The sequence below is a fragment of the Phodopus roborovskii genome, unplaced genomic scaffold, assembly GCF_943737965.1.
Source record: "Phodopus roborovskii unplaced genomic scaffold, PHOROB, whole genome shotgun sequence".
In the NCBI taxonomy this organism is placed as follows: Eukaryota; Metazoa; Chordata; class Mammalia; order Rodentia; family Cricetidae; genus Phodopus; species Phodopus roborovskii.
This window is the reverse complement of record NW_026126511.1, coordinates 39,478,525-39,622,703: the sequence shown is the minus strand read 5'-3', so window position 1 is coordinate 39,622,703 and position 144,179 is coordinate 39,478,525. Positions and strand designations below refer to the sequence as shown.

The following is a 144,179-nucleotide window of genomic DNA, read 5'->3' as shown; positions in this document are numbered from 1 at the left end:
TTAAGAGTCAGTTGAAAGGAACTAGGAAATTGATCCTCAGAGAACACATGTAGAAGAAACTTATGGTGCCATGTGATGGCTATACGAAGAAGAATGACCATAGTAAAACCCACTAATGGAAGTTTAAAAATGTCTAATCTTACACTTAACTTCAGACAGTGGAGACAGTATTTTAATAAAATTGCCATCACCAAGGACTATACACCACCTCATCTGAAATTCATAAAATAGTATTCAATAAACAGAAAAAAATCTACTCTTTCAAAAAATACATTAAGGTAATCTATATGGTAACTAGAAGGTGTATCTGCAGGAACTTTGCAATCTTGTGAGCAATGAGACAAGTTGTATTTAATGCTACCTAGAAGAGTAACAGAAAAGTAATTTCCCATTAGTTGAAGAAATTCCCATGAAGAGGGGAATATACCAGATCTTAAATGATAAGGGACCCTGTGGAAGGGAAAGGTGGTGAGTATGAAAATTAAGGTCTAGACAATGTCATGACTAAAAATGTAAATAAGGCTCTTTAGAATAATGAGTCCTTCTTTGTTGCCACTCTGAAGAAGAAGAACCAGAGTTTTTATTGGTTTATTGAAGTCATCACTCTAGAGGTCTTGGGACCTGAGAGAATAAAGCCAATAAATGAGGCAGACTAAAGTTTCATCCAATAACTAACTGTATCCAGAACATCAGACAATTTATACTTTGAGGGTTCAAAAAGGTCACATGAGTAAAGTTCTCAGGCATTCAATCTGTATGCTATCACAAGGACAAGCCACGCATGGCAAAAGCTTATTATCCTATAGAGGCATACAAAGGGTACGTTAAGCATTTAAGCAGTAACAAGTAATCTGAAATAAACTCACTCCTATCCTCTATGCCTGGTAAAAGCATGAAAACACATTCCAAGAGCAATTCTATGTTTTGAAGAAACTGAGGTCACAAGACACTTGTCTTATTTCCTTGCAGTGTTCTCACAAGCACTCGGAATTCTCCATGCATTACTCCATTCCTGGACATGTTCCAAAATAATGAGGACTCTGGGTGTTCAAGCTGGGAGTTTGGACATTGGTTTGAAAGATAACTGCAAGTCAACAACAGAAGAGTGACTGAAGGATTTGTTTGACAAAAACCAAGCCAAGGTTTGTGTAAGTAGTAGGCTTAGAAAGTTATCGGACAATGCTGTAATATTTTAAGTACCAGACAGCATGGCTTCTCCACTCTCTGGAGATTAAAGTGTCCAGATGATCTTTATGTTTTGGTTATCAGACAGGTGGGGACAATCGTGAGAGGACAAGGGAAAAGACAATAGATTTCTTTCTTTGTGTGTCTCTTGCCTACTCTTCTCCAACTTGCTTATCAATGTGGCTGTTGTTCTTTTAGCCTTAGAATCTAGGGACATTTACATATGCATGAATACTGTTTAGTGCCCTTCCACACCTTTACCAAGCATAAACAACTACAAGGGTTGAATGTCTCTGAATCAGCATTTATGACTGTGATGATGACTATTAATTAGAGCCAGAAAGTAGGTCACATTGTGTAATAAGCTCCCCACAGGAGGGGCAATCAACCAAAGAGTAACTTGTTTGTTGCTTTTCCAAAAGGTACTGTATGCTCTGGGTCCCATGTTTCTGTCTGCTCACAACCGACTGTATATTTATTCTTGGTCTAGGCCTAATATGCTGCCTGGTGGAACACAAGGGCTAGAAAATCAGCATTTGTGTAATGAGAGAATGAAAACACCCATCAAAGTGTTACACCCATCAAAGATAACTGGCAAAAAGGAAGCCACTTTACTGCAAGCCCATGCTTCTTCCAACCAGTGAGGTTGACCCATCTAAGATTTATGCGTCAGAATCATGCTTTCTATCTTCAATATCTTACTTGATCACTATGTTATATCCAACCCTCAGACTTTCAGATTCCTGGTGAAATGTGGTACTCCTTAAACACCAGATTCTTCCATGGAGGTGATTATCGCTGTACTGAAAGAGGCAGTGTTATGCTTCCTCAAAACCAACTGCTTCATTAGTACCTCTATTGCTTAACTCCATCCCTGGACTCTAATGTAGTGAAAAAGAAGGCTAGACCTGAACCTAAGATCTCACCACCTCATCTAAGACCAGAAATCCTATTCTGTAATGAAAGAGCTCAGGGCACCTACCTACCTCTAGCAAATAGACTGCACTGATACTCTGATAGTAACCCATTGCTTCATATCTCTAGCATCCAACCATCATTAATAGTTATTTCCATATCAATAGTACTGCAATAGCATTAAAGATTAGGCTATACCACTTTTTGGGATAGCCAAGCTAGTTTCAATAAGATAATGGCATCCTAATAACAATAAAATGGACATATCACCCAATAGATATCTCACGTTTTATGACCCCAACATTGCTAGAATCATCAAATATGGTGTTTAAAGGCATAATGGTATTTAACTATTTGGCTGAAAAAAAGAATCCAGGGTGGAATTAGCTGTAATGATTGTAACCAGCATCCTATTCAGACAGTGGGGGTAGATAGAAAATGTAGATGTTCTAAAGAAGGGAAGATGCCCTTGCTTGGAGGAAATCTGGAAAGAAGAGGTGGCAGAAAAGAGATGCCAGCTGAATATCTGTGATTCTGACAATCTGACCATACATGACTTGTTTTCTTGTCTTTTCTCCCACTGACTCATGTCTGGAACTCCTGCCTAGCTTTATCAAAAGGGGTGGTTAGACAGCATGGCAAAGAAAACTCCACCCTATTGCTTGAACTACACCTAACACCAGTTATTGGACATGGAATAACAGATCATTAGAGTAAACTGCTTGTAGAATTTTTAGACCTTGTAGTCTCCACAATGGTCTTAAAATAATGACAGGAACAGCTGAGTCACTACATGTCCCATTTCTTTCCCCTAATCCTTTAAGATGGGATAAGAGAGAGATGACCACTAGATTGGGACAGGCTATGTAACTATGCAGGAAAGAAAGTAACTCTGGTACCTAAGGTGGTAAGTGCAAGTGCTGGGAGGATGCAATTCACTCCTTCACATGACAAGGATGTGAAAGTGCCTGATTAAAACAACTTCAGAAAGAAAATGTTCATTTGGGTTCATGGCTTCATACACCTTAGGTCATTATGTTGGAGAAGGTGTGGCAGATTACCTTCTTCCATAGTGGTGACAGAATGTGCTGCAGAGCTGTTCACCTGGTAGGGAAGCACAAAACAGAGAAAACTAGACCAGACCCAGAGAAGGTATAACCTTCAAAGACTACCCTTAGCAACCCATTTCTGTCCACCAGGACCCATCTTCTAAAGGTCTCACGACCTTCAAAATATCACTTCATGCTGGTGATGGAGTGTTTAAAACATGGGCTGTCAGGGACTTTCCAGATCCTAAGAATAATCCAGATTTTCAGAGAAATGCATCTCTTGTCCCCTAGATCTGATCCCAGAGCTTGGCAATGCAGATGCATGCCCTCCCTGAGTCACTAGGAAAGTGACTCACTGCGGAATTTATCATCCTTAGCCAGATGTGATGCCAACAGGACTGTCTGTGAGTCATTCTGTTGGCTTGAGAATATTGTCAACAGTTCCCAGTGTGGATCTGTTTCCCTTCATACACATCCCCACAGGGACTAACAATCTCCCATAACTGTGACTCATTTGCGTGTGTCTTCTGAGGTCTAAGCAATGTAGGTTTCACTACATACAGCAACTGAGTCTGTCTGACATTAAGCACAAGAGTTAACCAAATGAACATGATCATAATTAAAGTGAAGTTTATCAAGAAACATGCAGCTGGAGCATCATTGCCATTTGGGACCATAGGTTTACATGTGAAGGATGTTGTGATGTACAGCATCTGACTCTCGGATTGCGGGTGGTGTGTGACACACTTGCTGTACACTGGGATTCCTAAAACTGATGTCAATCCTTGATCTATGTCTTCTATGGAGGCACCAAGTAAATGAGGACATTTCATCGGGAACATACTGAGTCCTGGTTCTATAAATCAACGTGACTACTATTCCTTGACATTAGAGCCCAGACATATAATAGTCATGAGCCCTTCCTTAAACTTAGCATTATAGAGACAATGAGAAAAAATCCCAGACATCAGCAGGCCAATATGAACCACTTCCTATCAGTCATAAAAGACAGTAAACAGGAGCTAAGCTGCTTTGTGGTTGAAGATGGAAGAATGTACATAGCTACCTTTGCTGTGCATTGTATTTGCATTAATACCGCCAGTCACAACTATCTTCCTCATTCTAGGAAAAGAACCTGAACAACTATCTGAACTGAGCCTTCCTAGACCCCTCTAAATCTAATTCAGTAGATTCAGTAAATGATATTTGTGCGTGTGATTAAACTAATGTTGCAGGTTAGCTTCATCATACTAACCACAATCTTACTAACATTCTTTAATATTGTGCTTATGCATTAAGTAATATTCTTAAGTATTTCACAAAGCAAATAGAATTGGTGAGTCCTAACTCCTGTGTTAATCTCATCAGAGTTACTAGTAATATGAAACATAGGCTTAGCTAGGACTGTACTATTAAGCTAATGGATAGACTGTTGCAAGAAGGATCCACTCTGAGTCCTGTGGAATCCTGGAAATCATTATTGGGTGTGCCAAAGCTTGGCTTCCCTTCATTGTTGAACAACTTCCACTGCTGATCACAGGGAAATAAAGGTCAAGGCAGCCTAGGAGGAATTGCATTGTGACTGTTGCTTCCCAAGGTGGAGGAGGATCTGACTTACCTCCTATTTCTATGTAAACATCTGAGCCCTTTGCCCTATGTTCTTTTCCTGTTACACAATCTAGTACATACTGGACTCTTTGAATTACTTCTAAGGCTTGGGGACAGAAAAAAATTAAGGTTATCATCCATGTTCTTACTATTCGCTGTGTTGTAAACAACAAAGTCATTCAAAGTCTACTTTTGAGTGTTACACTGTTCACTACTTATTGATAAGTAATTATAATAAATAAATAAAACATAATTATAATAAAATGAGTAAAGAATGTTAAAAAATATGAGATTCACTGAAAAATATGAGCTATAAGTAGTAAATTTAAAAGAGTAATAGAAAATTGGTGAGGGAAAGTAAATATAATCCAGTCATGTCTTAAAAAGCATATATATACAAGAAAGAGGGTTGTAGGTAGAAACATAGATACACCTAACTTTATCAAAAAAATTAGAAAAAACAATTTAGAAATATATACATATAACATCTCTAATTGTCATGGTTAGTATGATATTACCCATAGCTTTCCATGTATTCCAGAAGATTTGATCCTCCGTAAAGTAATCTTTGGAGATGGTAACTTAGGGAATGATACATTAATGAGTATTCTTACCAAATCTATGGATATATCTATTGATCTACTCATCCATTGGTGCATTCACAAATTGATAATGTTATTGGAAAGTGGTGGAAAGTAGGAGGTACCCTGAGTTGAAGGGAAAGGGCCATGGATTTATGCCCAGATGAAACCTTATTGCTGAGGATATCAAATTCCTCTGTTCCAGGTCAAAGAAAAGTCAAGCTCATTGGAAGTTTACTGGCTAACATTCAGCATTTCAGAAGGGGCTTTGCAGGATACTGGGGAAAATTATCATACGTGGTCTTATGCAGCTATGGACGAGGTGTACACCAATCTGAGTAGCCACACAAAATATACCCACTGGTACAGTGTTAAGTATGTTATGGGAGTAACCACCTGCTTTCTGGTTGGATTTGATACCCACTCCAGAAGAGGGAATTCAAGTCTGCTACTGTTAACCAAAACCAGAAACCTTTGGCTAAGGTTGTCAAAGGCCTTAATGGGAAAAGTACTGTCGCTGGCTTATTAAATGAGTGGGATATCCCTGTCAAATTGCCTTCTAAGTTACTATGTTTATGCCCAGAGATCAGCTTGGATCAGACAAACTTCTCTTTGCAGTAGTCAGTGATAGCTACAAAGTCTCATAGCTAGTCAAAGTAAACATAATAAATAACAATTGAATACACAGCCATAAATAGAACAGAGCATATTTAACACACACTTCAAGGCTCAGGGAACACTGCATAAGAAGAGACAGAAAGGATGTGAGAGCAGGATGAATGGGGGATAGGGTAGAATGTTTACTTCTGAATATGGCATGGCTGTTGGACTCATGAATCGTCTGTGATTTTCTACACATAATCTCCTAATGACTAAGTGGTCCCTTCCACTCTATCAAGGAAAGGGGAGAGGCCCTACACTCCCTTGAAATTTTATAATCAGATTATGGATAATGGGAGAGGGAAAGACATTTTCTTCAGTTGTATAGCCACATGCAAGGTGCTCCTGTAAATAACCCCAATGAAATGCAGAGCTTAAACAATGACAAAAAAGTAGAAGTGTGTAGTTGGAAAGAGGAAAAGGATTAGCAGGGGTAGAAGGCAAGGAGAAGGAAGTTGAGCTGAATATGATCAAAATACCTCATGTACATGTACAAAACTGTCATAATGAAACCCACTATTATGTATAATTCATACATGATAATAAAAACATTAAATAAAAGAAAAATGATTTAATTTATAGGAAAGCAAAATGAGGAAACAATATTGTTCCATTGCATTAAAACTCTTAGATTTAGAGGAATGGTGGTCTGCTATATGATTAATGACTGGTCTTACAGAAGAGCAAGCTGATTTGTAGCATTTGGTGATGCCTGGGGGTAAATATTAATGCTATATCTAATCCCGAGCTGCCAATGAAACTTTGCTAATCATTACATTGGGCAAAGTTATGCACAGTGTGCTCTTGTGAATTTGTACAAACCATCACCAGTTCACCACTGATGTAAGGGAAAATATGGTCTGGATGTGACTGGTTTTCCCAGGGAATCATGTTCTGAAAGCTCATACCTCAGTGTGACAGAGGTAGACTTTCAAGAGGTAGTGCCCAAAACAAAGTGATTGCATATACTGTCCACAAAAAAAAAAAAACAATGTAGCTCTCTTTGAGAGCCCTGGTTAGTTCTGAAAGGGTGGTTATATGAGAATGGCTTGCCTTTTCTTTGGCTTTCTGTCTGGCTACATGATCATTTGACTTATATACACTCTCATCTGCTAGGAGATACAGCAAGGGGTCTCTCGCCAGAAGTCAAACAAAGTCAAACTGCAAGACTAAGTGCTAAATAGATCTCTTTTCTTTATGTACTATGTAAACTTAGATATTGGTAATAACAATATAACCAATATTATTGGGGGTCAGGGGAACAGACCAATACATTAGTAATAGATAAAGCATCATGTGAGTTTTGTCACAAAAGTGGTCTTGATAAGCATTTACCACCAATGGAAGCAGCACAGTTCAGTAGCAAAAAAGTCAGGCTTTGGTACCAGTATTTGATATTTGAGTAAAGACTCTTTACCATTTAGTTCTGTTACCTCATTGCACTTAGATTTGCTTTACCATGTGCACAAAGGGAGTAACAAGAATATTCACCTTAAACTGTTGTCACAAGAACAAAGAGAAGAAACTACCCTTCTATCACCTCTTGTGCAATTGAGTACCAAGCCAGTTCTCAAAAGAGAACTATAATGTCTGCAAAGAGTAAGGTTAGAGGAGAGGTTAAGCCACTAGAACACTGAATCAGGATGTTTGCTCTGAAAAACAGGAGAGCCCTGAGCTACAAAAATATTGGCAGTATCATTCCTCCCCAGCTGCCATCAAACCCTTCTCCTGGAATCACCCTCAGTCCACCTTTTGACTGTCAAGCTGTTACATGGGTCAGTGATGATGGACATTGCCACCTTCTAGGACAATACCTTTCAATCATTGAGACCATGTTTAAGTTGTAGACTGAGTGGGAGCTTTCTCCAGGTCCCCTGCATACAAACTCTAATAGTCTGTTTCCTGGTCCTCCTTCACAGGGACCAAAAGTGTAGAACACACTACCTCAACAGAGGAGCGATAGCAAACTGTCATGGCAGGCACCAAGGAATACTTGAGCGATATGAAAATGGAAGAGTTCCCCAAGAGAAGATGCGAAATATATATATTTTAAAAAGGGATATCTCTTACCATTATTTCAGTGCCATTGCATGTGTTGCTTTTTTAGCCATGAACAAACCACTGTGGACAAAGCACAGATATAGAAGTCCAGAGAGCTCACCTTCAAGAAGAATGCACTGCTTCTTCAAAACCCAAGCTCACTCAGCTTGATCTCTGCCTCCAGCTGAACAGTGAGTGAAGAAAGGCTGGTGGTGGATGCTGGTGGGTCATGATGGGGCGAGTCACAGACAGTTGCACTCCTCTACCATGTCTTTAGGATACAGAGAAGGCAAATTGAGGTTCACATGGGAGAGCATGATGGCTTTAAATTTTAAATCTCCTGATCAAAAATAATCAATCTGGCCAAGAGTTTTTCATTTAAGGAAAGGAGTGCGTGTGTGTGTGTGTGTGTGTGTGTGTGTGTGTGATGCACACCTGCACACATATGCACAGTCATGCACATGCTGTGTGGTTTTTAGATTAATGTAAAAACTCACATTTATGACAAGGTATTTGAAAACAAATTTTATTCAGCACTTAGACATAAATATAAATTATAACTACAAAATTACTAATCTGAGTCTTGAATATGCCAAGCATCATAGAATGCTGACAGCACAATAATTTCAAAGCCAGTTTTATGTAAATCCAGTAATCAATTTTTTTCTATTTACTTTATTAATTTTCTTATTTCTTTTCCAAAGTTACCCCTCCTTGTCCTCTTCCCAATCCCCCACACATACACCTCATCTCTATCCTCCCATCCACTCCTCCACTGTTTCTCTTCAGATTCAGACAGACCTCCCATGGACATCAGCCAGGCAAGGTATATTAAGTTGCAGTGAGATTAGGCTCCTCTTCTGTTAAGGCTGGATGAGGCAATCTAGTAAGAGGAATGGGCCTCTGTTAGAAGTCTCTCAAGAAGAGCACATTACACAACTGTAACATACAGGCAGAGGAGGGATACCTATCCCAGAGACCTACGATAGAACCAAACACAATTGGCAAAAAACAAAAAAGAGACAATGAAATTATTTCTAATGATATGCTGCTATTCTTATAGATTGGTGCCTAAACCAACTGTCCTGACATCTGAGAGGCTTCACCTAACAGCTGATGGGAACAGGTGCAGAGACCCACAGTCAAATATTAGGCAGAGCTCAAGGAATCCTATGGAGGATGAAGGATTGTAGGAGTGATGGGGCCAAGGACAACTAACCTGGGCTCATAGGAACTCACAAAAACCGAACCAACAACCAGGGAGCCTGCATGGGCCTGACCAATTATCAACATTTTAAAATAGGAAGTGTTAGGAGCTGGCTTTCCCGCTGGCCTGGTCCCAGAGCCACTCCAGCCCCAAATAACACACAGAGACACTGTTTTAGATATAAACCTGTTAGCCTGTTACTAGCATTTCTTCTTGGCTAGCTCTGTCTTAAATATTAACACATTCATATTAAACTAAGTATTTCCACGTGATTTTATCTTACCAGAGAGAGGGCCCGGCATTCTTCTCTCTGGGTCCTACATTTTGAATCTTCCTCCTACTTCCTCCTGAAACCTCCTTGTCTCCTAGTTCTGCCTATCTTGCTTTTCTATTGGGCAACAGTGCTTTAATTCATTAACCAATAAGAGAAACATATTTACAGAATGACATCTCCCATCATCTTCTCTTTTCTATCTAAAATAAAAAGGGTTTTAACTATAACATAGTAAAATATATAACAAAACAGTTACCAAATAAGAACTATAGTTAACAATATTTAGTTCATTAACATTTTCAAGAATTAAAGAAAATATCATATTTATCCTATCTTTGTGAGTCTAAAGTCTTATATGTAACTTATCTTTAATCCTAACTAAGGAAAACTATAACCATAACTATCTGTATTCAACTCCCTCAAAGACCACAGAAGGATAGTATATAAACTCTAGAAATGACAGAGACAACTCGCCGCCTGGTCAGTCACCCAAAATTCTTCTGTAATGTTCCATCTTCAGCCTATAGGCCATAGTGTTTCTGACAAATTCCTCAGCAAAGCAGGAAACTTAAAACTGTCCACCTGTATTGGCAGTTTGTCAGTCACTTTTCTCTGTGTCCTGTAGAATGTCTGGCAGACTCTTTCATGAAGCAGGAACCCTGTAGCAATGTACATCTTGTATCTGCAGTCACTTTTCTGTGGGTCCTACATGTCCAGTTTATATAGCATAAAGTCAAATAGTTCCGACAAGAGCAGTATCTTGCCCAAATGGCTAGTCTTGCCATATTGGAAGTAAACTCCATAATGCATTTCTTAGATGTCCATCTTCCTTTTTGATATAGCGGATGTTGCCAGGAGCAGTTGTGCCTCACTATTAAGAAAAACCATAAACCATTTTAAATGCCATATTCTATAGATCTTTGATAGGTTTGGAGAATATTTATCTATCTCAAATATATCTCTGTATATCTTCAAATCCTAACTTAACTCTAACTTTTGACAATCACAGGTAACTATCTGTAATCTATACTAAATTATGCATTATATTTCTAAGTGAGCTATATAGATGCAATACTTAAAAAAAGAAGAGACATATGCATATCACAAAATTGACCTTAAATTTGTATGAAAATCTATTCCAAAACAAAGTATTCATATCTATACCATAATCCCCATTTTCCCTTTAAAGAGATTGGTTGTGGTCATTAACCACTTATAACCAACCCCAATTAAATGAAAGCAAACATTAATAAACAATATTTAGGAATTTGGGTGTCTTTCTTTCCAAATTACTTCCTGCTGGTAGGGAGCTCTGTCATGGGGATCCTAAGAAGATACAGAAATTCTGGCTGTGGTGGTCTGCAAGGCTGCCTTGTCCAAGTTGTCTTGAATGTTACCTCACCTGGGACACTGTTTCAGGGGGTCTTGCTTGATCAAAACATGTTAATTTGGAAGGAATCCACAGCTTTTTATTTTCTATGGAAACAAAAATAGAAATCCTTTTCCCCAGTAACCTGTCCTTGGACTTAAATTTTGAAGTCAAAGCATTTTTAATATATATAAATTGGATTAATCTAGCAGCATTTGTTTTAACAGTTGTTGCTATTTCCTCAGCAGTCAAACAATTTAAAGACAATATAATAGCATAATAGCATACATATCCAGACTCTTATTGTGCTTTCAATCTTTACATGGCTTTTTTATTACTCTATTTCTTCTATTTCTTTTCTTTTTCTTTTGAGACAGGGTTTTTCTGTGTAACTTTGGCTGCCCTGGAATTTACTCCGTACATCAGGTTTCTTTGAAATTACAGAGATCTGCTTGCCTCTGCCTCCCGAGTGCTGGAATTAAAGGCATGTGCCACCAATGACCAGCTACTCTCTTTCTATTTTTTTAAGCCAGCTGCTTATATACACCATTGAATTGTTAGCAGCACTTCTTAAAAGCCATGTGGTTTTTTTTTTTTTTTTTTTTTTTGCTGCTTATGCTGAGTCAGGAAACCTCCCTTAAAGGAGTTGCACAAATCTCTGCTTGTCTCTAGCCAAACAGAGCCCAACCAAGAAAAATGTTATCAAGAAGCCTTTCTTTTCTCTGGTTTTTTTTTTTGTTTGTTTGTTTGTTTGTTTGTTTGTAAAACCCTTTATTAAGCTTTTGTTAAATTTTAAGTGGAAGTTCTTATTAGCCACGTTGCGGTGCCATTTTGTAATGACTAGGTTTTTTTCTGCCAGCCTTGTCCCACAGCCACACCAGCCCCAAATAACACACAGAGACACTGTATTGGATATAATGCTGTTACCAGCATTACTTATCAGCTAGCTCTGTCTTAAATATTAACACATTTCTATTAATCTAAGTGTTTCCATGTGGTTTTATCTTACAGGAGAGTGGGCCCAGCATTCTTCTCTCTGGGTCCTACATTTTGAATCTCCCTCCTACCTCCTCCTGACTCCACCTTGTCTCCTAGTCCCGCCTATCTTGCTTTCCTATTGGCCAACAGTGCTTTAATTCATTAACTAATATGAGAAACATATGTACAGATTGGCATCTCCCATCAGTGAAGATCTTTGATTTATCTTTATCCAGATTTTGACACACCGCCTTGCTCCTATTTTGGGAATGCTTATAGTTTCATTAATCTTACCAAACCCAAATATAAAACAAATCTCAACAAATTTAAGCCACGGATTCTGATATCTTGGATAAAAGATCTTAGATTGAGATTTAGGTTGTGATTACATTACTTGGGGTAAATTAAACAGGCGACATTAAGAATTTTAAGGTGATTCCGTTTATACATTCACGGTTTTAGGTCTCAAGGGTTTGGTTTTTTGGTTTTTTTTTTTTAACTTCATACATGAAGGCTTCATCCACACCACTCCAGTCCTCTGTCTTTCCTCCCAAGCCCACTGCTTTCTGAAGAAGACTGGGTATCCTAATCTCTAATCTACTGTTCTGTCACTATGATAAATGGCTCTCTCTACTGACATTTCAAAGTATATGTTTCTTAGCAAATGTTTTGCTTAGTTATTGGAGCCAGCTAGACTTTAATATCTTTCAATAGCTAGCCTGCTTAGGATATTAATTTATTTCTTTGGAAACAAACCTTTTGAGATCACTGCCTTGGCCAACAGATTCCATTAATGTCTGTGACCAACTTAGTAGCTTATTTCATATGGCAGCCAAAGCTTATCAGTATTTTCTACTCTTCTTAGAGTTCCCATATCATACAAGATTCCTCTCCTGCTTACACAGAAGTATACATGTTATTTAAAAATATAATTTATAAATGTAATCAAATGTCACATGCAATGATATACTCTATAATAAAAAATATCATCCAAATACACTTACGCTTATTATGTATATTTATAACAACAACCCTTTACATACAATATTAACCACTCCTCCTTCTTTGGCTATTGTGGATTCATGGCCTTTTACATGGATATATTTCAAAATATCTTGTCAACCTTTGGTAGCTAAAAGAAGCCAGCCTGGCTACAATGACTCATCTTTTTTTGCCCCTTTCATCTTTTAAAGCATTTTTTGTTCCTAGTGTCAGTTTAAACCACAATTTGACATTTAAAATTCTGATTTTATCTCCACCATAAGGCAAGAAACGACATACCCTGTTATGTAGAGAATAAATTTAGAGATCAAAAAAAAAAATGTTTCCTACGAACATGCTAATCAAAGTATGAGTGAGGGTCAAAAAGAAGTAAAAATGTTGCTGGATGTTTTAGCCACATCTGAGCTAGAAAATTATGTATTCAAAGCTAGAACTTTCAGCTACTTGTTCAAATTTATTATAGTTTGTTCTCTTTTTCTATAATACATTCCAGAAACGACTAGGGTTTCCTTCTATATGACATTGAGATCTCGAGAGTTTCAAAGGAGGCCTTCAAATGAGAAGAAAATTTAAGGATTCCACATTGCTTGTACAGCAAAGGAATATTTATAGATAGCAGGCTGAAAATTGTGTTAGGATAATTTCTTTTAAAAATAAAAAATATATCTGAGAAGTAAAAAGAATCTGGAACTAGGACATGGTTCCTGATTTTGAAAAGAAGAATTTCTGTAGTCGCAGAGCATCAAAGTGTGTGACCTGGCATGGAAAACTGGCACATTCACCTCTTTGAAAACTACAGAGAGTCTACTGGAAGAAAGGTAGCAAATAGTGTTCTTAGACAAGTCCTACTAAAATAAATCCCTAAGTTCACACATATTGTAAAAATAATTACTACAAAACCTTCTATTTGAAGAAAAAACAAAACAAAACTCCTTTAATAACTCACTGCTATTTTTAATGCCTTCTTTTAATTTTTAAATATTTATTTAAATTTCACATGTGAATTTAAATGCATATGCCATGGCACATGTGAGGAGGTTGAATGACAACTCATGGAGTCAGTTCTCTCCTTACAACATAAAAACAACAGGGTCATCACACTCGGGAGAAAGCATCTCCCCACTGAGCTATCTCACCGGCTTTAATCTATATTTTTGACCAAAATAATATTTTGCATATGGAAGATGAAGACAGAGGTAGCTTAACTTTCAAATCTCCTTAATTCTTGCCATTAAAAAATTAAAAGGCAGACAACTAGGAGAACAAGCTAAAACAGATGATCAACATCCTTGGCCAAATTCAGTGACAAGTTATGCCCACATACCCCAGAAGATGAAGAAAGCCCCGTGACTAGAGCATGCACCGCATCTGTGCCAGGGAAAGCACAATGGACCAAGCATGGAATATTTTAAAGACTTCTAAAGAGCCAGAGGGAATCCACTAGAAACCTCACAGGGGCAATGTAATCAAGGCATCACACACAGGGTGAGGATTTGCACAGTCACTCTTGGTTGAGGACAGGGCCCTAGAGTCAAGTGCCATCAAGACAGGAGCAATCTGTGCTCCTAGGACCCTCAAGACTACTCGCTTTAGCTTCCTTCCTGGATGGAGCCTGACCCTAAGGGCAAAAACGCCAGGGAAGAAATTCAAGTTGACAGGATAAGAAAAACACACACTAAAAGAAAAGAGAATTTCCACATAATTTGCAGATTATTAGGGATAACAATAAAGCAGAGAAATCTTAATAAATCATCATACTTTAATAGCATATGAAACAGTAGAGTTGGCTTTTGGGTATGAAGTACAGTCATCTAATTCCCAACCCACCCCCATTAAGAATAACTTAATAGAAAAGTACAGATAAGAAATGAAGTCATCCTCACACTAAGTTAACATTGCTAAAAAGGAAAACAAAATGAGCAATCCACCCAATCACGGGGTCGAGGTCAACATGACCAGGAAACAGGTTTGGAGGATTTGTCAAGTGAGCTGGGGAGCACAGGAGACAATGAGTTGACAGGCTTTAAGACTGCATCAAGAGTTCCATTAGCTTCATAGAGTGGTTTGCACAGTCACAAAACTTAACATTTATTCTGGCATTTGGAGTCTGTCACAGAAGGATCAGAATTACTTTCCCTGATTTAGAATGGGAGCTGGTAGACCATGAGGCTTCTTCATGATCAACTTGTTTAAGTTGCTAGAAAGTACATGCCAGATCACCATGTTTAGAAAACATAGAAAAACTGTTTTGAAATAAGTTTGGCGTGTTATAAAGATGAGGAGAAAGAAGGCATGGAGTAGCACATCTAGGCTGGTACTAGAAAGTTCACTCCTTTTCAAACGAGTGTTCTCCTCCCCACATGCAACCTGCTACAGGACCACATGGACAATGGATCCCAAAGGAAGCTCTGCTGACTGGTGCCATTGACATCTTACTTGCTTGAGAAGGAGTATCGTTTTAATATAATGTGGATAAACACAATTTTAAATCAAGGGAACCTCATTCTTGTGCAAGGTACTAGAATTAAAGACAAACTTATCTGGGGATCATGGAACACTAAGCAAATGTCAGTGTGACCCTGTACCTCCATACCAACTAAGAGCTATCACATTTTAATATTTACTACTTAATTTATCTACACTTATCCCATGTTTAATACAAAGATTGCATGGGGCATTTTACATTTTCATGCAATGCATACAATTCTTTAATTTTGTAATTCCAGGGTCTCTTCTTTTAAAGGAAGCCAACATCCTTAGTCATCAAGGAAATGCATATAAAAACTACTTTGGGATTCCATCTTAGACCAGTCAAAATAGCTAGGATTGGCAAAACAAAGGAAAGTTTATGCTGAAAATGATGTGGTAAGGGGACATTCGTGCACTGCTAGTGGAAATGTAAACTTATACAGCCACCCTGGGAATCTGTGTAGTGGCTCCTCATGAAACTGGGATTAAGTCTATGTCCAGCTGTACCACTCTTGGGCATATACCCAAGGATCCCTATAACCTTCTACAGAGGCACTTGCTCATCATACTCACTGCTGCTCTATCCATAATAGCCAGAAACTGGAAACAGTCTAGTTGTCCATCAACTAATGAATATATACATTGGAATATTATTCAGATGTCATGAAAGTGAAATTTGCAGGTAAATTGATGGATCTAAGAAAAAACAATCATCCTGAGTGAGTAATCCAAAGACAAATACTATGTTTTTCTCTTATATGTTTACTTCAGCCTTTAAGTTTTCAAAATATGTGCTACAATCTGAATAACCACAGAGGTTATGTACCTAGAAATAGACAAGAGGGGAGAAAAGAAATTCCTAAGGAAGGGGAAATAGAATATAGGTTATGGATAGGTAAAGGGGAAACTAGAAGAGGAGAATTAAATAGGGAGGATGTTGGGAGTAAAAGGTAAGAATTTAAATATGAGGAGGGACAACTTGGTGTGTGTGTGTGTGTGTGTGTGTGTGTGTGTGTGTGTGTGTGTGTGCTTGTGGTGTATGCATATTCATATGCGCATATGTTTGTATGTGAGAAAGAGAGAGAGAGGAAGAGAGAGAGAGGGAGAGAGAGGGAATCTAAATGGAGTCACCAAATAAATAATAGGGAAGACAATGCCCCAACTATATATCTTATGCTGCCAAGTAAAACTTCCAAAGCCAGGAATGCAGCATCGTGTGGAGTCACTGATCTAAAGGGTACTATGAAAGTCTCCAAACATCTCAAACTATTACCAAGGTTATTGGTTGCTCTTCAAAACCTGATGCTAAGCCCTCTGATAAAAACAACACTATCAATATCACCCAGATACAAACCCTAACACATACAACATTACCTGCCTGCAAGATATACTATTGTACTAGTGGCAAACATGTTAAGAGAGTACCCAAACACTCCTTTTTATTGGAGTTAAGGGCCCATCCATGAGATAGACTTCAAACCTGACACTGCAAAGAACCTGAGACTAGGTAGGTCATAGGTCATGGGCTTAGGGAAAACCCTAATAGTAGTACTCTACTAGAAGAACACAGCAATAAAAGGACTCTTATACTGTTACACCCATGGATCAGTGCCTCACTCAATCCACATAAGAGAAGTTTCTCCTTATAGTAGATGGGATTAAACAAATAGACCCACAACTGGACAAAGGGTAGAGCATGAAAGACAGTGAAGCCTTCAGTCCTAAATGGGATGTCTTCATCAACTCCCTCCCCCCAGGAATCAAGGGTTTATGTGAAGAGGAGGTAGAAAGGTTAAAAAAAGCCAGAGGTCATGGATGATTTCAAGGAAACAGTGTCTGCCAGACACTACAGGACTCACTCACTTACAAACTCACAGAAACTATGCAAACACACTCAGGACCTGCACTGGTTCAAGCCAGATGGAGGTCTGAATGCTGAGAGGAGGAAATGAACACTGGCTTCCCCCCCCCACAGCCAAGAGACTATCTGCAATTGTACCTGCTGGCAAAGGGGAAATCAGTGTTCTCTCACTCTTACCGAGTGTATCAACCACACGAGAGGGCTGGCTCTAAGCCTAGGAGTAGTTGTCCATCACAAAAACAAATTCAGTGGCGTTTGCATTGCTCTCTGTTTCGCCTCGCCTTGTTTTGGCGTTTTTGCTTGTTTGGTTTGTTGGTGGGGTTATTTGTTTTGGTTTTTGTTGTTCTTGTTGTTGTTTGTTTGTTTGTTTTTGTCTTACTGGTACTTTGCTTGTTGTTCATTCTGACTTTCATTTTGCGCTTCTGGGTTATTCTTTGTATGTGTTTATTGTCTTGGGGGTTGTTTCACTTTTGCTTCTTGGAGTTTTGGAAGATGCTCTTGTTTTTGTTGCTTTGTTTTTGAAAGACAGAAAAGGAACATAAATTTGGATGGGTTGGGAGGAGATGGGTGAGGGGAAAATGACCAAAGTATATGCATGAAACTTTTTTCAGTAAAAATAAGAATAGTCCTGAAGAAAAGCACATTCCTGAAATGAACAGCACTTTGTAATATCTCAGAAATTAAATTCTATTTTAGTGACATACTGCACACTTTAAGGTAGACTATGCACCATGATTCTCCAGCACAAAAGTATTTCTAAAGCACTCAACTATTTGGCATCAAGACTTTCCTCCTACAATGCACTCCACAAGGGACCACTAACTCTGGCCTTGCTCAAGGCATCAGGTACCTCTGTCAAGACTTTTCAAGGTCCTCCCTCTAACCTGTTTGGTCTCTTTCAGAAGGATTGCATTAGGGAGAGAATTTAAACTATTTGTGAAAGGAAATTCATCACAAAACGTGGGACAGTTGAGTCACTGTACATTACAAGTCTCTCTGACTCTGAAATTTAATCTCCCTCTTACAAGTTCATAACAGGTTCTGTCACTTTTTCAATTTAAAAAGCAGCTCTCAGTTCTCACCAGTTCATTTGTTTCGTTCTTAGTTCAGTGTCTCTTCTATTTTATGGATAATTTGTGCAAAAGCTAGTGCTTTCTCTGACATCGCTCTATTTTTTAAAACCGATACATTTTTTACGAAATGAATGAAAAAATGAATAATTGGCATAAAAGTGGAAAACTGAGGCCCAAAGTCATTGCTGACTCAGTCTGGATCCTCAACTCTTCTTATAATAATGTCTAATTGTAATTATTCCCCTCCTGTCAATATTTATAATAGTTGAGCTTAGACCTTTAACAGTCAGAGCTCTGAGAGGCTATCAGGGACCCTGTGTCTTGGTCAAAGATAGTCAACTCCCTTGACTACAGGTGTAGATCCTGCCCCCACAGGAAACATGTCTCTTCTGACTGCCACCAATGTGAAAATTCACATTGAAATTCTGGCACAGGATAAGGGTTCTGTCACTCAAGAGTCTCATAGCTTCAAACATCACTCGCAAAGGGTGGTCTATCTACTCAAACGTTGCTCAGCAACCTACAAAAGTGAAGTCTTCCCATCAGTGAGAAGAGCAGTGGTCCACATGACTCAGAAAGCTGACTCACTTTTATAACAGGCTCCCAGATCACAACATGGAGATTTACTAGTTATGAATGCTCGGCCTTAGCCTAGACTCATTCTTGCTATCTCTTATAACTTAACCTGTTTCTATTTATCTATGTTTTGCCTCAGCAATTGTTACATTTCTTTCCTTTTGTCTATCTTACTTTCCTGCTGTTTCCATGTCTGGCTGGTGGCTGCCTGGCATCTGGCCCTGGGCATGTCCCTCTCTTTCTCCCTTGTTCTCATCCCTCCCTCCTGTTCCCTCACTCTCTCTTATTTATTCTCTCTTGCCAGCCCTGCCTATCCCTCTCCTGCCTATCTATTGGCCATGCAGCTTTTTATTAGACCAATCAGGTGCCTTAGGCAGGCAAGGTGAAACAAATGTAACACATCTTTCCATCCTTAACAAAGGCAGCAGAAACAGATGTAACACACCATTACACAGTCAATGCTCCACTGCAAATGTAACACATCTTTGCCTAGTTAAAATAGTATTTCACAACACACTTCTGTATTTAAAAGGACACGTTGTGGTAAACTTAGAAAGTTGCCTAGGGCAAGGTTTGGAAGGAGACACAACTTCCTAAGTATTGCCACTATAACTTCAGCATGTTCAACTACTTGGAAGCTTCCCCAACCTATGCTTTGACCCCAATGAATATGGAGGTAGCACTTCATAGACACAATTACTTACAATCACTGATCATTGCAGACTGAACTCAACAACTCATTTCCTCTGACCTGGCTGGAGGTTGGGGTGTGGAACTCAGTGCTCCAAGCTGCTGGGTCTTCCTGAAGCTATTTAAGGCTCTACCAGAAATCACCTTTTCAACACAAACTTGATACATGTTAAAGACTCATACTATGAATAATAAAAGATACTTCTACAACAAAGGGCGTTTTCTAGGGAAATTTCAACGGTTTAGGAGTCTTGTTGGGGCAGGTTGTTCTTAGCAAAACACTATGAATGTTACTCTCCAACTTCCACTTTTCTTGTATCCATATAGAGTCCTAACCCTTACCTGGATTAGAGTCCATGTCAATTAACAATATAATGCAATCTTGTACTCTAAAGCACCAACAGGGCCCTAAGATTATACATAGCTCCTTAATATTGCTCATTACATCCCCAGTATGTATCACCCTGGATCCCAGTATAATATTTTTTAATAAAATTTTCTCTGGAAGATCCTTGAAGAACCCTTAAATTATATTGCATATCCCTCCCATCATCCCAGAAAATTATATAAACAAGATGTATACATTCTGACTGTTGACTTACAAAATCATTTTCCATGACTGTTGATACCCTTCTCCTTAGGATACCCAGAAGTATTTAACATGTTTTTCAGATAGGTAAAGCATATACCTACTATATGCTAGGCATTATACCCAATGTGTTTATTAATGAACACATACAACTTTGTAAGAGAGGTATGTAGTGTCAGCCATGACTGAGAGACTAGAAAGGAAATAATGAGTCTCCAATACAAGCCTAGTCCAGAAAACACCCTCAAACAGAGAAATCTCTACTCAAGGCAGAAGCCAAACCCAGCTTTTATCTTCTAACACACACACACGCACACACACACACACACACACACACACACACACACACACACGTCTCACCATCTTCTGGGATATAACCTGACAATATATTTATTCTTCTAACTACCTGCTGTACCCACGAAGAAAATGTCTGCATTTGGTCACTGACTAAGCAATGGCCTTACCAGGTCCTTGCCTAAAAACCATGTGAGGGAAGATGCAGTTCCTTAAAAAAGACCTAGGTGGGCCTATTAGGATACAGATTTGGGGAAAGGCTGCCATAATTACATATTCACGTTCTTAATAAAAGATATAAAAATAGCAGTAATCAAATGTGTTTATTACACCAAACCAAAGGAGATAACCCAAAGTTCCATTGAAAGTGCAGCCCTGTGACATCCAGATTGGCTGAGGCTAAACACACACTAACTTTGATCCAAAGAAGGGTTTGTCATTCTCAGACCTCTCTGAACTTTCGCCAAAACAAAAGCTAATTAAGAAAATTTTCCCTCTTTACAAAATGTAGCCTGCTAAGCTTACAAAACCTGGAGAACTAAAAGATAAAGAAGAGAAAGAAAAGAAAGAGGTTGTAAATAAGCAATAGACCAGTAGGTGGCAGCTGCCACAGCTGGTTCCATTTCCATGCTGAAGCATCCTTGGGTACCTCTCCCCATGATATCCCTTAAAGTTCTATCCTAGATGAGAACCAAATCAAGAAGTTGACTGCCTGATTTGGGGGAGTCCTTTGCCTTTAAATAAAGTCTGGACCAAATCTGCAGGACTTACATTCTGCACAGTATCTACAATCATCAGGAAGGGTAAAGGGATCCAGTCCCTTACTAAATTAATTCATGGAACACAACAGACTGAGCCAATGTTCTTCCTGGGGGCACTCCAGAGGTCTGTGTCACTCCCAAGCTTGAGGTATATCTCAACACATTTCAGGTTCTATAACAAAAGTCTTTCTTTCAGGTAGCCCATGACTAAACTCTGCCCAATCTGTTACTTGTCTAAAACTAATCACCAAAATTGTTACAGATTATCTAATTCCTAATAGCCTTAAAATACACACCCCCTCTCACCCAAACAAGATACCTTATCTCCTTGCCATGAGAATTGGGTCTGTCACAGAGTTCTCCCTCAGGAAAAGAAACCCATGGAATCCATCTGATCTGGCCTCACCTGTTGTGGGAGACCCTGTTCAGACACCCCTTGGAGGATGGAGTGAGAAGAGGTAGAGTTGGGTGAGTATCAGACCATGCTATAGTCTTGTTTATTACAGAAGTTAGTCCTACCTGTATACCCCTTCCCAAGGTCTCTGGGTATAATGGCAGGCCTTAGGTTGGCTCATGGAAGAAATGTCTACTGCCCATACTCATGTATGGGCAGGGCAACTGAGGCTTAGATAGGCTGGTCAGCAGTTTCTCCAACACTCTCCAAATTTTCCTAGCAACTCCCATCATAGGTAAGGCTCAGTGATAGCTGTCCCTGGATCTACCCCTGCCATGTTAACACACTTCTCTGCCAGTCCAAGCTTCACTAGTCTACCACACTGTCTTAGTCAGTGTTTTATTGCTTAGAAGAGTCACCATCACCACTGCAACTATTATAAAGGAAACATTTGGTTGAGGTGGGCTTACAGTTTCAGATGTTTTGTCCATTATCATCATGGTAGAGAACATGGCAGCAACATGCAGGCAGACATGGTGCTGGAAAAGGACCTGAAAGTTCTACATCTAGATCCACAGGCAGCCGGAAGATCTTTTCAAATAGTACCACCCCCTAAGCATTTAAATACATGAAACGATGGCAGCCATTCTTATTCCAGCCTGTGAGTGTTCTGTGATTAGTGCTCAAGAAGATCCCCTCATCCCCAAGAGTCAGACACATAGACCAACTTTATTCAAGTTCTCTCCTATGAGCTTAATAGTCTCATGATGCTGCCCTTTTAATTCCCACCTAACATTTGAGATCACCACTCCAAACTTCAAGAATTCTTCTTGGACCCATTTCTTTACCATGATACATGGATGTTCCACTGAGTGCTTGTAGAGACTACATGGTAGATTATCTATGACAGAAATAAGCTACTCATTTACAATAAGTTTTGCTTTCCAATTCCTTCTCTCTTGTTTTTCCTTCTTTTTCTCCTTTCTTCCTTCAAACTACCAGTTCCTGCTAAGAGAAGATCATGGGTTACCACACTGTTTTTTCAGAGACAGCTGTAGAAAACAATATTGAAAAAGGTCCACTGGAGATATGCATGAGAACTCCAGAAAATGGCCTCTTCAGCTCCCAACAGATGTGAAATCTTAGTAGGTCACATATCCTCCAGGGCTTTGTGCAAGAGTAACCAAGCTTCATGGTACAATATGAAGTTACCAATTCCTCTTGAAATCAAAACAATACACATCAAATTCTTTCTGAGAAAAAAGTGGTTTCTTCATGATTCCATGAAGCAAAGAAATGAAATCACTAGAATACATGCAGGCCCTGAGTGGTTCCCCCAGGTCAAGTCACCATACCCATCCATTTCTACATTTGTAGAGTCTTTGATAAGACATACTTTGAATTGATTCGTGTGGCCTGAGGACAATGTGAAAGAGAACACTTCTGTTTACCCTGAACTAGTAGAAGCAACCTTTCCTATGATAAACAGAAAATATTCTGCTCCTGTTCCCACATGAGTCAGTTAGAAATGTCATCCTTCCATTATTAATGCATTGTCCTTATCCATCACCTTCTTGGATGACACCTAAAGAGAAAGCAACACTTTCAAGCATGCTTATGCACCCAGGCTAGATAATAAGGAGGTAGCTTTCCCTCCCTAGTCCTGTCAATAACACAACACTGACAAAGACATAGATGGCAAATTTTGAGTTAAAGCACTATTGTCACATAAGAACAAAGCAGAAAAAGTATAAAGTTGTAACAGCCTCCAATTTGGAAAGGAAACCCTTGATGTTTAAATGCTAAGTAGTGTGTGATTGGAAGGAGCATCACCGTGCTTGGCTGAAACACAATGAATCCCCCCCCCCATGTTCTCACCCTTGCTACACTTCCAGAGCAAGGAAAAATGAGCAGCCCCTGTCAAACCTCTTCTTTCTTTCCACATCCCTTCTCATTCCCTCAAAAGGCCTGGCTCTCACTGTCTTAAACAGAGGTTGGCAAACTATTCTCCACAGGCCAGCCACCCGTTTTTTCAAAACAAATACTCATTCATTAATACACTGCTAACACCTGCTTTCAAACTAATACAGCAGAGTTGAGTGATTTCATCAGAAACCATATAACCCACAATTCTAAAATATTTACTATCTGGTTCTTCATGTGGGGGGAAAAATGCCAGCCTGTGATTTATACTTTAAGCCAAAGTTTCTAATTGTAGGCAAGATATAGTAAACATATTTCTTGCTGTCTCAACCACTAACTTTAGTTAGAAAACATGGACAGAATGTATATGGAATCTATTGGAGGACTCTGAAAAACAAATAATTGCAAATGAATAAGGATGAAGGAAGGGTACAATTCTCTCTGTGTGTGTCTCTTTGTCTCTCTCACTCTAGCTCTTTCTGCATTTGTATCCCAGCCTAACTTTTGGATTTACCTGTGAACTAAGCATGTGGACAAGAGCTTAATCAGTACTTAAAAGATTTTTTTAAACAAAACTACTATTTCTTATTCATGAAAACCAATTCTATATCATTCATGATTTAAATCAATTCATTACTTAAAACAAAGTTGTCTCTAATTCCTGAAAGGAAACATAGAATGGAAGTCCCATGATATTTGCCTTGACAATGATTGTGACATCTAAAACTATATGTGTCAAACTAAAAAGAATACTACAAAACAAAAAGGGGGAAATCAATACAGTGAAAAGCAATATAACAAATGGGAAAAGCACTAGTAAACTACACATTTCAAAATATGAAAGCAATTCCTACAACCCCAAAGCAAAAAGATTCATAACTTGACTTTAAAATGTGCCTAGAACTTAAAAATGCAATGATCTAAAGAAGTCATTCAAAAGACCTAAAGCTGTGTACACTGAGGAAATGTGAATTAAGATCACAATGGGGTCAAGAGTATGGACCAGATTTTTAGCAAGATCATAGAAGAAAATGTCACCAAATTAAGGAAAGACATGACCATATAGATATAAGAAGCATATGCAGTCCCAACTAGGCAAAACAAATGGCATATCATAGTTAAAGAACAACTATTGAAAGCTGAAATAGATAAAAATACAACTTACATATAAAATAAAACACATCACAATAATACCTGATTTCTTGATGGAAAGTCTGAAATCCAGAAGAAAGTGGATCAATACACTTCATGCTCTAAATGACTACATCTGCCAACTTAGACTACTCTAACAAGCAAAATTATAAAAAGCTATAAAAAACATAAACATAATACTAGAAGCAATAGTCAAACTGAAAAGAGAAATAAGCACAGTCAAGAGACCCTAGGAAGGAAACAAGTGATTATACAACAAAATTTAATGAAAAACAAACTACAACAAGAACACAAACCAGCCACCAAAAAGGAAAAAAAAACCCTCAAAAAATGACTGCAATCTATACCAAACTTTCAACTTTCAATAATATTAATGGCCTCAACTTTCCAATTAGAAGACACAGACTAGCTAAAAAGATTAAGAAACAAAACTATCTGTTGTCTACAAGAAACAAATCTTAGCTTTAAGGAGAGGCAACACTTGGAAAGGATGGAAAAAGGTATTCTGAGAAAATAGGGTAATAAAGCATCCTAGTATCTGACAAAACAGAAAACATGTAAACTCATCTGAAGAGACAGAAAGGGTACTTCATTCTACTCAAGGGATCAATTAATGAGGAAAACATCCACCAAACTGATTTGTCCAATTTCATGAAAGCTCGCTAACAGAATTAAAGACTTACATGAACACAAGCCCAATAATTGTAGGTGGTTTCAACACCCAGCTTTCTCCATTAGATAAGATAGATAAATCATCTAAACAAACAACAACAAAAAATCCACAAACCTCACAATTAAATGACATCTTACATCAAACGGAACTAACAAATATGTGTAAAACGGTCCATCCATGCACCAAAGAAAATACATTTGATTCAGCAGCACATGAGGCTTCTATAAAATAGACCATATTATGGGTCAAGAAACAAACCTCAATGAATACAGTAAATGGAGACCATGGCAAAATCCCCAAACTGTATGCAATACAGAAATTGACGGGTGTATACCAAAAGAATTTTTCATCCTACCACAGAGACAGAAATTGGAAATAAACTAGATGCCCTTGAACAGATGAATGAATAAAGAAACTGTGATATGTTTACACAGTAGAACATTAGTTGTTTTTAAAAAATGAAATGTGAGCTTTGTAGGTAAATGGTTGGAACTAGAAAATAATCATCCTAAGTGAGGTAACCCAGACCAAGAATGACAAATATGTTGTGTATTTGCTTATATGTGGATATTAGCTGTTAAGGCAATGATAAGCAAGTTATAATCCATAGAACCACAGAGGTTTAAAATAGATTAAGGAACTATGGGGGGACAGATAGATCTCCCTCAGAAGGGAAAATACATTAAATAGTTATGGATCAATGGAGGTGTGGTAGAAAATGAGGAATCAAGTCAGGAGAAAGGAAGAGGAGGAAAAGAAAAGGAATATAGGGAGAGACAGCTAAAACTGAGAGCCATTTGGAGGTTAGTATGGAAACTAAGAGCTTCATAAAATATGTACATATATGAAGGCAATCTAAATAAAATTGCCAAACAATGGGAGGAACAGGGCGCCAACTGTAAATCTTTTGTCATTAAGTGAAGCTTTCAGTAGTGGGAATGGATTATATCTAATTGAGTTATTAGCCAAAGGGAAACCCCCAAACAACTCAGGCTATCACTTTCCACAAGCTAAAAGCAAAGCCCTGTTGCTGAAGACAACACCTATTCAACCCACTGAATGTGAAGAAGTTGAACTGGTGCCTACCTAGAACCTTTGCCCCTACTGGTACTGTTCTGGATACTGGAAGGGACTCTGCATGCTACCAAAAGTGAAGTATAAATACCACCTACAAATCCTTCCATCTACAAGTATGTCCTGCCTGCAAGATATGCTAAATGCAATAGAAGCACACAGCTTCTGGAAGTAACCAAGCAGTATCTGACTTCACATAAGGCCCACTCCATGACATGGAGCCCATATCCAATGCTGCATGGGTGAACAAGACCTGAGACTAGATAGCACAGGGACCTAGTGTAAGATGAAGTACGACTACTCTACTAAAGGCATATAGCATATAGCAATAAAATGACTCCTAGTGATATTCCTCCATACTTAGATAGATGCCTAGCTCTTTGAATTCGAGACATCTAAAACATCCTGGTTTATGGGTATCTGCCCGCCCATTGTATCCCCCTGAGGTGGAGAGTGAGATCCACTTCCCCCTTTTTATGCTTTTACTCGTAGTGACACACCAAGGTCTTGCCTCCAAATGTCACATTTGGGGTTCTCTCTTCAGCACATGAACTCTTGGATGACACAAACTTTCAGTCCATAAAAAGTGTATGAAAATGAAAAGAAGTTTAAGAAAAGTCCTTGTGGTTGTAATGCTTTTAGAGATGCCAAGAATTTTTACAGTGTTACTAAAATAGTATAATTTATAATTTCTGAGCTTCAGATTAAACAAACATTTTCTAGAACTAGAAATTGTCCTTTTAAATTACCTCAAAGACAAATTTATTAGCCACAAAAATTTCATTCTTTGCCCAGTGTGGTTATGTTCTGGGCTTGTGTGCTTGCTTTCTTTAAACAAAACAAGGATCACCAAACTCAGCCCACCGCAGACAAACAAAGCTCTCTGGAACATGTCTCTCAAGTGTTTCCCACATGTACTGGGGCAGTATGTGCCAGTCAGGAGAAGTTAATCAAAGACAATGGGTTGTGTCAAGACGGTAGAAGAGCTCATCAAAAGAATTAGTATGGCTGACTAAAGCAATACCTTAACATCCATGAATGTTGTTAATTGTAAAAAAAAAAAAAAAAAAAAAAAAAAAAAACAAGGAAAAGGCATCCTTGGGCACCCTTGGAAGTAAACAGAATACAAATGTTTTACTCTGGAAGTTGCTGACTAGAAACTAAGAATACAAACTCAAATGGCCATCCTGCCTCTCCTTCCAAGTAGCTCAAGGCTCATTTGGTGACAGAAATCTTTAAAATCAAAAGCTAACCCATGCAGAAAAAAGAGTAGATTTATAGATGGATGATTAGGAAACTCCTAAGTAAAATTATTGATTCAGGCACCAAATATTAGTGGCCCATTTGGTAAGGCAGTGATGGAGAGGTTTAGAGAGGAAATATTTAATTTCCAATAACCTAAGGACTAAAAGAACAGCACCAGAATAGAATCGATTATCTCACATGAATATTCATTTCTATGACATGAACACACACATGCACACACATGTTACAGGATGTCACAAGAAAGTAAGGAAACCCTGCTAAAATGAGCAGCTTCTACATGTTTCCAAACAAATTCTTCAATGTGCTAAAATGTCATTTTAAAATGGGGATGGAACCAGTAAAGGCAAAGAGCATCTTAGGAAGCACAATCACAGACCAAAGGGGAAGGTATCACTTGGTTCCTGACTTGAAAAGTAAAAACAGAAGACATATCTTTGAGATAATGGCATTAGATGTCATTAAATAATTATCTGTCATTTTTCTGAGTATTATAATGCCTTTGTAGTTACAGAAAAAGCTACATCACTTTTAGAGATCCACAGCAAACTATGAAAGTACAAAGTGACATGATGTTTCAGATTTTCTTTCTAATAGTTCCAAACTTATAAATATGGGAAAATCCTAGGAACACATAAATCCCAATGTTGAATATATAAAACTGACTTTAGATTCTCTCTACTCTTGTATCACTCACAATATAGGCTAGCATGTAGTCTAGCCTAGTATTTTACTCTATATATTTAAACTTTATTCATTATATAAGTGGGTCATAAACACACTATTTCAGTAAGCATTGCACTATAAAGGTCATGAAAACATTCCATAATCTATCAACTAATATCCAAAGGCAACTATGTAAAATGAATGAGAAAAGAAGATTTGGTCTTATCTATAATCTCTCTCAAACGTAATTGTCCTTTTAATATGAATGTTTTCAGAAGGATCATTCTTTAGGTATGAGATCGAAGTTGTTTAAACTTAGATCTAAAGATCTAAATTCTTTAAACTGTGTTAGTTTAGGGGCTGGAAAGTTGGCTCAGCAGTGAAGAGTCCAGGATGCTCTTGCTGAGGACCCAGGTTCTTTCTTTTCACCCACAGGGTGTCCCACAACCATCATCTCTAACTCCAGTTCCAGCAACCAGGTATGTATGTGGTTCACAAGCATACAGCAGGCAGAACGCCCATTCACGTGATTCTCTTCAAAGCCACTTTTATTTGTAGACTTATATGCCAATGTTTATTGTAAGAGACAGTTATCATATCTCTTAAAATCAAACCTTTGCCCTCACTACTAATGCAGAAAAGCAAGCAGGAAAGTCATCAATATCATAACCACCTCATCCAGAAATGGGCCTTTCCGTTGTTTACAGCTGCTTTCTGTCACACCCCATTTCATTTCTCTAACAATCTAGACTTGACCAGAGCCCACCCTATGTTTCCAAGCAAAACTGAGGGAAGCTAAAAGAATTTCCTAAGAGTTAGATTTAAAGTTTTAAGAACAAGAAGAATCCACACAGGACAGGTACATTAATAGCTGAACATAAGACACCAACTGACATAAACATTTCCTTTTCTCTACAGACAGCAAGATAGTGGAAGTAACTGTGTATCCAATAGCAGAGAATCAGTTAATGATGTGAGTATACCATACACATTTATGAAGTGTGCAGTAGCTTATGACTAGCTGTTTAAGAATCTATGGTTATCAATTACTCTGGTGACAGCTTATTCTGGAAAGGATGTGAAATAAGGAGAACAGTCCTCCGTTGCTGACGGGAGTGCAAACTTGTACAGCTGCTTTGGAAATCAGTATGGTGGTTTCTCAGAAAATTGGGAATCAATCAACCTAAAGATCCAGGAATAGCACCTTTGGACATATACCCTAAGGATGCACACTCACACCACAAGGATTTGCTAAACTATGTTCATAGCAGCATTATTCATAATAGCCAGAACCTGGAATCAACCTAGGTGCCCCTCAGCTGAAGAATGGATAAAGAAAAGAAAATGCAGTACATGTACACAATGGAATACTGCTTATTGGTTAAACAAAACAAAACAAAATGACATCTTGAAATTTGCAGGCAAATGGACAGAGCTAGAAAAAACATCCTGAGTGAGGCAACCCAGATTGAGAAAGACAAATATAACATGTACTCACTAATAAGTGCATATTTTACATAAAGCAAAGGACAACCAGACTACAGGTCACAACCCCAGAGAACCTACATAACAAAGAAGACCCTAAGAGATATATGGATTCACCTAGGAAGGGGAACAAGACAACATCTCCTGAGTAAATTGGGAGTGTGGGGGTAGAGGAACAGAAGGGGAGAGGGGAGGGGGAGGAAAAATATATAGAAAAAAAGGATGGATTACCCTTAAATTTTGAAAGAAGGAATCTATGGTTATGGAAGACTTTAGATATTATGTTCTGAGCTTTCTGAGGGCCTTGGTTTCTGAAGAAAAAAACCAGTTGTAAATGGTACCATCATCCTCAACTCCTAGCAGAGAGAGATCAGCACATTAAGGTCTGGTGGTGCCCAGTGGGTAGAGCTCTTTTTTTGGAAGGACGAGGAGCCTTTAGGAGGTAGTGCCTCACTGGAGGAGCCCTTGCCTTCATGCATTACACACACACACACACACACACACACACACACACACACACACACCACTACACCATTACAATAATAGGGTAAGATTCTCCACCATAAACACCATCAGGGACTTTCCTTTCATTGATAGTATCTATTCAAAAATATTCCTAGATATACCTGGATACTGAAGTGAGGAGGCCAATCCAGCCTTAACTAGTTTGCCATACATGCATAAGTCTAACTATGTTCTCCAAGTGAACTTTTAGGGAGGATCTGCCCGTGCATAATTAGGAAAGTATATGAATAAAATAAAATGCATCATTGGAATGAGTATATGCAGTAGAAAAAAATTATACTTAAACCTGTCAATAAAAATAGAGAAATGCCCAAATTATTCCCATCAACTACCAATCCCTTTTTCTTCTAGACTCCATACAAGAAAGTCCCAAATAATAACCAGGACCCCAAGTACCCTCAGGTGCCCATTGTAGATTTGTATCATGTCTGACCAACAATGTCCTTTGTTTCTTATGAAGCTTACCCTGCAGTTTGTGTGGCCTTCTTCTTCAGTTCTTTGAATAAAATGCCAGAAACACAGACACACCCAGTACAGACAGTGCCCACGGAGAATGCTAGTAGATGAACACAATGTACATGTGTTACAAGTCAGGTCTCAGACTTGCCTCTGGTTTATTAGTTTAGCATGACAGTATTTGCTTTGCCATGGAACAGGAGGTCTACATTTGACTTCCACACAGCATTCTCTCTAATAGTTTCAAAGGGAAACCATTTTAGCCAATAAAATAGACTTTGTTCTTCAATAGCCTTTCCAAGCAAGGTCTTGCTTGTTCGTTCATTTTGTCTCTTTCCATAATAATTCATATTGTCGTTTGATGTAGGAAATCATATCAATGCTTATTTTACATTATGTCTGGTTATTATTATAATATCCATTTTATAGAAGAAGAAGTACCTTACAGGATGTTTCTACATCAATGCCTATCAAATGGCATGACCTATAACTCCCTCAGACATAGACTCCAAACCAAATCAACTTTTCACTTTCTTTCGCTGAGAGAAATGGCTTACATCCGGTCTTACATTCATTTTTTTAATTGAGATCTCCTCCTTTTAGAAAATTCTAGTTTCTATCCAGCTGACATAAAACTATCTAGCACATTTGACTGCTTGTTACCTTGATACACAAATACATCACTGTCAAACCACAAACGTTTTTTTCTTGTTCATCCCCAAGTTCACACATTAATAACACCACAATATAAAATATTTTGCAAACTTAAAAAATTCCCAGTCTTGGAAGGCATCGAGGCTTTTGAAAACTTGCTCAGTCAGAAAGTTCCAGGTCCATGAAGCTGTGGCAGAGTTGCAGTTCTGTGGTCTCATGTCAGTTAACTTATAGTTACTGTATAATTAGTGCTACCTAATGTATTATATATATATATATATATATATATATATATATATATATATATATCCATCACAGACTAGATGTAGTATTTTTTGTATAATTGGATTTCCTAATACTGATATTCGTCATTCCCACAGAGAGTGTACTGGTTTTGTTTGTTTGTTTTGTTTTGTTTTGTTAAGAAAGTGTATTTGGTGGATCAAAGACCTCAACATCAATACAGCCACACTGAACCTCTTAGAAGAGAAAGTAGGAGGTACCCTTGAACAAACTGGTATAGGAGACTACTTCTTGAACATAACTCCAGGGGCACAGACACTGAGAGCAACAATTAATAAATGGGACCTCTTCAAACTTAGAAGCTTCTGTAAGGCAAAGGACACAGTCGACAAGACCAAACAGCAGCCCACAGACTGGGAAAAGATTTCACCAATCCTATATCTGACAAAGGGCTGATCTCCAAAATACACAAAAAACTCAAGAAACTAGTCAACAAAACACCAGATAACCCTATTAAAAATGGGGTACAGAACTGAAGAAAGAATTCTCAATAGAGGACATCAAAAAGGCTGAAAGACACTTAAGAAAATGCTCCACATCCTTAGCTATCAGGGAAATGCAAATCAAAACAACTTTGAGATACCATCTTACCCCTACCAGAATGGCTAAAATTAGAAACACCAGTGATGACTTATGTTGGAGAGGATGTGGAGAAATGGGAACACTCCTTCACTGCTGGTGGGAGTGCAAACTCATACAGCCATTTTGGAGATCAGTATGGCGGTTCCTCAGGAAAATGGGAATTAGTTTACCACAGGACCTGGCAATCCCCCTCTTAGGCATATACCCAAATGATCTACATCCATGCAACAAAGACATCTGTTCAACTATGTTCATAGCAGCACTATTTGTAATAGCAAGAATCTGGAAGCAACCTAGATGCCCCTCAATTGAAGAAAGGATAATGAAGATATGGCACATCTACACAATGGAATACTACTCTGCAGAAAAAAATAATGGTATCTTGAAATTTGCAGGCAAGTGGATGGCACTTGAAGAAACCATCCTGAATGAGGTAACCCAGTCACAAAAAGAGGAACACAATTTGTACTCACTCATATATGGATTTTAGACCTAGAGCAAAGGATCACCAGCCTATAATTCACATCACCAGAGGAACTAGGATACAAGGTGTATTCTAAGAGATTCATATAAAGTCCCTCACAAAACTGGGAAGGGACAAGTCCCCCCAAAGCTCAGATGAAGTGGGTGGGGGGCAGCGAATGGAGAGAGAAGTAGGAGAAAATGAGGGGGAGGAAAGGAAAACACGTGCAACTAGGAAGATTGAGCCCAGTTAGGAATAGAAGACAGGAAAGAGAGAGAGAGAGAGAGAGAGAGAGAGAGAGAGAGAGAGAGAGAGAGAGAGAGACAGAGAGAGAGGACATAAAAGAGGGAGCCAATATTGGTTTGAAGAGAAAATTGAACCCAAAGAAAGGTCTAGAGAAATACAAGACTGCCGCCAACGCCAACTAACAATCTGAGCTTCCGTGGAAAGGCTACCATAAATGCCCTTCCCGGATAGTGAGATCAACAACTAACTTATCCATGGAGCCCTCATCTAATACCTGTTGGAAACAGGATCAAACACCCATACATAAACACTGAGTCAAACTAGAGCCCAGATGCAGATGGAGAGGACAAGACCAGGTTGCAGAAACACATAGAGACAGCTTACCTGAAGAAGGAGGAGCTAACGGGCCACCAGACTGATAGCTAGGAAGCCAGCATGGGACTGACTCAGGCCCCCCTGAATATGGGTCTCAGCCAGAAGGACTGAGCAGTCTAAGGGACCTCAGACAGTAGAACCAGGATGTATCCCTGGTGCACAAAAGGACCTTGTGAACACATCCCCCATGGAGGGATAACTACTTCAATCTAGAGACAGGAGAGAAGCCCTAGTCCCTACTTCACATGAACTGTCATACCTACATGACCCCAACTGGATGGCATTGCCCTACATATGGAATTGGGGTGGGGGGATGGGAGGGGAGGATGGTTAGAGTGCATGTGAGAGGGCAGAGAGGGTAAAAGGGAGGGAGGGAGGGAGAGAGGGAGAGGGAACTGGGATCGACATGTAAAATAATAAATTAAATTTTAAAAAAGGAAAAAAAAAGAAAGTATATTTGGGCAATAAAGTCAGATGGAAAATTCATTTTTAAAATTCCCATTGTGTCACTTTCTGTGATAAAATATAGCCATATCTCCCCTATTCAGTGCTATATGTCACCCCAATGCCCCTTTTCAGACTGGACTAAGTAAATAGGGATATGGTTTCACACCTGAGGCAGTTACACCTTGGAGGTGGCATAGCCTTTCTAACCTGGACGGCAGGGTCTGGCTCCAAGTCACACTCTTCCTTTATCCACACTGTATCCAAGCTGCCTCCCAGAGGGGCCGCCAGTTCTTAGGGTGGCAAGGGAGGCTTCTCTTCTCTCCAGCTGACTAAACTTTCTTTCTGTACCTGTTAATTTTCCCAACTAATAGAATAAAGGCAGTTCTCTTGGAAAAAAAAAAAAAAAACCAAAAAACAGTCCCAGTCTTTACAAATTTAAAGGTTAAAATTCAATCCCTTTAATAATCCAAAGTTTCTCTTAAAGCCAAAAATCTGCCCCCAACTGTGAGCTCCTGTAAAATAAAAAACATACATTAAATGCCTCCTTTCTTCAAGAGGGAAATAGCAGGGCATTGTCACGATCACATGAAAGTGATGCCCAATGTCTGGGATTTTCTCCTGATCTTCTGGGCTCCTCCTAAGGGCTTGGGTCACTCTCACTCACAAATTGTCTTCTAGGCTCAGGTTGGCTCCACTCCTCCAGGGCTGCTGTTCTTGGTGGACCCCTCACAGTACTGGCATCTCCAAAACTTCTGGGGTCTTGTCATGCAAATGGAATGCACTTCCACCAATAGCTCTCCTGGGCTCTCTTCATGGTGCCAAGCATCAACTTCTTTCAATGACTTATTCGTTCCTTCAAAACCAGCATGACTCTTAAGCTACCAAGTTCATCAGCTGCCAGCACAAGACACAACCTTGGCTGCCTATGGAACACAGTTCCTGTGTGCTGACTCACAGGAAACACTTCCCAGAAGATTTCATCTCAATGATGCTGGTTTCTTCTTAATCATAGCAGTTTCTTCTACCCCAGCTGACCAGTTTCCAATTGCCCTAGTAAGACAAACCTTTTACTTTAGTGGTCTCTTGACAATCACAGACAATTTCTCAGCTGTAGCTGACTAGACGTCACAGATTTATCACAAAAAAAATGGCATAGTAGTCTTTGCTTCCTTTCTGCAACTTCACAATCCAGGCCCCCATCATCTGTATTGCTCTCGACATTCTCATCTTCCAAGATCCTAAAGAATAGCACACTGAACTCTCAAAACTCAATAGCTTCTCTAACTCAAAGTTCCAAAATCCTTCCACAATCCTTCCAAAACAATATGGTCAGGTCTGTCACAGCAATACCTCACTATCCTGGTACCAACTTGTCTTAGTTAAGGTTACTATTGCTGTGATGAAACACTAGGACCAAAAGCTAGTTGGGGAAGAAAGGGTTTCATTCAGCCTATACTTCCACATCACAGTTAGCCAGGACAGGAACTCAAGCAGGACAAGAATCATATGCCAGGCAACATGTTGTCATCTTACTTAATTCTCTTAACACTAAAGTCTAAAAAGACTCAGTAATAGACTTCAATTTATACTACATAGCCATATATCTTAAAAGCTTGTTTTTTTACCCTCCCCCCCATTAGCATTCTGTTATTATATCAAAACTCTTAAAATAACGACTTTACAAAGAGGAAAGTTTTGCTTTGGCTCACAAGTTTGGAGGTTTCAATCCTTAACTGATTGGTTTTATTGCTGTGGGATTTGGAGAAGCTCAGAAACTGGTGGGGTGGGGGTGCAGCATTATAAAGGAAGGCCCTCCTGTTCACAATCACTGCAGAAGAGGCCAGGACTCACATCCTAACTTCCATTGCAGAGCACATCCTCAATGACCATAAGACATCACAGTAGGTTTCTTTTCTTCAATATACCCCCAGCTCCAAAAGCACCACAGAGAGGAGGTCAAGCCTTTTCCTTGAGCCTTTGGGGATGCTTATTCCAAACCACAGTCAGCCCTCCTGTGCTTCTGGATACAAGTAGATCAACAGCTGAGAATTTCCATTCTGCTTTCTCATTTCTCAGAATTATATTCACACACATTTTATGCTTCTCTATCCTGATCTTTCTTGTCTCCCCTGTTCAGAGAATTTTCTTCTCTGAAAGGGTCCCAGGCTGTCCCTGATGTTCTTTATGTTGGGTCTGTCAGTTCTTATCTATAAGAATGTTATTTTCAATCATGGAACTGGCATGGATCAGTAGGATATGATCTAGGCAGATCTCACTAAGCCAAAAATAAATCGTCACTTTTATTACCAAACAGACAAGTCTAGAACACCCAGAAATCAACTCAACCTCCAAGTCATGATCACTCCTGGAATGTCACTTCCAAGTCAGATGAAACTGATGAGATTGATTGACAGCATTAAAATTGTGCGCAATACGCTATAAAGATTACATAGTCTGGATACGGATGTCGGATGCATGCCATATTGGCAACATTTAGAGACTCCTTATACATCTCTATGCAACCCACACCTCAACAGGCACAGGAAATGAACTGTTTCTTTTAGGAATGAAGAAATGTCTAACAAGTAACTTGGTTAAATCATGGTCCTCAGCCCTTTAGCCCAGCAAAGACAAAACTTCTCAAAAACTGTTATAGAATGTGATAGTCTGAGAAATGTTCCCCCACAGGTTTGAAGGGAGATACATTTGGTCTCCAATAGGTGGCGATGTTTGAGGAGGCTATAGAACCTTTGAGAAGTGAAGCCTTGCTTGCAGAAGTACATCATTGGTGACAGGCTTCGAGCAGTGTAGTCTTGTCCCAATTCCCATTTGTTCTCTCGGCTTATTACTCCTGCCACTTGTCGCTATGCCTCCCTAGCAGGATGGAACCACTAATCAAAACCAACACCTTCTTGTATAAGTTGCCTTCCTCATGGTATTTTATCAAAGTAACAGTAATTAATGCCCCATGCTTGTAGCAAACAAGTACAATTGGCAAGGTGTGAGCATTCAGAAACCACATCAAAGCTGCCTATAGTTGTATTCCTAAAAGAAACAGTCATAATTAGTCATGATTGTCAACTTGATGGACTCTAAAATCAAATAAGGGACACCCCTCTAAGTAGGTCTGTGGGGGAATAGCCAGGAAGTACTGAGAAAGGGGCAGAGGCTCTCTCAGAATAGATAGCGCCTTCCACTGAGCTGCCCAGATACAAAGAGGTCCAAGGAAACAGTATCTCGTCTCACTTGGATGTCTTCCTTAGTGTGTCTATCCCAGCCACCGCTGCCATCCTTTGTTGACACTGCTTCTGTCCTCAATATGAACTGGAAACCAGTGACTCTCCAGGAAGCATCAATGCTTTCCCTACCAGACAGGTACTTCTTGGATATCCAGCAGTGTGGAGTGAGCTGCTAGCTAGCTGCTACTGGGTTCTCAGCCTCACTACTTGTAGAAAGCCACTGCTGGACTATCCAGCCCCTAGCATATAAGCCAATCTAGGATAGATATATATATTTCTAGGAGGTCTCAGGGTCAAGGGCATGTGAACATGTGGACCTGAGAGATTCCCTTAGCTTAGCCATGCTTCGCCCTGAAGGAGCCGGGAACATAGATGGAAGGGAGTAAGAGAAGGTAAACTAGGAATCTAAGTCAAAAGAGAAGTCCTGGGGAAAAAGTAGATGCTTCACAGTCCTTCCTTAAGCAATCCCCTCCTCTCTTAGTTTCCTGAAATCCTGAAGGGTCATGTTAAGACTAGGTCGTTTGTTGGGGAGCCCAGTAGTTCACTGCTCAGGGAAACAGCTGAACTCCTCTGCATAAAGTAAGAATTGTAGAAAGATATTGGGAACAGGATGACTGGATGAGAAAATGGAGAACAGACTTCTACAGGAACTGTTGATTAGCTGAGGCCATGCTGGGCATGCTTAGGTCCTCCTGTTCAGTTCTCCCTCCCCTAAAATAATATACCAACCCCCCAAAAAGTGGGGTAAAGGGTTATTATGCTGGGGGCTGCGGGGTATTGGTGTGAGGAAGCACCAATTCATTCTCAAAGACAATAGCAGGAAGGAGAGTATGCAGACCACCACATCAGACTTCAGGAATCCACTTTATATATCCTTGATCCATAACCTCTTCCATGCCTCTTAACACAGGCTTTGGATGCAAAACATGCCTCTCTACCCCCCACCATCTATGCCCCAAAGCCCACTTTCTTCAGATAACCTAAAGAAAGGACCCAGACTGCCCTATGTGCCCTGATTCCTGTCTTCAGAGGTGTCTCCGAGCTGTTATTTATCTGACTACCCATCCACAGCTTTAACCCTTCAAGTTCCTTATCCCCAACTATCCATCGCAGGGTCCTTCTGAACCTTCTCCGAAGACCTTTCAGTACCCACTAACTTCACGCACCTGCATGGGATAGCAGGGACACTGGCATAGAGACCTTCTAAAATTTTGCTTATGCCGAAAACCAAAGGGTCCCAAAAGGAAAGCAGTTTCTTCAAACGCATCAGAACTATCTACTTATCTACTATCAATTATGCCCAACATATAGAGGCTTAAAATGGATTCTTTATTGTTTCTCACTCTTTTCTGTAGGCTTATCTTTTAAAACAATTTCAAAACGGGGGATGAGGGTGGCAGGGGTTACAGAGAAATTAATACTAGGTCTTACTATATAAGTCTTGTCTAGGCTTGACCTCATGGTAATCCCGTGTCCACTTCCTGAGTGCTAGGATTGTAGATGTGTATCACCACACTCAGCTTCCCCGGCATTTCCTTTGTGTTGCATACTCTGCTGCCTTGATCCATCAGTCTCAATTAGCTGCTAATCTGATTCAGTATGGGAGTCCCAAAATGTCTACACTCATCTCCCTGTGGCTTTGGTAACAGTGACTGGGAAAGCTCAATGCAGGTGAGACCCTCAGTTTCTCCATATAGTCTCAGAGCCTCCCTCTCTCTCCAGGGTCCTCTCAGTAGGATGGATGGTTAGGATCTACAAGGTGGCCCCTGACTCCAAGACAATGTAAAACCTGCAGCTATCTCAACTTGTGGATCTCAACCTCCGAAAGACCATAGAAAAACACTTATGTTTACATTACGATTCCTAACAGTAGTAAAATTATAGTTATGAAGTAGCAATGGAAATGATGTTATGGTTGGGGGTCACCACAGCACAAAGGGATTGTATTAAAGGGTCTCAGCTTTAGGAAGGCTGAGAACCACCGGTTCAAGGACACAATAAGCAGGAGTTGCAGCCCCCTAGTGGCCAGACCCAGAACTGGCATAGCATCATTTCATAGACTATGTCTGAATCAGTCCAGATTCAATGAGGCTGTTTTAATCACCCATGTAAACAAATTTAATCCCAAAGACAATTAATGGTATTTTGAGAATAACGATCCATAGGTACATGCTATTGAAGCCGCCCTAGATCCTGGACACAGACACTGGTTTTCAGGAAGAGGGTCACTGCTGTGGAAAATGGACGTAGAAAGTCAGCCAGCTTGTTTGGAGGGAAAAGGCAGCTAGATTTTAAGATACAGCTTAACAAGCCAGAGTCAGTTGCCTTGTCATAGCTTGGTGTGGAATTTGGGAGCAATCGGGGCTCTGAGCTTCCATTCTGCATTGCAGCAACAAAGAGAGGCTGGGAATGGTTGTCTCAAAAGGCCACTATAGTCCGTCACATATATAAATCCGCCGCAAAAATGCTGGCACCTTCTGTAGATAAAAAATAAAATCTCCAGTCCAGGTCTGTGTATTCCCTCTTCCTCCAGGCAAAAGGTCTCAGGACTTAGGGCCGCATTCTTCTCTTGTGAACAAGGCTGAGGGAAGTTTGTCCTGAGGTGTGCATTTGCATGTCCATGTCGCGGCTGGAGTGTGTTCACTCCAACACTACTTACTGGCAAGTGTTGGAAACAAAGAATTTCTTGTTCTCATCAAAAGAAGACTTCGCTTTAGTTTCATGTGAAAATATCAGAGTGGATTGCTAAGATTAATGTCAGCACACCCCGCAAGCAGACACAGCCTTAACAGGTAGTCTCACAGACCCAATTATTTTACCTACATTCAAGCAGTAAGACCAAAATCTGAGTGCCATCAGACAGTCAGCATGACTGAGTGGTCCTTTATTAGAGGTGGACCAATACAGCAATCTGTAGGAAGAAAAGTCAGGATGGGAAATGCAGCCAACACATTTCCTTACCAACTTCCTTTTGTAGGTCATCTGCCCACTCCACACTGAAATGAAAATCCTTCTGAAGCCCAACTTTTTCCTGTACTAGCATCGTGTTATGCAGTAACTCCTTTAACTCTTTTCATTGTGTTAACTGTGTGATATAAAATCATGCCAGGACCCTTCCAGGCACAATTAACAGAGGAAGTGACCTGCTCAGTCTATGAGCAAGTTTAAAGTGTGTGGAGAATAACCAGCCACAGAATTTGAATGTCGTTTGCTGTCTCTCTACACTGCAATCTTGTCCTGTCTTTGTTTCTCTTTATGTATTTGGTCCATCCTTTTCTTCTTGATGCTTCTAGGTTTCTCTTTAGAGAAAAGAATTCTATCATTTAGCATCTACATTTGAAATTCCACAGGACATCTAAGTCTGTCTTCTTACATTCTATGTGCATAGCTGGACCAGATACAATAGTGAGAGACTGACAGTCCCCCCCCCCCGCCTGTGTGGGTTCTTACAGGTGTACAATGAAAGCAGGTCCATTCGAATCCCTAGACTCAAAGAGCAGAACCTTCACTGACAGTGTTTGAGCTGAGCAAGTGGAACAATGCACACACACCTCACACAGCACATCTTTCTTGGAATAAGTTGGAAACTATGTATTGAAAGAGATGGTAGAAAAATCCTTTTGAAAACTCTGACAGCTTAAAATGAAAAGTTTTTTATATGTCATGCTAACCTTTTATCTGTCTTTTTTTTTTTTTTTTTGACAGAAACCAGCAAAAATAAACATTTCTTCTCAGTTAGCTATTTGCCTTAGGTGTTTTGTTACAGTAATTGAGAGCAGGACTAAGTATTCCTACTCCACACCTAAACCCCACTGAGACCTATTCAGAATATACCTCCACAGTCAAGGGATTAAGCCTCTCACTCTATAGCACTTGCTTACACTAGAGCAAAAGAATAACAAAAAACAAAAACAAAAAAAAAAAGGCCTAAGACATACAGTGAGTTGTATCTCACTTTTTTCCATTTTAAGCAGTGTGTTTTGAAGATGTTCCCAAAGTACATAATGTCCTTCCTGACAATTTTGGAACTATAAAGAATGTCTTTATGTGACTTTGATTCTCATAATAACTCTATGAGGAAAGCAATCCTAATTTCTTAATTATCCCTAGACTAATGCTGAATGACTCACAAGGACAAGAGATTTTTTTTTCTATCTGCTGAGTAGAAGAAATAAGAATTGAACAGCCCTAGGTCTGTTCAGCTCTGCATTGGTCACGGGTCCTGCTGCTATAAGAAGGCAGCAACAAAAGCAAGTTCAGAAGAGAATTTATTTCTGTCAACAGTTTGAGGACGCTGTACAACATGACGGGGGAGGCTTGGTGGTGGGCAAGAGAGCAGCTGGCCACATTGCGCCTGCGCTCAGTGTGCCGCACAAAATGAAGGTTGGGGATCAGCTCACTTGCTCTGTCTTGTTCAGTCCAGGACCTCAGCCCATGGGATAACTGTTCATACGCAGGGTGGGCCTTTCTTCCTGAGATAATTCCAAATCACTGGAATTCTTCCTTTACTTTCGCTTCTCTGGTCAGTTTCCCAGGCAGGGGTCAGAACACTCTACTGAATCCCCACAAAACTTAGCAAAGCTGTGCTGCCCTCCATAATCTGCAGGCTACCCGAGTCCAACCTCATCCACCATGCACCTTCACTTGCTCTAATCTAGCTACCTAGGCTGTCTGCTGTTCCTTAAATGTCCCAAGTTTATCATAAACACCTTGGTATTTCTTTTTGACTCTGCCTGGAAAGGCCTTACTCCTGTTCTCTGGGACCCCTCTCCATCAGAAATAGTTGCAATATTAACTGCTCAGAAATGCCTTTCTCAACAGTCCCATATTCTCCCTACCCCTTAGCACTTTCTAGCCTCTTCCCCTCTGGCATTGCCTCGCTAAGAATTTGGCATCATTTGGTCATTTGGCCAAATCTTGGATATTACTTTGCATATTTGTTTAGGATCTATCTTCCCAAATGGGATGGATACTGCATAGAAGAGACTTAACTCCATGCTGCTCACATCTGTCTACCCAGCACCTAAAGCCTGGATAATGGGAGGCCCTGAAAAAATTGTTAATGAATGAGGAAATGCTGGAGGCCGTTTAAAAGAAACTAGTGAGGGAGTATTAAAAAAAAAAAACCTGTCAGGGAAACTAGAAATGCAAGTGGTTGTGGTTATAGAAAATAGCCCTCTGCTCAATTTGAGAGTTTTTTTTTTTTTTTTTAAATTGGAGACAGAGCATCTCTAACCTAATTATGTTTGCAGGTATCTGTTTTTTTTTTTTTTTTTAATACCATTAAAAGGTACAGCAAACACTGTAGGGAATGACAGGCTTCTTGACAAGAAAATGACAGTTGAAAGTTTGTCAGGAATATGTAATGAACATCTTATGACTGAATTGACTGCGATTAATAAATTGTACCTCAAATTACCATGTAAGTAATGCATGTGGAATGTAAATGTTTTTGGTTATCTTCTTTATGAATTCATGTTAAATGATATTTCTCCTCTCCTCACTTATTATGAAAAATTCTTGCTCTGTATTATTTATAATTTAAAATTTTGTCATAAATGTCTGAAAAGCATTCATTCTATTTTCCAACCTCTATTCCTACTTAATTTGTTCATTCATATGGTGTTCAAACTACCCAAATATTATAGAAATAAATCTTTAGCATCAGTGTTTCACACATGAATCAGAACTAGGAAATAGCTCCTAGGAACTGTGAGAGTCTACAAGCGATAACCTTGAAGTCCCGCCTGACAAACTTCCTCCTGAAGGCTCTGCTTCTACCATCCCAGCTGACTTGACTGACAGACACAGCCCTGATGACCTGCTTGTAGACAAGCGAGTGACCACTCACCCTGAATGGGCTCCTCAGTCTCTCTCCTTCATTCTGAAATGGTCTTCACAAACCTCCAGCAAAATCACTTGTACTTTCAGAAACAGAGAGTGCGCTCTCTCTCTCTCTCTCTCTCTCTCTCTCTCTCTCTCTCTCTCTCTCCTTCCCTCCCTACCTCCCTCCCTCACTATGCTTGTGTGCTTGTGTGCGTGCCTGCGCATGGTGCGCGCGTGCGTGTGAGTGCATGCGTGCGTGCATACGTGCGTGCGTGCGTACGTGCGTGCGTGCGTGTGTGTGTGTGTGTGTGTGTGTGTGTGTGTATGCATACGTACAATGTGATACCTCTGGAAGATGATGAGAACGCTGGAACCATGTTGAGTTGTTTTCATCAAGCAACAACACAGTGGTGATTTCTTCAGGGTTTAGTCTAGCCTCATATATCCCTGAATAGGTACCTCAGCAGACAACAATTGAGAAAGAAGAACAAACAAAAAAACACTCTCCTTTAAAAGTTTCTCCCTAGCAAAAGGGCCAGCAAAGTACAGAGTAGGTGTGATAGTATGATAGTGTTTTCTGCTTACCTGGATCTGTCTGAAATCTCCCAGAAGGCAAGCATCTGAGAACACCTGTGAGGATTGTGTTGGTTAGGGTTACTCTGGAGGCGAGGGGAGGGGGGCTCCTACTAAGAGGAGGCTGTCAGACTGGGATCCATGAGTTCTTACTTGCTCAGGTCAGCTGTTTCTGTGGGTTTTCCCAGTGTGGTCATGACCCCTTTGCTCATCACTCCTCCCTCTCTGCAACTGGATTCCAGGAGTTCGGCTCAGTGTTATTAGCTGACAGTGTCTGCTTCTGCTTCCATCAGCTACTGGATGAAGGCTCTAGGATAGCATATAAGGTAGTCATCATTCTCATTATAGGAGAAGGGCATTTAAGGTTGCTTCTCCACTGTTGCTTAGATTCCAAGTTTGGGTCATCCTTGTGGATCTCTGTACAATTCCCTGGTGCCAGATTTCTCATTAAACCTATAATGGCCCCCTCTATTGATGTGTCTGTTTTCTTGCTACGTCTATTCATCTTCCCGTTCAATCTTACTGATCCCTCATGCTCTCCTCCCCCTCCTCTTTGCCCTACCTCCCTCTCCCTTCCCCCCATGCTCCCAATTTTTTCAGGAGCTCTTGTCCCCCTTTTTCGAGGGAACATGTATTTCTTTTAGGGTCTTCCTAGTTTCCTGGAATCTCTGGCAGTGTGCACTGCAGGCTGGTGATCCCTTGCTCTATGTCTAATATCCATATATGAGTGATTACATACCATGTTTGTCTTTCTGTGCCTGGGTTACCTCACTTAGGATGGTTTCATCTAGTTCCATTCATTTGCCTGCGAATTTCAAGATTACACTGTTTTTGTTTTTTTATTTTTTTTTTTCTGCTGAGTAGTACTCCATTGTATAAATGTACAATTTCTGTATCCATACTTTGGTTGAGAGGCATCTAGGTTGCTTCCAGGTTCTGGTGATACAAATAGTGCTGCTATGAACATAATTGAACAGATGCCCTTGTGTATGATTGTGCACCCTTTGAGTATATGCCTAAGAGTGGAATTACTGGATATTGAGGTAGACTGGTTCCCATTTTCCTGAGGAACTGCCAAACTGATTTCCAAAGCAACTGTACAAGTTTGTACTTGCACCAGCAGTGGAGGAGTGTTCACCTTTATCCACATCCTCTCCAGCATAAACTGGCATTGGTCCTTTTAATTTTACCATTCTAACAGGAGTAAGATGGTATCTCAGAGTTGTTTTGATTTGCATTTCTCTGAGGGCTAAAGATGTTGAACACTTTCTTAAGTATCTTTCATCCATTTTTGATTCCTCTATTGAGAATTCTCTGTTTAGTTCTGTACCCCAATTTTTAATTGAATTATTTGATGTTTTGGTGACTAGCTTCTTAAGTTCTTTACACATTTTGGAAATTAGCCCTCTGTCAGATGTGGGGTTGGTGAAGATCTTTTCCCATTCTGTGAGCTGCTGTTTTGTCTTGTTGACTGTGTCTTTTGCCTTACAGAAGCTTCTCAGTTTCAGGAGGCCCCATTTATTAATTGTCAATCTCAGTGTCTATGTTACTGGCATTATGTTCAGGAAGTGGTGTCCTGTACCAATTCGTTCAAGGGTATCTTCCATTTTCTCTTCTAAGAGATTCAATATGGCTGGATTTATGTTGATATCTTTGATCCATTTGGACTTATGTTTTGTGCATGGTGATAGATATGAATCTATCTGCAATCTTCTACATGTCCTCATTCAGTTATGCCAGCACCATTTGTTGAAGATGCTTTCTTTTTTCTATTTTATAGTTTTACCTTCTTTGTCAAAAATCAGGTGTTCATAGGTATGTGAGTTAATATCATGGTCTTCATTTCCATTGGGCTACCTGTCTGCTTTTGTGCAAATACCAAGCAGTTTTCATTACTATGGCTCTATAGTAGAGCTTGAAGTCAGGGATGATGATGCCTCCAGAAGTTCCTTTATTGTGCAGGGTTATTTTGGCTATCCTGGTTCTTTTGTTTTTCCATATAAAGTTGAGTATTGTTCTTTCAAGGTCAGTGAAGAATTGTGCTGGGATTTTGATAGGGATTGCATTGAATCTGTAGATTGCTTTTGACAAGATTGCCATTTTTACTATGTTAATCCTAACTTTCCAAAAGGATGGGAGATCTTTCCATTTTCTGGTATCTTCTTTAATTTCTTTCCTTAATGACTCAACGTTCTTGCTGTTCGGTTAGAGTTACCCCAAGATATTTTATGTTGTTTGTAGCTTTTGTAAAGGGTGATATTTCTTTCTCAGCCCCTTTATTGTCTATGTATAGTATGGCTACTGATTTTCTCTGAGTTAATCTTGTATCCTGCCAATTTACTGAAGGTGTTTATCAATCAGCTATAGGAGTTCCCTGGTAGAGTTTTCTGGGTCACTTATGTAAACTACCATATCATCTGCAAATAGTGAAAGTTTGACTTCTTCCTTTCCAATTTGGATCCCCTTGATCTCCTTTTGTTTTCTTATTGCTCTAGAAACAACTTCAAGTACAATATTGAAGAGACATAGAGAGAGTGAACAATCTTGTCTTGTTCCCGATTTTAGAGGAATCTCTGAGTTACTCTCCATTTAGTGTGATGTTGGCTCTTGGTCTGCTGTATATAGCCTTTATTATGTTTAGGCATGTTTCCTGTTATGCCTGATCTCTCCAAGACCTTTACCATGAAGGGGTATTGAATGTATCCTTGGATTTGATTTTCCAGTATTTTATTGAATATTTTTACAACAATGTTCATGAGGGAAATTGGTCTGTAGTTTTCTATCTTAGTTGTGTGTTTGCATGGTTTGGGTAACAAGGTAATTGTAGCCTCATAAAAAGTTTGGCAATGACTGTTCTGTTTCTATTGTGTGGAACAAGGAACAATTTGAGGAGTATTGGTATTATCTCTTCTTTGAATTTGTGGTAGAATTCTGATGGAAACCATCTGGCTCTGGTGTTGTTTTTGTTTGTTTGCTTTTGTTTGTTTTGTTTTGTTGTGAGACTTTTGATGACTGCTTCTATTTCATTAGGGGTTACAGGTCTATTTAAGTTGCTTATCTGTTCTTGACTTAATTTTGGCAAGTGATATCAATTCAGAAAATGGTCCATTTTCTTTAAATTTTCCAATTTTGTGGAGTACAGGTTTTCAAAGTATGACCTGCTGGTTCTCTGGATTTCCTCAGTATCTGTTGTCATGGCCCCCTTTTCATTTCTGACTTTGTTAATTTGCATGTTCTCTCCCTGCCTTTTGGTTAGGTTGCATAAAGGTTTGCCTATATTTTGATTTCCTCAAAGAACAAACTCTTTGTTTCATTGATTCTTTGTCTTATTTTGTTTGGTTGTTTGTTTCTTCTTTATTGATTTCAGCTTTCAATTTGATTATTTCCTGGTGTCTACTCCTCCTTATTGAGTTTGCTTCTTTTTGTTATAGAGTTTTCAGGTGTTCTGTTAATTCTCTAGTGTGGCTATTCTCCAGTTTCTTCTTATGGGCACTTAGTGCTATGAACTTTCCACTTAGCACTGTTTTTAGTGTGTCCCATAGATTTGGTTATGTTGGGCCTTCATTTTCATTGAATTCTAAGAAGTCTTTGATTGCTTGCTTTCTGTATTTCTTTCTTTACCCAGGAGTGGTGCAGTTGAGTATTGTTCAATTTCCATGAGTTTGTAGGGTTTCTACAATATGTGTTGTGGCTGAATTCCAATTTTAAGGCATGGTGGTCCAATAAGATACGGAGGGTTATTTCAAGTTTTTTGTATCAGTTGAGGTTTGTTTTATTGTCAAGTATGTGGTTGATTTTAGAGAAGGTTCCATGTGGAGCTGAGAAGAAGGTATATTCTTTTGTGTTTGGATAGAATGTTCTATAGATGTTTGGTAAGCATAATTGGGTCATAACTTCTGAGAGTTCCTTTGTTTCTGTGTTAAGTTTCTGTCTGGTAGTTCTGTCCAGAGGTGAGAGTGTTGAAGTCTCCCACTATAAGTGTGTGGGGTTTAATGTGTGATTTGAATTTTACTAATGTTTCTTTTACAAATTTGCATTTGGTGTTCAGAATTGAGACTTGATGTTGATGGATTTTTCCTGTGACGAATATGAAATGACCTTCTTCATCTCTTTTGATGTTATCTTGAAGATATTAGATATTAGATATTAGAATAGCTACACCAGCTTGCTTTTTATGGCCATTTGATTGGAAAATCTTTTCCCAGTGCTTAACTCTGCGGTAACATCTGTCTTTGAAGTTGAAGTATTTTTCTTGTATACAGCAGAAGGATGAATTCTGTCTTTGTATGCATTCTGTTAGCCTATGTCTTTCTCTAAGTGAGTTAAGACCATTGATATTGAGGGATATTAATGACTATTGATTGTTGAATCTTGGGGGTTTTTGTTTGTTTTGTTTTTTGGATTTGTTTTTGGTGGTGGTATTTGTGTGTGAATTTTTTCCCTTTTTCTAGCTTTTTGTAAAATGGGATTATCTATTGCCTATGTTTTTGTGAGTGTAGTTAACTTCCTTGGGTTAGAGTTTCCTTCCAGAACTTTCTGTAGGGCTGGTTTTGTGGATATGTATTGTGTAAATCTGGTTTTGTCATGGAATAGCTAGTTTTCTCCATTCATAGTGATTAAGAGTTTTCCTGGGCTGTCACCCATGGTCTCTTAGTGTTTGTAGAACATCTATCCAGGATCTTCTGGATTTCAGAGTTTCCATGGAAAAGTCAGGTGTAATTCTGATAGGTATGCCTTTATATGTTACTTGGCCTTTTTCCTTCCCTGATCTTAATATTCTTTCTTTATTCTGTATGTTTGATGTTTTGATTATGTGGCAAGGGAAATTTTTTTTCTGGCCCAGTTTGGTGTTTGGTATGCTTCTTGCACTTTCATAAGCATATCCTTCTTCAAGTTGAGAAAGTTTTCTTATATGATTTTGTTGAATATGTTTCCTGCATCTTTGAGCTGTGCTTCTTCTCCTTCTATGCCTATTAGTCTTAGATTTGGACATTTCACAGTGTCCCACATTTCCTGGATGTTTTGTGTTAAGGATTTGTTGGATTTATGATTTCCTTTGGTCAATGAATCTATTTCCTCTAGTTTATCTTCAGCACCTGAGGTTCTCTCTTCAATCTCTTGTATTCTGTTGGTTATGCTTGCATCTATAGTTCCTGATTGTTTGCCCAGTTATCCAATGTCCCTGACATTTGGAGTTTTGGAAAGAATGGAAAGAATAAATTTGAAAAAAAAGATCTAAGAAACAAATTTCCCAGGTTTGGTAAAATGGTAACTTTTGTAATTCAAGAAGTAAGTCCTAAATCAAATCCCAAAGTATCTGCACCATGATTCAGCATAGTAGTTCTACCAAAAGCAGCAGAGAAATGCATGGTCTTGCCTATAAAAAAAAAAAAAAGCAATTTAAATGGTGGATGGTACATTTCTCACCAGGACTCTGTGATGTTACAAGACTGAGCATCTTTCAAAAGCTATACTTCAGAAAAGGACTATGATTCTTTCTTTTTTAACTTATTTATTTATTTTTCTTATTTTACATATCAATCCCAGTTCCCTCTCCAACCCTTCCTTTCTTCCTCCCTCCCTCCCATGCCCCCGACCACCCTCCCATCCCATTCCCCCCACACACACTCCACAGGGAAGGTGATGCCTTCCAGGGGACTATGATTCTTACAGCCAGTGAGTATATCTGAGTATATCCTTCAGATCTACCAAAGGGAAACAAGACATGAAAAAAATAATAATGATAAACAAGAGTATGTTTCCAGCAGAGCTTCATAAAATGGATGGATAATGGAAAACTTCTACATGAGTGAAAATAGCACAAGATGAAGCTAGAATAGATTTTATCAAGAAGCTAAAAATCTAGAAGTAAAATTAATATGGGAAAATGCACTAGACTTTCCTTCTCTTGAGTTGTCTGCTGTGTTTGATAGATGGGAAAAGCAAACAGTGTCTTCTAAGGTTATAAATAGAGAAACATTTAGCATGTTTACAATATTTTATTTTAATTATTAAAAAGTGAGAGGCTACAAGAATATAAAGAGAAGTAAATTTTTACAAGTATATAAAGAGAATGAGGCCAGCCTGATCTACAGAGTAAGTACCAGGATAGGCTCCAAAGCTACACACAGAAACCCTGTCTCAAACAAACAAAGCCTATATATATATATATATATATATATATATATATATAGAGAGAGAGAGAGAGAGAGAGAGAGAGAAGTAGTTTTCATATTTTTCTGGACTTGATGAAATTGTGATATTAGTAGACTGTAACAAAGAATGTAGTTATAATATAATAGCCCCAGAAACTACTGATAAAAATCAAAGAGATGCATTTTAATAACCACTTTAAATAAAAATGAGCCTGTAAAGGTCATTTGAGTAATCCTCAGTGAGGTAGAAAAAGAAAGATAAAAAGCTAAATTAGAAAACACAAAAACCAAAACATGGAAAATGAAATAATAAGAATATAGTGAATATAAATTATGTGATATTTTAATTAAAATACTAGTGTTGATAAAGCAAATTGAAAAAATGTGACCCAAACAATAGGCTGCCTTTAAGAAATTTGCTTCACATACTGATCAAGGCAAAGTAAAGGAAAAAGAATAAAAAAATGACTGTCAGTTGCATATAAACCAAAGGTAGGTAGAAGTGGCTTTATTTTGTTGCATAACAAACCCGAGAACAAAGAATATTTCTATATATTCAAAATAGCATTACATAATGGTAAAATAGTTGATACCAGCATTTCACATGTGTACATCAATTAAGAGACTAAAGGCTGGAAAAATGGAGAGAAGCCACATCTCTTAAGTTGTGCTAGCATGACTGAAAAAAAGAATGTACAGCTGCTGTTCACAGAGCTGGAGGCTTCACTCTGCCATTTTGTTTCTGGGCATTAATCCCAGAGAAGTAAAACTTTACATTCATGCAAATGTCCTTGTACTGATATTTATGGAACCCATATTTGTGTCATCAAAATAATGGAAACAATCTATATTCCTTCACTAAGTAAAAACCATAAAATAAATCCTGTGATTTACCTATGCCACTGAATATAATCTAGTGATTAAAAACCAACTGTTATATATACAAGAAGAATGAAACATGACAAAGATCCAGAGAATCGTGTGATGAAGTCAATTCGTTCAATGGTACAGCTACTGTCCCTGCTCCAACAAAACACCCCACCCATGCTTATGCAAACTACCATGACTAAACTCAGTGGGTCTATTTGGAAAGATGAAGGGTCCTGAGGAAGAAGACCAGAAAGGCATAGGTAAGAGAAGGTAGGATAAGACGGGTAGGCATCGATGTAATAGCAACACATTGTGCTTGTGTACTAAACTGTTAGAAAGAAACAGTGAAAACCTAAAACTTCTCTGAAATATATAGTCTTTATAGAAATGCACAGGACATATCACAGGTCAGTTTCATTTCACCACCAGCTGGGGACTGAGCCTTCCATACATCCAAATCCTGAGGTGTCTGGACTGTTTGCTTCCCATTTACCAGGAGAATGGATTACATTTTCCATGAAAATTGAATTCCTTGATGTGATATAAGACACCTGCTACATGAAAACATGGAGTTCTTTGAGCAGCAAACATGCAGAACATGCAGAAGAGATGTAGCAGCCTAGATAGGACTGAATCATCTTAAAATACACTATTTTTAAATATGAAATGGAAAATATAGACAGTAACTAAAATTGATGTGTTTGTCACACTCTAAATGGGATGTCTCCAACAAATCTCTCCCCTCAAAGCTCAGGGAACCCCAGGGAAGAAGAGTTAAAAAGATTGTCAGAGCCAGAGGGGATGGAGTGCACCAGAAGAATGAAGCCTCCTAAATCAACCAAACAAAGCTCATATGGGCTTACAGGGACTGCAGCAATAAGCTAAGGGTATGCATGGGTCTGTACCAGGTCCTCGTCATATATATTATAGTTTTTAGCCTATATTTTTATGCAGCTCTTGAGTGAGTGAACTAGTGGGTCTCTTACTCCAGTGCTTTTTTTTTTTCCTTCTCTTGGTTTACCTTGTCCAACTTTGATGTGATTGCCTTTGTTTTATCTTATTCTATTTTATTTTTAAAAAAATAAAATTAAAGAATTAACATGTTTGCATAATTAATTGCAAAGTGCCATTGAGTAATGTACATACATGTTTATAATCTTATCCTTACAAAAATGTAGAAAAGATATTTAAACAATACTACAGCATTGTCATTAAAAATAACAGTCATGAGTAGTGGTGTCTTTTGCCATACACATGAAAATCCATGACGTTTTGTCTTTTATTTAATGAAGAAAACTGGGCCCTATTCTGGATGGATGGCCTAAGCCTTAAAAGGGCTTGTTAGAGATGAAGAACATTATTTAGACCGAAACTAAAGATCAGCCAAAAGCCTTTCTATAGTAGAGAACATTATGGGAGATTCCCAGAATTGGGTATTGTCAACTATCAACCACTCCATGTAAAAATAACTTGCAATCTCAGCAACAAAGTGATGAACAGAAGTAGCCAGATACAAGGGGTATTACTATATGAACCTCCCAATGTGAAACTGAACAACAGATAAAAACTGCCTTTGCTATTGGGAGTCACAGCTACCCTTAGAGTTAAGGGGAAAGGACTGAATGGAAGATTAAAGAGTTTTATTTAATATTTATATATTTCAGTTTCTCAGCTATAACTTATAAGCACAGGTACATTTAGTTTAAGAAAATTAATTGCACTATAACCTTATAAGAGGTGTGTGTGTGTCTGTCTGTCTGTCTGTCTGTGTTTATATGTCAGTGTCTGTGTGTGTATGTGCATGTGTGTGCATGTGTGTGTGTATGTGTTTATGTCTGTCTGTCTGTCTGTGTTTATGTGCCAGTGTCTGTGTGCCTGTCTGTCTGTCTGTGTTTATTTGTCAGTGTGTGTGTGTGTGTGTGTGTGTGTGTGTGTGATAATTAAAACCTAAAGCAAATCTAACGCATCTGTTAACAAAGCACACAGTGGTTATTAGCCAATTAAAAAATATTTAGACCAAGACAAAATAAAATACAAAGGAGCACAGCTAAATAAAGGGTGACATAATAGGAAAAGATGGGCAGAGGTAAGCACTGAGGTCTAGTGCAAGCACTGGGCCACAACACAAATAATGGCACATCTCCATACTCTTCAAAAGGTGTCACAGACTGCACCTTCCCTGACATGCAGAGCTGTCACCAGCATTGTGTGATGTGAATGTGAAGCCCATGACTCCATCAGTATCCATGCATCTCCCTCCCTCGACCCTAAAATAAGAATGCATTTCACATAAAACAAATGCTTTATTCTTAATGCAGTGCAAGCACATAAGAATGCATCACCAAATAGTAAAACACTGGAAGGAAATGTCCATAGCACTTCAGAATCAGGAAGGCACACGTTCAATCTTCCATGCTTTTCTGGGGTGGACAGGGAATGGTGGGTGGTAAATGAGCTACTGGACAGCTAAGCATCTCTACAACCCGTAACAATAATGCACAATGTGACATCTCAAAGAAGCCTGGCTGTGCCACAGTGGTTAACAATCCAGAGCTAAACTCTTGCCTCAGTGGGGTGTCACTAACATATATGTCACTGGAGTGAATGACGATCAAACTGCAGCAGCCAGATTCAAGTGCTACAGGAGAAAGGAGCTCCTGTCAAGGTACTGAAGGGTCTCAAGCTGAATGGGAATCAGCAAGCGCGTGCATCCCTTTACAAGCATCTTATTATCGGATGCTGCAGGGGAGCACCCATAATGCTGCAATGAAGAATTTACTGAGCTGAAGTTTCTGCCATCACTCTTTTTTCTCCTCTGGGCTCCAGAAGGGACAGGATTCAGAGATGATTTCAAGGAAACAAAGGTTGTAATCTGAGACACATAAACAAAACTTAAAATGAGCCAGCACACGCACGCACACGCGCGTGCACACACACACACACACACACACACAGGAAATTGAACAACAGCATTTGTGTTAGAGTCCAAAGATCAAGGACTGACAGGAAAGGTGTCACAAGTATGTAGTTGAAGAAAATGAAGCACAATGGTGCTTCCAGCATGTGCCCCAGCACAGCCTGTGTGCAGTATGACTGACTGCCTCTCAGCGCAAAAACGACACCTCCTTCACGGCCTTTTTTTCAACATTAGAATAGCACATACAGTTGGTATACAACAGCTATAATTTCTTATTATGGAGGAAAACGTACCTGGCCATAAAAGCAACAAACAGAATGGAAGAGAAAAGAGAGTGTGGATTCATAAAATTGTTTTATTCGCCACAATCTTCCTTTACAGTCTTTAGCTGCGAGGGTCAATAGCAAATGAGTCTAGAAGCCATGGATTGTGATCACCCTCGAAACTGATGATAACAATATTTGGAGACAGCCATACAACCATGAAAGATGACTATATTACAGGGGAGTCTTCTAAGCATCCAGAAAATAAGGAGACACATCAAAGTATCTTACAGATTCCTCCAAAGTGTCTAAAGATTCAAATTTCTTGGCATTCTCCAAAAAGTAGTAACTTACCAAAAAATGGTTATCTGGTCTATATCTAAGAAGTAGCAAAGGAGATTTGTTTATGTGCTAACCCCACATGCTACTTCCTGAGATAAAAGACTGGAAATAGAGGACTTCTCCTTTACTCCAGAGTGACCTTGATAGAAAGAAATACAAAGAATTACAAGGTGATAGGGAATTATTCTAAATCAGAGATCAGTAATTATTTTTCTGTAAAAAGCTTAATACCACATAATTGCTGTCACAACACTGTGTGACACTTTTTTATGATAATGTTTCTTTATTTAAATTTGAAACAAACTCATCAATCCCAGTTCCCTTACCCTCTCCTCCTCCCTTGCCCCTCCCCAACCCCCATCTCATCCCCAGCTGACAGTAAGTTTTATTGTAGTTACTTGCAGGAATATGGGTGAAGGGTTACTTTCTTTGAGCAAAACTGACTCAAGGTTTTTTCACCAAAGCCCAGCCCAGCAAGGGTGACAGCTCACACAGCTGGAAACCTGAAGCACACTTCACAGCCTACAGGCAGCTCAACCATTTGGAGAGTGTCCTTTCCAGGCTGTTCAGCTGGTCTCTGTTTTCTACAGACAGCTGTGCCTTCAGACATCTTTCTTGGGGAGGGAGGACGCTTAGTCTATCTGGTCAGTTCCTTAAAGCCTCCAATTGCAAGTGGTTCCTCTCTTCTTCCTTCAGTTTTCACAGCCTGTCTTGCTAGTCTCTTCCTGTGTTTGGGAGGTGTCTACTGTTACAGTTTCAGTATGGTGTGCACTTCCATGACCCCCTCCTCTTCCAGAACTGGGTCCTCTAAGGAGGACCTCTAAGACCTCCTGTTGAGGTCCCTCTTTAATCCCACTTGAGATGCAGACACAAACCTGGAGCTCTCCTTTATATGGGAGTTTGCTTCATAAAGACCTTGGTAGTCAAATCATAATGTTTGATCAAAATTCTAATCCCCATAGAATTATTTTTGGGAGGATGAAATATCCTGGGTGGTATCCAACTTTACTTGTTTTTGTTTTTGTTGTTGTTGGGGTTTTTTGTTTGGTTGGTTCGTTTTTCTGTTGTTGTTGTTGTTGTTTGATTTTTGGTTTTTTTCCTATTACTTACATAAATTCTCCATAGGACCAGAATATGATCCTATCCAGTTGTTGTTAATCTGATTTAGACAAATTCCTTATTTGCCATATTCATTCTTTCTTCCTCCCTTCCCCTCCCCCTCCTTCCTATACCTGTCCCTCCCCTCCTCCCTTGCCTCTCCCCCTTCTCTTCCCATCTCTGCCCCCAGTTCTCTCCCCAGTCTCTCATCTCTCCCCTCATTCCCCCTTCTTCCCTTTCTTCTCCCTCCTGCCTCTCCCTCCATTTTACCTCTCCTTTCCCTCCCCTTTCCTCCCTCTCATCCCTTCCTCTTTCTCTCCCTCCCTCTCTCCTCTTTTCTCCCTTCCTCTCTTCCTCCTCCTCTTCTTTTTCTTCTTCCTCCACTTTCTCCTCCATCCTCCCCTCCACTATCTCTTGTTCTCAATCCTACCGGTGTGCACAGAATCAGTCTCCCTAGCCAGCAGACACTGTTGGAAGGCAGTGATGGATGCAAATGCTGTCCTGTAGTCACTCAGCACCTCTCATGGATAGATGCCCTTCAGAGCCTATTCTGTTTTAAATGGGATAGGAAATGTCATGCCCTCCTCAGACCTGCTCCATCCTGTTTCAGAAAGGGTTGTCAGCCTTACTTTTGCAGCCTTGGAGGGAGATGGATGCTGAGAGCTTCATATGAGCTCTGCACTGGCAAGCATGTTCTTGGCCTCATCCCTTACCGCTATCTGACCTCCTTTGCATTCTGGAGCTCTTTGTTGTGTATGGCAGGTCCTGAACAGCAATGTTGAAGATACAGATTGAATTTTTTTCTAAGTCATAGCTTTTTTTAATGGTACCACTGAAAGAAGAAAGGAGTGCAGTGTTCTTGGTTACATGTTTTACATTTAAGTATTACTGCACTGGAGTGAACCATGCTTGGATCAGTTGCATAGGCTCGCCATTCTTCTCCTAAGAGTTATACTTTGTATCAAGGCTTCTGTTCATTCATTTAAAGTTTTGACTTTATAGTTTTTAAAGTATTTGAAAATAAGTGATATCTGTGTTCAAATCATCAAGAGGCAGGGTCTCCAGAATAATGTGTAAAGAATGAGAATCTAAGAAGAGAGTTGCCTACATGTATGGTAGTAAAAGTCAATAGAATTAAAAACAGACTCAACTACAGAGAGAGATAGAATGGCATAACATCCAAACTCACAAAGAGTGGGTGTGGAAAAACAGCAGGGTTATACAGTGAAGAGGATAAAATATCACATGGCTGATTCTCCAGTAGGAGGGAAACAGAAGCCTTATCCAAAAGGCCATCCAAGTGACCCTAGTAAAAGGATATAGGTAGCCCCAACCACAGTCCAGTCACAATCTGAGAGCTCTGGTCACATTGTGACTCCTTCAGCATCATAGGACAGCAATGGAGACTGGACAACTTGGTCATCACTCATGTCTAAGAAGCCTGGTTCTATTCTGTGGTTATTGTTAATAGCCTTGGGGAAGCCACTGTTTAAGACTGAGCTACCCTGAGGGATCGATAATGAGAAAAAAGAAATCTAAACTTATGGAATCTAAGAGTCAACTATCATCTTCCCAGAATAAGAGACAGCCATGGAGGGAAGTGTGAAGAAAGACAGGATCCATGACGTCATCCACATGTCAAAAAGCTGAGGGAAAAGGAAGCTTTTTTCGGATGGTAAAGGGTAATGAGGGTAATGTGAATAGGTTAGCATTCAACTCATCACAAGATAATAAATGTGGAGTCAGGTATCTCTGACCTTCAAGTCAGAGACAAGAGCAGCCTCTGGAGCCACCTATCTGAGGTTCACTGCCAGGAGACCTGAGAATGCTGGGTTCCAGCAGGCAATTATTCAATGATGAGTAGGGTTTAAAGCACTGAGATCAACCCACTCTTATAGATCCCAGTGATGTGTTTCCCTGTGCCTTGTGAGACACCCCTCCTAGAACATTAACCCCATCAGTGTGTATACAAACTGATGAGTCCCCAGAGTGTGGGGAATCTGACAAGCCTACTGACTACAAAGGCAAATGTGACCAGCAGGGGCCCCTGGCTGGCAAAGGGAAGCCACTAAGGTGAAAACAGCTGTGACAGACCATGCTAGGACATAGGACTCAAGTCTCCAGGTTGACCTGAAACTGACCTACCAGCCACAAGTCACTTTTAAGCCTCTAGTTTGGGAGGATGCAGAAAGAAGGTGACCCAGGACTTCCTTTCCTCTCCCCTTTCCCTTTTCCCCTTTCCCCTTTTAAACCCTGTGTTCAGTGGTTTTGGCTGCAAAGCCATATTTGATGTCTGTATCCCTATCCTTACATTCTGTTGTTTCATAGGACACTCATACTTCATCTCACACTCATCTCCCTCTTTCCCCCCAGTCTCATTTTTTTCTTCCCTTATTTACCCTTCCTGCTTCTTGTTGTCTCCACTTCACCTGCCATCTTCCTCTATCTTTTTTAAATTATTCATTTTTATTTTATATGCACTGATGTTTTGCCTGCATGTATATCTGTGATGTGTTGGATCTGCTGGAACTGGAGTTGCAGACAGTTTTGAAGTTCATTGTGGGTGCTCAGAATTGAACTTGGGTCCTCTGGAAGAGCAGACACTACTCCTAATGAATGAGTTATCTCTTCAGCTCCACATCCTCTACCATACTCTCATGTCTTTCGACACAGACATAAACACTTTTTTCCCTTCCTAACACTCAACATCTTTATTTTTTAATTTTCACTTGCTGTACTATGGTCACTGGTAGGGAATTACTTGGCTTCAATCAATTTCAAATGCATTTCTGTATCTTTCTGTTTGAGTTGTGCCACTGTTTTAGAATTTCTTTCTTCTCTGTGAGGGGAGTTGGTATTGAGACCTTTCAAACAGGCTGCTCACTAGACTACTCCTGGGTATGTAGGTGAAGGACTGACTCTGCTAACATCCCCCAATGACACTTGTATATCTGTGCTTATCACCTCTCCATTCCCACATAGCCAGGAGATAGACCTAACCTAGGCGACTATCAGTAAATGAATTCCTGAAGAAGATAGAAAACATATATGCTTATGCAATGAAAGTGTATGCAGCCATAAAGAAAACTAAAATAATAATATTCAGAAGAAAATAGATAAAATTGGAAATCAATATGTTAAATGAAATTATCCAGATTCAAAGACAGATACCTTATATTTCCTCTTACCTAGATACAAAATGATGCATGTGTGTATATGTGTTTATGTATGCACAGAATCATGAACACATGAAGGGGATTGTGAGAATGGAGGAAGTGGTAAATAGAAAGAGCAGTGGAACATGTCCACTAAGAAAGCAGAAGGGCAAATGATCAAGGGGAAAGAGATATGGGGAGGGGAACAGATGAGAACACAGCTCTGCACATATGAATGAAGTGCTATGATGGAACCCACTACTTTGTATGCTAACCTAAAAATCTAATAAGAAAAAGAGGTTGTTTACTAAAATGATTCCCCAGTAAAACCAAATGTAATACCCTAACTAACACATCCATCAGTCACCACATTAAAACACGCAAAATAACTAAAAATAAAAAAGTAACATGATGCTTTCCAGGTACCAGAATTCCTGGCATGTGGAAGGCAAAGGCAGAGGGAGGCCAAGATCTACTTTGAGGCCAGCCTGGCCTACAGAGAAAATTCCAGGACAGCCAGAGATATACAGAGAAACCCTGTCTCAAAAAGACAAAAACAAAAAGAAAGGAGGAGGAGAAGAAGAAAAAAGGAGAAGAGAAGGAGGAAGAGGAAGAAAGAAAAAGAAAGAGAGGGAGAGAGAGAGAAATCAGAATCAACTACCAAATCTAAAGATGGTGGTTAAAATAAAAATCCCAAGTGTCCTGCTGAAAGTAATCATTTCAGAAAGGAAATGGCAGGAAGATAAATTAAAGAGCTCAGCGCGCTTTATAAATATGAAAGTCAGAAACAGGGGGGAAGGCAACAATACTGACAGTAAATTTTGCAAGAAAATTGAGAATCTGAGAAAGCAAATGTTGAAAATGAAAACCTAATAAAGTACAAAGCCAGAGTGGAGAGTGTCCCTAACAGACTAGAGCAAGCAGGGAAGAGAATGGAAAGAGGGTTGAACTGCTACACTTGCATATTAATAAGGAAAAATAAGCAACTAAGTGTGGCCACCTAAGAATCCAAGGGCTAAAGGACATTATTAAAAAATGAATGACAGAGAAATAAATTAAATGAAACTATAACAAACTTTCCCCAAATTTATGGGGGGGGGGGAAATGGTTATCAAGCACAAGAGGAAGTTAGAACTTCAAGTAGACATGACTAGAGAAAAATCTCCATGGCATAATATAGTCCACTTATCAAAATCAAAACAAAGCAAAAATAGTAAAAATCTATAATATTAAGATACTAACATCCAGCCATAATGCTACATACACCTGTAAACCCAGCACTTGCTGGGTGGAGGTAGAAGACTCAGGAGTTCAAAGTCATTCTTAGCTATACAATGACTTCAAGTCCAAGCTGAGCTACATGAGACCCTACCTCAAATATACATAAATCAACTTACTAAAGTAAGCATATCAAAATAATACAAGACTTCCCAAAAGATACCCAACATCCAGAAAAGCATGAAATAATATATTTTAAGCTATGAAACAAAACAATTGCCAACCAAGACTTCTATATATCCAATGAAGTTGTTGGTTAATTTGCTTGGTTTTTAATTATCAGAGACATTTCAAGACAGGCACAAACTAAATCAACTCATGCCAAATAGCCAGGACTGCAGAAGACTCCTAAAGTCAGTCTACACACAGTGAAGGAAGAAAGTCTCAATCACAGTGATGATGAACAAAGGAGAACTGAGAATCAATCATGCCCAGATTAGTAAACCAGCAAGTTGAAAATGTAAATGGAGGAGAAAAAAAAATAAGCAGTAATTGAACTAAATGGAAGCAATCAACAAAATTACAGAAATTAACAAGTTTTTGTCAGTAATACTAAAGATAAACAGTCTTCCTTTTTACAAATAGAAGCTGCAGACCAGATCTGTTTCAAAAATCAATGAATACATTGTTCACAGGAACACATCTCCCTGGCAAAAATGCACACAAACCAAGACTAACAAAATTATCCAGCAACTTACCAGGGAAAGTTCCACATTCAATAAGAGACCCTATCTGAAAAAAATTATGTAGAGAGCAACTGTGGATGACAGCTGATGTTAAACTCTGGCCTCCATGCACACATGAAGTGCACACACAAAAACACATGCAAGGATACAGAAGAGATGAGTAGAGTCATGTTGGCTTGTAGTTAAGCTTCCATTTCCTCTGTGAGGGGTTTTTAATTAGGGGAAAAGGAATGAGAAAATGGGGACGGGTGGAGGGAGACTGGCCTTGGAGACAAGAGAAGCAGAAGAGAAGAGAGAGGTGAGGAGGGATGGGATAGAGACAGCAGAGAGGGAGAGAGAGAGGGTGAGAGAGAGAGAGAAAGAGAGGAGCAGAGAGGGAGAGAAGGGAGGTGGGCAGGGCCCTTTTTAAAAGGGAACATAGTGAATGTGCATAGATGGTGCTCTTTGTGGCTGCAGCTGAGAACGCATCCTGTCAGAACCCCAAGGGCAGACCATTACAGATGTCTGAATACTACCAACACACTCTAGAATAACAGCGTATCAAAGAAATTTGGCAGGAAAGTCAAACAGTTATAATCCAATGAAAACAAAAGTATAATTAATCTGAATACTTAGATACAGCAAAGGAAGTTTAAGGTGGGTCTAGACAGATGGGTCAGTGACTAAGAGCACATGTTGCTTTTGCAGAGAATCTGAGTTCCATCCCCAGCACCCACATGGTGACTCACACCATATATAACTCCAATCCCAGGGGATACGATGTCTTTTTATGACCTCTAAGAGCCACAGGCATTCATATATACAAAATACTCATATGCATAAAGCAAAAATGAATATTAAAATAAGAGAAACATTAAGCCATATGAAGATCTACTACTATAAAATATATACACCTACACTTACATAAAAGGTTAAAAGGTTGTTACCACACAATAACCCTACTAGACACTAAGGCTAACAACTAAGAAACCCAGGGACAGGAATGGATTTCCTCTTTTTTGAGTTGTTGGCCTGTCAGGTCCCATAGAATCCACCAACAATAGAGGCTATTGCCACTGCTCTTAGTTACCTTCTAGAACCTTACAGTAAGACCCTAATGCTAAAGATATCACATACTCGAATCATAAAACATGGAGAAATAAAGCTGGCACTGTCCTGCAAGCTTCATCCTGCCTGACTCTCTCTTACTGTTCTAGAAGGTGCCATACACCCTACCAGAGGAAAAAATAATCACCAATCATACCCAAATGCAAACTCTGAGAGCTATAACAACTGTCCAGGCAAGGCATGCTCATTGATAAACTAGTGGCACAAATAGCATAGGAGTAACCAATCACTTTCTGGTTGAATTAGGTACTGCTCCACAAGTTGAAACTCATACCTGGTAAGGATAGTGGAACCAAGAATCTACAGCTAGATAGGTAACAGGCCCTATGGGAGAACCTATTAATATTTTTTTCTGGTAAATAAACACATCGTTAAGCCAAGTCAAAATGGTTTGTCCTTATATCCATAGATTAGTATCTTTCAACCCTCATCAGAGAAGTTTCTTTTTGCAATAGATAAGAATTAACATAGAGGGCCACAGATAACTGGTCAAGTTGCAGATAATAAGAAAGTGCAGATAATTCAAGCCTTAAATGGGACATCTACATCACATATACCTCCCAAGGCTCAAGAGTCATTGTACAAAAGAGGGGCCAGAAGAGTTCAGCAGCCAGAGGCAGTAGGTGAATACAAGGAAAGGATTTTAGGAGCCAGAGAGATCAAGGACAGCACAAGAAAACTCACAGAATCAACTAGTCTGGACTCATAGGGGCTTAAAGAGCCTGAACTGACAACCAGGGAGTCTGCATGGCCCTGATCTAGGCACGCTGTGTATATGTTGCAGGTGTATAGCTTTGTCCTCTTGTGGCACTCCTAATAGCGGGCTGTCTCTGACTCTTTTACTGGCTTTTGGGACTTCACTCCTCATATTGGTCTTCCTTGCCCAGCATTAATAAATGGGGAGGTGCTCAGTCATACTGCAAGTTGATATGCCATATTGTGTTGATACTCATGGGAGATCTGCCATGGGAGGAGTAGTGGATTAGGGGTGGGAACAGTGGAGGGTGGGAACAGAAGGGGTGGAGGGAGGGACTGAGAGAACAGGAGAGAGGAGAAACCGTGACCAGGATATAAAATAATTAATTAAAACAATGCATACATACATGAGGAAGGTCACAAGTCTCACCTATGGATAAGGAGCTACTGGGAATCAGTCACTACCAGAAGAGGGAATGGTAGGTAAGATGGCCTCACATCTAAGAGTATATGGGCAAGGCCAGCTGTACTTGACAGGGTTTGGTTAGTGTGTGTGTGTGTGTGTGTGTGTGTGTGTGTGTGCGCGCGTGTGCGTGCATGTGTGTGTGTTTAAGGGGAAAATGTCAGTTGATTAATTAGAAGCTGGAGAAGTCAACTTTTGGCAGTGTTAGAGCCCCTTGTTCTATTTCTGAAACCCAGTCACATCTCTGTTCATCTCATAGTTTAGCTATTCATCACAATCATGCTTGAGCTGGTGCAGAATGATAGTGACCACAAAGAGAGGCAACTCCAGGGAGAAAAGGAACTGAACTGATTTGGACACTATGAGGTTTTACAACTCTGGAAAGGGGGTTGGAGATGGACTCATGATTGCTATGGGAAGCATATGGAAAAGGTAACCCATTATAAACAGATAGGAAAACAAAAGTTTTATAAGCAATAAAAAATTAATATCTTGAATGGCTCATCAGAAGCACAATTTTAATGTGATAAACACATCACTGATTTTGATTTCAAAATATATCGAGAGAACTCTAATGAGCAATGATGCAACTGAAGCTCTTAGAAAAAGAAGAACCAGCCAACCCCAAAATAAGTAGATGTAAATAAATAATAAAGATCACAGTAAAAATTAATGAAACCATGGCTGAAAAAAAAAACCAAAGAAACTAACACTTGTACTTTGAAAGGATAAAAAGATGAGCAAACTCAGGAGTAAGGGAGGGAGGGAATGATAGAGAAAAGAAAGAGGGTTAAATAACACTAAGGATATTTGAAAAAGTAGTGGCATCATTCTATGTTAATGGAAAATTACATATTATAAGAAAGTATAAGCATATAAATAAAGTTTCACTGAAGTTATACCACTTGTGGGTGATAAGGCTTCTCCAAAATACCATAGGCTATTTAACAAAAACTCCAGTACTCAGCATAGGAAACGTTCTTTCAAGTTGGTCAGCAGAGTGCAAGATTGCTATTGTAAGTAAGACCCTAGTGCTGCGGAAGCCACACACTTCAAGCACAGGATGTGAAGGAATCATTCCAGATGTGATCTGACTTGGAAGATTTCTCCCTGAAGACAACTCACACAGTATCAGAAGGAGCTAAGTATACTCCAGCAGTCGGTAGTCCATCCCCTATCCAGCTATAAAGCCTATGAACCACAATGACCAGACCAGCAAGATATTCTTAAAGATGCGGTAGTGGCATTTACATCGTGGGGATCACCAGTAGCCACTCAATAGGACTTAAGGTCTGCTCACTAGGAGGGAAATTCATATCCTGTATTATAAGCTTAACTAACTACTCGTGGTTAGTGAAGCCACAGAACCCAGAAGAAAGCCCACTACTGCCACTTTCCTTAACCAGTATTACTGGCTAACTCCACCCTACTTTTTCTTATATTCACAGATAAGTGTAGCTCTTCCCTCTCATGGAAGCTTCTTTATGCAGTAGAAAGAAACCTTTACAGAAGTCACAAGGGGTCAAAATGAAGAGAACTGACAATAGGGTGTCCATTCCCTATCAATGCACATTTACAACACATCTACACCAACTGGTTGCAACAGAGATGGTGTCCTCTAACAAAAGATGGTGTGGGGGGGGGGCAGGAGAGGAAGAGGAGCTGAAGGATGAAGATGGAGTGTATATGATATAAATACATTATGTGAAATTCTCAAAGAATCAATAAAAATATTTTTTAAATCAAAAAACCATTGGCTAATCTAACCAAAAGATAGAGAGAAAACCCAAATTAATAAAATTGAAAATGGAAAAAAGGAGACTTTTTTTACTGATGCCAATTAAATTTGAGGGGTTATTAGGAAAAAAATCAGAAAAAAAATGTATGTCCTAAAAAGGTGGAAAATCTGCACAAATAGTAAACTCCAAGATACATGTGACCTACCAAAATTAAACAAGAGGGCAGGAAAAACTTAAATAGAAATAAGAAAAAAAAATAGGATGACACTGAGGCAATAACAAGAGCCTGCCAATGATGGGAGATGTCATTCAGTAAATATGTTTACATTACTGGTTAATGAATAAAGCACTGTTGGCAAATAGGGAAGCAAGAGAGGCAGGACTAGGAGACAAGGAGGATTCTGGGAGATGGAGGGGAAGAGTCCGGATGTAGAGACTTGAGAGAAGAAGTCTGGACCCTCTGTCCAGTAAGATAAGACCACATGGAAACACTTAGATTAATAGAAATGGGTTAATAAATATTTAAGACAGAACTAGCCAATAAGAAACACCAGTAACAGGCCAACAGCTTTATATCAAATACAGTGTCTCCGTGTGTTATTTGGGGTTGATGCAGCTCTGGGACCGGGCTGGCAGGAAAAGTGCTCATAACAAGACAAAGAGAATCTCGTGGCTGGATGGATTCATTGCTATAGTCTCCCAGACCTTGAAATAAAATCTAGGACCATGGCTCCTCAATGTCCCCATGAAATAGAAAATAAAGGGGATATTACCAAAGTCACTCCATGGTATGAAGTTTGCATTGTCACCAAAACCAAATAAGGACAACAGGCACGCACACACACACACACACACACACACACACACGCACGCACGCACGCACGCACGCACGCACGCACGTACACACATACACGCGCGCGCAGGCACACACACACGCACGCACGCACGCACGCACGCACGTACACACATACACGCGCGCAGGGCACACACACATGTGCATGCACGCACGCACGTACGCACGTACACGCGCGTGCACGCACACACATAGGGGAGTGAGGAAGAAAAGAGGGAGAAAAGGAAGGAGGGAAGGAGGGAGAGACAGAGGAGGGACGGAGGGAGGGAAGGAGAGAGGGATGGAGGGAGAAAGAGAGAGAAACCTGTATACCAATAAGCCCAATGAACAAAGATATTAAAATTCTCAGTAAAATCCTTGCAGAACTAATTCAAAGTCACCTTTAAAAGGATGATCCACATGATCTCCTTGGTTTTATTACAGGCCTACAAAGACAGGTCAGCATAAATGAATCAGTAAACTTAATGCAGACATACAGATACAAACAGACTCAGAAACAGAAATCACATGCAGAAATGGTCCTAGACAAAGTTTACCATCCCTTTATGACAAAATAATAGAAGGAATATATTCCAGTATAATAAAGATACATACGGCAAACTTATAGCCACCATTATGCTAAGTGGGGGGAAATTGGAAGTATTTCCTCTAAAATATGAGAAATGAAACAAGAATGCCCTCTCTCCCACACACTTATTCAAAATGCTGCTGGTGGGATTGTAAACTAGCCCAGCCACTATGGAAGTCAGTATGGTGGTTTCTCAATAAGTAAAACACACACACTCGTGTATGTGTGTGTGTGTGTGTATATATATATATATATATATATATATATATATATATATATACACTCGTGTATGTGTGTGTGTATATATATATATATATATACATATATATGTACTCATACAGAAGGGAGACCATGTGGGAACAGCAGAGGGGAGGGATCAACGGAAGTAGTAGCAGAAGAGTAGAAGCACAGCACGATGACATACATGCAAAATGTCACAATGAAACCCACCATTTTTATTCTAACACAAATATTAATACATTTACTTAAATATAATTCAAAAAAATTTAAGAACCTTCAGGAAGAAAATAATGTACTGCTAGAAAGGCCTTATGATGTTTCAGGAAATCCTGACAAATGATGAAGGTGTGTATGGACTATATTTCTATTTTTACCCCAGCAATCGAAACATGCAAAGCTAATTTGAAAACACATCCTTCAAGAATCTATACAAATGATTCTCAAACTTTCTAATGCTTTGGCACTTTAATACAGTTCTTCATGTTGGGATGATTCTCAAACACAAAATCATTTTCATTGCTACTTTATAACTGTAATTTTTCTACTGTTATGTATTGTAATGTAAGTATCTGATAGGCAGGATTTCTAGTATGCAACCCCTCTGAAAGGGTCATTTGGCCCCAGAAGGGGGGCACCCCACAATTTGAGAACAGCTGATCTGTATGAAAGTTTTAAATACATGGACTAGAGTGGCTTCATCAGACCCATTTTTATCCACATCAACGTGCAAGCCCAGTAGATGGCTAATTTGATAGCTATGACATCCTTACAGAAAGAAAATATGGCCTGAGTCTTAAACTGATCAAATTTTTCTTGTGTGTTCTGGCAACAGAATTTCTCTTAGCTTTTGAGCACTCAAGGAGTATAATTACATGATGGGGGATTTCTCTGTATGCTGTGAATATATGCTTCTCTTATTTGTTGATGAATAAAGTTGTTTAGGCCAATGGGCATCCATGATGTAGCCAGGCAGGAAGTATATGCAAGGAGAATTCAGGAGAGAGGAACTCGGGAGAGTGAGTCTCCAGAGAGATGTCATGTAGCTGCCCAGAAATTCTCCAGTATGCCAAGACTATGTGGAGATACACAGATTAACAGAAATGGATTAATGATTAAGAGGGATGTAACCAATAAGAAGCCTGAGCCATTGGCCAAACAGTTTAAAATTAATATAAGCCTTTGTGTGTTTATTTGGGCATAAACAGCAGCAGGACTGGGTGGAACAGGAACTTCCGCCAACAGTTACATGATCATTTCTGAAGAAACTGCTGAAGAACATTCTGTGATCACTCATAGGCCACCCATAGCAAAATAGACAGTAGTAATCAGCAAAACCCAGGATTAAGACTGGAGGCAACTTGGGGATTCTAACCACAAAGTAGAAAAAATTAGATATGACACCTTCCAAATTTGGAAAGACTGATAATGAATGTCTCTCCTTCTCTTTATAGATATCATGTAAAGATGGCAAAGTAAGTGCTAAACATATGCACACACCTAAGATGCAGAAAAGTTCCAAAGACCTGCCGACAACCCCAGTTGTGCACAACCCTATCTGTTACACAATCCAGCCATGCACACCCTATCTATCTGTTACTCAACCCAGCTGTGCACAACCTTATCTATCTGTTACTCAACCCAGCTGTGCACAACCCTATCTATCTGTTACACAATCCAGCCATGCACAGCCCTATCTGTTAACAGTTTGAAATGATTCACAATATGGGCTGTGGATGGGACTATAAAATAGCAGACCATTTTGGAGAACTATTCAGTGATTTTTTTTAATTTAGTACTTTACAATATTGCAACTTACTTAGTTGAATTTAGCTAACTGCTTATTTAATTTAATTATTAAAAGGAAACCAATTGAGTGAATTATGTAATATCCTTCAATAGAATTCTACTGACAGTTTGTATTTTCTCCCAACATTAAGACTAAGTGTTCTTATAGCAAGGAATACGAGAAGAGGCTCTTCATCTTTGTCAAGAAAATGTCTGGAAGCAGGTTATATGTGGTCAGAATGAGCAGGAGTGAATAGAGCAGAAGAGGAGAATTTGAATGGGAAGTAGTGATGTCCCTTGTGAAAGGGGGGAGATCTGTTAGTGTCAAACACTGTAACTTCCAAAATCCTACTACAGTTTATGCCTTGGAAGTTCAAACATAAAAACTTTTCATGAAAGTCTCGAATAAAAAGGAATGAAATTTTATTTTATTGTGAAACAAATTTTAGTAGTCAATTGGTTAACCCTGTAAGAACACTTTGTTAGGTACAAGGAGAGTCCTAATGAGCTGCTGATGGGAATGCAGAGTAGCAGGGGAGGGAAGGCTATTTTTGGTGCCTGCAAGGCTAACATTTTGCCTAGTTGTCAAAAATAGATAAATTAAATGAATGATGGAGTATCTAATCAGTAAAATTCCATTGCCAATCTGTATTTCTAATTTTATGTACAATGTACATATCACATACAAATTATATGTGTGTGTGTGTGTGTGTGTGTGTGTGTGTGTGTGTAATGACATGCAAGCAAACACATGGCCAAAGAAAATATCTAGTGGAATATGAAATATGGGGTTATGTTTAGAAAAGAGATACTTGTAAATGGCATGACTTTTATGTGCATTTTATTTTTTGTAGTTAAGAATTTGCAAAACCAGCCCACAAAGTTAATATGTATTTTCAACAATAGTTTTTGCATTTTCCTTAGATTCACAGACTAAAACAATATCAGACTTGGTAGGGACCTACAAGAATAAAGCCACCTGGTATTCTAGGAATGTATCTCCCTGAAAATGTCTTAAATGCACAATGCCATCTTCTTCAACCCCTCTATCCTAAAGATTCACAATCTCCTGGGGATAAAGCGTATGCATGTAGTTCTGCCAAGAGGTTCCCTAAAATAAGTCACCAAACTGAAATCTTGATTCCAGGAACAACAGTCATCTCCTGCAAACAAACTAAAAATTATTCTGGCTGGCAGACCACCACAGGGCAAAGGCAGTTCTATATCTGAAGGTTCACTTTTCTCAAGGGGTAGACATGGCTTTCTGCAAGTGCACTGGTAGCATCAAGCACTATACTGATCAACTGTAATTCTCCTGTCACTATGAGGCCTGAAGCAGGATGGACCTCTTTGGTCTAAGGCTTTAGAGTCCTTCATCAGCATCAGGGGATGCTGGAACAGTAATGGGCTTCAAGTGGGGTATCAGGTTTGCTTAAGAACATTAATAAAATCATTAAGTTTTACAAATGAAGTATGTGACTCTTTGGTTTTAACCTCCAGATGGACAATGTGTTAAGGACTTGGTCCCTAGCTATTGCACTATTGGGAAATAGGAGGAGCTTAGAGGGAAAGGACTCTGAATGCTATGTGAAGGAAGCTAGGTCACTGGTGACATGTTCTTGAAGTTGCTGTGAGGTTTTGCGTTCCCTCCACAACACAGGCTTCCCAGGATGCTCTGCACCCCCACAGGCCCAAAGCAGACAAGCAAGTGACTCCCCAATAAATCATCTGAAACCCTGAGACAACATGAACATTCCCTGCACCTAAGTCACTCGTCTCTGGTATTTTTGTCACAGCAGATTAACCCTAAGACTTAGAAGCCAGCTGAAATGCCAAAATAGGACCCACCTCCTCATCCTGGAGAGCGGAACTGAGATAATTTGCGATGAACAAGTGAACAAGAAGAGTAATTTTCTGTGGCCTTAGGAGAAGCTAAATTGAAGTAATGTTCCGATCCATTTCAGTGGTTTCCAGTACCCCATCTGAGATATTTATAAAATGCCCTGAGGGCTGAACTGCATGAATCATCAGCATTAGGTAGACAGAGAGAACAGTCATTTGGATTTGAAAAGTAGCTTCGTGAGGTGCAAATTTGACTTTTTCGATAATCCTGGTGTCTCCCAGGTTCATAGTAACTCATGTTAGTAAACCCACTGGAAAACATAGAAAATGAAGGTACAGGTACGGTCTACCCATTTCATACTGTTAAAGTTTGGTGTTCCTTTAAACCACAGTGCCACCCACTACAAAGGAAGGAAAGGTCTAAATTAGATCAAGGTCAAGGTCATACTTCTGAAAGACACAGCCTTCTGTGGAAGAAGCAAACACCTTAGACACCTCTCCTCTGAACACTGAGGTATCTCTTTCTCTTTCTTTCTCCCCATAGCCTTCTTTTCTCATGATACTGGTTTGACAAGGCTGGTCCAGAATGGTCTTCTCACTTGGAAAGGACTTCAGCCATTAGTTGTCACAGCCCCTTAAGCAATAAGTGAGAACCAGGGTAGAGCTCAGAGGACAAGCCCAATGAATGTTTTGGTAAAACTGAACATGAAACAACACTCACACCTCCAATGGACAAGTCTGGGACACTTCAGACCCTGGTTAGGAGTGAGAAGCAAATCTTGTCAAATACCTCTTCATCTTGCATGAGGGACACCCAACAGATGGCACTAAAACAAAATTTGGTATCCTGGCCAAATATCTTCCTGTAAGAAAGTCTCAAATTTTGAAGAAACAATTGGTATCTTTGAAGAGTAATGCCTTGAGACTAGAACCCATCTTTCCCCCTCCCCAAATAGTTCTGGTTTCCATGTAAGAAAATATGAGAGTCTAAGTAATAATATATTAATTTCTCCCAAAGCCAAAGCCATGGCCAATAATAAGTTAGATATTTGGAGAAATACACTTATACTACTTTTAGGTCATCTCTGACTGGAGGGGCTATTTACCTCCAGCAGACGAATGTGGCAAATATTCTTACTGTGTCCTGAAAACAAATGTGACACCTCTCTTAAGATCTAAGGATGACTCAGATCCCAGAGATAGTGTGGCTGAATAAAAACATTTACCAAGAAAATAAGTCCAACGGTGCCTTCCACTAACAGAGTGAATAGTCTTCACTTTACCACATGGGCAGGCATCTTTATTGGGAAAGAGGTCCCTTCCACATTCTTCCAATGGAACTGGTTGCTCACATTTCTCAGGCTCTTCCCCACAAGTGTTGCAAGTGATTCGGACAATTTGAGTAGCCTGTTCTCCAGGATGACACGATGGATTCAGAGACCGGCATGTGTCCCACAGAGGTCCAGCCAAACCATCCTAGAAAATGGTAAATCTCCAATAAGCTGAGGCCTCGTTTACAAGCTGTGGTGTTTGCCATATGTTCTTCCTCTACCACAACTTTAGAACAGAATCCAAATGCGGTGATGCTCCATGCCCTTCATTCGTCTTGGAGACATACTTTGTTTATGTAAATTTGTATGCACTTTATTTATCTGTATGCATACATGAGTTTATGTGCACCAAGTGGGTACAGATACCCACGAAGGTTGGAGGGCATCAGGTCCCCTGGAACTGGATTATTAGGATATTGTGAGGTGTGTGGGTGCTGGAAAACAAATTCTGGTCCTCTGTAAGAGCAGCAGGTGCTCTTAACTGCTGAGCCAGCTCGCTCACTTGGCTTTTTAAACTACCAGGCCTGTGCCTTAACCCTTCAAACCTGTTAACTGTGTTATTACCAAAAACGAGCACCACTCTGCATCTGTCATTAGAATTAAGGCTCTTGAGATGGAAAGAGTATCCTAGATTTTCCAAGGTGACTCAATAAAACCGTGCACGTCTTTAAAAGCAGAGAACACTTTCCTGTGAAGGCAACAGTGAACACCCGAGGTGTCCTTTGCAGTGGGTGGCCTTAGAGATGAAGGAAGAGACAACATTCCATGCAATATGGATGACCATTAGGAACTGAAAGAGGAATTTATCAAAGGCCCTAGGAGTATGTGGAGAAGAATGCCACCGTAAAGACAGTTTGAGCTGTGCCAGGAAGATCCCTGGGGACTTCCAAACCAAACTTGGTTATAAGCAATAAAGTTGTGGTAATTTGTGTGAGGACTAAAACATGAATGCATATAATCTTTAATACTATGTATGTTGATGGCTCCAATGTGTCTACCCTGGCCCTGACTGCTCCTGTGTCTGCTGACTCAACCTTTGGGAGACTGTGGGATCTTGGTGATCAAACCTATTGACTTTCTTCCAACTTCCTTTCTCTTTTTAGACCATCACAAAATTCCTAATCAATAGCTAAACCACATATCCTGCAGTAGCCTGGCACTGGAGGAGGAAGGAAACTGTTACTTTTTTTTTCTCCTGCTAACTGGAATACAGACAGGATGGCTGGAATTCAGGCATCCGTAGTGACTCCCAAAGCATCACTACAGGATGGTAGAACCAGGAGATGAAAGAACCTTAGTTCTGTGGGTGATTAACAGCCCTGGAGATTCTCTTTGAAGATGGAAAACTTCCCCGTTGTTTATGATGCTATTATTTTGGGACTTGTACTACCTGGAGCTAAACTTCAGTCTAACTGGAATGATAAAATTAGAATACCAATAACAGAATTGTGGTTTTTTTTTTTTTTCTCTAAAACTCAACTCTTTAGACGGACTCATTACATAAATGATAGTAGCAGCAGGGGTCAAGAACTATTTTCTAATATTTGGATTAATCATCTAGGTAGATAATGTAATCTCACCCACCCAAACTCTCTGCTTTTACTATCTTAATCACCCTACCTCCTAATAACAGGTAGACAGTATTGTGGTGATTCTTGCTCCAAATACTTTTATCCTCTCCATCCCCAGCATCAGAGGCAAACCCTCAGCATTTCTTCTGTGAGCGTGTGATATCTTTTAGCCATTGTCTCTGCTTTTATTCTTCCTAACCTCACTTTTTTCCATATCATAAATGCAACAATCTTTTTATAACATAAGAATTGTATAGGGATTATTTTTCTGTCTATCTCAGCCCCATTAGACAGGTTTTCCTCTGCCCACTGGATGCCACAGCTGCTTAAGAAATAACTACTCAGAAACTTAATGGATATATAATTGTTTGGCCATTGCCTTAGGCTTCTTAGGCCATTGGTTAGCTCTCTTTCTCTCAATTATTAACTCATTACTATTAACCTGTGTATCTCCATGTGACTTTTGCTTATCTAGGTGATGCCCTGGGATTCTGCCTCCCCGGGAGCTACATGGTGTCTGTTCTTCATCTTTCTTTCCATGGCTTTTTGGTCAAAATCCCACCTAGCTAAATTATGCCTGTCCATTGGTTGAAACAGCTTTATTCATCAACCAATAAGAGAAGCACATAGTCACAACATACATTGAACATCTCTCATCAACGAATTATGCTTTTATCATCCCTAAAACTCAAGTGCTTTCCCAATGCACTTCAAGTAAAACCCAAGCCATTGATCCTGACCTAGCAAGGCTGACATGATTGAAGATCAACAACCCTGCAAGCCTCATACCCTCTCCAATTCCATTTCTATTCCTATCCAGCTCTAAGAATTAATCTTGCCTTAACTCCAGACCAGTCTAGCCTTGGGAAGCCCACATCTGACCCCTTTTGCCTGGAGGACTCTACATCCAGTATCTTCCTCCTTCTGATTTCATCTAAATGTAATCAATATGCCATATATTGGCAAATTTATTTCTTTCCCCCAAACCTAATCCTCATCTATGCTGTAATCAAGTATCTGAGCAAGAAGTTGGTTATCATTAACGTGCTCAACAGTTATCTAGTTAATAAACGTTGCAAACTAAACATTCACCAAGAGAAATTCAAAGCTTGACAGCCATTCACTAATTTCAGACACTTGTTTTTTTTTTGAAAAAGGTACTAGCAGTTGTACATTCCACATACACAACTGTCAAGTATGCTAGCTTTTACATAGGAACACAGGGAGAATGTGGCAGCATGTATAAGGCCTGAACAGGTCTATATCAGATGGGGTCAAAGAGCCCAAAGGAAAAGTGGGTACATGCCCCACCCCAACACAGAAGCTAGCTCCAACCGATAACTACTTGCAAATGAAAAATTAGTTTTCTCCAAGGGAGTCTCACTGGTAAAACAGAGCACTCTTAAGGCTACGCCCATGCCCAGCAGTAAGTGGTCAACAAAAAAACCAACTCAAAGGTACCTTTGGATTTCTTTGTCTCATGTTATGTCAGGGCATTGTCTTTTTTAACCTTATAGGTCATGTCATATATATATATATATATATATATATATATATATATATATATATATATTCCAGTTTGGGGTTTTTATGGGATTCCTCTGTGTGTGAACATGTGTGTCTCTGTGTCTATATGTATTTCTTGTGCTTTTTCTTTGACTCTTTTTTCTTATTTGGTTTTTCTGTCATATTCTGGCTTGTTTATTTTTTATTTATTCTATTACCCCTTAGATATCTATTTATTTCCTAACAAGAGACAGAAAGCCTATGGATCCAGATAAAAGGGCAGGTGGGGAGGAACTGGGGAGGAATATGGGAAAGAGAAACTATAATCAAAATGTTTGAAATGGAAAAGGTATTTTAAGTAAAAGAAAAAATTAAGAGGGCTAATTTATTTCAGACCTGAAAACCGCAGCATCCAAGGAAAATGACAGCTTAAATACCCCCCCCAAAAAAATCCTGTGAATAGTGTTTTTATTTATTTATTTATTTTCATCCTCAGATCATTGGTAAAATATATGTCACAGAAAATTCAGGACATATTCTTAAAGAAGGACATGGAGTAAAAGAATTTCATGCTACCAACTTAAGACAAAATTGGATTTGGTTGACTGAATGGAGGTTAATGTTGGCAGCATGTTGAAAAGGTGAAATTTTCAAAAGGACAGACAGACCACATAATCCAGTGTATATTCATACCTAGATTCTTGAAGATTTTACTGCGTTGCCATGTATTTTTAAACATGGGCAGGTGGTGGGGTGTTCTGGGGAGATGGCTAAGTGCTGAGAAAACATGAGTACCTCAGTTTAGATTCCCAACACACACATAAAAGCTGGGTATAGCCACACTGACCTTTAACCCTGTGGCTGGTATGAGGTGAATAAAGAAAACCATTGGAGCCTTCTGGTCAACCAGCCTGAGCCAAAAAAAAAAAAAAAAAAAAAAAAAAAAAAACAAAAACAAAACCAAACCAAACAAACAAACAAACAAACAAACAAACAAAAAACAGTGATCTCCAGGTATTAGACCCTATTTTAAGAGAATAGGGAGGAGAATGACAGAGCAAGACAACAGCTGTCCTCCTCTGGCCTCGTCAGCCTATGTGTGTACACACACACCAGTTTTATGACAGCAAACTGGATAGAACTCATAGACATACTACCGAGTAAAATGAAACCAAATGTTTCTGGTGTAAGCAGAGGTCAAAAATGAGTCTGAAGGAACTTTCAAAAATAATGGAAACAGAAATGGTAGGTTTGTTGACTGGGTAACAAATATATATTTTTTTTCAAAACTCACTGAATTGCATATTTAAGATCTTTATATTTTGATGAATGCAAAATATAACTCAATTCTTCGAAAGAAAATAAAACGAGCCTACAGTGAATGTTTTGAAAGAGGGGAGGAAAGAGAAAAACAGTAGCAAATTTGTTATTACAGGGTTTCCCACTGCCTTTAAAATGCTGAAGAGGGGGCTATAAAAATGCAATATGTCCCAGATTTATTTACTCACAAGACTTTTTTCTTACATATTTTAACATCTATAAAGCATTAATATTTCAGGAAACAAGAGCCTTTAGCATGGGGTGGGGGGGAGTTCAGCAAGGGCTTCCAATACTACTCCAGCTACTTTTTAAAGCAATTTTAAGCAATAGTTGTTCTGCTGGCCTGTGCAACATAAACTAGTTATAAAAGGCACCCCATAATGTAAGGCCCAATCGTTTTAAAATTCTGGCTCAAATAAAAAATTGATTTGAGGTGTTGACCTCAAACTCCTCTGACAATAACAAGGCAGCCACTATCCATGGGTTACTGAAAGTTGGAAATAAGTATGGAGGTTTCTCAGAAAATTGGGAGTCAAAGTGCCTGAAGATCCACCATTACCACTCTTGGGCACATACCCAAAGGATGCTCAATCACACCATAAGGACACTTGTTCAACTATGTTCATAGCAGCATTATTCCTAATAACCAGAGCCTGGAAACAACCTAGATGTCCCTCAACCAAAGAATGAATAAAGAAAATTGAATATTACTCAACTGTAAAACCATTGAAATTTGCAGGCAAATGGATGGAACACTAGGGGAAAAAAAAACATTCCGAGTGAGGTAACCAGACCCAGAAAGACAAACACGGGACATTAGATGTAAAGCAAAGAATAACCAGAACACAATCCACAGCTCCAGAGAAGCTAGGTAACAAGGAGGATCCTAAGGACACATGGATTGCTCTGGGAAAGGGAAATAGATGAGTTCTCCTGGGTAAACTGGGGGGAAGGGTGGTAAAGGGGAGGGGATGGAGGAGGAGAACATGAGGGAACTGGATGGTCCAGTTGTGGGGAGGGAAAGGGTGGGAGAGCAAAGAGAGATCTCAATGGAGGAGCCATTATGGGGCTCAGAAGAAACCTAGTGCTAGGGAAATACCCAGGAAGCTACAAGGATGACCCCAGCTAAGAACCCTGGCAATAGTGGACAGGGAGCCTGAACTAACCTTCTCCCGTAATCAGATTGGTGAATACCCCAACTGTCATTATAGAACCTTCTCCACAAGCTAGTGGGAGCAGATGCACAGACACACATCCTGTTACCAGCCCGAACTATTGGAGTCCAGTCAAAAAGGGGGAGGAGGGATTATATGAGCAAGGGGCAGGGGTCAAGATAGTGATGGGAAAACCTCAGAGACAGTTGACCTGAACTTTCCTGAGTTCACAGACTATAGACCGACAGCTGAGGATCCTGAATGGTACAAAACCAGGCCCTCTAAATGTGGGCAACAGTTTTGCAGCCTGGTCTGTTTGTGGGACTTCTGGCAGTGGGACCAGGATCTATGCCTAATGCATGATCTGGCTTTTTGAAGCCCATTCCATAGGGTGGGATGCCTTGCTCAGCCTGGAGGGATGGGAACTTGGTCCTGCCTCAACTTCATGTGTCAGGCTTTGTTGCCTACCCATGGAAGGTCTTACCCTTTCTAGGGAGTGGGTGAGGGTGGGGGGGGAGGTGGAGGAAGGAAGAGGAGGGGAAGGAGGATGAACTGTGGTTAGCATGTAAAACAAATTTTAAAAATAAAATATTTTTAAAAAGAAAGTGAACTCATCAATAAAAATCTCTGGTACACAATGGGGGGGGGGGACACAAAGTGTTCACTAACTTAAGCAACAATTCTCTTTCTGCTCTCTGTAGGATGGGCTCATCCACAGGTGTAAAAAGCATTAAAACACAGTTGAGAACGTTACATCTTAGACTGAGTTCCCAGGAAGCCAAATCAGGCAGGCTTGTGTAGGAGGGTTCGCTGCAGAGGACTTTGTGTAGGAGGGTTCACTGAAGAAGACTCCCAGATCAGCACCCATAGGGGAGCAGTGGGGGATGGGACACAGACACAGATGACAGGGCTTGAGAGGGGGGCTGTTTATGACTCATGTGAGAAGCCCCTCTAAGGAGGCCACTGACAGCTATCCAGCCTACCAGCAAAGGTGAACCTAGTGTCACTAATGTCACCACATGGGAACTGCCCTCAGGGAAATAGCATGGCCACATAGTACAGCTGAGTGTAATAGCTGAGAACCACCTGCTAATACTTCTCCCAGTAGCAAGACTAAGTACTATAGTCCTGCAGAGGGAGCTGGGCTGCACTTTCCAGTGTCCCCCACAGCCGCCAACACACTGGAAACTCGAAAAGACTCTTGGACTTAGAATAGCTAGAGCCAAATATAGTCAAAGCATGTTGTATTTATACAGTTATTTAAATGTCATAATGAAGTCCCAATATTGTGTCCAGTGTATAGGAATGCAAATACCTTCCTACCCAATCTGACTCACATTCTATTATCAGCAGATAGTAGATAGATAGATCATGTCTATATTGCTTTGCCCACCAAACTGTACAAAAATTGCAAATAATCCCTTTTTTTAAAATATTTTATTTTTTTCCAAGACTAGCCTTGAACCTGTCTCCTACTCCTCAAACCCCCTAAATAGGTGGGATTACAGACCTGTGCCGCCAAGTCTCCAAAAGAACATTACACAGTGACTAACATTTTTATTTCATGTGTATCTAAAGAAAAAGCATCCACCCAACCATAAAGAAGATGCCCACACCTCTTGCATTTATGGGTCTCGAACTCAATATGATTAACTTTCAAATGAAAGACGACAGTGTGCAAGTCTCTGCCTCCAATGGGGAAGCGCAGTTCACAGCAAGCTCCCTAAAAGGAAATCCAACAAGACTAAAAACATGTGGGTTTATAATATGCCAGACAAATCTATAAACTTGCTTAGCTCTCACATTAGCCCTCTGAAGTTGATGTATGGCTAATCCTATTCCTTTTCCTCCAGATGAGGAAGCTAAGCGTAGAGATAAAAGAGCTTAATCAAGGTCATGGAGGTAACAAGTGCACCTTGGAAATCCCCAAGGTGGGTTCAGCGAGAAAGGCAGCGAGAGAGCGCTACAGTCTCGAGGAAATACAAACACAAACATGAACGTGTCCGCAGCATGAAGGTTCAGACTGCAGTCAGCTTGCCCATGGAACTTTCGGCCCGAAAGTAGGGGAACACCAGAAAATGAGCAAACTAAGAAAGGAGTTGTGTACCCCTGAAAGTGATCAGGAATGTAGACAAGAGAGTGATAATGAATTTTCCTACAATCAATAATAATTTTAATAGGAATAAAATGGCTAGTGTACAGTGTAGACAGAGCATGCTACTAGCCAGACATGCATACATGTCATCTGATGGCTCATTGCAACCCAGGGAGGAAGCTAACATCACCCTGGTTGACAATGGAGAACACCAGGGCTCTCAAGACAGCTGAGATGTATTGAGTTACAAAGCTGGGATTCTGAACCAAGGGATTGTGACTCCCATGCCTGCTCTCCACAGTTATGCCCCCACAGACCATGCATTGGATGCAGAAGACCAGCAGCCTAGTGACAGGCAGGTGATCTGGGGAATAAGTGCCTGCCCAGGAAGAACAGAAGGGCTCCACACTGTGGGATGAACAGAGAAGAGCTGGGAGATGGTGCTGGAGGTGGGAAGGAATGCTGGGAGTCTAGAGGGATAGGCAGGGAGATGGAAGGAAGGACTGGGTGGATGGTTCCATGAGCCTGGAGGGTGTGTGGCAAGAAGCCCTAAGAGAGAGGCTCAGAATGGACAGTGACAAGGTGACCTGGGTTACTATGCTTAGCTGTGGTACTGCCACGAGGAATGGGTGATTGGCAACACATTGAAGGACTTGGATCACTGAATGGGGAGTGCAGAGAACAAGAGAAGAATGTGGTAGACAGAACCCCAGAAAGCCCCTCACACTGGGGAATAGTCCACTTTCTTTTCTGGAGAGATGTGTCTTCCTTTAAGAACCACCTGAGAGAGAGCCATCGGTGTCACTTCTGGATAAAAAACAAAAGTAAAATAAAACCCTTCAATTTCTAACATGAATTTTTCAATTAATTCCCGGTGACATTTTTCGGATGAAGAAAAATAAGCTGGCTAAGTGGTGCATACACATAACAATGGTGTGTGTGTGTGTGTGTGTGTGTGTGTGTGTGTGTGTGTGTGTGTGTTTAAATACGTTTAACTAACTCAACATTGTACTAATGGTTTATCAGTTGTCCACACAGACTTCCGGGCTCCTCTGAACTCATGTTGCCAATGTCAGCCATCCCTCCTGGACACAGCACCACTGGCTTGGATAGAAGTGCTGGATGCTCCCACATCCCAGCACACACTTTTCTAACCTTGACTTCTTTCTCCTCCCTCTTCACCCTCAACCTAAAATACCACTGCCGTGAAGACCACCTTATTAGGAATCTATCCACTACTCTGTGTCTCCATCCTCTCTCTCTTTAAAGCCAAAGTTCTCAATGTGAACCTGTAGCGGAAAGAAGAATGGGGCGGGGGGAGGGGGGCTGTTTGGTCCGCCCTTCCTAGCTGTCACCACCTTGCAGGTTACGACACAGTTGACAGAGGGAGGTCTGAGAAAGGAGACAGACTGGAGCTGCCTGTTCTCCTGGAAACCCGGGAGCCACTTGGTGCAGACAGCCCTCCCTACTTTCCCTGCGGCTCTTTTGTGTGACTTTGAGAGGGGCTCCCGGTGACGGATTCCTCACTGAGCTCCTGCTGAGGCGGAGGGAGAACCGAGCGAGCGGAGCAGTGGCCAAAGGCAGCCAGCACAGACCTCAACTGCTGGAACTGGCGTGCAGTTTTTGAAGTCAGCAGAAACAGAAATCGAATTACTATTATCTTATGCTGCTGGAAGCTCAAGGAGAGGGGATTCCACACCAGCTCAGTCACCACCATGCGATAGGAGAGTCACAGGATAGCGGACCCTGGTGACAGTGAATGTAAGTTCTGAGGCTGCTGTCTTTTACTGCTTTGGGATTTTCTTTCTGGTTGAAGTCACGCTTGGCCACGATGCCGTCATTGCCATGAGAATTTCTGGAGTGGAAAGTTCTCTGCTGCTCTTCGGGAGGCGTTTTCCTTTCAATTACCAAGCCATACACTCAAGCTGAAATTCCTGATCGACACTGCGGCGATTCTGCCTGAGACTAAGAAGGGTAATCCAAGTATATCCAATTACTATGGGATTAACGCTGCATGTTTTTTTTGTTTTTTGTTTTTTTTTTTTTTTTTTTTTTAACGGACTTCCTTAATAGAGAGGGCACTCAGCCCTCCCTACCAATTTCGGACTGCATGCTGTTTTAACTTTGTGATGGCTGAACTCGTGAAATCGGCACATTTAACCCGAGAATTCGCTGAAACAGATTCCCACCGGTTACAAAACTTTTCTTCCTTAACCAGGAGCACGTTTGTGTTCCCAGATGCTCAAAAGTGTTTTTTTGCCTTTGCTTCATTGAGAAGTTATAGCTCGACCGCGGACACTTCCTAGCACTGTGAAGGGAGGCAGTATCAAGTCACACTTCTGTAACTCTTACTATGGGAGAGGAAAAGGCAGCCTGAGGAGCTACACATGGTCTCTGCTTCCACACGTCCTAGCACCAGGACATGAAGATGAATGATGAGCCAAGGCTATGACTTGCTAGTCTTTCCACGCTTCATCTGCTACAACTTCCGGCTTCGACATGGAAATTCTTTGCGAAGACAATACTTCCCTGAGCTCAATTCCAAACTCTTTAATGCAATTAGATGGTGACTCCAGGCTCTACCATAGCGACTTCAACTCCAGAATTGCTAACAGCTCTGATGCATCAAACTGGACAATTGATGCCGAAAACCGGACCAACCTTTCCTGCGAAGGGTACCTCCCACCAACATGCCTGTCCATTCTTCATCTCCAGGAAAAAAACTGGTCTGCTTTATTGACGGCTGTAGTGATTATCCTAACCATTGCTGGAAACATACTGGTCATCATGGCAGTGTCCCTAGAGAAAAAGCTACAGAATGCCACCAACTATTTCCTGATGTCACTCGCCATTGCTGATATGCTGCTGGGTTTCCTTGTCATGCCTGTGTCCATGTTAACCATCTTGTATGGTGAGTGGTGTTAGCATGTCAGCTGCCCCTCAGTGTAGTCACAAAAAGCATGTATGTGCATGGCTGTTTGCAGAGGGCCTGAGGCTCAGGAAAGAAATACACCAGGAGCTTTGTTTTAGTCTTAAAATTCTGTTTAACTTGAGAGAGAGAGAGCCTGGTACATGATCATTGGTGAGTTTTTGAGCTTTAAAATAAATTTTGTAGAGAAATTATTATCTGTATTCCAAAACTCCATGAGAACAATTTAACTTTCATTCTGTGTCCATGTGAGTTTTGCTTTTCTTTGCCAGTCTCAAGACAGAATGGTTTTGTCTTTGTCACACAGTACTCAGCACTTCTAATGGAGTGGTAAAAAACCTTCGCGATTACCTTGGAACATTTGCAGAGAGACCATTAGTGCTGGAGTGGGTTTACTCTTAAAATATTCAGAGTCTCCATTACAATATATGAGTTACTCTGGTTTTAATTGTCCCCCTTGCCCAGAAAAGCCAATATGGAAGAAAGCCTTTGACTTATGCTCTCAAGCCTTTAAAAAGGTACACACAGAAACTCCTCCTGTCTGGTTTTGGAGGAGGGTGGAACACAAACGGAAAGCTATTAATCTTGCTTTCTTCTCAACCCAGTTTGACAGTGTCAAACTTCCCAGGAAGTCGGCAAACACTGGGACAGCTTTGATGGGGGAGCAGAACGTGATATTCTTTCAAATTATGAGTAATACAGCCAGAGTTCCCTAACAGAGAGCAAAGGAAATAATATTCAGACTGTTGGCACACGTACTCACGAGTCACCAGAGCTACAGGCAGTTTTAGAGATACCTTTAAAGGGTTTTCTGGCCAAATCCTAGAGGCTACAGTATGAACCTAGACCTGAAAACTCCAAGAATGAAGGAGATTATTCAGGAGTAGTCAGTATCAGTTTGTAAAGGCCAGCCCTGGCTTGAACATTCAACTGACACATCGGAATAATTCCATTACATTTGCTTATCGTTTCTCAGCCACTGAGGAGGGGCTTTTACTTCCTAAAACCCTAGCCAGCCCTCGCGGGGGTGGGGTGGGAGGCTCAAACTCTACTGCAGGTTTGGGGGGGGGGTGACTCTGCAAGAACCCAAACCACAGCAGGAGGGCGGGGTGAGCTGTTGAGCGGCAGGGGCAGCCCTGGCCACGTAGGAAGTGCAGCAGGTCCCTTGGTCTCAGATCAAGGTTGCCCCCTAGTGATAACTTCTGGGTGTGCAGCCTACACCCGCCCAGAATAGACTAGACACTATTGGGCTGGTCCTGGGCCAGCCAAGTCACAAATCTACTCCTTGGAGTAAACTTTGAGGGGAGAAGGGTATGCTTTCTTTCAGGGAAGACTCCCCCCACCGCCACCATCCTCTACCTCCCGCCCAGCAAGAGCCAACATCAGTTCCCAAGAGCAGAGCCGATTTCTGGGTTCAGGGCTAATAATAAAATAGGATCCTTTCAGTTCAAACTGTTTGCTGAGACTAGCTCCTGAAGGTTTGGGATTAGGTTTAGGTCCCGCAGAGCTCCTTTTCTGAATACCCCTAGGGGCAGCATGGAGGAGATAAGACTTGTGCATTAAGTGAGGGCTCGCTCAATTTGCGCTCTACTACTCTATAAAGAACTGATCTAATTCCCCTCCCCATTCACAGGCAGATGTAATACCATTGCTCATTCTGTTAGCCAAACTAATTAACGATTTACTCAAGTGATGCTCTCCAAAACATATGGAGAGGAACAGGACACTTCCTTTACAGCTTCAAGGCATCCTCTGTCTTCCTCAGACAGACGGCGGAACATCTGCCAAGATTCCTACACTGGACTCTGGGAAGTTTTTAGAACCCTTTGATACTGAGGGCCCACCTCTAGACACCCTACAGAGAGAATGATTGACTGGACCCAAAGTTCTACTGGCTGATTGAGACGCTGGTTCTGGGGGGGGGGGGGTGAGGGAGGAAGGGTATCTTTGCCCCCAAGCAACTGCTACTGGGAGAGGCTCCAATATTATAGTCATCTGTGTGTGATTTCTAAGTTTTTGAAAATTGCACATTTTCCAGCCTACTCCAGCCTTCCTGGATCAGAATGGCCAGAGGTGGATCCGCGTCCCCACTGTAAGGAACCAACTAAGAAAACTAGCTGTCACCAATAGTTTGAACACTGCTCTGAGACAAGGCTCTAAGGCTAGACACCCTTGATTTTCTTCAGTGTCACCAGTGTTTCTCACATGCCTCAAATTTGAGTTTAATAAAACATTAGGGTACCAGGAATCATAAGCAAGAGGTAGACTTGAAGCCATTTTGTCACACCATCACTAATTGTCCGCATGTGTGAGACTGGACACATCTAAGAATGACTAAGGTTACCTTAAACATAAGGACCTTAACTCTGTGTGGATAAACGAAGGATGGATGTGAGTGGTACTTCAATTAAGGGGCTCAGGACATAACTTCGGATAAGCTGTTACATAAAAATGGCTTTGTCAGTGTAAGCCCCTTGAATCACAAGGTGGTCAGCCCACCCCCCACCCCCCAGGACCTCTAACTGCCAGGCTGTACCTTTCCCTTCCCAGCTATGGGTGTAGCCTGGCAGTTAGAGGTCCTCAGGGGAAGGGCCTAGCCTCTCCTGTGGCTCAAGGAGCTTACAGCCAGGTGGAGGGGAAAGAGACAGTCAATAGGAACAAGCAAGTTCCTCTTTTGCTAATATAATTCCACAGGCCAGAAACACCCAAACATACACTCACCTATCAGTGCCATCATAGTGTAATTAAGCACACTTGGCTATTTGCTCAAATGTTGAAAGTCTTGTAATCTCTTTCCCTGTCACCAATGCCCCCCTCCAAGTTGTAAACAGTTATCCCAGGGTATAGGTCACATGCCAAAGGAAGCATGAACCTGCTTGCTGATGCTAAACTTCTGTACCTCAGGGTACCGATGGCCTTTGCCCAGCAAGCTCTGTGCAGTCTGGATCTACCTGGATGTCCTCTTCTCTACGGCTTCTATCATGCACCTCTGTGCCATCTCACTGGACCGCTATGTCGCCATCCAGAACCCCATCCACCATAGCCGCTTCAACTCCAGAACCAAAGCCTTCCTGAAAATCATCGCTGTATGGACCATATCCGTAGGTAAGCTGGAACGTCCTTCACAGTGGTGTTTGAAACTGGAGTTTGTTCTTTCCCGGGACACATGTTCCCTTTTGTTGCACTCAAACTGACACTCTTGAGTCTGTTGTTTTCGTGTGTCGCAAGATATGTCCCAAAGTTCATGGTTACCGGAGTTCTTTTAGGGAAGGAAAGTTTGTGGATATCAGTGGCTGACAGCAACTGTATGTATTGTTTTCACACATAAGAATCAGCATACTAGCAGAGCTGAGAGTCAGGAATGACTGTGTTCTTTCTTATCCAAGCTCAGTTTTGGGTCTCCCAGAAACCTGAGTTTTGTCATTGCTGGACATGTGGTTGCTGAAGAATACAGACACTTGTCCTAGATAGCATAGGCCTTGAGAGGGGATCCAGAAAGTGTCAGAAGCTGAGGGCAGAGGGAAGCGGCAACAATTGCTTAAAGGCTGGGCAATTCAGCTTCCTGGTGCCTCTGTGGCTTTTCTTTCTTCTTCATTTCCTTCTTCCTGCTGTGACATCCACACCAAAGGATTCCAACCAACTTCAGTTAGGCTGATTACACACACTCACTTCTTGGCAGTATTGATCTTCTGTCACCATAATAGGATCTAAAGGGGCAGCTCTCAGGCAGCAAAGTCAATTGTACCTGTCACCTGAGCAGACTTGGTTCGTAATCAAAGACCTGTTGTAAAGTCTCCAAGCTTTTCAGACAGAAATACTGTATCTGCTAAGACCCATGGGGTATGCTATTGACTTCTAGGAGAGACTGTAGGATTTGACAGTAGGTTAAAATCCCAGAATCCATTTGACACTACTCAAGACTTTGTAATGAAAACACCTATCAATGGAGCTGGAGAGATGGCTTAGCATTAAAAGCATTTGCAACTCTTGCAGGGGACCCAGTTTGATTTCCAGCATGTACATAGTGCCTTATGACCCAGTTCCAAGACATTTGACACCCTCTTCTGGTCTCTGAGGGCACCAGGAACACACATGTGGTACAGACATATAGACAGGCAAAACACGCACACACACATAAGATAAAAGCAATTTTTAAAATATCTATCAGAAATAGCAAACACAGTTTGTGTTCATTGGTTCCTTTCCTGCTAATAACAGGAATTAATGTGACACTCTCTCCATTTTGTAGATGAGAAAGCTAGTGTCTAAAATCAGAAATGAGACATATGTATGCAGCGAGCATGGGCGCAATGAGCATCCTCTGGTTCTGAGGCTAACATCACGAGTTACATGTTACACAGCATCTTCGCACATTTTGTGGAAAACCCTAGTCTGATTTCCATTTTGAGCCTTACATAATCACTTGAGGTCAGCAGTACAGACAATCTCATTGTGTTTGTTTGAGAAGTTGGGGAACCTCAGGACACAGGACATAGGGTTTCCTGGGTCACAGGTCTGACTCACTAGCCCTCTAGGCTTCTGGCATCAAGCCCTTTCTCTCTCTCTGCCTAGTGCACCGCACCTTCCTTAGCCAGCAGCTTCTGCTCCAAGAAAATGCTATCAGCATTAATCCGTGCAACCCAGGACTTATTCTACCCGGAGCAGGAGAGTAAAAGGGCCAGCAGGTAGCCATGCAAGTTGCTTGTTACCACTCTGTAGAACCCTTAGGTTTAGATGAGTGTTCCTGAGAGAGGTCCATGGTTGAAGACCATGAACCAGATGATCAGAGAAGGAAACACATGGCAAATGAAGGGTCAAGTGCAATTCATGCAGCCAAGTACTCGAATTTCACTTCACAGAGTGTCCCAGTAGCTAAGCAGAAACTGCAATGACTCAGACCTTTTCTTTGCATGTATGTGCTGTGTGTTTGCATGTATAGAAGTTCATGTGTATGCACATTCAATGTAGTGGCCAAAGGTTGATAGTCAAGCACCTTCCTCGGTTTATCTCTACTTCATGAGGCAGGGCCACCCACTTGAATCCAGAGCTTGCAATTTCACTAGTCTAGTCAGCTAGTTTGTCCCAGAGATCCTGCCTCTGGCCCCTGAGGGCTAGGATTACAGGTGGTCCATCCAACGCTTGAGTGCTGAGAATCTTAACTCTGGTCCTCACATTACAGCAAGGACTTGTACCCACTGAGCCATCTCTCCAGTCCCAGAATCCATTATCTTTTACCCTTGACCAAAACAACTTCCTGTCTCTGATAAGCTTCGTGATGGTGCCATTAGCAAAAGTTAGAGATGTTGAGCATTGCCCCAGACCCAGTCATGTCCAGGTCACCTTTCAGATAAGTCCATTACACAGGATGGCAACACTTAGACATAGGAGTCGACCCAGGTCAACCCAGCTCCAGTCTGTTGTCTTCCCTAGCTCTTTCTGGCTGTCATCCCAAAAGGGAGACAGATTGGAGTGGTTGAGAGGATGCTAACCAATGGTCATCATTAAAAAAGAGTCATTTGGAAGTTATTGTCTATCTGTTCTGTGGATTTTCTAACAGATGATAAGTGTGTGTTCTAGTTGTCTCCCAAGTGTGGTAGAGACAGTTAAGCATAGAAAAATGGAGGTCACACAACCTTGAAACTACCTGTGAGGTGGAGTTCTAAGGAACAATCAGGTAAAAAATGCAAAAAGGAAAGAAAGAAAGGAAGGAAGGAAGGAAGGAAGGAAGGGAGGGAGGGAGGGAGGGAGGGAGGGAGGAAGGAAGGAAGGAAGGAAGGAAGGAAGGAAGGAAGGAAGGAAGGAAGGAAGAAGTTGGTTCTACCCTGGGTCTGGAGAGGGCTCAGCACCAACTTCTTCCTGACTTTTCTCGGTTCTGTTCCTATCATTTTGTTTAGGCTCGAGGATTTAGTTTGCTCTGTATGTCACTCTATACTTTGTTCCTTATTCCAGCTCGATTTTTTTTTCCTGTTTGTTTGTTTTTATAACATGTATAGTCAACCAGTGAAACTGATTTCAAAATGTACACTGTGGTGATTGAATGTGCAAATAGTTTGTAAAATAAATGCCCCAATCATTAGATAATTTCTCCATAATCTTACCACGATGCCTTTATTTTGCAGTCATGGATAAAGTTACAGGAGTAAAACTTGGAGTTAGCAAATGCAGACACCATGCCACACACTAGATCCCCCGAACCAACCCATCTCCCCTTCCCCATCTGTCTCTGGTAATAGGACTGCTCTTTCCAGAGAGGAAATGTTCTAAAAGTGCCCTCACTTCCAGTTAACACACTATTCAAACAATGAACCACAGTGAATCAAAATTCCCGAGTCCCATGCTGAGGGAAAGAAAAGACCAAAGTCCTGATGCCAGGCAGAGAAGGAACTTGACTCTCTGGAAGAGAGCTCACAGTGGTCTGGTATCTTATCAGTCAAGCTCACAGGATAGACCAAAGCTGGACAGACAGTGATGTTCAGTACTGAGTGTACAATGTCTTGGCTAGCACTGTTTATACACTTCACCTTCTATTGAAACATAAACCTCACATCAGGACCCCAAAGATGGGCTTGGGGATCACTGGACATCTTTGTCCTTCACAAGGTGTCCATACTGACTAAATTCCCTTCCTGAGCATTTCTGAGTAGTTCTCTTATTGGCATATTGGTCATCGGGAGTTTCAGGGGCTCAGATTTTGCCCTAAAATCCCTGCAACAGTAAATGTCATTCTACTGTTTCTATAAATTCATCCTTTCTTAGACTCCATATGTGAGTGAGGTCATATACCTTGCTATTCTTTCAAGACTAATCCACTCTGTTGGAAGCAGGCAGACTTGTATTCTATGGCTGCATAACTTAAAATTCTGTTTGTATATGGCCAACCTTGCTTTCAATTAACAGTTAAAGCTTTTACAGCATCTACTGTAAAATTTTCATTAGTTTACTGATAGATTCAGTTTCCTTGATAAGTTGATGAATACAGAACCAAACTTGGACTTCTGCAGTTATTTTCCTAGTATCCCTAAATGAAGTTCGGAGGTTGCCATTTCCCTCAAGTTCCTTACATAAGTAAGGCGTGTGTATTTTTGAAAAGTTGTATAGAACTTAGTCCTAACTTCCCGGTACCATTAAAAAAATTTTAAATTTCTCTTTAGCCTCTATTTGCATTTCTGCCCTCCATGGGTTATTAGCAACACACAGATTTTATCTTCCATGCTGGTTTCTACTTGTTATCAAATGCCCTCTTCACTCCTAGTGAGGCTCCTTGCCTTAAAACTCAGCTCCATAGACTCTGGACTTATGCCAGATTTCTTTTGATTATCATTTTCTGGCTATATTTTACTCTGTCCTATTACCATCAGATTGTGACTCTGTGTTTTAAATGTGTCACCTGAATGGAAGCACACCTAGTGAGTTTTTTTTTTTTTTTAATTTTTTTTTTGTTCAATCCATTTTTACCTTTAAAAAAATTGTTTCTATTTCTGTGTAGGTGCATGTGTCTGCTTGTAGATGAGTGCATGTGAGTGCAGGTTCCTGTGCAGGCCAGAGGTGTGGAACCCTCTGGAGCTGGAGTTAACAGGCAATTGTTAACTATCTGGTATGGATGCTGGGAACTGGGTCCTCTGGAAGAGCAGCAATTGCTTAATGGCTGAGCCATCACTCCGGCCTGGCCCCATCTTTGTCTTTTAATTGGATTATTTACTTATTTTACAGTTGTTGTCACTCAATTTCTTCCTGCTTTACTTTTAGACTGGTCAGAATTATGATTCAAATTTCTCTTTTAGTTTATTGATCATCTATTCTTTTAGCCAATACCAACATGCCTCTTTTCATTGTAAAGAGACTAAAACAAATCATTTTACACCTCTCGGGAATGCAAACCTTTGAGAACATTTTAACCCCCATCCACTCCACGGTCCTTTGTGTTTTCCTTTCCTGTCTTGTACACAGAGGTTAACAAAAACCCAAGGCATCTTTCCAGCTGCCCCATGAACTTGGCATGTGTTTCCTATGTACCAACTCTTCTGTTGCTGTGTTCTGCTTTCTTCACTTGTACAATTCTGCGTGGGCATACGGGCCTCACTGCTGAAGAAATGCCCTGCAATGCCAAGCTTGCTGTGTGCTCTCCATTCTCAGAGCCCAAAAGGACCTGGCCATGCAGACCCATGATGCCGAGACTCTATTGTCAGGACAGCCCAAAGGTAGCAACTCAGTGAGACCTTGTCATGAAATAAAAGTAAGAGAGGCCTGGTCTGTAGCTCAGTGGAAGAGCACTTGCCCAGCATGTGTTAAGCTCTAGGTTCAATCCCGGAACAAACAAGCAAACAAACAAATAAAGAAGTAAAGCATCTCTTTTCCAGAACTTTCTCTATGGCCTTCTGGGTCTCTAGAATGTTTCAGTTTGCAGTTTGTAAGAACTCAGCTGTCGGTGTCCACAGACGCCACCATGTCACCTGGCTTCAGAGAGTATCTAGGTCTGTGTTTTAGCAATCTTAGGTGCTGCTAGCCATTGTCACACTGGCACCATTCCCCGTTGCCCTCCCTCTGTGGCTCCAGCTCATTCATGCGTAATAGAACTTTGGCCCATGCTTCTTAGGGCTCAATTTCTACATTCTCTCACTCCCATTCTCTTGCTTCTTCAATCTGTGTCAGAGATTCTTCTCGAATCACCTACTTCTAATCTACTGCCAAGCTCATCTAGTATATTCGCATAGATATTTCAGTGTATTTCAGTGACTAGATTCTTAGATTTCCCTAGTTGATTATTTAACAGATTTCAATTGTCTGGACTAGTCTTTAATTACTCATTTATCAAATATCAATCACTGGTTTTTTTTTTGGGGGGGGGAGTGGTATCTCAGTTACCTGGTGATTCTGTCCCCTGATTTTTCATTTTTCTTCCTGATATAATATATATATATATATATATATATATATATATATATATATATATATTTGCATTGTATCTTATGTGAGAAATCCAGTAAGCATTGTGTTGTGTGTTGATATTAGCTTTTACCATAGGGGAATCCATGAGTTTTAACAGATCATGGTATATGTGTGTACATGTGCATGTGTGTGTGCATGCACGGGCAAGTATCCCTTAACTAGATCAGACCGTTTCTTTTAAGCAGCAATCTCATAAGAACTGATCTCTAGTGTGTCTCTACATCCTGTCTGTAATCCTCTATGGTTCCAGGTGAAGGAACCATAGATGGAGGTCTGACCTCAGCTTTTGTAGCCTCAACCCACGATTTGGCTGCAAACTCATTCAGCCTCCGACAAATCAGTGGATGCTTGAGAAATGAGACGACCCCCATCACCTGAACCCTATGCCCTCTCCTGCCTTGGCAGCACCCACAGACACATGAATTCTACTGTACTCTGTACTAATACTGCCGTGTCTCGCTCACTTTGCTTCTCTCCAGTGTATCCTTTGTCTCTTCCTTTTAACATAATTTGATTCTCTGCCTTCTATGCATCTCACAATGTATAGGTGCATTTTATTTTTTCCCAAGATCTGGCAGTCTCTCTTTAATACGGAACTTCAGCCATCTACATGGTATAATTAGTTTCCTGTCATGTTTTATGTTATAGCTGCCATTTGTTTTCCCCATACTTCTCCCAAGCTGCCCCTACTTCCCCATTTTAAATTGAACTGCAAATCCTCCCTTCATTCCCTCTACCACTTCCTACTAACTCAAAATTCTACAAGGCTTCTTTTCATTCCTCTCCTGATTAAAATTTCATCTCACATAACTATGACACCAACCTCTCCACCAGTGAACATAAAGTAAGAGTCTTAACTTCTCTCAGCCGCCTTGCATCCAGCTCATGGTTTGTTTGGCTGGTTGATTGGTTGTTTGTTTGTTTGGTTGGTTGGTTGGTTGGTTGGTTGGTTGGTTTTTCCTCTAGTATTTTTAGCTCACCTAGTGGTATACCAGGTCTTTTAACACAAGTCACAAAGTATAGGAACTGTAAAGATAAATACAGGCTTACCAAATTCTACAGAAAATGTTTGGTATGGCTAAAGTCGTGGGCAAACTTTAAAATGCCTATAAGAATAACAGGCCAAGAAATACACTTTTTAAGAGGAAAATAACCCCGTAAGGAAAGAAATAAACCAAATCAATGAGCAATTTTCAGAAATATAACTTGGAATAGACACTAAGGCACATGGACTCTTCACTCAGGGGGGTCATGGAGACATTACTTAAAGCAACAGTGTAGCAAAGCTTTTTACTCAAGGCCAGTCAGACAGAGTGATGGAAAATGCCCTCAGTCCACCCCCCACCCTCACACATGCCATTGTGAGCATGGCACCACATGTACCGTGTGTGACAGCATGAGGTGTTATTTCTTTGACAATCTAACCAAGGCTATTAAAACTGAACATATATCTTGCTTTTTTTTTTTCTTGTAAAAGCATTCAGCGACTCAATTTTTTTTTAATTTAAAAATTATTTTTTTTTTTTTATTTTCCATACCCTTAACCTAGAGGCAGGAGGGAGGGCCTAGTCACTACTCCAAATGACTTGACAGATTTTGTTGACCCCTCCTGGAAGGCACGACCCTCCCTGTGGAGTGGGCGGGGGGAGAGAATGGGATGGGAGGGTGGTCATGGCACATGGGAGGGAAGGAGAGAAGGAGGGAGGGAGAAGAAACTGGGATCGATATGTAAAATAAGAAAAATATATAATAAATAAAATAATTTTTCATTTTCCATACCAACCCCAACTCCTCCTTCCCCCTCTCCTGCCCCCCTCACCTCCCTCCCTTCCCACCTACCCCCATCCACTCCCCATAGGGGGTTTGGCCTTCCTTGGGGAATCAACAAAGTCTGGCCTATCAAGCTGAGGCAGAGCCAAGGCCCTCCTCCCTGAATCAAGGCTGAGCAAGGTCAGCACTTCAGTGTTTAAAATAGTGTGAAAATAGAAGGTCAGCCAAGACTGGGTCGATTGATTTTCTGTTTCAAAACAATTTGAAGTGCTGAAAAGCAATGAGTTAGGACATTGGCTATTCAAACAGAGGGAGGAAGTATGTCTATGGGGTTAAATGCAGTCATCAAGTTGTGGGGGTGGCATGTACAATATGGGCCGATTCTGGTTTTTAAAAGGCTGATGGTGGTTAATCACGATCATCGGGAGACAGACATGAAAACTCCTAACATTTACTGTTTTCTGCCCTGTTCAGTGATACCAGCATGGTCATGTTCTTACTTGTCTAGGCTTCCATCAACTTCTGAGGAAAATCAGCATTATAACAAATCAACCCATGTCCCGTTTGTGAGTTTCTCAGGGTGAACAAGCGACAATGATTGAATGAGGCATTTTTGTTAAGAATGATACTGGGGTTGTCTATCGATTATATTTCCCTTCTCAAGCCTAATTCCCAAGCTAACTTCGGCTTCACTCTAATGCATAAATGAGCAAACTATCCTTGATTAACTTGTGGATGCCATGGGAAAAGAAATATATGTCCCTTTATTTCCTGACTATTATGATGAGCCAAGATAAGCATGGGATAGGAAGGTTAAAATTGTATTTGCACGTTGTTGTATGAAGACAAGCAAATATACCCCTTCAAATCCTTTTTTCCATAAATAGTATTTATGGAACTCATCTGCAACTCATAGGGTAATTTTGAAGTGCATCTAAATATAAAGATTTTCCCCTTCAATTTCCCCCTATCCTCTGTGTTATTACTTCTGTAATAGATGAAGAGGTAGGCTGGGTCACATTTATTCAAGGCCTTTAAACTCAGAAGCTGTGACTCATGCACAGAATCCTAGACCAAAAGCTTCCGTTCCTGGATCAAGCCTCCTCCTTTATACAGGTGGAAAACTTTCCTTGTGAGGATGCACACACAGGAACAGAGAGAATAATACACATAACTAGTTTTAATTTGTAATTATTTTCACACGGGTTTTTAGCATCTTTTCATACATAATCACACAACGTATTCATGTATTCAGATATCATGGCACCCCACAATAAGGACTTCAGATATTAGCTAATAATTTCAATTTAAAAAGGAAACCATCAAGTCTTGCCCTTCATGTTCACAGAACTCTCATGGGGAAATTGGACCTTTCTAATAATGGAACATCATTGATAATTCCTAAGACAATGACCAAAAGCAATTTAAGGAACAGAGTGTTCATTTGGGCTTAGCCTCCAACTGGGGACCAAGGGTTCAGATTTTCAAGCAAACTTTCATGAGCCCTGATGGCAGCTGTATCTCCTAGTACACCCTAGCTCACGCCACACTCCTCGGCCACCATGAGTCACCATTATTCTCACTGCATCTAGTAAAAGTCTATCTGAGAAGCCCTCACTTCCCCTTGCTTAGATGGTGCTTGCTTTCATCTACTGCCTCTAAGAAGCCTTCAAAACTCTCCAGAAATTAAGTATTGGCCTACTTTGCTCCTTCCACACACCTCTCTCCTCACCTACTGCACTCATGTGATAATAATCTACTTCCATGCTAGGTCACAAGTTTCCAGAGAACAAGAAATAGAAAGCAAAACAAGCAGAAATAAAATGCACTTCCTCTTGCTCCCAATCCATATGGTAATAGAAAACACCTAACCAAGCAGGCATCCAAAAACTAATTTCTTGAGTCTGACACCGAGACACCTTTAAAAGAAATTGTGTTTCTACGCCCTGCTTCAAAGCTATTTTTAGACTGTTACCCTATACTTCAAGCAATAAAGACTAATAGTTATGCAAGAAAGGACTTGCTTTATCGTTCTGCTTAGCATCAGCCTGGTAGAGTTGTTAACAACGCTAATTAGCAGAGGCTGCAAGAAAGGATTCTTGGTGGGCTTTGCTCTGTTAAGTTCCCCACTCAGTGCTAGACTTCAGTTTGAGATCTGGAAATTTCCTCAGCAGCCTTTGGGAATCATGCCTTTCAAAAGTGGGATTTCCCACACTGGAATCAAAGGAACCTTTAAGGGATGTTGAGTTTTCAGTTGGGCAAAGAGGTGAGGGGAGAAGCAGAGAAAAGAAAGAAGGCAAGCAGGCAGGCTTTCATATCTGCCCAGGCAGGATCTCAATGACTGGCTACTGCTCAGGAGATTGTCCACAGCCCACAGCACCAAAGGTCCAAGTCTAGTTTACTCTTCCGACGCTTGTTTCCTTTATTCAGGGTTTGTCACAGCCTAAGGAAATTCACATATCAAATCACAATTAAATTTCTTTGTTTTGAATGTGCTTCCTTTCATCTCCAGGAGGCCCTCCCTCCAAGAAGGGGAACCCCTCTCAAAGGTCATGTTAAATAGCATTGTAAGATAGGAGCTCACAGTGGGTCAGGGATTGTATAAGCATGTGAGGACACAAACGAATGCACAGCAGGTTGACGGGGAGATGCTCAGACTTTTTAAAATAAAAATCATTCATGGGAGTGGGAGGGAGAGTAGGGAGGATCATGGGATGGATACGTTCACAAAATGTTGCGTATGTATGTAGCGTTTCCAAAAACTACACTACATTTTTAATTAAACAATTAAAGTAAATATATAAGCACACTCAAAATAGCTAATGGGAAAACAGTACCATAAAGCAGAAAATAGAATTTGCCATCATGATTGAAGTGTAGAGAACTCTGGCAGGGTTGGGGAATGGGGAAGTTGGCTGAACAGGAAAAGGTTAAAATTTAATTTGAATGATAAACAGATTGTCAGCAAAAGAAATAGGAGGGAGACCTTCAAAGAAGAGACTGCTGTGGGAGATAGACATCATAAACAAAAGTTTAAGAGTCCCAAGAAAGAGAAATCGGTTCTCTCCAAAGGAGTCTCACCGGGTCTACAAACCACACTTAAGTCGGACCCCATGCCCAGCAATAGACAGTCCACACGAAGTGGACTCAGTGGTATTTGGAGAGTTTGGGTCTCATAATGCATTATCTGGGCATTTTGTTTTTACTCTACTGGTTTTGTGTTTTTATGGGATTTCTGGATGTGCAAATGTGTGTGTATGAATCTATATGTGTTTCTTATGCTTTTTCTTTGGCTCTTTTTTTTTTTTTCTGTTTGCTTTGTCCTATTCTGTTGTTTCTTTTTACTATATCTTACTTGATTTTTATTAGATGGTTGCCTGTTTTCTAATGAAAGTGAGAAAGGAATAGTGGGAATTTAGGTTCTGGGGGGATCTGGGAGGAGGTGGGGGAGGAAGATCTGTAATCAGAATATGTATTATATGAAAAAAATCAAACTTTCAAAACAAATCAGACTTTCTTAGAGTCTTTTATAATCCTACCATTCTGTACCCCTTGGCCAGGGGGATCGGTGGTTGGCTATGTGAATCCAGTTGTCCATAATCGGAACACTGATCCCCTGGCATACATAGAAATGATACCCAATTGCCAGACTTATCCTAGTCAGGCATCAACCATCTGCTATTTTTATATCAAAGTTCCAGGATTAACCCTGGCTCATACCAGTCACACTGTAAATTCCCATTTGGTGACATTCAGAAAGGGAAATATTTTTTTCATCAGAAAGCTTGCAGAATTCTTCTGGACAGGCAGTTCTAGGAAAAATCAGCAGATGAACAGTTCCACTGGCTCATGACAAACCTTGGTTTCTTCTCTTAAGGAAGCAATTTGCTAGGACATTCTAGGTCCCCAGTTTGGGGACCTCGACTTTGGTCTCACTTCAAGAAGTGTGAATTACAATGGCACACTTGAAAAGTTGTATCTTGGAAGTGAATTATTAAATTTACTTTTCTCATTTAGTATTAACACCTGACTCCAGGAGTTAGGGCATTTGGCTGTGGTGAGGTTTAGGGATGAGGAAAACCTTGGTCCTTAAGAACCTTTAGGGTCAAAACCATTCATGCATGCCACTCTTGGTATTATCAGAGTGTGTGATTGTGGCAGGAGATATATGATCTTTAAGTGTGTGTGAATGGGTTCATATGCATGACAACCTTGAGTGTTGGTCCTTGCCTCCCACCTTGTTTGAGACAGGGTTTCTTGTTCAGTAATATGTACCCCAGGCCAGGTGGACGGTGAACTTGTCTCCTCCTCCCATTCCCAATTTAAGAGCACTGGGATTACAATGTCCAGATCTGTGTACATCCTGGGATCCAAACTCAGGTCCTCATGTTTGTGTGGCAAGCATTTTACTGCTGAGCCACCTCCCATGCCCCCTTCTTGGCCAAAGGACTTCCTCCTGTCCACTCACTAATAGGTCAATTCACCCATCCGTTATTGGTAACAGCCCTTACTAAAATTTTGATTCATCTGAAGAGAGATATACAAGCTTGTCTTAAATAAGGAGAGATGATCTCCAATTACTAGGTGTACAGGAAGCATGGTAACTTTCAGTCTCCCACTTTTATCTTAAGCATAGTATTCTGAATATCTGATCACATTCACATCCCTACCATGATGCATTAGATGCTGGTGGTTTCTTTGGTTAATAAGAGATCCTTTTGTTGTTATTTTTTCTTAGTAGTTTATTGAGCCCACCTGAAGAGGACAGGGAAATAGGCAGCTGCCATCTATTGCTCTACCAAGGAGCCTTTGTATTCTCTACTATTCGTAATTCCCTAACACATCTCCACCCCAGTCTCCCTGTCATTGTATTCAACCTTCTCACTGAAAAATATTACACAACACTGTTAGGTGTTAGACATTAAGTGACATCAACCGCACAAACTTTCCTTTGCATCATGATCTGTTTCAAGGATAGGTTCCCTAGATACTCAAACATCGTAGCTTTGTTGATTGGCTTCCCTTAAAGCTATGTATCACAGAGCTAGACAAGGAGAAACAGAATTATATTCACATAATATTTAGCCATAAATGGGAGCACATCTATGTTGTTGAATGAATGACAAATGAGAAAAGGAAGGAAATAAAGAGGGCCAACCAAGAGCTGGGAGAAGAGAGAGAATGTTTCCCCAGAGGCCTTCATGTGTTTGCCTGATAAGGAAGTGGTTTCTACAGTCTAACGTCTGCCTGTGCCTGCCTGGGTACATATGGGACCTTACTTGGAAAAGTACAACAAATGAATCTGGATGAATATCTCCATGGTGGCTTTTCCAGTATTTTCACAGATTTAATGTTCGTTTCCTTGGAGATAGTTTTGGCAAAGCTGGCTGCAAAAAGAAGCCAAGAATGAAAATCATATAGCACAAGGGTTTTGCACGGAGACGGTGAGGTACACGCTGTGACTTCCCTTACGCTGTCTTTTCAGTAACCTGGAGCTTTACACTCAGGAGAGCGGCAGGCACACTGATTCTGCTGAGAAATGTTTTCATTTCGTTAATGAGGTGATTTCTGACTGTTTCAGCTTCTCCTCTGAGTGGAAGCATTCGCAGGGACTATGTTCACAGGGAATGTTCCTGAGGGCGGGAGTGGGGTGGGATGAAGAACTTAGATTCCAGTTATAGCCTTCACAGTTCCTTGCCTCGAGCCCTTTCCACAACGAATTTGTAGCCACACTCACTTGCCTATATTAAAGCATTTTTTTGTATTGGTTTGATAAACCACTCTAAGGAAGGGACTCTGTGGGAGAATATGACTGAACTATGAAAGTGAGTGCTTGCTAAAGATCCCGATGAATCAAAATGGGACATAGATGCAAAATGGTGGCCACCGAGGACCTCTGGAACTTTGGATGAAAACCTTTATCTCTGTGAAGCATGATTTTTCTGCAAAGTGCATAGCAATTTCCGGAAAATGCATTTTCCTAAAGGCCATTCCCAAAGAATCCAACCCAATAGCAGCCAAGGAGCAACCTGGGATGGAGTAGACTCAGATGCACTCTTCAAATATTTGCTTAGAGATTTAGGCCGGCTGTATGAGCCACACTGTATATATAAACTTCTTTCTAAACTCAAAGTGTCCATTCCATGTGATTCTTATGCAAGCATCTCCAGCAGTAATATGCAGAGTAGCCAAGTTAGCCATGACATAGAGCATAATAGAGTTTTAGGTTCTCAGGGGTAAGGGATGTTATTGAAAATTGTGGATAGGGGAGTTCTCTGGCCAGAGTTTCCACATATTATGAGAAACCAGGGTCCTCTGTTGGGGTTTTTAGTCTAGTTAATAAAATGATTTAAGAACAGGCTCTGAAGAAAGTTTTAGAACAATTTTATTACAATTTAAAAGGAAAACCCAAAGCAGGAAAGCTGTCAATCTCGGCAGCTGTCCAGAAGACAGAAATGAGTAAGAGGAAGAAAGAAGGCCATGTGCTTTGAACCAGGCATGGAGGTCAGAGAAAGAGAAAGGAAGACAGGGTACATAAAACTATAAAAGGCATACTTAGGATCTGACAGCAACAGGAAGGGAGGGGGAGGGAGGGAAGAAGGGAGGGGCAAGGGGGAAGGGAGGGGGGAGGAAGGGGGAAGGGATAGAAGGACAGAGGGAGGGAGGGAAGGAGGGAGGGGAGGAGGGAGGGAGGGGGAAGGGTGGGAAGGACAGAGGGGGGAGGGAAGGACAGAGGGAGAGAGGGAAGAAGGAGGGAGGGAGGGAGGGAGGGAGGGAGGGAGGGAGGAAGGAAGGAAGGTTACTCTAGGGCCCAAATGCTCGCTGTGGCAGACCCAACAAAACCTCCCAGCAGCCCTATAGCCAAGTGTACTAGGGGTTGGGAGATCTGGAAAGGAAAAATGCATTTCCTCGTTATACTTCCTTTCTCCTTATCATGGTCTTAAAATGGATCCACCTTCCTAAGGGGTGCCTTAAGCCAGGTGACTGTCCTCTGGAATATTAGGCCTCCACCCAGGCCAGAGATTTCCATTCAATTGACCAGGAGGAAATCATTTTCCATTCATGGATCTCCACTGCTATGGTGGCAAGGACATGTCTCACTGGGCTTCTCTCACTGACACAGAGACACTTAGTCAATGTTACAGATGTCTTTTGAGAAGCCCGTCATGCAGGTGTACTAGCCTTGAGTTTTTAGAATTTCCCTTCATGTTACCTTGGATCTGAAGTTTGTACCCAGCAGCAATTTTCATGACAAGCTCATGTGAAGGTGAAATGGTGTCGCCTCCTATCTTAAATGGTACCACATCGTTTCAAAGACATCGTCATCCATTAATAATTACTTCCAGGCGATAACAGAAAAACAAAAGGAAAACCGAAACATTTTCCCTGGTTTGTTCAGAAACAATGGTTCAGAAAACCACAACTCTTACAGGGAATTTGCCTCAGGTTAAACTACATTTCGATACTCCTTCTCAGTATTCTAGTCACAGCTTGGCTATCAGGTTTCAACACCTCAGAATGTCAGCAAGCTTCATGACGGGATTTTTGCACCAACAGTATAGAATCTCAAGTCTCCATACAATCTTCAGAGCCATGTTCAAGTGTCACAGTACACGGAAGGATGCTGAAACCTCCCAGCGGCCTGACCAACTGCAGCTTCATGTCGGCTAACTGTAGACTTTGAACATATGGTTATTCTCAAGTGCGGTTAGTGTGGTGATATTCTGCTTACGATCTAACAAACAAAACTTGCCGGAAGATCAAAGTGCAAAGCTAGCCACAATAGTTAGCCATAGAGGCTAGGCAGTGATGGCACACACCTTTAGTCTCAGCACTCAGGAGACAGAGGCAGACAGATCTCTGTTAATGCAAGGCCACTCTGAGCTACACAAATTGATCCAGTCTAAAAGAGAAACAGAACTCACACAAAGGTGATCTCAGACTTGGGATCCCATGCCTTTAATCCCAGCACTAGAGAGGAATATGAGGCAGGAGACAGGAACTCAGTGCTATCTGAGGTTTGATGGAGACAGGTATAGTCTGGAGATGCAATCTGAGGACAGGATTCCCCTTTCCGTCTGAGCATTGGTAGAGGTGAGAACTCTCTAGTGGCTGGTGCTTTGCTTCTCTGATTTTTCAGCTTTAACCCCAATAGCTGAATCTGGGTTTTTATTTTTTTTTATGCATATAGAGTATTTTTTATTTAATTTTATATAACAAAGTCCAATTAAATGAAAACAAACATTTATACACAATATTTGGGAATTTGGGCGTCGTTCTTTCCAAACTACTTCCTGCTGGTAAGGGGCGCTGTCTTGGGGGATTCGAAGAAGATTCAGATATCCTAGCTGTAGTCTGTAGGGCTGTTTTGTCCAGCTGTTTGGAATGTAGGATCAGCTTGTACTCTGTTTCAGGCGGTCTGGTGTGATCAAACCACATTAGTCTGGAAGGAATCCACATCTTTTCATTTTCTGTGGAAACAAAAATAGAAATACTTTTCCCCAGTAACTTGTTCTTCAACTTAAATTTTGGAGTCAAAGCGTTTTTTTTTTTTTTTTTTATTATTATTATTATTATTTTACATGTCGATCCCAGTTCCCTCTCCCTCCCTCCCTCCCTCCCCCCAAGCCCTCCCTCCCTCCTTCCCTCCCTTTTGCCCTCTCTACCCTCTCCCATGCACTCTAAACACCCTCCCCTCCCAAACCCCCACCACAATACAATATGTAGGGGAATGCCATCCAGTTGGGGTCATGTAGATCTGACAGGTCCTGTGAAGTAGGGACTAGGGCTTCTCCTATCTCTAGAATAAGGCAGTTATCCCTCCATGGGGGATATGTTTGCAAAGTCCTTTTGTGCACCAGGGATACATCCTGGCTCCACTGTCTGAGGTCTCTTAGACTGCTCAGACCTTTGGCTGAGACCCATATTCAGGGGGTCCGAGTCAGACCCCTGTTGGCTTCCCAGCTATCAGTCTAGTGGCCCTTAGCTCCTCCTTGTTCAGGTAAGCTGTCTCTATGTACTTCTACCGCATGGTCTTGTCCTCTCCATCTGCTTCTGGGTTCTAGTTTGACTCAGTGTTTATGTATGGGTGTTTGCTCCTGTTTTCAACAGGCATTAGTTGAGGACTCCATGGAGAAGTTAGTTGTTGATCTCACTCTCCGGGAAGGGCATTTATGATAGCCTTTCCACGGAAGCTGAGATTGTTAGTTGGGAGCAGTCTTGTAGTTCCCTCGACCTTTCTTTGTGTTCAACTTTATCTTCAAACCAATATTGGCTCCCTCTTTTATGTTCTCTGGGTTTTTATTATTAATACCAAGTAGAATTTGTGTTACAGGTTACCTCTTACTTGAACACACTCTATTATAGGTAGACCCTATTGAATGAATGATGCTGAGTCCATTTTCAAGACGATTTTCTTTTCTAAGACAGTTGAATGCAGAGCAGAAAATTGATTCTTTAACAGCCTCACCAGGTTCATCAAATTGAATTAACAGAACAGCAATGAAATTAGACTAGAAAAAGGCTGAAGGGCCAGAGAGGTTCTATTCGTCCCCAAACTCCTGTTCCAAGTGAACCTGGAGCTCAGCCTGGAGGTGGTAGGTATTCACATTGATTTCCTTCAGCTTTGTCTGGTATGTTTAGAGTTAGAATTGACCTAAATAATAAATTTGCTAGGAACATATTTTTCTGGGGACTATACAAGGAAACTGAATAAGGCTATATTTATAGGAACACATTCAGTTCCTCTCTCTTGTCAGAGTCATAGGATAGCTAAGTAGAAATCACTTGTATGATATGAGAAGGTACAATGGGTTAACCAATTTGGTTAGTTTAATCTCTATCTATCTATCGATCATGTGTGTGTGTGTGTGTGTGTGTGTGTGTGAGTGTGTGCGTGCATGTGTGTGTGTGTGTGTGTCCATTTGTGGCGAATGCATGCATGTACACAGGTTCATGTGAAGACCAGAGAACAACTGTGGCTGCTATTCTGCACAAGCTGGCCACCTTGTCTCTTGCACAGAGACATTCACTGGCCTGGGTCTCCCTGACTTGGCTCAACTGGCTGGCCAGCAAACCCCAGGGATCCACCTGTCTCTGTGTCCCTAGCTCTGGTATTATAAGAATGGGCTACCATGCCTGACATTTTTACTTGAGGATCAAATACAGGTCCTCACACTTGTATAACTTTCCTGGCTGAGATAAACCCCTAGCTCAATCTTGTTAGTTTAGTGCGGGTTTATAAACACAAGCTGGTGTCACCCAATACTGTCTTTAAGAACCAAGTTCACTGCTATGTGTCTGTAACATAGATACAGAATTTGAGAACAGGTCAGCGGTCACATTACTATAAAAAGTAGGGACTAAGACTCAGGAGACCTTGGTTTCTGCAGGATACCAAAGCCCTAAGCTCATCTCCAACCCTATAATCTTAGCTACATAAACTGAATCTTAAAGTCTTATTAGGTAGAATATTTAGGAAACTCTCAAGTAAAATACAATGTGGAATTCCAAAAATCTGTAACTAAACCATTGGCTTCACTCCAGTGCCACCAACTCAGTCAGAGGCAATGTGTAGACTAAGATTTTACATTATCAATACAATTATAGGATAGAGGAAATCTATCCTGAACCCTCAAGTTATTTAATTGGGCATTGAGTCATTATTAAGCAGCAATGTACTAAGTCAACCTTTTTATTTATTTTTTTCTAAGTCAACCTTTTTAACTTTCATTTTCTCCTTAAAAAAAAAAAAACTGAATAGTACAACAGCACTTGAAATATTTTACATCTAGCACAGCTATTCCATTTTATGTTTTGTCTGCCATGTAGCATAGCTTAAAAGTTGCAAGAACATCATCTGCCGGTCTATGCTCTGATCCTTCTATGTGCCCTTGCGTTGCTAGCATCTTTCTTCCTCTACCTAGAGCTCATAATGTCTCCAGCACTGCGAGTTCTCCCCTTGCATTGGTCTAGCAAGGTGTATTAACTGACTATCCCAATCCACTTCTGGTCACCCAACAAAAGTGAAATAAAGTAGCGTATTCACACAGCATGTTTCGGTCTGGTTTCAGCCCACCTCTACCCCACAGAAGTCTATACTTCTCCTTTCAGTTTTACCTCGGGTATATTTGTTTGGGCGACGGTAATTTTATCACTTGTATTTGATGAATTTAGAATTCACGTTTTTCAAAGTCACAAAGATAGATGTATAATTTAAAAACAAATCTCATGATGCAATATCTAACACCAAAGTCACTATTTTAACCATTCATAGAATGGCATTAATGGCACTCAGAGTGTTATCTATCATCATCACCATTTCCAAACCTTCATCTCCTGAAGAGAAACTGTGTCTCTGTTAATCAGAATCTTTTCTTTTCTCCACCCAAGTTGCTAGGTTATCCTTAACCTGCTTTCTAATGGTTTATGTATTCTAGGCATGTTATGTAAGTGGAACTGTGTAATGCTTTCCTTTCAGCTATTTCCTTTAGGTTACTGTTCACTGCTAAATAAAATTCCATGTAGGCACAACATCTTGCTTATTGATGAATGGCTAGTTCAGATGTTTCTGCCCATTGTCTGTTGTGACATTACAGTGAATGTTTGCAAACAAATCTATCTAGATTTTTGTTTTTCAGTCTTTCATGTTTGTACCCATGAATGGAATTATTGACTTCTTTAGTGGATTTATGATTTAGGGTTTTGTTTTGTTTTGTTTTAAAGTAATTACCAAAGTCTTTGCTTGTTTGTTTGTTTGTTTTCAAGACAGGGTTTCTCTGTGTATCTCTGGCCATCCTGGAACTCTATCTGTAGACCAGGCTTGGCCTTGAATTCAGAGATTTGCTTACTCCCTAGTGCTGGGATTAAAAGCATATGCTACCACCACCAGGTGCCAAAGTCTTTTCTAAAATAACTATAACTTTTGTGGGCTCCCACTATCAGTGCAAGAAGGTTCTTGTTTCTCCAGCCCTCATCGACACCCATATTTCCCATTGTTTTTACTCTGGACACTGAATTTCATGTGAACTGTTACCACTTGTGGTACTAATTTTTATTTTCCTACTAATTAATGAAATTGGAACCTTTTCATGAGCTTATTATCCTCTTGTATGTCTTCTCTGCAGAAAGGTCCAAGTCCTTTCCCATCGTTAGTTGGTGGTGTTATCTTGTGGAGTTTTGGGTGCTGGAAATTATCTTATCGGATTATCAGATATGATTAGCAAATATTTCTCCTCATTCTATACCATTCTACACAATCATTCTATAAGCTCCTTTCATGTTTATGGCAATATCCTTTGATATATAAAGGGTTATACTTTCAATGAATTTAATATATCTGCTTCTTTTATGTTTAAACTTTTCAATCAAAAATAAAAGGTTTTTATATAATATACTCTGATGACAATTTCCCCTCCCTTATCTCCTCCCAGATTCTCCCCACCTTTCAACACCATGCCTTCTCTCTCTCTGTTAAGAACACAATCAAGTAAAATGAAAGACAAATAAATAAGAATAAAACATAATAAACAGATAAACAAACAAAAAGAAAACAAAGAAAATGCCAAACACATACACACAGAGACACACATATACAGAAAACCTATAAAATGTATAACTATAATATATAAGCAAAAGACCAGTAAGGTTAAAAAAAATTGCCCAAACAAAATTATATGATACACACACACACACACACACACACTGTTTTCAGTTTGTTTTGTGCTGCCCATCCTCCCATAAGTGTGGTCTATACACACAATGAGACTCTCTTAGAGAAACCATTTTTCCATTGCAAGCAATTGTCGATTGAAGAGATCTTCTTGTTTGGAGATAGGAGTTCTCATCTACTTCTCTTTCTCATTGCTGGGACCCCAACTGGTTTTGACCTGTGCAGGCCCCATGCATGCTGCTACAGTCTATGTGAGTTCACATGTGTGTCAGTCCTGGGGTATCTGGAAGACACTGTTTCCTTGGTGTCCTCCTCTTCTGGCTCTTAAAAATCTTTCTGCATCCTCTTCCACATTTCCCTGAGCCCTGAGGGGAGGGGTTTGATGGAGACATCCCATTTAGAACTTAGTGATTCAAGGTCTCTCACTCTGTACAATGTTCAGACGTCTCTGTATTAGTTTCTATCTACTGCAGGAGGAAGCTGCAGTTTGGCTGATGATAGCTAAACAAGACAATTATCTATGGGAATAAACACAATGTCATTAGGAATCATTTTACTACTGTATCCCTTTAGCAGAACACTAGTAATTGGTGTTAACCTAGGTCCATGGCCTATCTCCTTTGAGATGCTTAGCCACTCAAGCTGTGTCAGGCACAGATTCCATCTCTTGGAACCAGAGACTATTTAGTTCACTCCACATTTGTACCCTACTGAATCAGCATGTCATGAATTTTAGATTACAGAGTGGTTCATGTTCAACTGTCTCCTCTGATAGTGTGCAAAGTGCCTTCCAGTACTATGAACACTAGTCAGTAGGGGTGAAGGTTCTAGTTAGATATAAACTCAAATTACCCATGGTGATTGAGATATGTAAGTTTTGTCTTCAGCAATAAGGCTTTACCATCAGTTTATGGGGGAGCAACCAATAACCTTGGCAATAGCCTAAGTTGTTTGAGGATTCCCAAGGTTTCCTTTGGCCAACATCTCAATTAGAGGTAACCCATTGCTGACACTGGAATTTCACTTGATGACAAGAGATGTCTTGTTGGGGCTTTGTTTCCCTGCTTATTTGGTGAGTCCATTTAGATTTCTTTCATATCTGTATGTATTTTAAGAACTCTCTACTGTAATAGGTTTCCATATGACCCCATAAATGATTCTTAGTGTTATCTGTCCCTCTCAACATTCTCCCCTTACTCCCTTTTTCCCTCACCCTCTCCATTTAATTGTTCCCATTCCAGTTGTCCCACCTCTAAGTGTGTGTGTGTGTGTGTGTGTGTGAGTGTGTATCACATATATATCCTACTTTCAGTTTCTTGTGTGATAATAATAGCAGTAAAATTTGCTTACTGTCTTAGTCAGTATTCTATTGATGTAAAGAGACACCATGACCACAGTAGCTTTAATTGGAGCTTATTTAAAGCTTCAGAGGTTTAGCACATTATCATCATGGCAGGGACCATGGCAGTATGAAGCCAGACATGGTACTGGAGAAGTCACTGAGAGTTCTATATTTGGATCCACAGGCATTAGAGAAACAGAACCTCTAGAGAAAGCCCAAGCCTGACTTAGGCTTCTAAAACCCAACCCTAGTGACACACTTTCTCCACTAAGCCATACCCACTCCAACAAGGCCACACCTCCTAATCCTTTTTTGTAGTGTCACTCTGTGGTGACCAAGCATTCAAATCTATGAGCCTAAGGGGACCACTCTTACTCAAACTACCATACTCACACTTTGAAATAATGAGCTTTTAGTAGCTGGTAAGCATGGATATAGTTTATCCTGCACTCTTTAGGATACTTCTGGAGACTGAGCCCAGAGTCTCACACATTAAGAAAGTGAGCAGTGCCCTAGTCTTGTAACACACATATTTATTCAAAGATGACTATCTTGCCCTAGACCTCCTCTGAAAGCACATGAAGGTAAACCATGTGCATGCCACATATTTGATGAAACAAGGACTCAGCTAAACATACAGAATCAACTCCCCAAGAATAGGTTCTTGCCAAGAGCTAGGAATAGTCATCATACATTTGTATGGTGCTAACCCCATTTTAAAGAAAATAAAATCAGCAGTGATATTTTCTGAATTCTGGGTGGTATGTGAGTCCTTGTTCTGGCATTTACTTTTGATCATATGGAGGAGGCTTTGAAACCATGATCTTGGCAGTTGTATTTGTTCTTGTCGTGCCTTTCCCCTCCAGGACCTTGTATAAATGTTAAGGCTCAGTTCCCAGCCTGCCCCAGGGCTTTGCTGCCCATTTCACCTCCAGATCACCTGCTCTGCTCAGCCTTCCTCGGATCCTGCTCTGGAAGCTCACAAAAGCAAGCTATCTCATTCAAATGTCCAGCGCTCCCCAAGGTCTGGTCTTTTAAGGAAAACAACATTCCCTAGCTGCAGGATGTTAGAAGTGAGGTAAATGCTTGAAAATGGAAACAGAACATCTAATAATGGCCTAATACAGCCACAACAAAGATAGGAGGGGCTAGGAGACAAGGAGGAAAGAGGAAGTAGGGAGGAGGAGCCATGATGGAGAGTCTGGAGAGAGCACTATGGGGCAGCCGGCTCCTGGTAAGAAGAACACGTGGACATACATAGATTAACACAAATGGGTTAATAACTAAGGCAGAGCTAGCCAATAAGAAACTAGTACCTGGCCAATAGCATTGTATCAAATACAGAGTCTCTGTACATTATTTGGGGCTGGCGCGGCGGCGGGACAAGACCAGCGGCGGCCAGCAGGAAAAACCGTACTCCTTACACAACATCACCTGTATTTCCAGTGGCCTAAAAAGCCTTGCCACTTGAGAACCCGCTGTGCTGTGACAGCAAAGGAGCCATCATCTCCTTACGTTCTTTATAATCTGGACCATTACTCTCAGAGTGCAATACATTAGATTTATAAGGTTTTGGTTTTTTTTTTTTAATCTTTCCTCTTTAAACGCTCTTATATTTTCTCATTGAAAGTCTAGTTCACATAGCCATCCAGAGTAATAGTTCCCAGAATCAATCCTAAAATTTATGCTCTACTAGCCAATGAGTTAGCCTGCCACCCTTTTAGTGACAGTAGGACTGTTGAGTCAGAGAGTCACCCGGTAGTAGCACTGTAGTCACTTGCTCCCACTGGCCACCTACAAACACTTGATGACACTAGAGTGGTGGTTCTCAACTGTCCTAATGCTGCAACTCTTTAATTCAGCTCCTCATGTTGTGGTGACCCCCACTTCTGCCCCCAGCTATGAAATGACTGTCCTTGCTACTGCCTAACTGTAGTAACTAGTGTTATGAATCATAATGTAAACATCTGGTTTCTGATGGTCTTAGGCAACCCCTGTGAAAGGTTCCTTTGACCCCTCCCCCAAGGGGCCGTGACCCACAGGTTGAGAACAACAGTACCAAAGAAAGGAAGCTAAGCTTAACGGAATCAGCTCATTATGAGCAGTAAGAAAATGAGCCCTTTACTCCAGGTACAGTCACCATCTGTGTTTCAAGCTATTAATTCCTCAAATATCCTCAGAGAAAAACAGAAACTCGTGGTCCCGGTCCCAGGAGAATCAGCTCTTGGTTGTTTTATGTTTCATTCACCATCTATGAATATGTAGCTAGTTCTTAATATTGAGATAAATCTCCAGTGGTAAGTGGAGTCAAATTCAAGTTGAAAATACCTATTTCCTGAGACTGATAGTTTGAAGTTCCACTGTTGGCCTTCATTTTCCAAGGACCAGTTGGTGTCAGCTTTTAGATGTTAAGTAGTTGGAGCTAGGTATATGGCAGAGTATGTACATAGATGTTCAAAGCCCTAGATTTAATTCCCAGTAACACACACACAGAGAGAGAAAGAGAGAGAGAGAGACAGAGACAGAGACAGAGAGTCAGAGAGACAGGGACATAGAGAGACAGAGATAAAGAGAAAGAAAAGAGTTTTAAATTATTGGTATGTAGCACGTTAAGCACTTCTGGGGTAGCTATTACTGTCACTCAGTGAGAGTGACCAATTGCATTGTACTTTCAGGTTTCCCTTCCTGTTCTAAACCAAACCTGTGTTACTTGAAGATCTAGACCATAACGAGTTACACTTCATTTTTGCCCAGCCTTTGCTCTAAGATCTGTATCTCCGTGAGAGCTACCCTGATTCTACTGCATACATTATACTCACTCCCACCCATTTCTTGCCATTTATTTTTCCCCTAGTTTGTTATTTTCTAGCATGTTTATAAAGTATTTGTTATGTTTTACTTGCAGTTCCCCTAGTGGAAACATAATTTCCACGAAGTACCTGTTCACTGATGACTCTAGTCCCCAATGAAATAATACCTGGCCTGTCATTGGTCATCAAAATGAGATTATGCAGTGCCTAGTTATGCTTTCATAACCTCCACAGTGGCAATCGGACTCAAAGACTTGTCTTCTGACTGCAAGGTGACTGCACTTCGCACTGTGTGATGATGCGTATCACTGTGACCAACCTCTCCTTGCCCCCAGACAGAGCTGACCACAGGGCCCCAGACAGACCTGTTGGCACAGACCCAGGGAAGGTGTCAGTAGCTCTATCAGGACTCTGTGATGGGCAGAGCAGTGAGTAACTGTGACAGCAGGCTGCAACAGCAGAATGGCTAACTTTATGGGAAGCATCCTCTCTCTGAGGGTGTGTCTGAAAGGGCCTGCCTCCTGGGTTAATGACACAGATTCATTGCTCTGAACCCTATAACCACGAACTGTCAAAAGCCTAATCTCTGGAAGTCAGGACTGCCAGTGGTAATAGACACTTCCTACCGAATTTTAATCTACAAAGCTATTTCTAAAACTCTCACAAATGAATCCTCTTAGGAGTCCCAGGATGTGGGCAAGATAAAGATAGCAGAACTTGAAAATAACGGAATATGTGAAAGCAAAAAAGCAAAAAGGTCTCAGACAGAGGCTGCAAAGAGCCCAGAAGAGCTTACCTCATCCCTTTAGGAGCAACCTTCAGGAGCTCCAGCCCTGAGCAGCCCAGAGCATCCCAGGGGACGATGAGCGGCATCCTCACAATACAATTCACTCACACCAACGACACAGCTGCTGTAAAACAGTTGCTTAGTGGACAAGCCTCCCTTTTCCCTTGAATCTTCTGATTCTGTGCTGTCCAAAAGAGTATAGCATTGTGACATACATTTGATTAAAAACTTAAGTTTTGCCAGGTAGTGGTGACACATGCTGTTAATCCCAGCACTCTAGAGGCAAAGACAGACAGATCTCTGAGTCTGAGGCCAGCCTGGTTTATGGGGTGAGTTCTAGGACAGCCAGGACTGTTACACAGAGAAAGCCTATCTCAAAAAAAAAAAAAAAAAAAAAAAAACCCTTAAGTTTTTAAATTAAAATTTTAACATTCGCCAGTCACACTAGCCACATTCAGTGGCGAACTGACACAGGGCTGGTGGCTACTGCAAGGAACAAGGCAGACCTGTAATTTCAAGAGAAATCAAGGATGGGGGGGAAACATACTTCTAGTCACGACAATTAAGGAGACTGAGGCAGAAGATTTAGTACTTGAGACCAGGCGGTCTATAGGACTTAGCATGACCCAAAGGAATGGAAAGCCGAGTGTCATCTGTCAGTGTCACTTTAGGTACGGCATGAGCATAAAGGGCTGCATTGGGTCTGATCTTGACATGGTACTGCAGCAAGTCCAGTATCACAGTCTGTTGCTAGGAGTCAAGTGCAGCATCCCCCTCACTTCTTTTCTCTCTGTGACTATAAGCTGTTGTTTCATCTCATTCTGCCTCCTGGGATTCACGAAATGTTTTATTTTCTGTCATACACTCACTGACCTTGAACTGCCGACGGCTGGGCCTCACTCCTCTCTATATCAGTTGTAATCAGCCCTTTTGCTCAGCTTCTTGACAGCTCCCAGCTTGCCAAAGCTTAAGTAACCCACCCGTTCCTTGAGTTCACTCCTTGGGAGTATCACAAAATTAACCCTCTATGTTTAAATTAAAGTGTCATAACAGGATGGAGAGAATGGCAGAGTGTTTATTCCAGATTAACTCAGTGAGCTTAGGGAGGAGAAGCGCCTGCCTTTGACACTGGTGGTTAATCCACAGACACTGAAACTAGAACATCTGCTGCAGTGGAGTCTTAAGTGCATAAAGGCCCATCCATATGATCAATACATGGTCATATAGGGAAGATTTCACACAAAATCATCTTCAAGCCTAGGAAAGCTCTCCTCAAGGATATGTTGTTGGGCACACATCTAATCAGGGCTGATGCACATGGGCATAGATAGGAAGAAATCTCATCTTTTTATAGAGCCTTGAAGATGCAACCTGTGACACATTTTCAAGATAAAACTAGACCATCCTCAAGAAGGATGACTGACAGCTCCATCTGCCATACATAGTCCATTTTACATTTTCCTGGAAACCTGAGTGACCATCTGCATCAACTAATTGGCTTCATGCAAAGGATCAGGACCACATAATGGCAATAGGTAGTTGTAGCCAAGCAGTGGTGGCACATGCCTTTAATCCCAGCACTCGGGAAGCAGAGGCAGGCGGATCTCAGTGAGTTTGAGGCCAGCCTGATATATTGAGCAAGTTCTAGGACAGCCAGGACTGTTACACAGAGAAACCCTATCTTGAAAAACTAAAATTAAAAAGGGTAATTACAATTTAGAGAGCGAGTACCTCTAGGAGACTTGGCTCCCTCTACCCTTCTTCTAAACATGGGAGATAGGAACATTGTCCTTTTGGAGATTACATGTCAAATAATGACTCACTGGTCCTTGGGAAAGTGTGCTCAAAAGTCCTAAGACCAGTAAGAGGGTTTTACAAAGATTAGTCTCCAAGGGTAAAGAGGCAATTGATAATCACAAGTGCACAAAAGAAAATGCTGTCGGAAAAGACAGGCACATGGCTTGCTTTACTTCATATCTGCATGTGCAATCTCCACAAAATACATCCATTCAAAGGATGGTACAGCCATTTAAAATGTCACCTTGTTTGTCTCATCTTTGAGAAAAACAACATTGGATTCCTGTCAATCGCAAATGCCTCTAGAGAATTTTCACCTTCAGATGCGTATAGAAGCTAGTTTGTCAAAAGCAGTGTCAGTGGGTAGGTGCTTGGGGTGTCTTCTATAGCACTGAGTTGAAACATTTTTAATTAGTGGCTGACATCATTAGAAGCAAATGGCAAGTACCTGAAAACCACCTACTCATCCGATGATTTTTCCAAAAGCTCCTTTTATGCTACTTGTCTGTAAAATATCATTTATAGGTGGCACAAACATATCCTTGTATGTTTTTAAGTAGTAGTTAATATTTAAATAAATTTGTATTATGTAAATTAGAGACCATAATCTGTCTTAGATTCATTGCCTTCATTAGGTTTTTGCCTCCTTCATTGAGTTATTGGGAAATATTGCACGTAACAATGTTATGCCCCTACCAACTTCTGTTACAGCTTAGGGAAACTCCCTATCACATGGCTTAGAAATTCAATTTCAATCCTTATTAAGATTCTGATTTGAAAAAAATAACCCCATCGTTCATGTCAAGGATCAGTTGGCTGCAGTCCATGTATTATTCTTTTATTTCATTCTTCAGTGGTCAGAGCATTGCCAAGATTTTTAATAATCATACAAAAGAGACAATTAGTCAGCTGGGTATGGCAGTGCATGGCTGTAACAGCAGCAGTCAGGAAGCAAGAGAAGGAGGATTGCCAAAATCTCAAGGTCTATTTGGTCTCCATAGTGAGGTCCAGGCAAGCCAAGACTACATAGTAAAACTGCATTTAAAAAAAAAAAAGGAAAAATAAGACTCTTTTGCCAACTTATGGGACACTTTTCCTCCTAGTGGGTGGCGTCATTCAGCCTTAATGTGATGGTGGGATTGTAGCACGTCTGGTTGATGTTCCTGGGAGGTCTGCTCTTTTCTGAGGGGAGACAGAGAGGGCATGAATCAGGAAGAAGAGAGATGGTAGGAAGACTAGGGGATGGGAGGGAGGGAAAACTGCAGTCAGAATGCAATATACAAAAGGAAAAGACAAGGAGAAAGACTAAAGACACCTACATATATACACCACCATAATGCATACACACATTATACACATACACTTAACACAGCTAATTTGGAGTTGATTACTTCAATGTTGAACAAGCATAGCAGCTGTCATTATCTTTGGCTACTCAGTAGACTTCAGAGATGTGAGCAGGGAGTATATCTCTTAAAGCTTTCTATTATGGAAGTATAATCTTTCCCTGTCCTTAGGATAGTTTAAAAGGTCTTCCCGGCTTCCCCCCTCCTTCATTGCACCCTTCTTCCTCATTTCCCCCCTTAAAGGCAGGCAGAAACTTTCCCCAGTTACCACTAATTCCTGTTTCAGGGTTCAAATTCATATCCAATTCATACCCACTATCCACTTCATTTTTTTACTCTCTATCCAGGTCTGGGCTCCCAGTTGGGATATACTGGCACATTTTAACATTGATCTGTTTATTATAAACGAGAAGGTACTTTTTCAAGTTAACTCAAACATCATATGTTATACTTTGTCTCAAACAGTTCATTTTAATGTGTAAACTGTAGTTTTGGGGGGGAATTAAATACCAAAGGCTGATTGATTATGACTTCACAATTGAGGAGAGTTGGTAATGGTGTAGACCCAAGAGTCTAATTATCATTAGTCCCCTTAATAGCTATTCATTGCCCACCTCTCACCTAAGATCCTACAATAATCAGGTAGATCGTTCAAGCAATGTAACCTCTACCAACACAAAGGCTTAGAGCATCTTCAGATAGGACCTGAAGCCTAGAGCAAGCCTAGAGCAGAGACTTCCCCTTTGCTCTAAGCCCCTGACCCGCTGTTCCCCATCGTGTTTGAAAGAAACGCCTTACTTCATGACCTCCTTTTGGTCTGATACCTTGATGGAACTGTTGTCTCATTGGAACAGACCTGAGTCTGTGTCCCCAGGCCATGTCTGTTTATATTTGGCTCTAGAATAATCTATCTTACTCCTCTTGGGGTGAGAGTTGAGTTTTTCAAATGGAAGTTGCTGCTAATTATCACCTAAAGGAGAATCACCAACTTCTGTTTGTTCCTGTTGCTGAGGCTCCTCACTGGGAGACTATGTGCCCAAAGTCATTTTCATCTATCTCAAAAAGAATTATACTACAAGTTTTTTTTTCTGTCAAACATATTAATTTTCCTTTTTTTCATTAAATTTGATCGTATGTTTTTTTTTTCTAGTTCCATCCATTTGCCTGCAATGAATGGCCTCATTTTTTTGCAGCTGAGTAGTACTCCATTGTGTAAATGTACCACATTTTCCTTATCCATTCTTCTGATGAGGGCATCTAGATTGTTTCTAAGTTCTGGATATTATGAATAATGCTGCAATTAACATTGTTTCACAAGTATCCTTGTGGTATGATTGAGTGTCCTTTGGGTATATGCCAAGGGTGGTATCGCTGGGTCTTGAAGTAGACGGATTCCCAATTTTTTTAGAAACCACCATATTTGTATAAGTTTGCATCTCACCAGTAGTGGAAGAGTGTTGCCCTAACTCCACATCCTCTCCAACATAAGCTGTCCTCAGTATTTTTGATCTTAGCCATTCTGACAGGAGTAAGATCGTATCTCAGAATCATTTTGATTTGCATTTCCCTGATAATTAAGGATGTTGAGCACTTCCTTAAATGTCTTTTGACCATCTGAGATTCTTTTGGTGAGAATTCTTTGTTTAGCTCTGAACCCCATTTCTCAATTGGGTTATTTTATATTTTGATGTCTAGTTTCCTGAGTTTTTTTTTTATTTTATTTTATATAACCAAGTCCATTTAAATGAAAACAAACATTTATAGACAATATTTGGGAATTTGGGTGTCGTTCTTTCCAAACTACTTCCTGCTGGTAAGGGGCGCTGTCATGGGGGATTCTAAGAAGATGCAGAAATCCTGGCTGTAGTCGGTAAGGTTGCTTTGTCCAGCTGTTTTGAATGTAGGATCACCTGATACTGTTTCAGGCGGTCTGGCTTGATCAAATCACATTAGTCTGGAAGGAATCCACAGCTTTTCATTTTCTCTAGCCAATGGCTGGTGGAAGAGTTCCTGAGTTCTTTATATATTTTGAAAGCCTGCCCTCTGTCAGACACAGGGTTGGTAAAGATCTCTTCCCATTCTATAGGCTACCATTTTGTCTACCCAGACTCAGAAAGACAAACACAGTATGTATTCACTCAGAAGTGGATATTAGATGCAAAGCAAAGGATAACCAGACTATAATCCACAGCTCCAGAGAAGCTAGGTAACAAGAAGGACCCTAAGAGGGGCACATGGATCACCCTGGGAAGGGAAATTAGATGAAATCTACTGGGTAAACTGGGGATGAGGGGTGGTAAGGGAGAGGGGGATGATAACATGAAGGAATGGGATGGTTGGGGGTGCAGTGGAAGAGCAATAAAAGATATTTTAATAGAGAGAGCCATTGTGAGGTTAGGGAGAAACCTGGTGCTGGGGTAATTCCCAAGAATCCACAGGATGGCCTCAGCTAAGACTCATAGCAATAGTGGAGAGGGTACCCAAACTAGCCTCCCCCTGTAATCAGATGGGTGAATATCCCAACTCATCATAGAGCCATCATCTAGGAATTGATGGAACCAGATGCAGAGATCCACAACCAAGCACCAGGACTAGCTCTGGGAATCCAGTCAAAGAGAAGAGGGAATTTATGAGCAAGGGAGGTCAAGATCATGATGGAGAAACCTACAGAGACAGCTGAATCAAGTTTGTGGAATTCATGAACTCTAGACCGACAGCAGTAGAGACTCCAGAGGACTAACTAAGCCCTCCATATATGAGAGACAGTTATGGAGTTCAAACTATCAGAGGGGCCACGAGGTACAAACCTGATACATGAGCTAGCTTGTTGGAGTCCATTTCCTATGGTGGCCATGCTCACTCAGCCTTAATGCATGGGAGAGGGGCTTGGCCCTGCCCCAAAATTGTGTCAGACTTTGTTGACTCCTCATGAGAGCCCTTGGACTTGGGGTGGGCTGGGGGAATGGCAGAGGAGGCAGCAGGAGGAGGGGTGAGAGGGAGAACTGTGGCTAGAATGTAAACATGTAAAATGAAGTTTAAAAGCTGAAGAGACTCCAAAGTGATTAAGAGCACTGGCTGCTCCTCCAAAGGACCTGGGTTCAATTCCCAGGACCCACATGGTGGCTCATAACTAACTTCTGTTCAAGGGGATCTGACACCCTCTCTGGCCTCTGATGGCACCATGGTTATGAATTTTGCACAAACATATATGCAGCCCAAACACCCATACACATAAAACATTTAATATTAAAACAATCAACTTGGTGATACAATGTAGCATACACTCCCCAACAACATACCCACTTGCAAATTGCAGGCCCACAGTCTGCAGGGTGATCATTTTGTAATCTTTTAGGACTACAGAGGATATACTCTGTATTTAAAGTGCTATACAGAAAAATGTATTTTTAAAGGAGCTACTCCCTTTAAAGGGTGTGTCTAAAATTGCATCTGCATTTCCTATATGCTGTGCCCAGATTATCAAAGTCAAATATACTTACAAATGATACAGCACTTGTGTAATTATAGTTGGTCAGCACTGGGCAAGAATTTAGTCATATGTGGTATTTTGCATTCCAGAGGTCATTTTGAGATCTACAGCAGATTTCTTGTGTGGCAAACCACCAGCAACCTATACCACTGACTCAGGGAGACAAGTGTAGCAATACAGACTCCATTTCTGTCCTCTAGATAAAAGAGGCACTTGCCCCTGTGTGTGCTTAGTATTCATTACCTTGGGCTCCAGTGCAACAGACAGGTATGGAAATAACTATTGGCTGGAGAATCAGTGAGCCGTAAAGTCTGGATAGTAGAGACTAGCTATACCAGAACTGGTACCTCCCTCTTGAAGCCATGAGACAGGCAGGAGTGTCTTCTGCCAATCCCTCTTTCTGCTATTTTCCCTCATCCAAATGATGATTACTCAAAGATAATCCACTCCACATAATTCAGCCTCGGCAGGACTTTTATTTAGGCTGAAACTCCACATGCTAAGAGCAGAGGGATGTAAGTTACCATCTCCTTCAGATGCTTTTATGTGAATTGAAGGTAGAAACATCAAAATGCCCGATAGAGGCCAAGTAATGCATGTGTGATGGGAAATTTAAAAAAGGTTGGGGGAGGGGGGAATCTGATCTAGAAAAGACCTTTCCCGTGTCCTGCTAGGGTGTCCCGTACTCCTGTCGGGTGTTGGTGGCTCACGCCTTTAATCCCAGCAGTGGGGAGGCAGAAGCAGGCGGATCTCTGTGAGTTCGAGGCCAGCCTGGTCTACAGAGTGAGTTCCAGGACAGGCTCCAAAGCTACACAGAGAAATCCTGTCTCAGTGGGGGGGGGGGAAGATAATCCTGTGCCCTGTGCGTACGCTGGTTCTGCCCAGAAAAATGAAATAGCTAGGCTGTTTTCTGTGAGTCAAAGATTTAAAAAGTGATGAAAATTCAATGCTTCTGAAGGGAATGTTTTGAGAAGTTCAATATAGGTCAGTGAGGAAAATAATGCTAATCTGTGAATACCTTGGGGGGGGGGAGGGAACTAAAAAAATCAATTCCCTTTTCCACCAACTCATACTTCCAGATTTCAGAAATGCTAAAAGCTGGTAAGGTTGATGGGAGTTCAACTTGCTTTTCCTTCTGCCTTGTTCTGGGGCTTCCCCCTTCATTCCCCTCCTAAGACTGGATGCTTGCAATGGACCAGTTTTCTCAGGAACTATTATGAAATAACTAGAGATTTTTCAAGGGATACATTCGTCATTAGCCTCCCATTCCTGCCTCCCACAAACACATCTGGAGAGTCTAATTTTAAATGATCAACCTTTTCAGTGTGGTGACTAAAAGGCATATATCCAGATTTGCATTTCATTTGTAGAAATTCTGCCCGAGAGGCATTTGTTTTTCATCAAGATCCAATGCTTTTCATTAATTCCTTCCTCACCTTCTCCCCGGGTCAGCCTGCCTGAATAAGTAGCTGTCTTTCCTCCAGTTTCATGTTTTCTCTGCAATGGAGAGTCATTAGCAAATAATAGTAACCCATCAGGTTTCATTATTTCAGTAATGGAATCTGTCAAGGTCAGCCACTGATGGCTCTTAATGACCACTCTGTTGATAAATAGGGGGTAACTGTAGTGATATTCATTTTAAGCAAATAAAATATATTCTGATTAAGAATCTATTCTGCCCAGTTGGAATCCAATTAAGCCAGCCAAGGAGGAGAGTTCATTCAAGATTCCCCATTTAAGATGATATTTCATAATCAACACAGTTCAAGTTAGACTCCTTTCAGTGGGCTTTAACTTTCTTTGAACGCAATAAAACATTGTATCCCATTCAAAATAGAGGAAACATGATATGCTCTAGTCCCCCACCCTTTCTCCTGTATTTCTTGACTCTGTCACAATTAGATACATAGACCTCCTGTAACCCACACTATGTTTCTCCTTTAATGGAAATGAGCTTGTTCATGGCTAACATTAGGCATCCTTTCTTAAATTAATCTAATTGGTGTAGAAGTTTCCATGCATTACACAACAAAACAAATTAAAGGTAGTGAGGGAATGGTAGTCAAATATGAGCATGTACAGACAGAGACCAACTTGAACAAGCATCAGTTTTAGCACCAGGGTAAAAGCCTGCTTGACCAGGTTGTTGAGCTTTAAGTGGTAAGTTACCGGGAGGAAAAATCAAAGACTCTCAGGAGAAGGGAGAGATGTGGATTGGTAATGGCAAAGGATGTGATGGGACAACTTCAGTGATGGAACACACCTGGGAAATTTTCAGGAAAGACCTGCTGCCCATTTCCATCTGTGTCTGCAAACACTGGAGGAGGAGCCAGCACCACAAAGGGCATGTCAGGGACTGAGCAAACTTAAGTCACTGCAGCAGAGAGGCAGCTGGTTCTTTTGGGTTATTTGACAATAACGTCCTGCAAGTGCTAAATCCTAGCACTTGGATTTCATCAGTCTCATGGGTGTTGAGTAGCGCTATTGCTTTCTAAAAACAAAAACATGTCCCAAATACAGAACTAACTCCTAACCCTTAATACTGCTAAAAGAAGACCGGTTAAGCAACATCACATTCCTCGGTGCAGATGAGTGTGATTGTGATTGTTTCTTGTAGGGACACAAATTCGGCTGTTTTAGAGACTAATGACAATTGACTAAAATGAAAACCCAAGGTTGTGACCAGTCTGTCATGACCAGTTTGTCATGACTTTTTTCCCTAACACCCAGCTGGTATTGCCCATCTTCCGGGTAGCCAAAGCAGAGGTCTGAGCACCGCCCTTGCCACCTTCTTCCTTACCTAGTTGAATGCTGCATTTCTCACTTCTGCTACCCACACCTCCTGCAGATCCTTCCTTCCTCTCCACCCCCTGGCCTCAGCCCCGGCTTGGGAGTAGAACTTTTGAATGCACTCATACTACTTTCTGAAAATTGGTCTGCTTTGTTCCCATTGACAGGCCACATCCATGCTGACCTAATTTCTAAAACAAATGTCATCCCTCTCTTGTTTGAAGTCACTGGCTCTTTTTAACTTCCCCCAGACATTAACAATGATGTAGGAGACCATCAGGACTGCCCACCCCCTGTCCCCACCCCTCCCTAGCACCTGCAGCCCCTCATAGCACTTCAGCTCCTTTACCTACACACGTCCTCCTGGGGCGGTTCCTTTCCTTCACCTCCTAAGCACTATCGTTCACCCTTCAAGACTCAGTTTAGCACTCCCTTCTTGAAGGCCTTAGCGCTACCTGTGCTAGATGAATTATTCCTAGTAGCTCTCTCCTCAGAACTCGGTAAGCACATGTACTGGCTAGTCTTAGGTCAACTTGACCCAAGCTAGAGTTATCCGAAAGGAAGGAGTCTCCGCTGAGAAAATGCCTCCAAAAGATCCAACTGTGAGGCATTTTCCTAATTAGTGATTGGTGGGGCAGGGCCCCACTGTGTGTGGTGTCATCCGTGGTCTGGTGGTCCCAGGGTCTATAAGAATGCAGGCTGAGCAATACATGGGGAGCAGGCCAGTAAGCAGCACCCACCATGGCCTCTGCATCAGCTCCTGCCTCCAGGTTCCTGCCCTGTTTGAATTCCTGTCCTGACTTCCTTCAATGATGAACAATGTGGGAGTGTAAGCCCCCCCAAAAAAAACTCTTTCCTCCCCAAATTTCTTTCACTGTGGCATTGTCACAGCAATAGAAACCCTAAGTAAGACAGCATATATCAACTTAGATACACATTACTTCCAACACAGGATGTACAATATGGAGCCATTATATTTCCTTCAAAACTTGTTTCTCCTTTCACAAATTCTTATGCTAGAAACCCCCAGTCTTTTCCTAAGTACCTATTCCTAGTTAATTACCAAGTTCTGCCAATTCTAGCTCCCAGTATGTGAGGAACCCTCTACTTTCTGTCCCCAGTGCTCTGTCTCTGCCCATGTTCATTACTGTAGCATCCTCTTCGCTGGTATGGTCCAAATCCATCCTCCATATGGCCAAGGTACTCATTGCATCATTTCTGTTCTCTGCCTGAAATCATTTGAGAGCTGCCCATTGCCCTCCGGATAAAGTTATATTTTCTCTAAACGGCTTGCAAACCCCTTCAAGATGTGCCTCTTGCATCTTAGTCTGAGCCTATCTCTCTCTTGAGTACCCTCACCTCATATTGAATTGCTTTCAGTTCTGATTATGTGCTGAGCTTTCTTGCCTCTGGGGCATTTATCCAATTTGTCTGGATAAAGTCCTGGTGTTTTTGAAGGCTTGGCTACCACTTCCCACAGAAATCTTTCCTAATCAGTTCTCAAACCTAAGTCAAGTGCCCCTCCCTGCATGAGATGGTCTGAATGTTTGAGTGTGTCTCAATTCTGTGTACTGAAACCTAATGTGCTGGTGAGAGTTGATTAAATCCTAAGGGCAGAAATCTCACAAATGGATTAGCACCTTTGTACAAGGGCCCTTCCACCATGTGAAGATATCTTGAATAGTGTGTGTGTGTGAGTGTGTATGCATAAATGAGTCTATATCAGACACCCAGCTGTTGCCTCCATCTTTGATTGTATAGCCTTCATAATTATAAGAACTACATTTCTATGATTTATAAAGATCTTGTTGGTGGTAATTTGTTATGGTGGCCCATTGGGTCCAAGATACCATTGTGCCTCATACCCTGCACCATCCTCGTGCTAGTATTTACCATACTGCCATAAATGCTTCCTACTGGCCTGTAAGCTGCTTAGTGATAGGGACTCTTCGACAAGGGTTATATTTCTGACACTTAACACTTTCTGTAAAATATCCAATGGATAAAATATAGCCAGGAATCAGTTACAGAATTGAATAACAGTATGTTAAGTTTTAAGAAAATGTAATTCAAGCGTGAAATCATACATAATCAACACCCTTGATTGCATTAATGTTCTATCCAGCCTAGGATTTTGTTCAAGAAGCCTAATGAATCTTGTTGAATTCACTGCTGCAAACTTAAAGGTGTGTTCAGGGTCTGTCTTACAGTTTTATTGCTGTGAAGAGACATCATGATTATGGCAACTCTTCTAAAGGAAACCATTTAATTAGTGATGGCTTACAGTTAAGTTTAGTCCCTTATCATCACGGTGGGAAGCATGGCAGCATGCAGGCAGACATGGTGCTAGAGATACAGTTGAGAATTCTAGATTTGGATGGGCAGGCAGCAAGAAGAGAGAGATACTGGGCCTGGCTTGAGTATTTGAAACTTCAAAGCCCACCCCCAGTGATGCACTTCCTCCAACAAGGCCACATGCCCTAATAGTGTCACTTCCTATGAGCCTATAGGAGCCATTTTCATTCAAACTACCACAGTGCCCATGTCCATTTAAAAGACCCATACCCCTTGGGAATAACTGACCCTCACATCCGTTTTCAAATGCTCTCTTGCTATTTGAAACCCTGCTGTGTTTCCTAGCTCTTGAACTCCTGAAGCTTATTGCATTCCCAGCAACATTTCTTAAACATTTTCCCTTCCTATCTGCCTTTGTTGGGAAAGTATGCAAGTAATTAGATTTATTGAAGTTTCATTGGAAAGGTAGAACTCTGTGCCTATGCTTTGGCTTCATTTTTTTCTAAATGGTATATTAGTTTGATTGTAAATCTATGAGGGGCTGATGCTTTGCTTTTATTTCAATGAGTTTCTATAGAGAAAAAAAAATTCAGTTGGGTACTCTCACAAGGGATGAAATGGGCAGGGACCCAAGAATGACTGAGTCTTGTTCTCAGCCAACTGCTAAATTGCTCAGTTTTCTAAGGTGACGTGTATGAGCAGAGACACAGCCCCAGAGGGGACTGCTTTCATCTACCCCTTTGTCCTCAACTCTCATCAAGGCATCATCCCACTCTATTGAATGCTAGGAAGCAGGCCCTCTTTTAAGAAGGTCTGGTGTATGAGCAGGTAGGAGCAAAAGAAAACATTTGTTCCAGTGTCCATGGCCATTTAAGACCTTTGTTCCCTCTTACTTTTGGAGAGCCCACTTACATCCAATTGTATGCATTAATGTGTCATGCTAAATAACTTAGCTATTTGACTATTAGAACTGATATGTCCAATGGGTAGGAACATTTTAATAGAGGTTAAAATGTATTAATTCTGAGATTGCAATTTTTATGTATTTTGGACAATACCTTTTTTCCAGGTCTTAAAGTTCTCATAGATTCCTACCTGCCTGCCTGCCACCTTCATTGGTGGGGGCTGGTGTTGGGGATTCTGCCTCTGTTTATATGTTTTCTGGATACCTAGAATGAAGAGCATCCAAAAAGCATAAGGAAAACCAAGGAAAATGTGTATCCATTTAGGAATACCTTCCCCATTTTACCACTCTCCAAGGAGCTACAAACTGTGACACACCTATCCCTGGCTCAAAGTGATTTATCTAAAGCTCTCCTTGCTAAAAGACATACTAGTTTAAGTCCTGTGACATCCATTTCTGTAGGTAGTTGTCAGTCTTTTTGTATTTTAGCCTATGAATTGAGTATGTGTCCCTGAGTTTGGCCAATCTACAGCATCTCTTCTGAAAGGCAGAGAAGGGTAACACTGACCTTAGGGATGCTGCAGCATGGTGCTTGACTCCCTCTGCAGACCATGAGACTAGGGTCAGGATGGCATCCAGTCTGCTTCCCTCTGTGGTCCTCTCTATGCCCTTGTCTTAGATTCTGCCAGGATGATGGTGATCCTCAGTGCCCTTGGCTTTTAGATTGTCACTTAATCTCTGTCTTCACTTTCACAAAGCAGAATCTGACCCTACCTTGGTCATCTGCAGACAGTGTGCTTCCAAGCAAGATCATACTCACTGATACAGAATAGGACTTTTAGGACTTGGAGCACATTGTAGAAAGCCAACCAGCCCCAGCCCTCAATGGACTTTGGAGATTGATGCTCTGGCCACAAATGTTGCTACCTTGAATGTGAGTTTTAAAAAAGTTAATTCTATTACTACTGTTCTTATTTTCTTCTGACCCTACAATCACTGTAAAGCACCATGGCCAAAAGCAACTTGTAGGAAAGGGTTTATTTGTTTTACAGGTTATAGTCCATCATGGAAGGAAGGCAAGGTAGGAGCTGAAACACACCACACAGGCGTGCTACTACCAGCTTGCTCCGCTTGCTTTTTTACGCCATCCAGGACCACCTACCCATAGATGGCACTGCCTACAGTGAGTGGGGCCCTTCCAAACCAATTAATCAAGAAAATGATGCCTTCAGGCCAATCTATTAGAGTCAATTGCTCAACTGAGGATCCTTCTTCCCAGGTATGTCAAGCTGACATACTCTTTCCCCAGGCACAAGAGTCTATCCTAACTCATGCATTAGTCCTGTAGACCATAAAAGCCTGGGACAACTTTTAATCTAGAAAGAACTAAAGTCTGGTAGCATCAGTCCCGAAGTGATATATCTTCTTGGGTATCACCCCAAATCCCTTTAAGAAAGCCTTCCTATAACTATAGGTCCCAAACTGGTCCAGCCCACAAATGAATTGCCTGGGTGCACTCAGTGGTATGCCTCTTGTGTCACATCATGGAAGAAAGTTCTGATAAAGCCAATTCTGACCAAGTGTACTACAGCAGCCTAGTAGAGAAGAGCAGGAGGCAGGTGTGGCTCAAGGAACAGAGGAACTTCTAGGCCCACATTAGGATTAAGGGGTGCTAATGGCCACAGCTGGCTGGGTCATGTTAGTTTCACCTTCTTTTTTGGATTATAAGAAAAGAGGGAAGCCTGGGGAGAGGTCTCAGAAGCTAAGAGCACTGCTGCTCTTCCAGAGGACCTGGATTCAATTCCCGAACCCCACCTGGTGATTCAGAACTGTCTGTAACTCCACTTCCAGGGGATACAATGCCTTTTGGCTTCCACAAGCATCAGACATACAAATGGCGTGCAGACATACAGCTAGCCAACACCTACACACATAAAAATAAATAAATAAAGCAAAGAGGGCCTCCTTGTACTGCTCTGAAGGTACACTAGATGGGACTAAAGACTGTCAGTCCTTATCAGAGCAAGACGAGAGACTCAGAGCCAACAGAAAAACTAACAAATGTCTACAAACCAGATCTCAGTAATCCAACTACAGGAACCATATGCAGCCCAGAGTGGAGGAAAGCAGAGAAAGGCACAATATAGACAGTACTGTCTGGCCAGGGGCTGCAACCTTTTGCCCAAGGCAGAGAGAGCAGCCGTGGCCTAGAACCTTCTCTAGCCTATGAAGAAGGAAAAGCTCAATTCATGCCACATCAGAATCGCTCAGGGGCTCTGTGGAGCGCTCCAATGTCCACACCCTCAGCCTTACCTGGGACACAAAGTCAGACCACATGGATTCACATAGATGTATGGGATTTTTAAGTGGTCCCAAGATAGCACAAAGAGAGACAAGAGCCACTCACCAGCCCCTGAGCTCTCTCTCTCTCTCTTCTGTTTCTAAGCACAGGGGTTAGGGGATTTTGAGCAAGAGCCACAAGCCTATGCAAATGTCAATGGAGATATTCGGGCAGGATATGGGCAAATGCTGCCTTGTAAGCTGGCAGTAATGCCAGAGTTGCTCCCCCTCCTTCAAACATCCAGGAGAGACACAAACCCCTGCCTCCCTCTTCCACTTCCAAAGACCCCTGTTATTGCATTGGGCCCACCAGGGTGATCCACAGCACGTAGTCTGTTTTTTAATATCAACTGATCAAGATGCTTTGTTCCTACCTTCCACTTTAATCACTCTAATTCCTCTTTACTATGGAACATAACATAGTCACAGGTTCCAGGAATCGGATGAGGGCATCTTTGGAACACCATTATTCTGCCTACCACAGAATACATCAGGTGCACATGTTCAGCAGGCTGAAAAAAACAAAACAAAGAAAACTTGCTATTACTCTGACAAAATCTAAAAGTTACCTTACACATCACAGAGGAGTTGGCAACAGCTGGATCTACACACACACAATAAATACCCACAATATCGCTAGAAGGATGGAGGATGGTCTGGTTACTCTAAACTTGCCCCTGTGAAGTGGAAAGCTATAGCAACTTTCTACAACTTAACCATGTTGCAGAGCCCTTCTTGCCTGACAGACCAATCTTCTGTGTTAACATGTGAGCACAACCCAGCAGATTAACTTCTTCCATGATGTTGGTGTGCCATATTCCCCCAGAAGCTTATCATCATTCGTATAGTGTTTTCTAATTACAAAGTCCTTCTCTATTCTCAGGAGAGTACTGACCATAAAAAGTTGAAGCTCAGAGCCTGACTTTCCAACAGGCATGACGAGCATGTATATATACAACACACACACATATGTGACACCATCAAAAAGGCCACTGTTCATTTAGGCCCAGTGATTATTCAAAATGCACTATGTGTTACAGAGCTTGCAGAATAATCCTCTTCTAAATTTGGACACATAAACTTGGAAACATGTAAATGTTTGCACTCCTCTTTAAGGGTGTCTGCTCTCTATCCTCCATAGGTTAAGTTGGAAGTGGAAAAAGTCAACATCAGTAGAGGTCTTGGGCATCAGTTCTCAGATATTCAATGACAGAAATTAAACACTGTAAGATGGAAGAAATGGTAATTTTAAAATGTTGACCTGGAAGATGGGCATTAAGGGATTATAGTAAATGATAATTATTCCTTCAAACTAAGTTCCAGAAGCTACCCCACATTGCCTTCACTTCTATGTCTCCTCTGGGAAGCCATGGCCTGCTTTCACCTCAACCTCGTCTTAATGGCTCTGAATTTGAAATGATCACTCCCAGGGGTCAAACACACATAAAAATATATGCGCTCATAAAAATATTGCACAAGACTCAGCATGACTTCTAGGCCCCCACAACATGGGGATTCAGGACCCAAGAGCCAGGCCTGATCCCTAACTCTTCAAAGTGAGGGAATTTGACCCCTGAACTTGTACATGTAATGTCTAAACTATCATGCTGAGGCCACAGAACATAGAAAACAAAGACTACAGAGACACACTGAGTATGAATCAAAAGTCTACTTCCATCACTTACAGTGTGACCTTGGGCAAGTTGATTAACCTGTCTCTGTTTTCTCATCAGCAACTAGAGATGACGCTGTTGCACAGGGTTGCTATGAGGGATGAGGGAGCTAATTTGCATAGAGCATTTAGGATAAGCCTGGAACTTAGTAAGCTTTGGATAAATATCTGCTGCTAGTCTGAATTGTTTTTACTAATTTTTAGTTTTATAAAATGTTTTGTTATGACATTTTTGTATGTATATATGTGTATATCTTTGTATTTCACTCATACTCATCCCCATCACCCTGTCCTTCATTCTCTCCTGCTAGTTCCTAGGTAATCCCCACTCTGCTCCCATGTGTACTTGTGATGGTTACAACCACCCCTACCACACAGTTCTCCCGGTGCAGCGTTAGGTCAGAAGTGTAAAGGGAGTTTCGTCAACTGGGACATTAGGAACACCACCAACAGAGGGGTCTCAAATTAATACCTTTACCTGAATCTACAAAGCCAAGATTGTTAACCCTCAAATGACCTATATTTGGGCAATCTCTTAGCTCTATCCCTAAGATAATGAGAAGGTCTACAATTTTGCCTTAATTGCTTTGCTGCATTTTCTTGGTCACTTACTCCAGAAACGTCATTTAATCCCTGTGTGCTAAACATGAACTCAGGAAGAGCCTCTGCCTCTATGGAGCTCACATTCATGGAGTAGACACCCTCCAAGCAAATAAACAAATAAAATGACTTCTGAATATGATGGATGCTAAAGGGGATGCCAACCAGAAACCAAGCTCAAAGGTGATTTAGGTCAATTCAGACTAAGTGGTCAGGAGGGGAGCTCTGATGACAGGGTATTTATGAAGATATGGAATCATAAGAACGTGGCTCTGTGAGTATTAGTGGAGAAAGTGTCCCAGCAGTGGAATCAGCAAGTTCCACAACCATGAAGACGTAAGCAATTTAGGGGATGAAGAATAGAGGCACCAACAGTGAAGCTCTAGTATCCTGCTAAAGGCAGTGAGTGGCTTAAGTGAGGAAGGGAGGAAGATCAGAGCATGCCATGGAGGCGCAAGGATACATAAGCAAGACTTGAAGCAGTATGAACAGTGGGGAAGATCAAACATGAGTCCAAAAAGCTTGCAGTATAGGTATAGCAATGGGAATAGAAAGATAGATGTGATCATTAAGTGCACTACAGGGTGGAGAGTGTACAGGTTCCTAGCATCATTAGGACGCTCAGAGGGAGCATAATGAAAATGGCTCTCCTAAGACCTTGAGCCAAGTGTTTACACACAGCAATGTCATTTCCTGGGCTAAGGGGAATAGGCAATGGAATGCAGCCCATAGAAGTGCTATGCAAAGGTAGGAGTGTCCATTAGAGAGATGCCAAATTGAGAGGCCAAGCAGGCTGCTCATAATTGTATCTTACCGAGTGCAACAAAGTCCTGCCTTTGGGGTAGAGGTTTTGTTTGTTTCTATTTCCAGGTCTTCTTTCTGTTCCTTTGCCCATGTTTAAGTATTCTGAGATATTGAATAATTTCCATATGCATCTCAATGCTCCCATGAGTGAATGCATTTAATCCTCAGAGCCCAGAAGCACCGGCTTTAATATGAAAGTCATGAAAATGCTAATAAACCTCACACTGTCAAGGGATCTATGAAAACCCCTTCCACCTGGCCTATAAATGCAACAGCCTAGTTAAACCAGACATGACTAACATCCGACCACCAGGCCGAGGTCCTAAAACACTTGAGTTATGGGGAAAAAGTAGATCAGATCTAGCTTCCTGTCCTAGCTCACTCATTTGTTAGTTTCAAGGCTGGCAGCAAACCATGAACCATATTGGCATCTATTTTCTTCATAAAGTGAGATGAATGCCTGCTTCCTCATTGGTTCCTTATGGAGTAGAAGATCTGTGATGACCTACACAGAGCCTAACCCCTGGCAGGTCATTCTCCCTGCCTTTGAGTGTGTGTTTGCATGGAATGTTGAATATAAATGACATCTGCTTTATCTGATGGCCATTAAACTCCACTCTTCCTGTTAACAACCAGATAAATCCCATCGACAGTGCTTTTTAACTTGAAGCCAGTGCCTCTTTCTGCAGACCCAAAGGCATACTTAGACTGGAGAAGAAGGAGCATATACAAGTAGGGAATCGGAAACCAGAAGTTTCTCAGATATAGGAATAAATAGTTCTCCTTCTGTATCCCTGAATTAACACATCGGGGTATGAGGAACTTTGCAGAAGACAAAAGTGGCCAACTCTTCACTGACTAGCAGCTTTCATGAGGAAAAGCAGAGCTCTGAGTTCTTCATCCTGAGCCTCCCTGTGTTGCTCAACTCCTAGCAAATACAACTTGAGAGAAAGCAAAGCTCTGAGTTCTACATCCTCATATCCCTGAGCTAGATTAAAATGTGAGGTTCTGAGCCAACTAGACAGATGTTGAAAGGTGAAACCATAGTGAAGCCTCAAGAATTCTAAGAGCTTAAGTACAACTAAGACAGTGGGGAATTGAAGTGTAGCTAGGGTTAGAAAATGAAGTTGCTAGTTAGGGATGTTTTCATGCCCCCAAATAGTGCCTCACGGCACTGTCAAATTGAGACCTTACCTATCTATGGAAAGTGGTGTTTCCTGAGCCCAAGGGCATGAAGCTGAAATGAAGCCAAGAACAAGTCCAGCAGATCTCAGGATTTCAGAACCAAGGAAAAGGTTACTTTGAGCCCTCTGGTAGAAATGGTGTCAGTTTATCAGTACAGGGACAGAGACCCAAAAAGTAAGGCCAAGGTGAAAAGCTCACGAGGGATGTGAACTAAAAAGATCTCAAGAGAAATTCTCTAAAGCTCTAAGCTTGCCAAGCTAATAACAAAATGGAAAAGTGTATCTCACCCACAGGCACATTTTGTTTTGCTTGTACAGTGTGTCTCAGTTTTCCTTTTAATTGAACACAAATATTATCATTCACCTAACACCAGTCTCCTAACCATCTCCCACCCCACATCATAGCTCTGATATGTTACTGAGTTAAAAACACTGACTACATAAGCATCTGAATTCACAGCTGTCAGTAAGTAGTTTGTATTTCCAGACTGAATGATGTGTGTGTGTGTGTGTGTGTGTGTGTGCGTGTGTGTGTGTGTGTGTGTGTGTGTGCGCGCGCGCACCTGTACAGGTATGCATGCCATGGGAATATGGAGAAGTCAGAGGAAGACCTTGGCCATCTTGCTTTGTGACTTTCCACCTTACTCTTCTGATACAAGGTCTCTCACTGAGCCTAAAGCTGGGCTGGTGTTCAGAAAGCCCAGTGACCCTCTTGTCTCCATCCTCAATAATGTGCCAGCATTTCAACCATGCATGACCAAGCCCTGCTTTTCAGATGGGGGCTGGGGATTTGAACTGAGGTCTCTAGAAAATTTTCCTACCCACTAAGCCATCTCCCCAGTTCTGCCAGAGTCTCTCACAGAACCTGGGCCCCATTGATTCATCTAGGCTGGCCGGCCAACGAATGCCAAGGATCTTCTCATCTCTGCCTCACCCTGGAGTTCTGGGTTATGTATGTGCGCTACTATGCCTGGTTTATATGCAGGCCCTGAGGAGCTTAACTCAAGCCCTTGAGTTTGGGTGGTAGGCATTTTACCAACTGTGCCATCTGGCTAGTTCTATTTTTTTTAAGTATTAAATACTTGACCTCATGCTAACCACAAAGGTCACTGAAAAGGAGAATAAAACCCAAGAGGAGTGGGAAATAAGGGAAAATGAAATTTTAGCATCAGCACCTCTGAAATAGGCTATTACAGCAGCTGCACATTGTACCAGGTTTTGTTTGTTTGTTAGTTTGTTTTTAGGCCAACCAAATCATGACAAAGATACTTCTTACTAGTTATGAATGCTCAGCCTAGCTCAGGCTCATTTCTGGCTAGCTCTTTCAATTTGATTTAACCTGCTTCTCTTCGCCTACATTTGCTTAAGGGCTTCCTACCATTCTTTCCTTCTGTACATATTACTTTCATTACTTCTTGTGTCTGTCTGCCAGCTGATTGGCTTGTGGCCCCAGGCATGTCCCTGCCTTTCTCCCTCGCTCTCCTCTCCTTCCCTCTCGAGCTTAGATTTCTCCTCATATTTATTCTCTATGCCACCAGCCCCACCTATCTCTCTTATGACTAGCTATTGACAGTTCAGATTTTTATTAAACCAATAAAGTGCCTTAGGCAGGCAAGGTGAAACAGCAGCACATCTTATCATAATTAAACAAACACAGCACAAGCAAACGTAACACAGCTTTACATCATTGAACAAATGCAGCCTAAAGATGCAACACACCTTTACACAGTTAAAGCAACATTCCACAGCATAAACGAATGTAGCACATCTTTTCCCGGTTAAAATAATATTCCACAACAGCATGTTGAGTAAAGTGTGTACCAGCCGCAGCACTCCAGAGCTATGGCTGTTCCCCGTGACTTCAATATTTAGAATGGGTTCTTGAGAACAACAAAACTTCTCAGAACTCTAATTCCCAGATTTCCCTAGGACCCTTGGAGCCAGTAGGGATGCTCTGGTCAAACTTTGACTTCGGAAATAGTGAAATGAACAAACAAGACAAAGCAGTTACCAGGTGCTGGTTCACATGCCTAAGGTATGTTACCAGGTGCTGGTTCACATGCCTGAGGTATGTTACCAGGTGCTGGTTCACATGCCTGAGGTATGTTACCAGGTACTGCTTCACATGCCTGAGGTATGTTACCAGGTACTGGTTCACATGCCTGAGGTATGTTACCAGGTGCTGGTTCACATGCCTGAGGTATGTTATCAGGTGCAGGTTCACATGCCTGAGGTATGTTACCAGGTACTGGTTCACATGCCTGAGGTATGTTACCAGGTGCTGGTTCACATGCCTGAGGTATGTTACCAGGTGCTGGTTCACATGCCTGAGGTATGTTACCAGGTGCTGGTTCACATGCCTGAGATATGTTACCAGGTGGTGGTTTATGTGCCTGAGGCACTTGTTACCAGGTGTTGGTTCATATATCTAAAGCACCTGTTGCCAGAGACTGAGCCCCTAAGGCTCAAGTACAGGCAGAAGGGACACTTCTGCGGTCTCATGAGCACTAAGTAGGCAAAGATCATTGAATGTTCTTCGCCTGCCCCTTGCCTCTGCTGTACAGCTTCACTTCTGAGATTTTACCCTGGAGCCCAGCCCTCTCCCACATTTCTCAATGTGATCAGAACCACATTACGGAGCTCAGTTTCTGCTACATCAGCCAGAACCAGCTACTATTTCTTAAACCCAAAGACCTTGTCTAACCAAGAAGTCAATGCAGACCTTGCATTGGGGGCTTTGTAGGAAGAGGGGGGTCACTCATACTAATTCCCATGAGCCCTAATGCTAGCTAAGAAATCCCAGCTATCAGAAGGCCCAGAGAGGAAAGCCACAGTGGACATCTCTTTTACCACAGATCTCTGTGGATCTGTCCTCACGTGTTTCCTTAAGCCATGTCCATTTCTTGCATCTGCACCCATTATTCAGTGTTGGTGAATGACTCCATCGTTCCCTCCCCAGAGGTCATGTTCAGCACTTCTGTTACAGTCTTGCTCTGCAGGGTCTCTATCTTGGGAGATTAGTGGTTTGATGTTAATAGAAATGCTTGTGAGGGGAGTTAAGCCATGCACACATCTCCAAAGTTTAGAACCAAACAAGGGTGGCTGGAGATTTGGGCTACAGCAGGGATTTCAGATAGAATGAAGAACTCTAAGCATTAAAGGAGATACGGAGCATTCTTCTTTTTGCCAGCTGTTAGATACTGCCATGATCGCCACTAATGGTACAGCAAGTCTCATTTCTATTCCTGATGACAAACCTTTCAAGGGACATTGCTGAACAATTCTCATTTTACAGAGGAAACTCAGAGAAATGAAGAGGTTTGCGTCAAATAACAGGGGATCCAAACTGGGCTTTTCTGGTATAAGCTAATTGCTTTCCTCTCTTACACTGGTGGTTTTAAGTTTGCTATGTAAGTCTTTGGGAATCCTGGGGACACTTGCAGGAAGTCCAAAGGGGTCAATGACATTTTCAAGAAGGCATTTTCCTTCTTCCCTTTCATCCTCTTGTGAGGGCAGGGTGCAGTTTCCAGATGCAAAGATTTGTAATATTACAAATACAGAAGCCATGTGGACCCACCACCTTCTGTGAAACCTGATGGTAAAGAGAGTGTCACTTACAAAACCATGCCACTTCACATTTGTTTGGGGAAATACAGGGGCCTTTTAGTTCGAAATATGCTGCTCACGTCAATATATAATATTTTATTATTATTAAATGAATCAATTAATGATTGCCTTTAAAGTGCTCTTTTGAATTTCTGAAACAATAGATACTTCATACTCCCCCAAAACAAAAAGCTTTCTGGACTCTTTAATGATTTTTAATGTGTAAACAAGTTGTGAGACTGAATGTTCCAGAACTGCAAGTATACATTATAGTACCCTTCCACCACAACAACGAAGTTCAAGGTAAATGCAGATTTCCCTGAATTCATCATGTTTTCAGCAGTAGGATGCTGGCGTGACCCTGGATCTACTTGCTTCCCCTTCCACTCCCTCTCGCCAAATCCTCCTTGGGACTGATGACCGTTAAAGGTCTTGGATTATAAAGTAACTGCCTATATTAAAGCCCCTTCTTCTTCTTGCATTCCTAAGTACCTCATTCGGTGGAGATTCAATTAAACATTTGATTGATGGATAAATGACCAAAACTGATTGCTGACCCAGATAGAGGGCCTACTCAGTGTCTATAATAAGAAGCAAGACGTCAGTGTGGAGCTTAGTCTGTAGCTAGCTCAGTAGGGATGTCCTTAAGACCATAGGCAGGGCCTTGGTTTTGACTCCAGCACAGAAAAGAAAACAGAATAAAACAGAGGAAATATGTGTGCTTGCTTATGAGGCTGCAGCTGCACAACAAACTAGAGTCTTGCCTTAGCCCACAGTGAGGTCAGGCACACCTATGCCAAAATACACATGGCCAGGTGCTCGGCTCCTGGGACATACAAGGCCAGTTGTTCCTCAGCCAGGGTGCTGAGGAACCCCCCTGCCTGGGATTCTGCCTTCGGTCCATTAGCCCACCCAGATGTTATTCAGCCACAGGGCCAGCTCAGCATCTGTCTTCTACTTGACTCTCCCCAGAAATGTGGACTCACCATCGGCACCACACTCTGCCATCCTTCAGCTGTGCTTAACCATGTCTTCTACTTTGCCTCTTGATCTCATTTCCTCCTGTACTGCCTCCTTAATAAATCATGTATGCACATTTAACTTTCCCTATAAGATCTCAAGTCTCCTGAAGATTCTCATATACCCTTTGTATTGCTACAGAATCACACCCCATATGAAGTGAACTGTAATTGCTTTTATTTAAATAAATCTTAGAAGTTTATGAAATAATTCTGAACCAATTTATCACTATTTCTTCATTACAGTCCCACATGAAGATCAGGGCAGATCTCTCTCTCTCTCTCTCTCTCTCTCTCTCTCTCTGTGTGTGTGTGTGTGTGTGTGTGTGTCTGTCTGTCTGTCTGTGTTTCTGTCTGTCTCTCTCTCTTTCACACACACACATACACACTCACACTCACACACACAACCCTTACCTTACAAGTGGAATTGTTAAAATTCCACAGCCTAAGGTCACTCAGCTACTGATGAACAGTCAGGAGACAAACTTCAGGCTTTTAAATCCTGTCTTACCCCACTATACAATTCTCTAGTTTCTTAGCAATCAATTTACCCGAGAAACAGCTTTAAGGAAAATAACAGACCAGCTCCTAACCCAGGAATCAGAGTAGAAAGAAATTGAACCAAGTGCCTTAATTTCCATGTGGCACCATGGTCACCCATCCCCACACCCCCTGAGATTTTAGTTGTCCAAGTAGTGTGCTCTGTGCCACCTCATCCTGTGGATAGGTAGCTCTTTCATCTCACATAAGTGTCCATTTTGCTTTCTTCTGCCTCTTGTAACTAATTAAAACCTTATTACTGTGTTTCCCAAGAAAAATTAAGTGGAAACCCAATGAAATCATTCAGTATTCCAAGACGTGTCTATAAAATGTGTTAGATTCCCAACGCATCCCTTCTGCCTTCTCATGCTTGATCTCGAACCGCACCAGCATTTACCTGAGATCTGAACTTGTGATAAGTTTTTAAGAAAAAGCATCTCTGCAGCTAATGAGATCACTATCCCATAAGTGAAGTGAACCCTCTTTAGAAAAGAATGCTAAGGTGTGGGAAGCACCGTGTAAATGATCAGGGAGTCAGCGATGAATACAGAGTTGGGAGAGATGTATAGGAGGGGAAGAAATGATTTTGAAAAGTTTTCACTAGGGATATGCCCTGGGAAAAGTCTTGAAAGGAATAGGAGGCAGTTTGGAATACAATCCCCATCTGCAGCCCAATACCATATGAGGTACAAAATAAAAATGTCTGCTTTCTATGTAGATGTAGCCATGAGAGAGGCTCCCCACCCCCAGATGCCCAACCCACTGCCTTACCCAAGCCCATGCTTAGCAGAAATCCTGGAACCACAAAATGTCATTTGTGAAGCATTTAAAGAAGTAGATAGCATCAGAATTGGTCCAGAGGAGAAATGAGATGTGAGTCTCTTTACTCTGGTTACTATTTGCAGTGCCCCTTGATGATAGACTTTTAAGAACATATGAGGATATATTTGTCATGTCAGACTAGCATGCCTGTGGCTTCTCTTTCATGATAGATAGCCAAGGTCCACATGGACCCACCTCTATCCAATACCAATTGAATTTGGGTTAAAGCCAATCCTCCAATATACTCTAGGTACACAGAAAGAAAAGTGTCTTACCAGGAACAGGGCACTGCATTATATCAACCAAGTCATTGTAGGGAGATGCATTTGAGAGGAGGCAGGTCTTAGGGACATCTCAAATCACTGTGCAGCTAACCTAAAGGCAAACCAAGTGCAATGCTGTCCTGAATAGCTCCAGACATGATTAAGAAGAGCAGGAGAGGGAAGCCTACAGGATTAGGTGAAAATCTAAGAATTGTGAATTGCACAAAGACCAAACTGCTAAGACCTTCTAAGATAAGCTGAATGATTGGTAATTGCTTGAGCATTAGGAAGATTGTGGGTTAACTGTAGTACAGTCAGTCCAGTGTGTTAACCTACAGGCAGATTTGACTTCTAGTAGACCTGGGTTGTATGAACACATAGCTGCCATACCCTAGCTTTCCAGACACCCAGGACTCTTTCTCTTTTTTAAGATTTATTTATTTTATTAACATTTTTTTCATTTGTTTTACATATTGACTACAGTTTCCCCTCCCTCCTCGCCTTCTGTCCCCTCCCTTCTCCTCTTTCCCATTTACTCCTCCTCCATCTCCATTCAGAAAGGCACAAGCCTCCTATGAGAGTGTGCAAACCATGGCACATCAAGTTGAGGCAGGACCAAGCCCCTCCACCTTTATCAAGGCTGGGTGAGGTAATCCAGCATGGGGAACAGGTTCCCCCCCCCCAAAAAAAAACAGCTAAGCACCAGGGACAGGTCCTGATCTCACTGCTAGGAGTCTTGCAAACAGACCAACTTTCACACACATGCAGAGGGCCTATGTTGGTCCCATGCAGGCTCCCTATTTAGTCCAGAGTCCATGAGCTCTTACGAGGTTAGGTCAGCTGCCTCTGTGGGTCCTCCCATCATGGCCATGACTCTCCTGGCTCATACAATTCCTTGGACTCCCAGAGCTCAGGGCTTGGCTGTGGATCTCTGCATCTGCTTCAATCAGTTACTCGATGAAGGTTCTCTGATGACAGCTAGGGTAGTCATTAACCAGTCTGATTACAGGAGATGAACCTGTAATCTTTCTACACATACCTTGAAGAATGGAGCTGCCTAAATGAGGTATATCTCATGCAAAACTTATTTTAAAAACCTGTCCCCAGCAGAAATTCCGGGAAGTTATAATAAAGGTTGAGATTTAATAATATGGACCAGGCATGACCTTTGCCTAAATAAATCATTACTTATGAGCATGTGGCTAAATATTCAACTAAGAAAAGAACACTTGGGAACTAACTCAGACCCCCTGAACATGGGTCTCAGCTAGAAGGACTGAGCAGTCTAAAGGACCTCAGACAGTGGAACCAGGATGTATCCCTGGTGCACAAAAGGACTTTGGGAGCACATCCCCCATGGAGGGATACTGCCTTAACCTAGAGATAGGAGAGAAGGCCTAGTCCCTACTCCAAATGACTTGACAGATTTAGATGACCCCTCCTGGAAGACATCACCCTACATGTGGAGTGGGAGAATGGGAGGGAAAGGTGGGGGACATGGGAGGGTGGGAGAGAGGGAAAGAGGGAGGGAGGGAGAGAGAACTGGGATTGATATGTAAAATAAAAGAAAGCAAAAAGCAAAAAAAGAACAATGCAAAGTTAAAAAAAGAAAAGAATACTTGATAATGGTGGGTAACATTCACTACCATATACTTATTTAAAAAGAAACAGTATATTTGAGTTTTATTATTAATGTTTTGTTAAACAATCATAACTGTATACATACATGAGGTGTAACATGAGTTTCGTGGTATATGATATAGGATAATTAAATCAGGTTAATTTACATAGCATTACTTTCTTATTTGTGGTTTCGGCAGCAGCAAAGCAAGGTTATAATAATTTGTTTCAGGGACAGTGAGATGGCTCAGCAGGTGCTTGCTGCCTAAGACTGACACCTAAATCCAGTCCTCAGAACTGGGAGTGTGAGGGGAGAGCCAACTTGACAACATTATCCTCTGATCACCACACATATGATGTGCCCGCCCACAATATTAATAAAAGAATTTTTAGTAATAAACTTTAATTATTTCAATTATTTGATATGATTCAGATACTTATATTTTTCAAGAGACAAAAATGGTAAATGTAAATAACACTTCCCTGGAAGAAGAAACATGTGGGATAGGCTTCCAGGAGTTGGAGATGCAGCCAGCAATCTGCATCTCCAAGTCTGAATTCTACCTACCTTCTGTGGGAGATCATCACAGAGTTACGAAGCACGGTCCCTTTGCTACAAAACAGAGAGGGTCAGCAGAACCAGGACCCAAGAATCTAAGATGGGGCAACTAGGTAGCCAGCCTCTGCATCACACGCCACTTAGCTCTCAGAGGTCACTGGCATGGCTTTCGCTTCAAGGTCAAGGCAGAGCCTGGGCGTTCATAGTTCTCAAACTCTGTAAATCAGTCTGGACTGAGGCCCAGGCACCATAATTTTTAAAAGCTTCCTGGGTGATTCTAATGTACAACCAAAGCTGGGGACAACTGATATATGTGGCCGAGACCTAGAGAGGACTTTAAATTGTTGTTCTACCTTCTACCCTAAAAAATGTAATATCTCACCAGAAGAAACTTATTTTGAGATTAAGAATGAAGATTCAAAGTTCAGAGAATCAATGAAGAAAGGTGTGTGTGTGTGTGTGTGTGTGTGTGTGTGTGTGTGTGTGTGTGTGCTGTACTTGCAGCATCTGTGAAATTTAATAATAATTAATGACGTTGGCTACTATAAGTTTTCAGACAATCTAAAGAAAGTTCTATCTTCCTCATAGACTATACATAAATTTGTATCTGTGCCAGTTAAAGGTTTTTTAGGATTATTGGGGACTTTCCTAAACCAACATTAATAAGCTCTGATATAGTCATAGATTTTATAACTACTATAAAATCGGTTTTTTAAATATCACATAAGAATTAAAAGACTGGTAGAAGTCTTGAGTTTGTCCCTAAATTTCTATGCAATTCTAAGTAAGTTGCATAAGCAGGCTAGGATTAATTTTCACTCCATATGTTGAAATTCTTATCAACACTTAAGGTTTATTCAGTCTGTTAAAAAAAAGTCAAGGTGGAGGAAATACATGTTTGTAAAGTATCTTGAAATGTTGACGTGTATTGGAGCTGGCAGGCTGATGAGTGCCATTTCCAGTCCCCCATAGAGCATCAATTTCCTTTTTCCTGCAGCCTGAAGATTATCCTGTAACATTGGTTTATGGTGCTTTCTGTCAAACTGCTAGTAAATCCTCTTTATAATTAAAAAAAAAAAAAGTCAAGTTCCAAATGCAAAGAAAAGGTGACAATCTGAGGGAAACTTAAACTTAAACCCATGACTCAAAAGTTTCGTCAGGCCCCTGAAATATCTGTTTCTATCATCTCTGCTCTCTATATACCGAAATCCTCCCCAACCCTCAGCATCCCATGAGACCTTTGCTACCTAGTACTTCAAACTTCTTACATCTAAAGAAAAGTAGTTGCCACAAAAGAACCCCAAGTAGTTAGTTGCAAGATCCTAAAACATGAACATGTATGATTAAAAGGAAAAGCTCATCTGTCACAGACAGTAGTTCAGAGTTAAGATCCTTTAGTCCATGGTGAGACTAAAGATGCTAGCTAGAGATGCAACCTTTATTTGCAAAGCAAGCAGAGCGCCAAGCTCAAAGAGAACCACCCTCCCGAGTCTTTGTGTTCTTACTGTCCTTCCCATTCACTTCACTATCTGAATGTTAATGCAGAGAAATAAAAAATGTGCACAGAAGATCCAATACCTTTAGTGAATTTTGATTTCTGTTTTCAATTTCTCAGGGGGAAAAAAAACTTATTAAACAAAATGCAGAGTCACGTAGTTCAAGCTACCGACTGTTCATAAAGCAAAATGCTTGATATGCAGAAATTTTAAGTGAGAAGAGATGTCAGGTCTCCAAAAGCCACTATTATCAAACAAAGCAGCCAGAAAATTAATGCACTTGAGATGACTGTGACCATAATCTTGGCTATCAGCCAGCATTCTTCATTTCTCTTGGTAGGAGCATGCTTCAACACTCCTTATTTTACACACAAAGCCCATCTTCATGCCTCAGTTCTTTGACAAAAAAAAAAAATTCTTCCCTTCTTTCCAGAGTACTGCTTTAACTTTCTGACTAGCATTTTACAAACATTTGCTGACCACGGTATTTGAGGAAGAAACACTACAAACAAATGGTGTGCAGCAATAATCAGGATGGCTTTGTTACTAACGAAGAGAAATGGGCCATTTAAAGACCAGTGAGCTTGATTGTCCCACATCCAAATCAAGGTGTCCTTTCCAAGCACAAAAACAACCCTGCCTATGACCTCCTACCACACCTTCCTGAGTCGGTGCTTTTTCTCAGACATTTTAAAGAGAGAATCTTCGTGTTCATGTGAGTGGTCCCATCACCCCTTCCTTCTAGAGCTGCAGAAATAAGAACATCCCACAGAGGATGGCTAGTCTGTGTGTCTTATCAGTCCAAGACACAGTAACAAATTCCAAATGATTGAGGGGTTGGGTGCTTTAGGCTGCCCTGCATTCTGGTTCACTGAAAATGGCCGCTCATTACAAATTACCAGGTAATAAGTAATAGGGCAAAAGGCTTTGAAGGTGGAACCTTCCTTGTATTAATCAAGAAAATGAACACCCAAGAGTTTAACAACAAAATAATGTACCTTTTTGGACAGTTGATATTCTGTTTCTATGCATAGTGACTAATAGTAATGGCTATAATCCATCACATTAGAAAAGTAATCAGCAGTGCTTAGCTGTACCAAATTAAAATTGATTGAGACCTCACATGACCCTGGCAAAAGCTAATAATTACATCATTCTTACGTGGTCAATAGTAAGCAGCCAAAACACTATTTTGGTTTATAATCTCTGTTATATAAAGGCTAGCATAGAAAAATTAAACAAAATAGATCAAAACAAAATAATGTTGATATCTTTTTTCTGAGTAATTACACCAGGAAAATTGTTGCCACCTGCTTTTCATTTGTTATCCCATCTCCTTTTGGCCATGCACCATCCTGGTGCTCTGCATAGTTGATCCATTTTATTCTCATTCCATTCACGAAGGCATGTTGGCACCAGCCTCATATTATAGAAGAACTGAGCATCACCCCAGGAGCCCAGAGCCATAGCCAAGACTCAAATCTAAGTCCATCGGAAACGGATGTCCAGTGTATCCATTCTATCAGTAAGCAGGGAGTCTGTATAATGAGAATGGATGAGTACAAGAAGCATCTCTCACATATATGAGTTTAAATATTGGCAGACAAAGAAAGCTCTCTTAAAAATCATAGGCTATCGTTTATGGTTAGTTTTCTGAAATTTAGTGAGGGATCAGAAGGTCTCAGAGTAGGGTTCCCCTACAGCCACAACTCTTGGCTCAGAGGATGTCCTCAACAGTATGACAGGGACACATGGGTGGCAAAGTATCCCTGATGCCATTTATGTTCATCTTCCAAAAACAAAACAACAACCAAAAAAAAAAAAAAAAAAAAAAAAAAACACTGGGGGATGACCTTGCATAGACAAGTGACAAGACAAATATCATCCATCATTAGAGCCTGTGGATTTATGGGCAAATGGCACTCAGAAAGAATCTTACTGGGCTAGAAAACTAGTTCAGGAGGCAAAGTGCCTTGCCAGGCAAGCCTAAGGGCCCAAGTTTTGATCCTAAGTACTCAAGCAAAAATCTGGGCATGGCAACAAGAGGGAGAGATGGGATGGAGAAGCAAAATGCTCACTGGACATCCAGACTATCATGATAGAGACAGATCAGGGGGTTCACTGGCTATCCAGTCTGGAGGAAATGGCAAGCTCTGGCTTCAGTGAGAGACCCTGCCTCAAAACATAAGGTGGAGAAGTGCCTGAGGAAGATGCCAGCCTTAGGTTCCCATGTGGGCCCAGATGGTGGGAAACTGAAAATACAGGAAAGTGTAGGAAGGAAACAGCGTCTCTGTCTATCCTTCGGTGAAAGAAGCAAACTTAAACTGAGTTGTGCAGTTGTTTCTTCTCCTTTCCCATCCTCCTGACTCTGCCTTTGTGGCAGAGAAAATAACATAGTAAGAAGTGAACCATGATTGCTTTGGCTTAACCAGCCTCCTTCAAATCACCTGAGCTCCAAACAGGAACAAAACTTCCCATCAAGGTCAAGTTAACTTCACTTAGTAGGGTCCAATCACCATAAGGGGAAATTAGCATGATCAGAGCCAACTGTGGTATTTCCTCACAGCTGCTCTGCCTGAGCGTGTACCTGAAGGACCGTCACAGATGCCCCAAATCTGAGCATGGAGCAACATACGGGCTGTAAGCTCATATTCCCATGTTGCTAGGTCTTACATTTGACAACAAAAGTCTGCAACTGCCTTGTGTTTTGGTAATTTATCCTATCAGGTATTCTGCTATGAAAATGTATGACTTTTATGGAACAATGGGAAGTCTGAACATAAATTCTATGTTTCATGATGTGAAGGAAACACTAAATTTTTCTTTATCCAGTATGTGATCATAGATTTCTCTGAAAGTGTGTCACTTTTAGATCTACATAATAAGATGTATGCATGTTTAATCACGTGATAACTAAGGCTTACTTCAAAACAAGGAGGAACATCTCAAGTGAGGACCTGGATGACATAACATTCGTTTTGAGCTCACAATTATAAAAGCTATGAGGCTTCCCCAGGACAACATTTGCCTTTGTTCTTTTTGAACTTTGCAGATGTTAAAAATTTTGCAAGATAAAAGCTTTTTAAAGTTAACCCAAATTAATTTGGATTACCTGAAATTAATGTCAGAAAGAGTTTTTCAAAAGCAGTTTTAAAATCGGTTTAACTTTAAAACTGTTCCTATTGGCTCATTCACTCAAGAGTCCAAAGCAAGAGGACCTATATGAGTTTGAAGCTAGCCTGGGCTAGTGTAAGACCCTGTCTCAGCAAGCAAAAGCAATTCAGTTTTAGAATGAATATTAAATGGGAAAGGGAGATCTAATGCAAAGTACTGTGCAAATAAAAGAAATATAACCTACTCTCTTGGTGATGAGAATAAATGCTATTTTTGTCTCTTAATTGTTACATTTTTATATTTTGAATTTGCTAAAAAGAAACTATATTAGGCTTGTAACTACAAAGTAAAACAAGCTGATAATACAATGTGAAATGGAAAGTTAACAAAATTGTAGATAAAGGAGAAATTTGTTCTGTCTCCCAGTACATGAGTGCATGCGTGCATAATGTGTGTAATATGTGCTTAAAACAAACAACATTAAATTGTCCATGGAAGTTTGTCTGATTATCTCTGGATGATGTGTTAGTAGTCATTTTTATTCACTTCATTTTGCCTCTGTGTATGTTTTCTCCATTTAATAAGCAAAATGTAATAAAAAATCTAGAGTGAGAATCATCCCAACTCTCCTTGCAGTAATATACTAAACTTTAAAGTCAGTTGCTATAATTTCCTTGACCAGCCAGCATTATGTGGTAATGCTCTCACCTTCATAGACTCAATTCCTTGATCACGTGTCTCCCTCTGCTTCCCTTCCAGGTATATCCATGCCGATCCCAGTCTTTGGATTGCAGGATGACTCGAAGGTCTTTAAGGAGGGGAGCTGCCTGCTCGCCGATGACAACTTTGTCCTCATAGGTTCTTTTGTGTCATTTTTCATCCCCTTAACCATCATGGTAATCACCTACTTCCTCACTATCAAGTCACTTCAGAAAGAAGCCACCTTGTGTGTGAGTGACCTCAGCACTCGGGCCAAATTAGCCTCCTTCAGCTTCCTCCCTCAGAGTTCTCTGTCGTCGGAAAAGCTCTTCCAGCGGTCCATCCACAGGGAGTCAGGCTCCTACACGGGCAGGAGGACGATGCAGTCCATCAGTAATGAGCAAAAAGCGTGCAAGGTGCTGGGCATCGTGTTCTTTCTGTTTGTCGTAATGTGGTGTCCATTCTTCATCACCAACATCATGGCCGTCATCTGCAAAGAGTCCTGCAATGAAGATGTCATTGGAGCCCTACTCAATGTGTTTGTCTGGATTGGTTACCTCTCCTCAGCTGTCAATCCACTGGTCTATACACTATTCAACAAGACTTACAGGTCTGCCTTCTCCCGGTACATTCAGTGTCAGTACAAGGAAAACAGGAAGCCACTGCAGTTAATTCTAGTGAACACTATACCGGCATTGGCCTACAAGTCTAGTCAGCTGCAGGTGGGACAAAATAAGACCTCAACAGAAGATGCTGAGCCAACAGGTAATGACTGTTCTATGGTTACACTAGGAAAAGAACACTCAGAAGAGACTTGTACAGACAATGTCAACACCGTGAACGAAAAGGTTAGCTGTGTGTGAGGGATTGGTTGCTGTGACAACCTCACTTGGCCAAGGTTTTAGCCCTTGTGTGTGGGGGCAGGGATAAAGAGGCTGGGACAAATCAGGCTACTCCAGTGACTCAACAGTATCTATATGCCTCATTGCACTCTGTATGAAGAGCAGTGTGTCACAGAATGTGCACTTGGGCAATGTCCTAACAGCATTTAAGCTGAGTGTTATGGTCTTGTCCTTGTCCTTTTAACTTTGTCAGTGAGATCTTTCAGATCATTGTACTTTATTGTACAATTATAATGATACATGAAATCAATCTAGTTCACTTCTATTATTCAAATAGAAACCTGCTGCCATGATGTTGATGGGTGGCACGGGAGTGAGTTGGTGACCTATTATTGTATATAAAAATAGCTAGAAATACTGAAAATAATAAATAGGCTCTTTTAAAAAAAGCATTTAAAAGTCACCATGACACATATTTTGAAAATAAAAGAATAATATTCTGAAATTTGTATTGCTAATATAATTAATTGAAATACTTGACAATATTTTTCATTCTTGCCTTTTCATAGACGCCATTTTGACATGTTCA

At 41.0% G+C, this 144,179-nt stretch overlaps 1 protein-coding gene across 1 annotated transcript; it reads left to right on the top strand.

The window, feature by feature from the left end:
• Positions 1-80,865: 80,865 nt before the first annotated feature.
• Htr2a (5-hydroxytryptamine receptor 2A) lies at positions 80,866-143,850 on the top strand. Its single transcript, XM_051195383.1, has 3 exons — positions 80,866-81,445; positions 84,368-84,568; positions 142,809-143,850. The coding sequence occupies exons 1-3, from the start codon at positions 81,034-81,036 to the stop codon at positions 143,609-143,611; spliced, it is 1,416 nt and encodes a 471-aa protein (XP_051051340.1). The 5' UTR covers positions 80,866-81,033; the 3' UTR covers positions 143,612-143,850.
• The last annotated feature ends 329 nt before the right edge of the window (positions 143,851-144,179 follow it).

Excerpts from the sequence above, each read along its gene's own strand:
- Htr2a (XM_051195383.1), top strand. The coding sequence starts at position 81,034 with ATGGAAATTCTTTGCGAAGACAATACTTCCCTGAGCTCAATTCCAAAC. Across the intron at positions 81,446-84,367 it reads CATGTTAACCATCTTGTATG|GGTACCGATGGCCTTTGCCC; the intron begins GTGAGTGGTGTT and ends TCTGTACCTCAG. Across the intron at positions 84,569-142,808 it reads TGTATGGACCATATCCGTAG|GTATATCCATGCCGATCCCA; the intron begins GTAAGCTGGAAC and ends CTTCCCTTCCAG.